Genomic DNA, 144,179 nt, shown 5'->3' with positions numbered 1-144,179 from the left:
TAGTAATAATATCGACATGAAAAAATTCTTCTTTGAGTGCATTTTCCCTCAGGGATTATGAGCATGGTGTTTAAGAACAGTGAAATTTTACTTATCAGATTCCTGTCACGATGGTCACTATAATGGTGATCCTATGTATCCCCATGAGTTTGTCTTTGATCCTTCCGTGAGTTAATCTGCCTTCGCTTACCTCGTTGTTTCCTACTTTTGAGCAATGTATCCCGTATTTCGTCTGGGGCTGCTTTCTGGGCTCGGCGTACCATGTTTTTCTTTTGTCCGTATTTTCCTGGCTGTAGTAATTGGTAGTTGTCCCAGTATTTTGGTATATTGGCCCACTGGTTTGATATGCAGTTTCTTCTCTTATCGCTGTAGTGGTCTAGTAGCAGTGTTGATAAATTTTTCGATTATTTTTCCTTTTTTTTTAGACTTTCTCTAGATTCCTTTTATTGTGATGGTTGGGCCATCGAATTTGGCGTCCGGCACTTTTGATACTTTTTTTTCACTGTATGATAAGCGATGTATTCTTTCTCTTTTTTTTTATCACGTTGATTAATCAAAGAAGGTGATTTAAAAAAAATTTTTTTTTCCGCGAGAGTAAATGATTTCCGCGCACATGACAGACTCTAAAAAGTTTTGTCTGTGTCTCACTTTTAACACCAGCTGTTACATGGAGCTTACGTTGCGGGAATAAATAATCGGCCAACTTGTGGTTAGCTAGTGCTTTATTGCAATTACTTATATTCGAGGGAAGTTGCGCGTGTCCTAATATCGTGGACCCGATACTCCCGCTCTCGTGTCTCTAGCTGATCTCCCCTTTACTCTGTACCTTTGCTCTCCTTGTCCTACTACCTTTCCTCTCTTTTCACCTACCTTTCGGGCCCAAACCACGGGAGGCGCACGCACGCATAGTTATATGCTATCGTACGTAACAATACCATTATAAAATGTATTAATGCAACGGTGGGTTTGAAAATATATTTGAAATAACTAGTAATGAGAAACCACTTCAGCCCTCTTATGAAAATAAGTATTGATCATATCCCTTGTTGAGCCTACGACATGTCACTCTTAGAACTTTTAGAATGTAAGAACCTGCAACATATTCATTAACATGTTTTAAAACAAAAAGCCTAAGGTATGTGGCTACTGGCTTTTTGGGTCAAGAGCTTCAAGCATGTAGATCGCAGGATTATTCATTTGAAGACACTTTTGCAATAAGTTTTTACTTTAGAAATTAATAAATTTTTAAGTTATGATACTGGTAGAGAGGTGTTTTTTATTCTTCATTTCCCTTGGTTGAACTATTCGTGACAGAAATACAGCTATTTGTCCTTTTTTTTGTTTGAGCGGCATGTTATTGTTTGTACCAGAGCCCAAATAGGCTAAAGTTTTCTTTGATAGAGATGAGGCTGTACTTTACTCATCGGAGCATGTGAGTTACAGTTTTTTTTCTGAGGCGTCAATTATTTAAAGTATGTTTAGAAATCCCAAAATAATACTATTTCAATGTTTCGTAATAAAAAGTAAGTGTTGTAAACAAAATAATAGTTTGGTACGGGGACAGGGTGGTTTGTATATTAAGATTTTCTACATTCTTTCATAAAAAAATTTAATAATCATTTGACATCACCCTCCACAACTTAATGAATAATAGTTTCTACGCATTTGAATGTCAATGTCATTGGTAATTTAAACTTATTTCACGTAACTACTTTGAATTTAACTTATACTCGACATTTACGTAAAGTGATCAATAATTCGTATACTCGTCATTTAAAACTAACAGCTGTGAAGTGAAGATGCAATAGAATTATAAGAGGCCATTCAGTTTTATAACTAATGATTATACATCTACTTACCCGGGTGTAATCTAGAAAGATCTTTATCACGTTACTTAATTTTATCCAATCAGTGGTTTTTTGTACATTAACAAACAAGTATTTAAGTTATTTTCTGCGGTCATAAGCTTATTACCGACGTTGCCTTTTTTACTTGTTTCTACGTGACCTATACATGTATGCACAAAAGTTGTAAGTAAAGTAGTACTATTTTTACAGAAACTGTATAAAATTTTTACAGCTTGGAACATTCTATAAAGTGGTGTGCATGATTTTGTTAAGGTTATGGTAACGAAATTCTAAAAGCTACTATGGCGACACACGGAATTGGTGTTTGCTTCGATTCTATTAATCATTTTTTTTTTTTTTTTTTTTTTTTTATAATTTTAAAAAATAAAATGATTTAAACAATTTTTATTGACTCCCTTAGGAGTTTATAGAAAGTTTCTTGAGTAAACTCTATGATTTAGAGTTTTTACTTTTTTTACATCAGCTTTTAGTTTTCCAGAAATTTGCTCTCTGCATACATTTTATTATTCTTACTATGCCAAGAACAAGTGAGATAGCTATTTCCAAAAACTATTTCACAATAAATACCAAAAAAAAAATGGATTTAATACTAATTTGAAATTAGGGTTACACAAAAAAGTAATCTAAATTTTGCCAGTATTTAAAACTCACTCGTCAACATTTTATCCATCTGGTACTAGACTAAAAAATGTAATTTTTTACCGCAAGTAATTATAAAATAAAGTTAACGTTACTAACGACAATTGTTTATTATTGCAGAACCTCCATTAATTTTTTTCAACATCTTTGACTCAAGTACAATAATGTCCTTTTCTGGAAGTGTTACCAACGTGATAAATAATCCCAAACAGTTCATAATATATAGCTTCTGGACTTTAATGGATAAGTAAAATATTTTAACATTTCTTTCATAATATGCTAGAAGCCATTATTTTGGTAATAAAATTTAAGAATTGTTACCTGTAACTGTTGGTGAGACCTTTTTATCACAAGCTTCACTAATTTCGAAGAAAGTATAAACATCCAAGTTTTCCGGAAATGCTATCCTCTTCAAAATAATTTAAAATATATTGTGTACATTATTATTTTACAACAAGTAACTTCATACATGTATCAGTTGACAATTCGGAAAAAAAATTGTTACAGATAATTAAATACTTTTTATATCCACAAAGAAGAAAATAATTAAAAGTTAGTGATTATTGTTATGATTTTACGATACATATATGCACACGGACAAACTTTTTTGCCGTATAGTTGCATCCCATTTATATTTATAAGTTTTTAAAGATCTTGAACATTCAATACAAGTTGATGTTATTAGACAAGCTTAACAAAAAACGTGAGAGATTATATTTGTAACCTTGAGGGGCCTCAGTAACATTTGTATCACATTTTAGCACACATTTAATAGTCAGTCTTAAACTCGATCTCATATATCAAAGTACTCAATGTGACCCCTCGAATAATTGTCGCAGTAACTTGTAAATTAAATATTTCTTATTAATAGCATTATCATCTTGGTTATTTGTAAAAAATAAATTTGAGGCTATGTATTTTAATTTTGTTTTCTAACCAATTCTTCGTGCTTAAAACGATGAGAGTGTACTTACTCATGTCACAGTTTTCTTTGTACGCCGGTAATTATATCACATTCCAATCTTTGTAAAACTAACGTCAAAACAGAAAGTAATTTCTTTAATTTACTGTTTTTTAAAACCAAAGCCTTCTGTTTACACGTGTGTCACATTCGTATAACTCATCTAGAACTTCTAAGTGTTTTAAGAACATCAAGGAATCTTCCTACAAATTTGCAGTTATTAATGTAACTTAATCAGTTAATTTTGAATATGATGTTACATTATAAAAAAATACAACTCTGTTTTTTAAATCAAACCCTGATTATACGCTTACTTACTAATAGATCATGTCCCAAATAGGTACTTTAATGGAAAAATATAATGTAATACTTTGTAGTGCTACATTCACGTATAATGTGATGTATTAACTAATTTAAAAAAAGTCAAAAATGATAGGTTTTGTCACAAAATCCTTATCACCTCCGAGGCTATTTAGCTACCCAAGCGTCTTGCAAAGCAGGCACAAAGGACTATAAGAAAGTCCCAGATGGATATCACTTACGTACCGACTACTATTTTTTTTATCTTGGGTGTTGTAATTTTATTGTTTGTTAACGCTCATTTGTTGTTACATTAGTTAAATAGTGTAAAGGCGTGTCAACATAGCGGGTACTCACACAGATATGAGATAGTGTTACGATTAGTCGAATAAAGGCTGATTGGGAGCACCTATCTCTCTTCACACGATTATTATCGAAATCAGCAAAGTAAGAAGAGCCACGTACCGAGAAATTTCGAATCCCTCGCAGGCGTTTGGTTACACCACGCTTTTATTCTACGAGAGGGTGATCGTTTCCTTGGCAACTAATTTTCAATTAAACTACAAGCGAGCATCCTAAAACATTCTTATTGCTGTCTAAGCTGTCGTTATATCTACACGTAAAGCGTTTAAAAAAAAAAAATACAGTAATTCTTTAAAAAAAGTAAGTGTTGTACGGTTTTTATTTTTCAAAATAAAACAAATCAATAACATCGGGTGTTTTTAAAGTGCTGGTATATTTTTTAAAGGAAAATCAGTCTTCAGCATGTAAGTGCCATCCATCTAAGACTACCATAGGCACAAAGTATCACTACTACGTTGCACCCTCAAGCCACACTTTGCGCCCTTCTGATAACTTTGGGCTCATGAGCAGACAAGTTTTTTGTGCCCTTTTGGTCCAAAGTACTTTTCTGTACTAGGGCTTAAAGTGATTTACTGATCGCAAAATTGCATTTTGTGACCTCGGAAAGGAAAACATTGTAAGTGGCTCGGGCACCAACAGACAACAACGGCGCCATTCGGGCGCTCCTGTTTGTATTTTGTGCCCTAGTGACGTAATGTACCATCAGTAGGTGTTCAATGAAATATCATCGGAAAATGGTCGGAATGATTTTTTCCTGGAATTTTTTGGAATCTCTAGTCCTTTACTGGACCCTGCACAGGAAAAATAGCATTTACATTCACTATAATGGGCACTAAGTGCAACTACCGCTTCGCACTCTCCCTAAAAAGAACAATATACATCTAATTTGGGCACAAACCTACAAAATAGGTGCTCTCTTCACAACCATTTTATTTTTTTCGCGTAGAATAAAAAAATACTATTCCATTACCCTATGCGTAAAAAATTCCGCACATTTTTTTCCATCCATAGGGCATTATTTGATATGTTATGCAAGCTGAGTAGATACACTTCCACTTTACAACTAGCTTTTTAAATACTACTAAAGAAAGAAGAAATGTTTGAAAAAAAAAAATAAATAAACAAAAGTTGACTATTAAAAAATGTCATATATTTTTTACCTATGAAGTAGTGAAATCTTGGGGTGATTGTTAAGAATATATTACTTAACGTGACTTCAGATGAAAATGTCATAGTAGTAGTAGTTTTCGTCACGAAAGCGCTAACGCCATTGGAGCTATTTTGTTTCTTTAAAATAGCCCTGATTAAATAACGCTTATGTGCTAAGCACTATTCTTCCTACCGAGGACGAAAGGGTGCAGTAAATTTACAAATTTCATAAGAAATGCCGCAATGTAGGATAAAAATAAATTTTTTGGACAACGTTCTTTCCTTACGTTGTTTAAAATGAATATAAGTAAGATAGAGTTAAGTCCATCCTTTATATAGTATGTGGGTCATTTTACAAAAAAATGTGATTTTTTATGACGCCCAAGTTCAAAAACAACGGGTCGAGCTTTTTCGAGTCAGAACTTTTTTAAACGGTGTAAAACAATTTTCCCTGAATTTATTCTTGAGATTGTGTCGGAAAACATTATTTCGTGGCCGTAAGGTAGACAAAACAGGCCCAAATATCACTACCGTTAAGCAAATCATTTAAGAATTTTATTATTTGCGGCTTTTGGTGCCTAGAAAATGATTTCTTAATTTTTTTAAGATGTATCATCTAAAAGTTTGAGGCATTAAGTACCTTATCTAATAGTTTAGAGCCAAAAAAAAATTTTATTTTTAAATACGGGATGTTTTATTTGTAAAGCCTACTTTTGCTACTCTTTAATTGCGCATCAAAAATGATTTAATTTGACCAAGAGATTAATTTTCAGGCACTTGGAATTGATCGTTTCATATGTCGGAGTGTACAAGATTACTGTCAATTTTTTTTCAGCCCAAAATTTTTATTCGGCTATTTGTAACGCCCCTTATCTTGGAGGGATTATAAATTATCGATTAGATGACTATAGTGTACGAAGAGGTAGAGGGTGCAGATATGACAAAAAAAATTCCGTCAGAAAATTCCATCTTGGGGCTTCAAAGTAGCAAAAAAAATACCATTACGGTAATGCCAAGCTTGTCATTACAGTAACGCTCTTTCTAAATATAAAAAAATGAATTTAAATAAACATAGGTTTTTTATGAACAATCGTAGAGTCGGGCCCAAAAGTTTTCTACTATTTTGGACCTTATAATATGAAAAAAAAAATGAAAAAACTCTGAGCATTTCATTAAAAAAATTTTTATTAAGACGTGAAAATATCGCAGTTTTTGTGATATGACTCATATATATATTTTGAAACTAATACATCTCAAAATAAAAGAAATATTTTTAAATCATAAAATTATCAAATTTCAGTCAGCCATTACGTACTAAACGATCAAAATTTATTGTGCTGTCAGATTTCACTGAAACTGTAATATCAATGAAATAATCTTTATTATAATACTCTGTGAGACAGTTTAATTAGGTACGATAGTAAGTAATAATTCCTAAAATAATATTGGATATTAGTTTTATCCTGGGTATGAACGTAACGTACAGTTTTATTCTACGTATTACGCAATGTTTTTGTATTAATTTGAATAATTTAAAAAAAAATCATGTATATGATAACAATATTAATAATTTACATCAAACAGTATGAAAAACTTGTTTCAATTATACTGAAAAATTTCTTGTGGTGTTATATTATCAAAAAATACGGTACATCACTTTTCAGTTTATTTACTATTTAAATTTTTAGGAAAAATATAATTATGTGTTAAAAATACATTATCATATTCATAGACATCTGAGGGAGGGAGATAATTTGTGTTAATTTTTTTTTTTACAACGGGCTGCGTTGTTTCCCCTTTCCTCTCCCACCACTCTTACTTAAGTTATCCATTTTCTTTCTCTGTCTTACCTACTGCGTACTGTGAAACTGTGCTTGTGACAAAAACAGGCAGCGTGGTAGGGGCAGCCAGCTGTTTCTCTTGTTAATCACTGTCTGTTGTGTACAAAATCAGCTGTTAATTTTTAAAATTTGTGCCGATTTAAATAGAACTACAATTTCTCTCTTATGCATTTTTTTGCTTTTTTGTGATTGGTGCAAATAGTTTTTCGTCACGCATTACCACTTACGAAATGTAAATGTAACACCATGTAAGAAGTTTTCTCGTTATCCTAGGGATTTTGAACTATTTTGTTTGTAATTAGTAGGGTAAAAAACGTATGATAAAAATTATTCATACAGTGAGCCCTAAAACCAATTGAGGACCCGGATCGAATAACTCGCCCGACGCTCGAAACGGAATTTAAGTTCGCGACCAAGGGGCCGATTTTCAAAAGTCCTTAAATTGCTTTTAAAAAAATACTAGCTTATAGACAGTAGAAAGCTGCATTTTTTTCGTTAGTGTAAATTTTTTATCCGGTTAATACTTTTCGAGAAAAAAAATAAATACCGTACTTTCTGAAAACTCAAATCCAATGGATTTTAAAAACATATATCGCTGTTTCTCAGCCAATTATTATCGAAATCGTTTGAAACTTGGTATGGGATCGGGGAATACCTTAGCGTTGCTAATTAGCTGATTAGAATTCGTTTTACTTGTCATGAATTATAAATATCTAATGACAATGTGGTAGTGCAATAATTTCCAAACTTGTAAACTTTAACGAAAAAAAGTATGCGGGGAAGTTTCAGCTTGACAAAACTTCCAACGACAAAGTTGTTCCTTAAGACTCGAAGAAGTTTTTCTCAAAGTTTCAACTCAATTATTCAAGAAACAGCTGAGATACAGAACTTTTTGTAACTACGTGCACAGCTGGTAGTAACTGCGCCACGTCGGCTGTGGACCAGCTCCTGCATCAGGTTAGGTCGTCTGCTGCATACTGGTGACAGCTTTTCGCCTGCCGTTGGTCATACGTGCATTATTTACACTTTATCCATGAGACAGGAGCTGGATGTGTCGATTGAGCCTATAAGAGGATTGCTATTCACTATCTAGAAGCGTTTAGATTATTATACAAGTGAAAAATGTCGAGCAATCAGTATTCTGAAGAAAGTAGAGAAAGAAAAAGAAACGAAAGTGATTGGGAGTTTAATAAAAGAAAACGTGCAAGGAATGAAGTGAGCTTTTCTGTCAACTCTTTCATGAATATCGTGTTTATAGTGATATCAGTGATTTGACGTGAGATTTATATTATTTTATAGGGAAAAGAGTATACTCCACGAGCAAAAAAAGTTATTCCAGAAAAAGTATTTCAACCTGTTGATTATTGTTGCACAAAAAAATGTTATCTAAACATTGAAGAACGTGAATGTACCTAAGAATTTACAAATAAGCAAATATGTCAGAAAAATTTACTATCCAAATAGCTGTATAAATGTTTATACTGCTAATACAGGTGAATCAAAAGAGTATAGGATAGAATCTCAAGTAACATTCGATGATTTAATCAAAACTAAACCAGCAGAAGCGGTTGGACTTTGCAAAGAAAAATAACAAGATGTAAAATCGCTGATGCAGTATTTAAGTAGAGAAGGGCAGGAGATTTACAATAATTTTTTTTCGAAAAGCTGTGATAAAAACTAAAAAAGAAACAATAAAAAAAGAGTTGACTAAGACAAAACTGATAAATAAAGAAACTGTAAAATCAAAAGCGGTAGTTAAAAAAGAGACAAAAAAATGTTTATTGAAATAAACGGATTCCGAATAGAAAAATGTATAAGTTTGATTTAAGAAATATTTTATATGCATCACATGTATATACGTACTTCGTATTGTGTAAATATAAAGTGATACTACAAAACTATTTGATATTAATTCAAAATAAATATCCTGCCTTTGTCTCATGGATAAAGTATAAACAATGTACGTATGACCGACGGCAGGCGAAAAGCTGTCACCAGTATGCAGCAGACGACCTAACCTGATGCAGGAGCTGGTCCACAGCCGACGTGGCGCAGTTACAACCAGCTGTGCACGTAGTTACAAAAAGTTCTGTATCTCAGCTGTTTCTTGAATAATTGAGTTGAAACTTTGAGAAAAACTTCTTCGAGTCTTAAGGAACAACTTTCTTGCTGGAAGTTTTGTCAAGCTGAAACTTCCCCGCATACTTTTTTTCGTTAAAGTTTACAAGTTTGGAAATTATTGCACTACCACATTGTCATTAGATATTTATAATTCATGACAAGTAAAACGAATTCTAATCAGCTTATCAACAACGCTAAGGTATTCCCCGATCCCATACCAAGTTTCAAACGATTTGGATAATAATTGGCTGAGAAATAGCGATATATGTTTTTAAAATCCATTGGATTTGAGTTTTCAGAAAGTACGGTACTTATTTTTTCTCTCGAAAAGTATTAACCGGATAAAAAATTTATACGAACGAAAAAAATGCGGCTTTTTACTGTCTATAAGCTAGTATTTTTTTAAAAGCAATTTAAGGACTTTTGAAAATCGGCCCCTTGGTCGCGAACTTAAATTCCGTTTCGAGTGTCGGGCGAGTTATTCGATTCGGGTCCTCAATTTTGAAACCTTTGTTTCCTAATGTATAAAACTGCAACCATAAACTGTTTCACTTACATTAATAATAAGCAAAAGTTGCTCTGGTTGTTTATTGATCTTGTATAGTTTTACAGGGAAAATTAATGAAGTATACGTACATGTAAGAAATAAAGGATGAAATGTCAATGTGGATTGCAGTAAGTGCAGTACAAGAATAACAGACCAATAAGCGTACTTTTTAACTTCAAAAGATATTGATACGAATTGACTAATGGAAGTTGTGATAGACTATTGGTTAAAGCGGTCCTTTGTTATGATGACTATCGTCAAAAAGTAGCTTGCCTTTGGGAAGAAAGGCTTTTTTAAAAATTATTGATTGGCTCACCGCACTACCGGACCTCGCAGTACTTTTAGTGCATACAGCATGGGTTGTAGACTAACAGTTTTATTTCTATTATGAGACTGCACTCCAACTGTAACTATGCTACACTATGATTACAGACATATCGTTTTTTTGTGAAGTTGTATATTTTCTCGATATTAATATGAACCTTCTTACATGATTACTATCTTTGTTGATTATTTTTGCTCCTCAATTTGCTACCCCAGGTGATAATAGAGCAATGCTCCCCCACAACCAACGTAAGTACAAAAATATCTTCGTGATCGTTTTTACTTGTTTATGCGTCGTACGATAATAATAATTTATAATACTTACGAGTAGCTTTAAATATTATACGACATAAAATAATAGTTGGAGTACATTCCATTGGGATGAAATACTAAGCCTGAAATCTCTTGGTAGAGAGCTGCACAGAACCCTGTGTCATACTAAACTTCTTTGTAAACGATTCTTCTCTGATGGAATCATCTTGAATTTTTATCTTCAATTTATTTTTTATTTAAAGAAAACCAGTGTTAAATATAAGTTGTAGAATCAATCGGTTAGTATTTTTTTCCTGCCGTTGTATTACAACTTGAGATGAAATGCGACTACTAACGCCAGAGAAACTGTACCTACAAAAATAAATAAAGGGACCAATGTTTAAATTACAATATTTTTCATCTTACTCTTAAAAAAAAGAGCGCCGATTGAGCACTATTTTACAATCTGAAAAAGTATGATGCGGATGTAACTGTAACTAGAATCGTCGCTACGCGTCTTACCTTGAACATGTTAAAATTCTGTATTTTCTTGTATCTTTGCTATCCAATCAATAAATTTATATTACAGATAATTTTATGGTCAGTGACCAATTGTACAAGGAAATTAAAGAAATAAACAAAGATGTAAGTACAGAAAACTAATTCGTTATGAGTAATATCAATTTTCTGTAACTGCTTTTAACTATACTCATAGGGAAGTGATAAAAAATTGGAAGGGTCCAAAAAAACATTATTAGTAAGTGGCGCAATGTATTTGTTACTGCAAGTAAGAAGAACGATGAAAAGAAAAAGTAAAAAGCTGCAATGGGCTAAGGTTTCTGCTTTTTGCAACTGGATACAGCTGCGTAAAATCAAAATGTATAGCGTAATATGTCATGTCCGTGAGCGTAAGCTAGGGTGCACTTTTTATACTTTAAAAAATTATACGATTTTATCAGAGCATCGAAAAACTTTTGAAAAAAAAAAGTTTTGAGATAAGCACAGTTTTCACACTTCCTGATTATTGTGAAATCGATGTGAAAATTGCTACATATGAGCTTAAGTACGTGGCAATATTTGCCAAGTTTAATTAACCGTTGCGTATTACTTCACTCATACTAAAAGATTTGCAAGACATCGATGAAAATGGGCCTTGGAAGGAGAAGAAAATGGGAGCAACAAAAAGAACATGCTTGGTTACCAATGTTATAGCTGTTGTGGGTAAAATCAATATGGCAAATGCACTGAAGAACACATTTTTTGGTGTTAATATAGATGAATTGACAACGTACAGCAAAAAAAAGTTTCTGACATATGAGTTTGGTATCTAGATTTAGTAACAGGTGTAATAAAAACAAGATTATGGCATCTTGTTCCTTTTTTTTTGAAAGGAGTTGAAAGCAAAAGAAGATGCAGAACGTCTGATTGAATGTATTATACAATCGTTTGCAGAGTATGATATTTCGTTGCAAAAAATGCTTGCTTTCTATTCAGATGGTTGTAGCACAATGGTAGGAACAATCAGCAGCCTTAAGACAAGACTTCAAAGTATTGTACCTGATGAGCTAAGTATAAGGTGCCCTGCCCACACAACACATTTAGTGGCTCAGCATTCAGCAAAATTTCTTCCAAAAAATGTGATAAATTGGATTAGTGAGTGTTATGCAATGATAGAAACAAGCTCTAACAGATTGCAGGATCTTAGTACTCTTCAAAATGAGATGGACATTCCAGACCACAAGATTCTTAGCTACATATTGACTCGCTGGCTATCCATGGAGGTTTGTACAACTCGGATATTGGAGCAGTGGCCAACGTTGTATGAGTTTTCAAAACAACTGGCATTAAATAATAATGATATAGACAAAAAAATTTATAAGCAAATGAGTAAAACCAATACCAAATTTTTTTCCTTGTTGATCCACCAAGTACTTGGGCAACTAAACGCAATAAATGAAGTGTTTCAGCGTACTAATGTTGTAATTCCCAAAGTTTCTAATGCCATAAAAATAACGTACAAAGACATAGTCTCAACTGTGATAAATTAAGATTATGTTAATAAAACAAAAGCTTCAGATATCGACATTCTGAAACAATCAGAATATTTACCGATCGTCGATTTGGAGCTTGGTAAGGAAATTCGAGAAGGAACGCTGACACACGGCTGCGACCTTAAATTTTTTCACGTTCAAGCTTATAATTTTGTAGTTGCTGTGAGTATGGAGATAAAAATCTGGTTTAATAATTTTTAAGATGATATTTTTCAAGCTTGTCAGTGTCTGAGGCCACAAAACGCAATATCAAAAGAATTTCATGATGAAAATACTGAAAACTTTGACTTACTGCTAACAATTTTCAAAAAACTCTTTGTGGATATTATTACAATTGGAAAGGTAAAAAATCAGTGAGCCAAATTGCTAGAAATAAAATTTAATTCAAAAACAATCTTTCAAATCAGCACAGATCAATTTTGAAATTTCGTTTTTAACTAGATAATAAGGAAGAAAAATATATATTCCGTGAATGAGGTTTATTCGTTCAAAAGGCCTTAACTGTACCTCATGCTGATGCAGATATAGAGAGAATTCTTAGTGCATTGAATAATGTTCTAATGAAAAACCAAAGCTTATTGCTTAGTACAGTAGTGGATGCTGCTCTTCGAGTTAGGCAGTTGTGTCGACCAACAAATCGATCATGTTTTACACCAGCTAATACAATGCTAAAAATGTGTTTGGAAAAAAGTATAATAATACTAAGAAATAAGCTGGAGAAGTATTTGATGTCTAATGTGTTGATTAAAACGATCTTCTGATTTATCTATTGAAAAAAATTTTTTATTTATATTGTGTAGTAAAAACTGTAGTCTTATTTCTTCAAGTCTTTTAATTACTGTAAATATATGCATCATGTAACTGTTTATATACTAATATTAACAAAAATCATTTAATGGCGTAAGTATACACATTATTTTAAACTAACTATAATAAAATATCGTAAAAAGTACTTACATGTAACACACTTGAAGTATTGTGCACGTCAAACATAGTTGAAGCACTGAGATTGAAACAAGCACTGTCTCTTTGAATCTCTAAAGATTCCTATATTGTAAGCAAAACCTTGTCAAGGCTAGAAAACTGTCTAATGTACCACTTTCTCAAAAGGAAAAAAGTGATAAGAATTGTATTTTTACATAAACTAAAACAAGTTCTCAGATCTCGTTACACGTAAGCAATTGATAATTGAAATAAAAATATATTATAAAATTATTTGACTGGAGCTTTTGTTTTCAAGATGCTTTCATTATGCTGACTGTTTTTAAATATTATCACAGATTTTCAGAATGTACAGAGCTTATCCGAATCCATTCATTGGATAAATCTAAGGACACATCAAAAGTTTTAAGATTAATCCAAAAGAACCCACATGTAACAGCAAAAAGTATTGCAAGTACGCAGATTGATGAGCTTGCAAGTTCTGTTGATAGAAGCTAAAGGGGTGGTTACCATTCAGTTGCCAAGTCTTCCTTTACAGTTTCTTTTATTTTTATCTGATTATGACGAGCCTCAGACGACCATCTCTGCTTACTGGATGTGAGAAGTTTTATACAATGAGATTCATCTCATTAAATTGACTTTTAACTCGCTTTAAGCCCAGCTGAAAAAACAAACCAAAGTTGTTTGAATAACTACTGCTTTGAAAAAGTAATCTTAAAATTTAATAATCTAAGTAAGTACAAATCAGAAACAACGTATTGAGGTACAAAAAGTTATAAGTTATTTAATTAATTGCTCATGTTAAGTGCAAATTGTAAATTTGTAATTTGATAAAACAATATTAATGCAAGTTTTAACCTGTAATAAACTACAGTTGTAAATAAGCCAACAAGATGAAGTACCAACAAAGGTTACATCATATCAGCTGTCTGCTCGTCGTGCAGTGGAAAGGTTTGCTTGCTCATGCCAAACAGCCTACATATCGGTAATAAAGGACGTAATTGCATAACTTGGATTTTTATTTCTTATTGCCATGCTTTTAAAATCTTATTATAATTTATTACAATTATTTGTAATCTTAAATAATTCTGGAAACAATCAAGTGTACTTTTCTGTACGAAACAACTTGCAGGAAAATAATACAGGTTTTGTAAAACGTACCTAAGTCTCTAGGATAAGAAATAATTTATTCAATGCTCATCAAAAATAATGAAAATAAAATTCTTGTAATGAACTCGACTGTTTGGCACATTTACTGGCTAACGCACTAAGTCATTTTTTTTAAATTTGCGTAAACATCTATTTTAACCTTATTTAAATTTCACGTGCTTCATATTCTACGACTTCTAAGATCGCTGGTTCCTTATTTCCCGGCCCTTATAATTGTTCGAGTATACACGATTTCCCTATCGCGAATATAACTACACGTGAAACGTCAATTATAATGTAGTTTACAAATTACAGCAAGCCATGACGCTGAGTGGTCTCCTTTGTGGTGTGCCGCGTCATCGTTATAATTTAAATGGCTGTTTATAAAATTTATAAACTATTCTTTAAATAATTGGAATTAATTATTATAAATCAATACGCTTGATCAAATTAGGAAGGTGATGTTAGACTATTTGCTGGGCATAGATAATGCCAAATGGAGCTGTCAGTGAGTGGGATCTGAAGTAATATAGTGTGAGCAATTGTCTAAAAGCTACTCCAGACTACCATCTACACTTGACTACAGATTGCTGCAGTTGGCATTCTATACAGTTGTTGATAACCCGATCCCTTTCCAAAAACATTAACAGTGAAGTCTTAGCAAAAGGAAAGTAAAACAAACACGTTTGTTATAATCTCGAGATAATGTATTACAAAATGGAGCTTGACACTGTTTTGTCTACGTTAAGAGATTTAGCAGAGAGAAGCGAGAAAACGGTTCCCTCAACACTACGGCGGCCATTGTTCGACAGAACGCTGCTATTACTGCCACGTGTTTATTTAATTTTGATACCCATAATATACACTTAACACACAATAATATTACAGTAAATAGGAACCTTAATATTCGTTATACTTATATATGTATGTATAAGGGATTCTTTGTAAATGAATGACCTCCCTTCTCCAAAATTAATTTAATTTATTTAAGTTCTAAAGGTAGTCAAAAGAAAAGTCTGAGCATCTAGTTTTTAATGTCAAGTGCAATATACATTGAGTCAACATTTCTGATCCAATATGGCTGTTTGAACCACGTGACCTACAGATTTTCTTCAATAAAACTACTATAAATCTCTTGGCATGAAGCCTGCAGGGGTCAAAAAAGGCTTGAATAAAAACTCTTAAACTCTTCTATCAAAATAAGTATGAAAAAAAATTGTTGTCTGCTACGAAATTTGAAATATTGGCAATGATACGTGACCTACAGCTTTTTTAAAAAAAAAAACTACAATAACCTATGCATCATAATCCCTAAAGCGGTCTCAAGAGTTTGAATAAGGTTTTGAGATCTTCTATTAAATGTTGTACAAAAAAAACTTTTTTGTCTGCCATAAAATCTCAAATGGCAGTAATGACACATGACCTACAGGCTTTTTTAAAGAAAACTTCTATAAGTCTAGTGGCATAAGCCCTAAAGTCGTCTAAAAAAGCTTTAACTAAAAGTCTTTCGCTCTTCTATTCAAACAAGTATGAAGAAAGTTTTTTGTCTGGTATAAAATTTAAAATTGTAATAAAAACACGTGATCTGCGGGTTTTTTTAAACAAATTACTAAAAAACTCACAGTATAAACCCTACAGGGCTCTCAAAAGTTATCATAAATTTAATGTATTATGAGTAAATGCATATAAAAATGATATATTATAGTTACGAACCACACGATAAGTACAAAAAACCGAGTTTCTATAGTCAGCAGCGCTCGTAGCCGAGTGGGTAAGGTACCCAACTCATATGCATGAGGTCGAGGGTTCAAATCTCTTTATTGGAAAGTGTTTTTTTTTTTTTTTTTTTTTTTAAAGAATCCCAAAAGGAGAAAATTCAAAGTCTAATAAAAATTATTGTGGGAAAATGAAATTAAAATTTGTTTTGAAAATTAATTGCTTGGGAGTGTGAGGGGGAATGGTAGGCAAAGGTGTGCAGAAGAGTAACACGGCACGGTTGGCAGATATACATATATGGTGGGGAGAGGAAAGGTGTGTAGAGAACAGTAGGGGACGGGGTATGGGGGGAAACTTTAGAGGAAGAGACTTCGGGTAAACCACTTTCGTTTCAAAAGAAAAAATTTGTCAGTTTTAAAATTCCAGCCCCCTGAGTACGCAACATAAAGAACTTTGTTCTAAAAATTCTTTGACTAACCTAATAACTGGTATTAAATATTCCTTTAATAGTAAAAAATAAAGCTTATTTTTTGAATTGTATAATTAGGGACAGTGGGAAATAAAATTAGCACAGACTCTTACTCTGGCCTATCTATGCTATTTATTCCACGAATAGTTAACTGTATTTCCTTACCTCTGAGTGTTTATTTATTTCATTATACATATCTCTCATGAGTGTTAGATATAAATGTGTCTTGGTTTGCCCCCATGCGTCACTTTAAGATAGGTACGAGAAGCAATAACGCCTGTAGCTGTGATACTCAGTCCTGGTGGTATTTTGGTAAACGAGACCAGTGTGTGAGATTAGAAAAGAATCTTGATAAGGGTATTCGGGCAACACAGGATCGGTTAAAGATGAATTTTCCACCTTGCTTATCTGCATCGGGCACACACCATAACAATGTACTACCAAGGCAAAGGTAAAGGAAAAGAGTAGGAACGATGTGATTCAGTTTTAACGTTGCATTATGCTGGCTCTGTTAACGTCTGTATGTCAAAAAGAGCCTGTCCCGATGCAAGGCATTAAATCACCTGTGTTACTGTATGTTTTTGTCTTTATTTAATTTATTTGTATTTAATGGCTAATAGTTTGTTAAAGTATACCTTTTTTGTTTATATTGTTATCTTCGCGTGTACGTTCTAATCGACCGAGAAACACTTAGAGTTTCTCAATCGTAGGTACAAATCATGGGGGTAGTTGATAGTGCTATCTCTGGGGCCATTTTTCTCCCCCTATCTTTTCAGAGAGATAAAGGAAGCTACGCAGTGTTCGTCTAGTGTTAAGAGCTTGGGTATTAAGCCAATTTGAGAGGTTTATACGGTGTCATCCTGTTCTTTTTCGTTTTTCGGTTGCCATGCTCGTTTGACATAGCAAGGCGTTGTTTTATCTAACTGTTTGTGGCAGAGCCCTTTCAGCTATTAAAAAGTTAAGATGTGTCTCTTTTTTATAAATATTTTCTGTCTAGATAAATGTACGTTTGTTTTAAAGCTTGTTTTAATTTTAAAATCTTTGATGTAAGCTACATTTTTTGTGACCGTGACAGGATGCATCGTTCTAGTAAGTGAAAAAAAAAGTTAAAAAAAAGCATCTAATTGCGTAATAATAGCTTGAGGAAAATGGCCTAAGACACGTCACAGCGTTTTAAAAGGGCACTCTTGTGCTTTCGAGCCTACTACTCAGCGAGCCCGCACACCCCGCGAGATTGCGGTGGACCACGTGCTACCTCGGCAAAGCCCTCCTGCTGCGGCTGTCCCAAGCTCTCGTGTGCTCCGTTTTGCAGCCCTACGGACCCGCGCACCCTATCGTGAGACTCCCAACGACAATCTTGTGGTGAACGACGTGCTGCCTTATCGTGGTGCTCCTGCTGCGGCTCTTCTGAGCTCTCATGCACTTTTTTCTGCGGACCTACGAGCCCGCGCATATCAGCGTGAGGCTCACAACGATGAGCTTGCATCGGACGATGTGTTGTCTTGGCCAGGCCTTTCTGCTGAGGCTCTCCCAAGCTTATAAAAACAACCAGATCTCGAACCAGATCATTGATTTTCGAAAAGATTTGCTTATAACCTAATGGAATTTGGAAACATAATTAATTGCGATCAAAAGATTTTTCTAAATTGTTCTTGTGCTCGTTTAGTTTAGCACAAAAGTTCCTTTTTATGTTTACCGTCATTGCCATTGCACACAATTTTGCGTAGAGTAAATTTTTATGAAGTCATTACCGATAACGATTCTTTAGAAGTTCGGTCTTCTCTTAGTCATTTAAATGATAATATTAATTTTCTTACAAATTGTTCTTATGACGAAGCATCTAATAATTTGAATATACAGAATGTTTAAAACCGTTTCCATCGAACGGTCCTAACTTGAGCACGGGGAAAAATAGTGGAGAACAGTTCTCCTCTCCATCATTCAAACTCGTTATTTTTTTAAATAACAATTAATGGATGCATAGAACAAAAAACTCTGAAAGTATTGCTGGCTCCCAAGACCCATTTACAAGACTAGCCCGGGTTATTGAGTTATTAGTTTTTTCTATCAAGGATTTGGATTCCCAAGATTTTTGATTTTTCCATTGAATGTCACTAATTAAGTTGCCAACTTTTACAGGAATTTTTTTTGAATGGCCTTATTTCGAAGATGCTTTTAAACTATCCACAAATTTATGTGAGTTTTCTGAGGAAGAAAATGTTATTAGACCTAATAAATCCTTGTCAAAAGAAGTTAGAGAAGCTGTTAGAATACTGTTTGTTTTGGGCAGAACAGTGAGCGAAATATTAAGTACTCTTGAGCTTTGTTTTAGAAAATAAGATGTAATTTGCGAAAAAATTGTAAACGAGGTCAAATCTCTTCAGCATTTGGAATCATGTAGCATAAGTCTAGTCGAATTTTTGTCGAAATTAGATAATTCTGTAGTAGCAATGAAATCTTATAATTATTTAGGTCATCTTTACAGTCTGGAATTGTTAAAAACACTTTGAAGAAAATCCCAAAACCCATGTTGTGCGATCACGCAAATTTTGTAAGTACTTAAGAAAGTGAAAAGGCACGTTTAGAAGCTTACAATCATTTTTTATTACGCAAGGCTAAAGTAAGTTTATCCACTGGAATAATTGATACGCAAGTGAATTTTGTAGCTGGTTTAGAATTTTCTTTTCCTTATACTCGAAAAAATTCGCCCTTCGTCTTGTGTGGTCGAAGAAGTCATGCAACAGCCGCTTGTCATGACTGGAGGCTAAAGTATGTATAGGACAGACAGAGTGTAGCGATAAAATTTGGTGTATGTTTTAACTGTTTGGAGAAAAGTTATGCACGTTTTAAATGTAAAGTTAAAAGCTAATGCTCTAATTGCAAGCAAAGATACAACACCTTACTTCACAATAATAATATTAACAAGCTTATAAGCTCTAAAAATTCTACTCAAGCGAATACAAGACCTATTGTTGTTTCTGATTCTATTACAAATGTAGCGTCTACGGTTAAGGGATCTTTGTAACTTTGTGAATAGCCCTTTCTAAAATTCGTACCACTCAAAGTTCATGGCAAAAAATGTTTCAAAATTTTTTTTCTTTTTTTGATGAAGGTTGTACCATTTTAGTCATGGACTCTAAGACTGACGTCGAATATGGAGTAGATTTGTCCTTTTTCAAAACTGGCTTGCACATAGTTGGTCATTTAGATCTCACAGACTTTGTAAATAAACGGGCAAGTTTTTTAATTATAAGTTCCACTGATCTTTTTGACCTTAACAATGTCTAAGTCTTTGAAAACCTTGGTCTACCATCATAAGCAGTACCAAAAAATGTATATGACCTTTGCAAGTCCAAAACTGATATTTTTGTACACCCTTATTTTGCTTTTCCAAATTTTTTATAAGGTTAAGATTGCATGAATCTTATCGTTTGCAAAGAATTTATTGAAGTTTTTAAAAATTCTTTATACATCTCAAATTATTTTCTGGGCTGGTCAATTCATAGAGTGGACTCTTATAATAACTCAAATTTTTTGGTTTTTAATTCCGTTTCTCTTGAATCCCTACTTAACTTTGTAAGGAAACATTTTACTATTGATAATTTGGGAGCAAAAAAAATGTATTCACAATTGTGATGATAGCCAAGTGTTTAAAATACTAGAAGACACAAGCTATTATGTAAATGGTGCCTGAGAAGTGGGTCTCATGTAAAAAAACATCTTACAAGATATTTATAACGGTCATATGAATGCCTTAAATCGCTTACATTATTTGGAGAAAGAACTTAATGAAGATTTTTTTTACGCTGAAAACGATAAAAAAACATTTAGAATTTTTTAGCTTGGTTTTGCAAAATAGGCTAACTATTATCTGATACACCTATATGGTATTTACCTTGTTTTGGAGTAACCAATCTAAATAAACCTGGGCGAGTCCACCTGGTTTTCAATGCTGCAGCAAAGTCTCGTTCTGTAAGTCTTAACGATCTCGTCATTAGGGGTCTAGACTTTTTGAAAGATCTTTTAGAAGTTTTCATGCAATTTAAAGAGGGTTCAGTCACTTACAAAAGAATCATGAAAGATATGTTTTTAAAAATTAAAATAAGAAAAGAAGGTAGAGGTACGCAAAGATTTTTGCAAGGGGTAAGAGATCACTCAAGTGCCCCTTAATAATACACAATGTCCTCTCTCCTATTTAATGCAAAATTATCCCCAGCAACTGCGCTTTTTATCAAAAACAAAAATGTGCGACTATTTTAGAATTCGTCTTTAAGAACAGCAAAAAGCATGGTAAACAATTTTCACATAGACATTTTATTAGGCAGAACAGACTCATTATTAAAAGCCATAGTGCAAATAAACAAAGTTATACGTATAAATAAATGAGCTAATTGGGACATGGCTAAGGTAGAGCATTCAACTAATTCTAGACCTTCTACTTGTATCTCCCCAGATTCTGACGACAAGTAAGCTCTGACCCCGATTCACTTGCTTTTTGGCGCTTCTTTTAGTACTGTAAGTGTTACTTATAACGATTTGCAGTATAAGTGTCCAAGAAATCAATAGGAAGTAGCCCAATTTTTGCGGATGCTTTTAGGCATCGTTGGTTATGAGAATACTTAGCAACATTCTTACGTCGTAAAAAATGAGTTTATACTAATCACAGTTTAAAATTAGGTTTATTGATCGATAATTAATTACCCCAAAACCATTGGACAAAAGGTAGTATTACGTAAAATTTTACTGAAAATAACGGAAAAATACGCGTAGTTAGAGTAAAAACCGCGTATGGTCCATTTTTTCACCCTACCCGTAAGCTCATTAAAATTAGAAGTGCGTAATAATAAAAAATAAAATAATTACAATGACTACTTATTTGTAAAGGGGAGGAGATGTTACTGAATGTTTCTTCTTTATTTATTTCTTTGAAATTATTGGCTGATGGTTTGTTTAAGTTAAACTTTTTATTTATGTTGTAACTTCCATGAATAAGACATTATAATGCAGAGAGTTTCTAGGTCGCAGGTACGAAGCACGAAGGTAGTTAATAGTGCTATCTCTGGAGCCATTTTCTCCCCCCTATCTTTTCAGAGAGATCAAGGGGACTACGCAGTGTTTGATTAGTGTTTCGAATACAGATGTTAAGTCATTTTAGAGCGCATGTACAGTGTTTTTCCATTTGTTTTTGTTTTTTGGTTGCCATGCTCTTCCAACATAGCGACGCGTTATTTTATCTATTTTTTTCTAGCAGAGACCTTCTAGCTGTTAAAAATTTAAGATGTATCTTCTTATGAAAGAACTTTTACTGACATGTAATACTACCCTACTGAAAAAAGCAGTACCCCAGGATATTTTGTCTTAATTCTTAAGGTACAATTATGATTAACGTACAAAATGTTGGTTAAGAATAAGTGTGTGAATGTATGTAATAAATGTTAGAGTGACGTTGCAGATGTAATCAGCGTAGGCAGTAGAATATTGTTTTCAAATTATCAGATAACTTGATAAAAGTGTACAGAGTTGTACTTGCCAGCCTATATGTTATTTTTATTGTATTGTAGGCCAAACATTAAGCGAAGGGACGTCTGTTTTTTGCAATAGGACGTTTTAAGAAGTATATGCATGTGCAACTTCATAGAGTCGTCCAAGTCCCAGTAGGTCAGCTAGAGTGGCTACGAGTAAATATTTGTCTACATGTGTAAGGGCAAAGTCTTGAGAAGGGAGATTTACGAATGTAGACGTGTGTACGTAACACTGCATAGCCCCCTTCATCTCTCTGAAAAGATAGGGAAGAAAAAACGGCTCCAGAGATAGCATTACTAACTACCTTCGTGCTTCGTATCTGCGACCTAGAAACTCTCTGTATTATAATGTCTTATTCATGAAAGTTACAACATAAATAAAAAGTTTAACTTAAACAAACCATCAGCCAATAATTTCAAAGAAATAAATAAAGAAGAAGCATTTAGTTACGTCTCCTCCCCTTTACAAATAAGTAGTCATTATAATTATTTTATTTTTTATTATTACGCACTTCTAATTTTAATGAGCTTACGGGTAGGGTGAGAAAATGAGCCATACACTGTTTTTACTCTAGCTACGCGTATTTTGCCGTTATTTCCAGTAAAATTTTACGTAATACTACCCTTTGTCCAATGGTTTTGGGGTTGTTAACTATCGATCAATAAAACCAAATTATCTTATTTCAGACTGTGATTGGTATAATCTCATTATTTACGACGTAAGAATGTTGGTGAGTATTCTCGTAACAAACGATGCCTAAAAGCATCCGCAAAATATTGGGCTATTTTCCACTGATTTCTTGGGCACTTAAACTTCAAATCGTGATAAGTAAAACGTACAGCATTAGATAAAGAGCCAAAAAGCAAGTGAATTGGGGTCAGAGCTTCTTTGTCGCTTAAATCTGGGTATATATAAGTAGAAAATCTAGAATCAGTTGAATGCTCTACCTCAGCCAATAAGGTTGTGAGCGTTTCTTTGCTTGGAGCTTGTTCCGCTAAATTTCTTACCAGAGTCTTTTTCATGCTTCTTATTAATCCCTCTCGGATGACTTTCACGTGTGAGGTGGTAGGTGGATTTAATTTTTAGGAGAAATAAATATTAAATGAAAATTCTAAATTAATTTTTTTTGTTTAGAGACGCAATGGCTCCTTTTAAGGGTTAGTGAGTTGTTACGTGAATGGTGTTATTCCCACCAAATATTACGTATCCTAATTATTATTATATCTTAAGAGTTAAGACAAAATATTTTTTGCGTATTGCTCTTTTTAGTAAAGTAGTATAACATGTCAGTAAACGTCCTTTAACGACAAATAAGTTTATTACACATAGGTTTTTTAGACATACATTATTTTAAATGTTGAACATGTATTTAAAACAGCACAATTATTACGTACGAAAGTTAAAACTTAATTGACTTCACCATTATTTAATATGTTAAATTTTAAAAAATCGTAATTAAACATGTAACATTATAACGAAACTGATTAAAACGGCAGCTTATGAATTGTTAAAGTCTTACAGTTTCCTGATACAAAAGATTACATTAAGATAAACCTATTAATTTTCTACATAAATTAAAAAGTTGGTACCCAATAAATTTATAAAGAAAGGATCAAGTATGCATAAAAGCATGTATGTAAGTAAACCCACTTGAGAAAACAGTTGCTACCTTTATTGCACACATTAGCATTTATTTTAATTCTTTGAACTCTTCCCCCGGTAATTAAATAAAGAATGTCCTAAAGTCAAAAAGTTACATTAATCATGAAACAAAAATTGTGAAAGAATAAAACACAACAGAAATTAGTTATTGGATTTGTGCCATAGAATGAAAAAAAATATGAAAAAATGGTTTAAACAATTTTTTAATTATTGTCAAAGTAACAAATTATTTTCAAAGAAACAAATATGAAGTAATATATTTCTATTGAGGCTGCGCTGCTGAAACATACTAATTTGTAAGTATTCGATAAGAAAATTTTACTACACGAAATATTTTATGTATATACTAGTGGGGCTCTGCCCCCCTACGAACTCCGCGCGTCACCCCCCCCCCTACCCTTGTTGCGTTATAAGTCTAACTTTTTTAAAATAAGCTTTGCATTCATATTTTATAAAGCCTTAAAAATAATAAAAATTATTGTTAGTTTACAAAAAATATGTTGAAGTATATTTGATAGAATTTGGAAGATTATCGCATTTTTCGGAAATACTCGGGAATACATGTTCTAAGCTGAAGAATGATTACTGGGCTGCTTTTAAGAAAATATAAAGAACAACCTGCTAATTTTAAATAAAACTGGTAAAGTTTATACCGAAAAAGAGATGAGCCCTTAACTTTTTTTTTTGGTGAGCTTTATTATTCCTTTTAATGGCCCCCTTTTGTAAATGAGCTGTCTATCCTGTATGTGTTAATAGATATTTCTAAGACCTTGTTCTAAGCTCTTATAACTATCTCTGCTCTCTGCGTGCTCTGTGCACCAAGCCCCGTAGTTTCTAAAATAGATTTACAAAGTACGGAAAAAAGCACGAATTATATTAATTGTTCCTAAAAATTAATGTATGTAACAAATGAATGTGAATCATAATAAATTACATAAATTTTTAACAATCATTTATTATTTTTCCTGATAAATGTCTAATTTTTATATATTTAAAACAGCAACGTATTAAAAGATTTAAAATATCGTCAAAAATTAAAGAATTACGATATTGTTAAAACCCCAAATTCATTTTGTTTTAACAGTATTGTTAGTTAATTGTTTTTTATTTTTTTATTTTTTATAACTAAAATTTTGGCCCATTGATATTTTTTTCTTCGTTTACTTTTACTCTGTTAAATTCGTTTTAAAAAGTTACAAAATGTATAAACAAAAATGTGACAGTAGATTAGACTCCCAAATTGCAACGAAAGAAAGTTCTTTCTTTTACATCAACATTTAACTTGAGGTCTAAATTTGAAGTTGGAGATAGATCTGTGAAAGAAAATTATTACTATTACTTCTATTTTTCTAGAAGTAATAAAATTAAAAAGAAAAATTTTTTTATTGATAGTTCTAGTGGAACTGACAAAACGTTTCGATGTAAAACATTAATTTATTATTTAATATCAATTGATAAAAAATTCTTACAATGGCTTGGACGGGTAATGCTTTTATTCTATAAATTCTTGCAGTGGTAAAAAAAAAAAATCAAAATTACTTTTGTTCAAGAAACGATAAAATTTTTTAATTTTTGGCCTTTGTTTAGTACTTTTTATTTAAAAAATCATATACGTCCGATTAATAAAAAATTTTCTTCATTGCTACTGGATATAGGAGACGGCAAAATTAGATTTTTTAGAATTCCTTGCACATGGAAAACAAGTAATATATATATTCTAAAATTTTTAACAATAATGATGATTCTTTTATGAGTAAAGCTATATTAACATCTCACAATGAATGCACACATTTTTTAAACAAAAAAATTTTAAATAATATGGTAAAAACATTAGTATTGTATTAAAGAATCGATAAAGTACCTGACAAAGGAGAAAATAAATCAGACGATAATGTTTATATTTATTTTCCTACAGAATATTTGAATAGTATCGAAAAAGGTCTTCCTCCACACGAATTGAATTTAAAAATTAACGCTATTCTTATGTTTATACAAAACTTAAACGTATCTGAAGAACTTTGCAATGGTACAAGATGAAAAATTACAAAATTATTCAAGTACAAAATCAAAGCTAAGATAATCACAAGTAAAAAAAAAGAACAAAGTCTTTATTCTAAGAATAACACTAATACAAACAGTTTTTCTTTGCTACCATTTATATTGTACAGAAAACAATTTCCATTTACCTTAGCTTTTTCTATGACTATCAATAAATCTCAAGGTCAAAGTTTTGATGCTTTAGGATTATACTTCACAAAACCATTATTTTCCCATGGATAATTATGTGTTGCATTGTCTAGGAGTGGAAACCAAAAAAAAGTTTTTATTCAAATTGAATCAAAAAACAAATTTAAAATTAAAAATATTGCTTAGAATGAAAATTTAGTGTAACAGAACAACTATTCCATAGTTTATTACTATTTTTATACTTTCTTGCAAAATTTTTCTTCCTTTAAAAAAGCAAATTTCAGTACCGTCTAGTACCCAAATTTATGGAATAATAAACAATCCGTTTTATGTAATATGTTGTCAGATACACTATCATGGATGCAAAATTTTATCAGTGTGAGAAACGTAACTCAAAATTTTTAAATCAAGAGTGTCTATTATCGCACGAAAAGATTAACAAAAAAAAATTTTTTGTTCGTGATCCATGTAGCATAATAATATTGGAGAAGAAAAACTATTTACGTCACACGAAGAAATGTCAAATAAAATTATATGTGAAAATGAGACCATTTGTAACAGTTACTATATAAGGCTTCACAAATTTATTCACGTTATACATGGGGGAGCTGGGAGGAGTATGAGGGGAGCTGTAGAGGAGCGGTGGGATGGTGGGGGGAGCGGGGAAGAGCTAGAACGAAAGTAGAATTAGTCAAAAAATGCAAGAAAATGAAAGAAAAACTACCTTATTTGGGGGGCAGCTGGGAAGGTGGCGAAGAGGTGGGGGAAAGTGGAATGGAGCAAAACCTTGCTCTAACTCTTACGACTGTAAAATGTAGGAAGATACATATATATATATATATATATAATAATAAGTTAGTGCACTGTGATTTTTTTATTACTTTAAATTATTCGTAACTTCTTTTAAATGTTTATTGGTACCAACTGACTTTTCTAGTAAAATGTTTTTATCTAACACTTACAAACTAGTAAGTTTTAGTAGCACAGCTTTTCTATGTAGTAATAAATATTTATTTTACACGAATAACTCGTCACTTCAACAATATTTGAATGATAGTTTGAGTCATTTTTCCATATTTTTTTTTTATACTTAAAAATTCAAAGAAAGTTTTTTCTGACTGCACACATACAGTAAATGACTTTTATTGTGTTTTATTCTTTTAAAATTTTTATAGCTGTAATTCGAGTGATTTTTCGACTTAACGATATTATTAACATTGTCACCAGGAAGACAGCTCAGAAAAGTGAGAGAAACGCTAATGTGAGCAGCAAAGCTAGCAATGGTTTTTTTTATGTGGATGTACATACACACATGCTTTTATGCATACGTAATCCCTTCTTTCTTAATTCATTTGAAAAAGAACTTGTAGATCAATCAAAAAATTTAATAAGTTGATCTAAAAGTAAATTTTTGTACTCAATAAATTCGGAGATTTCTACAGATCATATAACTGCCATTTTACGAATTTTTATCAGTAGGTTACGTGTTAAATGTCGATTTCTTCAATCAAACATATATTAATTAATATTACAGTCGAACAAGCTACAACTTTTGTTAGTATTTTTTATATTATTTTAAAAAGGTGCTTTACATTTAAATAAAATTTGTCAAAAACCTACGTGTAATAAACGTCCGTAAGAGATATTCACTGCCATGTAATACCACCGTACTAAAGAATGCGGTACTACAGGATGTCTTGTCTTAATTTTTAAATACAATTATGATTTGAGTATGAAATATTGAGAAAAAAAAAATGTGTAAGCGTCTGTGATAGATGTAAGCGTGACATTACAGATATAATGAGTCTAGGCAGTGGGAAGTTATTTGGAATTCATTAGAAGGTTTAATAGAAGCTCACAGTGTTGTACTGGCTAGCCTCTGTATTATGTTTTTTGTATTTTATCGTCATATGAACTATTTGTTAACACTCACCTATTACATCTTTTGTGAAACTACACTTTGTAAGCGTAAGTATACTCATTTCCACGATAAATTGCACCACATTGGTACACAATATTGTTTCATAAAAGGGAATTTTATACTCATAATTAAATTGTTTGCTATATAGTTTTAAAGAATTATAACTTTATACTTACTAAGAACCCAAGCACCTACTGTCTACTGGTTTTAACATTTGGACGTTTAGTTTACCCTAAGTAGAAAAAATAGGGTTTGCTCCTAGTGTGCATTTAACTACATCGAGCACAAAGGGTCCCTTGGGCCCTACCTCACAGGTCCCTTTGGCCTGGTGCTTGCCCTAATGACATGCGCCTTCAGGTAGAAGAACTACTTTTTTTTTAGCTTTTTTTTGTCACCTTGAAAGACAGATTCCGTGACCCTGAAAAAAATAACTTTACGTTAACTCTTTAAAATTTTTTTCAAACAAATTTTTTTTTCCTCATTGCTTACTTTAGTTTACAGTTTATACTATTCAATTAGCTTACATCTTAGGGACGGTTCTTTGAAAGGGCAAACTTTTGTTAAGAGTCCTTATTAGGTTCAAGAATTTTTTTTTTTTAAGCACATGATCATTGCTGGAATCCTTGAAGCATTGCATGTCAACTACGTACTCCACTGGAAATCTGAAGGTACATTTGTACGACTTATGTCACCACGAGAATGTAAAAATTTAAGTATTAGTAGTATTATGTCCAGACCGTAGACCTCCACAACGCTCCTTAAAGAACCTGTTTGTTGCCTGTTCAGGTGTTATAACATGCATTACTGTCAGCGCATGCGCAATCGTTAAAGGAACTTAACAGATAATAACATGATTAAAGGAATTATCACCTTTCAACTTTTTTTAAAGTTTATTACATACAACTTTCTTTTTAGTTCATAACAGTTACAAATTAATTTTTAAATATAACGTGATATTTAGTTTTAAGGGGTATTTTAAGTAAAGAATGGTTTGAGAGTAGAATAAAAATGTGTTTTCAATCCATATACTTTAATGATCGTACATACAAGAGTAATTATTTTTGGCAAGTAGCCGTCTCTTTAATACCAAAGCGTTTTTATCTAAACAATACAAAAAATTAAAATCAACCCTATGCTTTTAGCATATTAAAAAATTTGCAGAAGCATATCTAATGATGGTCATCGTAAGTTATGAATGTTTGTGTGAAAACTATAAAGAGGGAACTATTTTTTTTAAGTAGGTGTTACCTAGATGTTTTTAATTGCTATGCTCTGACCTTAAAACTCTCTCTGACCATTTAGATTTTTCTTTTTTCATGACGTATATGACATTGTTATTCATAACGACATACCAAAAAGATCTTCTCAGACATTTTTGGAGTATGTCTTCCGAAGACCAGTGTAAACCACAATGATTCTTCCGTACCACTGATTCTCATTCTTTTTTTTTTTTACAAATTTTTTTTAAGGATAGAGATGTTTTAAGAAAAAACTAAAGTACCATTGTAGCCTAATCCTATTTATTGTCCTATAGTTTAAGAGAAAATGGACCGATGAAGCCTTTTTAAGTGCCTTATACCCTTTCCTTATTCTAAGCTTTTCACCACCATGCATTGATAATTATAGTTTGGTAGCTTATTTTTTACTTGTTAAGCCGCTTTAATATACGGTAGCCACCTGGTGTGGATAAAGTATAATATAACAATGTCTTTTAGCTTAGGGCTGAGTCTCCACTTTGAACTAAATAGGTCAAACAACTCTACTAAACAGGGTAAAAATATTCTTTTACAGGAGCATATTGATTAATAGCTCTAGATGCACAGTATTTAGAACATACTGCTTGTTTGATGTAGAAAGCTTATTTATTCTTGCTTAGTGGTTAGGCTGATTCAAGTGATGTGCAAACATAAATATAAGTAGTGTGGTTATTGTGGATGCTTATAACTATAGAAAATCTGTAAGTTTATCGTCACACGAACATCGGAAGTTGCAGGCATCTTTAAATCTTGTGGACCATTTTGAAACTCTTACATATCAATTACATAGCAAATGCATGTAAAGACCATGGGATTGCTGCTGATTCTACATCGTCACTGAAAATTAAAAGTTCTACAGTGAATTAAAGTGATACATCACTAGTTTGACCGATTGCTTAATAACTGCTTTTTTTGTCAACCACCACTTCTTCAATAATCCAATAAAATTTTTCAAGGACTTTAAACAGAAGTTTTTTACAAACACTTGACAAATCTTAAAAAGTCACTTTTTGTTTAGAGTGATTACAGTACTTACGTCAGAGTATGCTATTTTGAGCAATCATAAAGAGGTTAGTAAGATAAAGCACTTGAACAATACAACTGTTGCACTATTTTTTACTACAGATTTAAAAGCGTTCTTTACTTGCAACATGCGTCAACCTGTAACCAAAGACATGGAGAAGTTTAAGAAGCGAAATTTTAATTCTCAGTGACGATGTAGAATCAGCATTAATCCCATGGTCTTTACATGCATTTGCTATGTAATTGATATGTAAGAGTTTCAAAATGGTCCACAAGATTTAAAGATGCCTGCAACTTCCGATGTTCGTGTGACGATAAACTTACAGATTTTCTATAGTTATAAGCATCCACAATAACCACACTACTTATATTTATGTTTGCACATCACTTGAATCAGCCTAACCACTAAGCAAGAATAAATAAGCTTTCTACATCAAACAAGCAGTATGTTCTAAATACTGTGCATCTAGAGCTATTAATCAATATGCTCCTGTAAAAGAATATTTTTACCCTGTTTAGTAGAGTTGTGTGACCTATTTAGTTCAAAGTGGAGACTCAGCCCTAAGCTAAAAGACATTGTTATATTATACTTTATCCACACCAGGTGGCTACCGTATATTAAAGCGGCTTAACAAGTAAAAAATAAGCTACCAAACTATAATTATCAATGCATGGTGGTGAAAAGCTTAGAATAAGGAAAGGGTATAAGGCACTTAAAAAGGCTTCATCGGTCCATTTTCTCTCAAACTATAGGACAATAAATAGGATTATGCTACAATGGTACTTTAGTTTTTTCTTGAAACATCTCTATCCTTAAAAAAAATTTGTAAAAAAAAAAAAGAATGAGAATCAGTGGTACGGAAGAATCATTGTGGTTTACACTGGTCTTCGGAAGACATACTCCAGAAATGTCTATGAAGATCTTTTTGGTATGTCGTTATGAATAACAATGTCATATACGTCATGAAAAAAGAAAAATCTAAATGGTCAGAGAGAGTTTTAAGGTCAGAGCATAGCAATTAAAAACATCTAGGTAACACCTACTTAAAAAAAATAGTTTCCTCTTTATAGTTTCCTCACAAACATTCATAACTTACGATGACCATCATTAGATATGCTTCTGCAAATTTTTTAATATGCTAAAAGCATAAGGTTGATTTTAATTTTTTGTATTGTTTAGGTAAAAACGCATTGGTATTAAAGGGACGGCTACTTGCCAAAAATAATTACTTTTGTATGTACGATCATTAAAGTATATGGATTAAAAACACATTTTTATTCTACTCTCAAACCATTCTTTACTTAAAATACCCCTTAAAACTAAATATCACGTTATATTTAAAAATTAATTTGTAACTGTTATGAACTAAAAAGAAAGTTGTATGTAATAAACTTTAAAAAAAGTTGAAAGGTGATAATTCCTTTAATCATGTTATTATCTGTTAAGTTCCTTTAACGATTGCGCATGCGCTGACAGTAATGCATGTTATAACACCTGAACAGGCATCAAAACAGGTTCTTTAAGGAGCGTTGTGGAGGTCTACGGTCTGGACATAATACTACTAATACTTAAATTTTTACATTCTCGTGGTGACATAAGTCGTACAAATGTACCTTCAGATTTCTAGTGGAGTACGTAGTTGACATGCAATGCTTCAAGGATTCCAGCAATGATCATGTGCTTAAAAAAAAAAAATTCTTGAACCTAATAAGGACTCTTAACAAAAGTTTGCCCTTTCAAAGCACCGTCGCTAAGATGTAAGCTAATTGAATAGTATAAACTGTGGACTAAAGTAAGCAATGAGGAAAAAAAATTTGTTTGAAAAAAATTTTAAAGAGTTAACGTAAAGTTATTTTTTTCAGGGTCACGGAATCTGGCTTTCAAGGTGACAAAAAAAAGCTAAAAAAAAAGTAGTTCTCCTACCTGAAGGCGCATGTCATTAGGGCAAGCACCAGGCCAAAGGGACCTGTGAGGTAGGGCCCAAGGGACCCTTTGTGCTCGATGTAGTTAAATGCACACTAGGAGCAAACTCTATTTTTTCTACTTAGGGTGAACTAAACGTCCAAATGTTAAAACCAGTAGACAGTAGGTGCTTGGGTTCTCAGTAAGTATTAAGTTATAATTCTTTAAAACTATATAGCAAACAATTTAATTATGAGTATAAAATTACCTTTTATGAAACAATATTGTGTACCAATGTGGTGCAATTTATCGTGGGAATGAGTATACTTACGCTTATAAAGTGTAGTTTCAAAAAAGATGTAATAGGTAAGTGTTAACAAATAGTTCATATGACGATAAAATACAAAAAACATAATACAGAGGCTAGCCAGTACAACACTGTGAGCTTCTATTAAACCTTCCAATGAATTCCAAATAACTTCCCACTGCCTAGACTCATTATATCTGTAATGTCACGCTTACATCTATCACAGACGCTTACACACTTTTTTTTTCTCAATATTTCATACTCAAATCATAATTGTATTTAAAAATTAGGACAAGACATCCTGTAGTACCGCATTCTTTAGGACGGTGGTATTACATGGCAGTGAATATCTCTTACGGACGTTTATCACACGTAGGTTTTTGACAAATTTTATTTAAATGTAAAGCACCTTTTTAAAATAATATAAAAAATACTAACAAAAGTTGTAGCTTGTTTGACTGTACTATTAATTAATATATGTTTGATTGAAGAAATCGACATTTAACACGTAACCTACTGATAAAAATTCATAAAATGGCAGTTATATGATCTGTAGAAATCTCCGAATTTATTGAGTACAAAAATTTACTTTTAGATCAACTTATCAAATTTTTTGATTGATCCACAAGTTCTTTTTCAAATGATTTAAGAAAGAAGGGATTACCTATGCATAAAAGCATGTGTGTATGTACATCCACATAAAAAAAACTATTGCTAGCTTTGCTGCTCACATTAGCATTAAAAAATGCTATACGTAACACGAATTGACTAGAGTATTTACAGTTTATATTGCATCTTATTATTTATTTGGAACTAATCTTAATACTTGTCATTTGAAATTCGATGATAAGCTGGTTTTTAGCAGCTCTTCCGAATAAGAGGTACTAAAATCCAAATTTTAAGACAAATATTAGGTAAAAGGAGTTCTTTGATAAGGAGAATCTCATGTTTTTGTCAAGTGGACTGGCTTTGAAAACAACTATAACAGTAAACAAAACTTATAGCACATTTAAATTAATACATCTAAGTAGATACGTGATTCTAATGCTTGTTGATAAATTAGAAATTTATACGACCAATGGTATACAAGCAAATGTTGATACATCTAAATCATGGTATGAAGACGTGAATATGCATAGATGGCAGCACTTTCAATACAAACACTCTATATCTTCCATACATGCCCTTTTTTTAATATTCAATATACCTACTTAAAGCTCACAATATTACATAACATTATTTCTTTTTTAAGAAAATTTTCTTAAGAAATAAATAAGAATGAGAAAGATATTCTTACCAGATGCAGATTAAACACACAACCTCCTGTTTACTAGACAGTTGCTCTACCACTTGATCTACTAAGGAGCCGTACATTCATTCGCCCCGTTAGTTTAGATAAGTTTCTCATTCTTAATTTTCAGAGTAATCTTTTCACCAGAGCCTGATGAAGTAGATATATAATTTTAATGCTTGTTGGTAAATAAGAAATACCTAATTAGAAATATCACTTGTATGCCATTGGTCGTATGAATTTCTAAATATATCTAAAACTTTTAGGGGTTCTTAATATAAACGCTAGTTTAAATAAGTTTATCTATGTATCATTTTTGTTTCATTTTGTATACAATAATTGATATGAAAGGACATTTGATTCAGTTACATACATTTTTAACATCCAGTTTAATCTTATGAAATTGCATTTAATGATAAATAAAAAAAATTCTTATTAAAAATAAATAGAAAGAAACATTTTGAGCTCATCAATTATTTCGATGACAACTTTAAGATCATACTTGGTAAAGACTTTGCTTATTCTTGTCACCAAGTAAGCTTTACTCTTAACTAACTTTTTTTTGTAGGTAGAAAACCATTACAAGAAATTTTTTTTAGTTCGTTAAAATCAATCGGTAACAAAAAGAATTGGTGAAACAAAAAAAATAACGTGTTATCACCTATTTAGTCATAAAGTGATAAAACTTATCTCTAATCCAGCTTTATATGTTTGGAAAATACCACTGTACTAAGAAAGTGGGCTTTTTTCCCAGTTCATTTCTAGTCGTTTCTGAGGAAAGAATGAACTCTATTGCTTGATGAGGCTTCTGATTTTACCATAAGATGATCTAATCGTCTTTTCTTTTTCTTTTATAGCATAATGTTATCATGGTAAGGTGTTGGTCATATTGGTCAAAAGGCAGTGCTTGCTATCATGGGTCATGACAGCTACTTTTGTCTGCTTGTTAATGTAAAGCTTGTAATAAAAAGACTAGATTTATTTTGCTTTCTCGGAAGCACTGTTATATTCTGGAGGCAGTTGATGTAGTCTTACAAGGAGATGGTGGCCTTTGTAATGGCTATTTTTATACCTTTTATTCTCTTTGTAGGCTTACTGACTTGTACAAGATGACTGTGCATCTTGCTCTAGAGTCTAGAAAATTTGAGCATAACCTGGCCATGACACTTATCCTTTGTAAATCTGACGTCTTTCTTGTTTCTTTGCACCATTTTATTTCCAGGATCTAACTTTATCGTAGTCTTAGGAATTGAATTCCTCAATGTTCTTTCTAATGAACTCGTATACGTCTGTATTTCTTACTGCATATGCGAGACCGTTAGTATCCGTGTACATTAGCCTGAACTTCTTAGCCTTCAGTTATTTTAGCTTGAAACTAAGATGAAAGTGATATACTAGAGTTTTTGACAGATTGACAACACTAAGTCCAACAAATATCGCCTTGCAAATTGATAACTTCTTTTCTTATCATCTGAATAGCCACGATTGACTTATAATTAATATCGCAACTATAGAAGTTTAGACGAACAATCAGAGTTTAACCACCATAACTATTATTTCAGTACTCTTCAATCACAAATTCAACATGTTTTCTTTAATTTTTTATGATTTCCCCATAAATAGCGTTATTAAAAAGTTTAAACAGCAATTTCTAAGTTCATTCTTAGTCCTTTGCAGGTCATGCTCTGTTATTAATGAAGATTTGGAGCCGTGATTTTAAGTTGAATTGAACCACTTAGCTTATTTTGGTTAATTTTTAACCATGCTTTAGAGTTCGTTCAATAACTTTCAGGAGTAAGCCGCATGTTTCTTCTTGTAGTAGAGGGTAGTTGAAAGCTTTTTCTAATTTACTAAAAAAAATTTAGTGCTGCAATTGTCTCCCTCTACAGCAGCTAAACAAAGTCAGAAATAGTCTGTTATTTGGGCTACTAGGATAGCAGGTACACCAGTCCGAACAGCTTGCGTGCCAGCCCAAGTAGTGTTATATCTCACAGTGTTACCTATAGTGAACTTCAACGTATATACCCTAGGTTTAGTGCAGCGCATATTTAGATGTATCAACATTCGCTTGTATACCATTAATCGTATGAATTTCTAATTTATCAACAAGAATTAGAATCACGTATCTACTTAGATATATTTATTTAAATGTGCTTTAAGTTTTGTTTACTGTTATAGTGGTTTTCAAAGCCTGTCCACTTGACAACAACTTGATATTCTCCTTATCAAAGAACTCCTTTTACCCAATATTTGTCTTGAAATTTGGATTTTACTATCTCTTATTCAGAAGAGCTGCTAAAAACCAGTTTATCATCGAATTTCAAATGACAAGTATTAAGATTGGTTCCTAATAAATAATAAGATGCAATATAAACTGTAAATACTCTCGTCAATCCGTTTTACGTATAGCATTTTAAGACACTTTGAGCTCTACTGACGTGCACTTTATCATTAACTTAGAATTAAAACGTTTATATAATTCCATTAATAACAGTTAACTTTTCTAAAACTCAATCTTCGTTTGCGCATATGGCATCGGCAGGCTCCACACTAAATGTCTGATGCTGTAAAAAATTGTAGGATGGAAATTAAATCTGGTATGATATCAAGCCTTTTATAATTTTCGTGAAGACTGAACTTTCTCAGCATTTTGATTTCCAAAGTGTAATTAAACTATTTACACATAGATACCTTGACATTGATTTATGCTAAAGAGAGATTGATGTAATACTTTTTTCATGAGGTCTTACAAAATTTCATTGTAGAATTCTGTGCCTCTGTCATTGTAAATAATTTTGGTACTCGACCCCCTCATAATACAGAATCCATCGCTGCTGTAACATCTTTCCTAGTATCTCCTACTACAGATACAGCTCTTGTTGACTTTAAAAATATATTGATTACAGTAAGAATGTACCTGTGACTATTGTTTTTAGGAGCATAAAATATTATTTTTACGAGATTGGCCTGCCATATTCAATCTAAACCTCTGATATCATTCTTTTGTCATCGAAAGTAACGACAAGGTGGTTTGTGGAGCTCTTTCACTAGAGCTAACTTTTCAAAATACATTCTCATTGACTTATGTGTCACGTGCAAAATCATAGCTATACGTACGTGCGCCCCCTCTTTTTGGGGCCTACTTAAGACGATTGTAGTAGGAGAGAGCAGAGGGGTAATCAGATAAGATGGTCAAGGAAGCGCGCTCTCTGGCTAAAACCAGCAAGGACGAAAGTCTTGACTGAGTCGAACTGAGATTGAACTGAGATGACCAAATGGTTAAATGTACGAAAGTATGAGTTTACATTATACAGCTAGTATTAATAACGCACAATTATATTTACTTAAGTCTATGCATGATACTAAACTTCACTTGAACCAATCACCTTTCTTCTGAGCTCATCTGTTGAGTTGATCAAGTTTCTGTGCCACGAGTGTAACTGGTTCACACCTCTTTTAAAAGCGGCAGACAATAATGTTTCATTAACATGAACGAGTTTTACTTTGCTCACCTCAACGATGTGGAAGATAAAAGCAGATAAAGAAAGAGCTCATAAGTGGCAAAAAAGAGCAATGGCTGACCAAAATTATGCCTTTATTCTATTGCTTTCCGAGGTCAACTGAACTGTAGCACATGTGTCGAATAGCCCACGCAAGAAGACACTCATACAATAATTCACACACGCATGACAGCCAACACAAACTAGTCTACGTACTGCCAACGCATATAAAAAGAGGGCATGCACATGCAGATTACTGCCAGTGTAGAGTATGCATACACACTGACTATGACAGCTAGTCTTACTTTTCCATTATTTTGCCTGCTGTCAACCTGCTGTTGACTACTGTCATAGACTGGCAGCACTACTAACTTGTGTAGGGGTTTCTGAATAGTAGATGTGGATGTCTTGAGTGGAACTACACGTGTGAGGTTGTCCTTGCCTGGAAGAGTAGCTACAATTTGAGCAAATGGCCACTTCCTAGGAGGTAGAGCATCACTGGTGATTAATACTAAACAACCTTGCTGAATCTTATAAGAAGGGTGATACCATTTCAATATAGAGTTGAGCAATTGAATATACTGGCTTGACCACTGTTTTCAGAACCTCTGCATTTGAGCCTGAACAAGCTGCCATTTTGAGGGTTTGTCTGGTGAAATTTCAAGAAAATTTGTTTCCGCTGGCAGATCTAAGGCTGAACTTATAAGAAAATGACTTAGAGTGAGTATTGCTTAATCTTCTGTGGTATTCGTCAGAGCTCGTAGCTCCAAAGGTATTGAGTCGAGTATAGCTTTGATCTTAGCTAAGAGTGTCGTTGCCTCCTCGAAAGTATAGAGTGTATCTTGCATGGTCTGCTCCAGATAAAACTTAACTGATTTAACTGCAGTTTTCCACTTACCTCTCATGTAAGGAGCACTAGGAGGGTTAAAGCGCCATGATATCTAATCCTGAGCCAGTAAACTTGATAAAGTAGAGTCTTGCTGCCTTGCTTCAGAGTATAACTGTTTAAGAGCCTTATCTGCACCAACGAAGTTTGTCCCACAATCTAAGTATTACTTAAATGGATATCCTTGACGTGCAACAAACCGCCAGTATGTTGACAGAAATTCTTCAGTCGAGTAATTTGTCACTGTCTCCAGATGCACTGCCAAGGTTGAAGTACAGACGAAAACACACAACCATCCTTTATGCGTTCTCAATCCTCGACCTGTCTAATAGTTTATGTGGATAGGTCGCGCATAATGCACACCTGTGTGCAAAAACGTTCGCGAAGGAGTAACCCTGGCTTCGGATAGCTGTTTTATCACATGCTGAGCCCGTTGTGATCAAAATCTATCACCTTGCACACACCTTAAAATTCTGGATTGGACGTGAGCTTTTCCGCCAATGATTCAAAATTTCTGACGAGTCTTATTGAGTGTTAGCGGAGTGCCTCCATGTAGAAATTGAGTATAAGCATGATCAATAATGACATTAATGAATTGAGACTGTCTAGAGAGTATTGCTCGATGAGTTGCATCTGGTCTGAGTTTTGCATTCGATAGTCTACTTCTAACTCGCTAACCTTATTCTCATTAACGAAGGCAGTTAAGAGATGAAAGACATGACCCTTTGGAAAAGAGCCTTGCTTCAGTAAATCTAGTTTTTCCTTAAAGAACATTTCTTGAGTTTCGTGGATCCAAAAAAGTTTAACCTTGTTGATTAAATTAGCAGCGGCAAAAGGAATATCGTGATGTGATTTGTGCAGCATCTTAAACTTGAATACAGGCAAAAAGAGTGTTGCCGTCAATTTGTACAACCTGGGCAGAGTAGAACACATCTGAAGAAGCCTTTCTGAAAATTTTCAACGTGAAACAGATGCTGCCATGGCTACAACTGGGGTCAGTCATCAACATGCCTTAGTCTCATCCTCACAGTCAATTGCACCAGGCTGTCTAGGCCAATCTTCTTAAGCATACATTAGCCAACTGGGCCCTTGCTACCATAGTTTGTGTTCAGCTAGCTGTAAGCTGAGCATTCCTTGCGAGGCACAATTTGCAGGATTATCTGCACCAGGCACGTGTCTCCATCGTGCCACAGGAACCAGATCCTAGATCTCAGCAACTCGATTTCTAACAAAATTCTTTCATTTGCTCGGATGTCATGAAATCCAGTAGAGTGTAACTGATGAGTCTATCCCTAGATGAATCTTACTGACATTAAACTTGAGTTATTGTACAATATACTTGACGAGTTTGGCAAGTATAAGAGCTGTTGTCAGCTCCAGACGTGGAATGGACATCTCTTTGAGTGGAGCCACCCTTGTTTGAGAACAGACAAGTGAGTGTGACTGAGAAGTGTCCATGCACTTGACAAGGTAAATTACTTGTACCATGGCTGCTTGAGAGGCATCAACAAATCCATCTATACAAAAGTTTGAGTCCATTACAATCCATCTCGGTAAACTAACTTTGTTTAATTGAAGAAGATCCTTTTTCATGCGCACCCAACGCTGTGCCAATGCATCAGATATCGGCTCATCCCAAGATATTTTGATCAACTACAGTTCCTAAATTATGATCTCCACTAAGATAAATACTGGTGATACTATGGCAAGAGGATTAAATACTTGAAAATTTTCTGAGAGTATAACTCTTTTAGTTGGAGCTGCCTCTGCGTTACACAGTGCACAGTGAAATGTGAGTATATTTGAATGTGGTATCCTTCCTTATCCGAGAATTGAAGCTTTGCAGTCGTCAAGTAATATTGCTTGAGGATTACTAGAACATGACTACTAGAATTCTGTTGAGTTTGAGTGCCACTTAGCCAATGACATGCCACCTGCCATGCAAAGACCAGAGAGCTGAGTCACTTGAACCTTCAATTCTTCCATACTGTCTGCTTCTCCAAATATATCATCAAGACCAGAACGTAAGATATTGACAGCCTCTGGTTGATTATGTCTCTCGTCACTGATCAATTGCAACAATGCTTGAGTGGCCGAAAACGGGACTGCTCTTGTGCCATAAGTTGCTGCAGTCAGATAATAATAAGCTCCTTTATAGGACTCGTCCTCCCAAATTATCCGTTGCATATTCCAGTCTTTTGAATGGACACTAATCTGATGGTGCATTTTAGAAATATCTGTGGAAAATGTCCATCTAAAACTACGCATCCAAATGAGTACATTCAAGATAATAAGTAGCAGATTCGGTCCTGTATGAGTAATAATATTAATTGAATAACCTAAAGAAGTAAGTGCTGATCCATTGAGAATAACTCTAATTTCACTTTTCTCACCATCCATTTTCAAGACTCTATGGTGAGGTAAATTGTAGTGAAGGACCCTGTTGACTTGCTCTGCTGACACTGGTGTCATGTGACCAAAGCTCTTGTACTCAAACAAAAACTCTGAACTCAACTTGCCATTCTGTAAGTTACTGTTGAGCCAGGTCATTATCCTAATGAAGCGTGATCGTGCAAGATTAACTGAGTCTTCCAGCAGAGAAAAAGGTTTTTTAAGTGGTGTCCTCGCCACAAATCTTTCCAAATCATCTCTTCAATGAGTTTTTCTAAAATGCTGCTCACACTCTGCTTCTTCTGGCGTAAGTGTATGAGTTATTGAATCCGTAGGTGTCTCTTGTTGTACCAAAAACTTAGTGAGTAAATCTTGGATTTTATCTTCACGAGTGAAAACGACCTGATGATAATTTCTAAGAGTGTTACTATTAAGCTGTTGAGTAACAGGCCCTGAAAATATCCAACCAAATACAGTAAGTTGGGATATGGGCTCTGAAGATAATCCCCTTATTACATTCTGCTTAACTATTGCCAGATAAAAGTCAGCCCCAATTAAAAAATCTGGGTAAAAAAAATTGTGGGTCAGCTAAATTTAACAAAACTGTATGAGGCCATGACTCATTCCCACATCAAAAGGATGGTATTGGAGTTGACACTTGATTCAGTACGAGAGCCTCCAAATCAATGCTAAGCTTATTATATACAGAATGCAATGTGAGTTTAATCTTAACGAGAATCTTAGTAACTTTGCCACCACCAACTTCCTTGATATTCAACGTTAATTTTTCACGCTTCAGCTGCAACTGAGCCACTGCACACTCAAAGATAAATGAAATTTCTCATCCCTGATCTATCAGTATCCTCACAGTTTGAGGGACAGCTAAAGTGTGGATTTGAGCTTGCTGGTTGGCAGCAGAGTTCCTGAGCAACCGAAAACAAAAAATGTATTGGGCCTGTATCTTGAGTTACCGAAGACTTTATTAGAAGTTGAGTATTTCTGAGAGTCTCGTTAATTTCTGAATTTTCCTGAGCTTGAATATATATGTAAGTATATCTAATGACCATGAGTATTACTGATAACTGCGCTGTTTTTCTAGAGAGATTGACTCTGATACTGTTATGGTTGTGAGGCCAACTTGAAAATATGTCATAGATGCTCTGCTCCATAAATTAACGTGTAATGCACCTTACCATACTATGAACAACGCCACTGATTCAAGCACTTAGCCACTGCTTGTCGACCCAAGCAATTAAAACAGAGTGGTTTATCTGAGACGAAGTTAAAGCGCTTGTTCACATCCAGATCTATGAACTCGGGCACTTGCCAATGTAATGAATCTAATTACAATATGATCAGGGGTGGGTAGACGTTTGGGCTCTACTTGCATTTGTGAACGACATCTAAGCTACTTCCTTTCTAGGTTGAATCTGATTGACATGGACTAACTGCTGTTTAACAACCTCCTGCTGCTGAGTCTTACTAATGCTGCCTTTGGACATCTGTGGCCCAGACTTAACCTGCACCATCTCCAATGCCTGGGCGTGACTTATAAAAAAATTCTTTAGAGCCTTACATGCTAGGAACTCAGACTTGGTCTCAGCAGATGTCTCCCAGGACTCCTTAGAGACACCATCCAGAAGTCTACCCGATCCATCAACCAAAACTGCATCCAAAACCTCCTGGGCTGAGCCCATGCTGGAGATCAATCTCCGGAGTCATCTAAACTCTGACGCAGCCCTGAGCAGTGATCCCGCAACTCTCGTCTAGATCTGTTGCAAACTCCTAAGGGACTCAAAATAATGAGCCAGCCCAAATTGCTTAATGTCAAAACCCTCTATCAAAGTAGTCCATGACACCTGGAAGGATTCGCCCTGAAGTGGAAATCCTTCATTGAGTTTTACTGGGGCATCACTGAGTTAATATTTTTAATACTATAATCGTTCTACATCAGTCATCTGCTCCTCTTCAATCACAAGATTGGTGGATAGCTCCTTAAAACCTTTCCAGTTGGCGTAGTTACCACTAAATGTAGGGAGTTTTACCTGAGGGAGTTTGCCTCCATAAGTTTGACTAACCTGCACCTAAGGCTACTCCTTAATGAGCTGATCATGAAGCCTGTTGAGAACACGCATGGTCCTCAAGTATGCCTCATAAGAGGCAGTTGTGGCTCCTGCAGTAAAATATTCGTACTCACGCACTGCTACGGAGCACGAAGACTCCAGGACAGAGTGCTCCTTTCTGAACTGATTATAGAGAATCTGGCCGTGGTTTTTTCACTAAGCAATCTCAGAGGAGGTGAATAGTTTGTCTTCCTGCTGGGCAGCCACTCCTAATTGAGTCATGCTCTCAATGCGTCTTCTCTGGGTCTGCACCTTCATCAAAAGCCTGCAGGGAATCGAGACAGGCATCGATCGGGTACTTGTGTGCCCAAGTCTATCAGACAATGGCAACTCTTTGCCATCAGGGACAAAAATCTCTGCTTCTCCTGTCATTGTGGTAAACTGACCAGGATCGGTAGCTAAGCTTCACTGTTGAACAGCTGAAGCCCGCTCACAATCTCCTGCCTCTGGTAGGTCAGGCACATGTAAAGGCTGGCCACGGCCTTCCATGCCTCACTATTATACACACACTGAGTTATACTACAAGTCTATGAGTTTTACACACAATGCCTGATCCAGCTCTAAGGACCAAATGTTTGGGTACAACTGATACAATCTCCGCACCCTTAAAGCACCGGTAAACAGAGCACACATGTGAGAAAGGTATGAAATAAAATGTTACAACAATGATTAACACTTTACTTTAATTTTAATAACAATAAAAAATATGAAAATTTATTCTAAGATAAAAAAAAAGCAGAAGAATTATGAGTTTAATAGTTATAGTAATATTAGTAGCACTTAGTTATATAATACACAAGTAAACTGAGATAACCAATTGGTTAAATGTACAAAAGTATGAGCTTACATTATATAGCTAGTATTAATAACGCACAACTATATTCACTTAAGTCTGTACATGATACCTAACTTCGCTTAAAACAATCACATTTCTTTTAAGCTCATCTGTTGAGTTAATCAAGTTTCTGTGCCACGAGTGTAACTGGCTCACACCTCTCTTAACTGCATAACAAAATCACTGCAATTAGTACGTACGAATCAGAGTAGGTGTGTAACGAGTTTTTCGTGCATCAGTCCTCTTCTAACATATACGAGTACACCGTGCCGTGAAAGGTATTATTGATCTTTGAATTATACTACTGAATAAACTGGTGTATTTAACTTCTCACTCTGCAAGGTGCAGACAATAATGTTATATTCACAAGAACCAGTTCTACTTTGCTCACTGCAACGATATTAAAGATAAAACTACAGACAATAATGTTATATTGACAAGAACAAGTTCTACTTTGCTCACTGCAACGATATTGAAGATAATTGCAGATAAACAAAGATCTCACATGTGGCAAGAAAGAGCAATGGCTGACGAAAAGTATGCCTTTATTCAATTGCTTTCTATGATCAACTGCACTGTAGCGCATGTGTCTAATAGCCAGTGCAAAAAGACTCACATAAAATCTTTCACTCACGCATGACAGCCATTACAAACTAGGCTACACACTACCGACACATATAAGAAGAGGGCATGTGCATGCAGATAACTGCCACTGTACAGTATCACACGCATACTGACTATAATTGCCATTTATACTTGTCCAACAAACGGGTTAATCATCGTTACATAGAAGCGTAAGGAATCGTATTAAAATTAATTTATAATTGTTGAAGCGCTCCTATACAGGCAAAAATAAAAGAAAAGAAAAAAAAATATATTTAAAAATGTTAAATAAAAAATTTCGACGAAGCGCAAAGTGACGTTATGAGCATGAGTGAGGAAAAAATTCTCTCGTATGTGGAAAACAAACAGTGTCAGAAGTACTGACTGTATTTTTAGAGCACAGCCCTGAAACTCAAATAAAATAAAAAAATGGGCAAGAAACAGCGTATGCTAATGTTAAAATTCTTTAAAAAATGAAACCAAGGGTAATTAGAAAAAAAGTCTCACAAACAACGTTATGCATAATGGGGGTGGGTGCAGAATATTTAAACACCGTAAGAAACGACACGACGAATATGTCACCCTCAAAGAATGCAGATAACACAGCCAGAAATGGAATGAGCGAAAATTCGATAGATGTAAACTTGCACTCAATAGATAGATTCGACAGTAAGGATACACGGGATACGCTTGAACATGTAACGAAGAGAAGAACAAGCGGTGCAGCAAACCACCCAGTTTTCGGAGCAAACACTAACACAAAATGGTAGGGGATTAGTACTTGGCCATAAAAAAAATTGTGGTTTAACGTCAAGGACATCAAAAGAGATAATAATGTATGGGGACAGCAAACGAGAATCCCCAATTTTTCGGGCACGAGCATGCATGATGCTGAACCAGGCTACCAATCTACAGGCCCAACAAATGAGATTGCGAGAGGTCAACCAACAGAAATCTCATCTGACTGGCCGTTTCGCGATGATAACATGAGCGAGGAATACATTTGGTGCAAGCAGCAACGTCAAGTGCAACTTAATCCAATTTACACATGCCCTATCATGAGGCAACAGCGAAAACACGTACCCTGTTAGCATGCACTATAGTGCGCTGTTCCATGTTAATAGCGTGGTGAGTGGCATTCCTATATTCAATGGAGATCGAATAAACTTTTTGCATTTTTAACAGATGGTAACGACAGAAAATCTAGCAGTCCCGCCACAACATAAGAAATACTTCATAGGTACACTAAGTGATAAACTTAGAGGGATGGCAGAAGATCAATTTTGCATCCAATTATCGCTGTTTAATACCGTAGGCGTATTAGATAGTATCGATAGGTCTGAAACAGAACCACGCAAAAGATTAACGGAGATAAAGGACAAAATTGGAGATAAGTTAAAATGGACCCAAAGAAGATTTAGGCAACAAAAAAGTACCCAAGGCTTACTAATGCCGAAAAAATCAAATAGTTTTTTTAATTTGTCAGCTACAACAGACGATGTTTCTAGAATTACGCAAAAATTTTTCAGCCACTCTCCAAGCGCTTAAAAAAGGAGCAGAATTAAAATAGAAAGAGCAGCAGGAAGAAGGCTTTACGACATTTATCGAACCATTATGTAGAAAGCCAGTACTCACTGCACCTGATCTGGACAAGCCTTTTATAGTTATAATAGACGCGTCAGATTACGCAATAGGGGCAATTTTAAGCCAAGGTGAGCTAGAAAAAGATGGAACGTCTAAATATGCTTTACGATCTCTCCAAGAAAGTGAATTACGCTACTTGACGTATGATAAGGAACTGTTAGCTATAGTGTGCGCAAAAAAACAGTTTCGGTCATACTCGTTTGGGTGCAATTTCACAGAAGTCATAGATCATGAACCACTGAAGCATTATCATACGTCAAAGAAGCCCAACATAAAACCTAATAGGCTGAAAGTGGAACTACGAGGATACGAGTTTGACGTAGTATATCAGCCAGGCATTTCAAACAAAGCACATGACGCACTTTCTCAAAATCTAGTAGTAGGAGAAAGAGAAACAAACACTGAGCAGCCACGCTAAGAATTGTATTAGCTGCTAAACGAACAAGATAAAGAAGGACTAGCCGATAGCAATGTGCCTTCAGCACGCATTTTTAAAATGCGAGTGACCCATAAACAGCGTATTCAGGAAAATACTACAAACGGAGAAATTATTCATTGTGATTTAGAGGATTCAGATAAAAAGAGCAGAAGAAAAACAAAATTTTTATTAATCAAAAGGTAATAAATACGATAGGAGAATACCAGGTCAAGCTGATGGCAAAGGAGACTCCGAATCCGAGAAAAAAGTAAAATTAAACATAAAATTAAGCAGTAAAATTAGGAAAACAGTGAGAAAACAAGGTTGCCCAAGGAAGAATATTATAGTCAGCAATTTAAAAATGGAAATGGACACAGAATGTAACAAGAATCTGTCTAAGGATATTATTATTGGAAATTATAGAACACTAATAATAATAAATAGTAAATTAGGAAATTCCAGTACGAGACTCGATGATTGGGGCTGGCAGCTGATACAAGCAAGCTTGGTGGCCGAAGAGGTGATGGAAGTGGAAGGCACCCAAAAGTTAACGGAAACAGACGAGGTAGCGAAAGGTACTGAGACCTCTGGGAAAAGTGTTTTTAAAGGCAGAAACGTCAAAGTCTTAGACAGAGTCAATTAAGCACGAGAGAGATCAAAGGAAAAAGAGGTTCAAGAAGAGCTATCACAGTTCAAACATATAGCAAATGAGCCACTCACTGACAGTACTTATAAATGTAATAAAAGGATGCAAGGAAAATAATAATTGTATGAGAGACAGAATAAAAATGAGCTCAACATGAACATAGAATGCACAGGTTCAGGTGCATGAGAAAATGAAGCTAAAAAAATGGCAAGACCGATCGCTGCTGCAGGGGTTGTTCTAATTCCCCAGGGGATAATAGATGAAAAATTTTATTATATTTTGAAAGAGCCAGGGTTTTAAACAAGAGTCAGAGAGACGAGTACACCAGCAGCAGTACTAATCGGGAATACAATGCAAAAATTTTGCAAGAGACAACTGGATACATTGAACAGACTAAGGCCGAATTTTTTTATTTCACTAACAACAATAAGCCCATTGAAAAAAATAGCGATAGCTTACTGTAATACGCCACAAACGTCAAATAGTACACCGGAATATAACACGAAAGAAGAAAAACGTAGTTAAGCAAGGTCCTTAGGAAGCGCAGAAACAAGATCAGACAAACTGCAGGCACAAGTTATGATCGATGTAAAAAGGCGAGATGTAGAGAAATGGCCAGAAATAAGGATTAACGTGTAAAAGCCCAACGAAAAAATACCTGAGTAAAAAACGTCACCGGAGGGATTGAAAAATTCAGTCCCAACGTTGCGTAAACCTGATGAGTGAGTCCAGTTTAAGAAACTGGGGGATCAAACAGTAAAGGAACTGAACGTACCATCAGACACAAATTTGCTGACAGATAAGCTGGCTAGAGTATGTTCAGTTTTGTACCTAAATATTTGCCAACAAACCTTTTCTAAATTCAAATTGCGTCACGTTTGTTATTCTTGTATTAAAGTTGAAGTAATTTTTCGATCATACGCCTTTATCATCGCGTACATTTGCAATGCCCAAGAGACCGTTTTACCTTTACTCTTGTACCTTTATTTATCAATGTACTAGAATTTCTACTTTAACTTTTGTGTCTATAAATATTGCTCTGCGAGCATAGTATGTTAGTTAGCGCGCCGCGGCGGCAGAGAAAGCTTCTCTCCGCTTGCCTTTACTTGAGCACATTTTCATAACTTAAGCACTGTAAATATATTGTATATATTTTTATTGCACATTTGCGTTACATTTATTTTCCGCCGTAAACCACTTCCACCTCTACACGACTGAACTGGATTGGGAGCAGCATAAAACCCCTTCCCTCGTGAACATTTTTGGTAGCAGAGCGTGGTTCCAGGGACCGACGGTCAGTGCAGGAGTGGATATGTGCTAGTGCTCAGTGAAGCCTTGAATTTTGCCTTGACCATTTAATGCCGTGTAGGTCAACGCGCTCTCGCGAAGCTGCAGTAGTGAGTCATTCAAGGAATCAGAGTGTGTGCATGCTCTCCGTGCTTGAATTTGCCAAGGCGGGCGGTCGTTAGCTGCCAACACTCAGCCCTATTATCAAGCGCTTCATCGCGACATCGACTACGTCATGGCAGACGTCAAGGAACTCAAAATTTTACTTAAGCGTCAACAGGAGTTGTACAAAAGCATTAGCAATGCTTACGAAAACCTCAAGAAGCGCGGCAAAGATAAGCTTACTCATGCAATCATCGAGAGCCGTATACAGCAACTACGAATAAACTGGGATGACTTCAAGGACACTCATCTCAGGATTCTCAACATTGCTCCAGACGATACTAAGGACATCGGCTATTTCGATGAAAACAGCTACGAAATCGCCGAAGAAGCTTACCTCGATTCGGCAGCTAATTTGGCTGAACAGCTCGGAAAACTTCATGCATCGCCCGCATCAGACCCAGCTCCTGTTCCACCAGCTAACTCTCGCAACCTGCCGTCCATTGCTGTGCCCACATTTTCCGGACATTTCAACGACTGGCTCGAGTTTAAGGATCTGTTCTCTGCGATCATAGTCAACGATTCTCGACTTTCTAACGTCGAGAAGCTTCAGCACCTCAAGACGCATGTGCAAGGCGAGGCGGCTGAATTGTTGAGGACGATCCAGGTAATCGACGCCAACTTCGAGGCTGCATGGAAAAGGTTGGAGGATCATTATGCAAACAAGCGGCGCTTGGTTGCCGCGCTGACTCGCGATTTGCTAGCCGCGCCGGCTGTAGGCAACGAATCGCCGCTCGAACTCAAGGCATTGCTCAGTGGCACTGTAAATGCCTTGGCTGCACTTAAACAGCTTAAGCGTCCGACGGACCAGTGGGATGACTTGGTGGTCGCTGTTACAGCTCGGAAACTCGACGCTTGAACTTTCCAAGAATGGGAGTCATCGCTCAGCAGTACCCACGAGCCTCCTGCACTTGAAACGCTCGTGCGTTTCATTGAACAACGCATCTCGATGCTCGAGATCGTCGCGTCTTCTACAGAGAAGGCAACACGGAAGAAGGACAAGATGGCGTCTTCTACTTTGCACGCATATGCCGCCTTTACGGAGAAATGCCGCTTTTGCCAAGGTGAGCATTTTATACTACGCTGTGCCGATTTCGAAGCAAAATCGCCACATGAACACAAACAGTTTGTTGAGGCCAAGAACATGTGCTATAATTGCCTTGGTGCTCACAAACTCGCAAGCTGCAAATCAAGCAAACGATGCCTAACTTGCAACGGGCATCACCATACGCTGCTGCACGAGAATCCTGCCACTACAGTGCATCTTCCATCTTCTGCATGGCCTGCTACACTCACGAAAGGGAGTTGCGTATCCTGTCATTGGATGGCATCGCCAGACTCTTCAAACACTACGCTGTTGCCGACTGCGCTCGTCCGAATTCAAGGCCCGGACGGACGCACACTCATCGCTCGTGCCATGCTCGACAACTGCTCTCAGCGATCCTTTGTTGCAAAGAGCCTGCTAAGTAAACTTCACCAGGAATATGAAGAGGCCAGCATGGAGGTCATTGGCATTGGTGGCATCAAGACTCCGCGAGTTCATGGAAAAACTTACCTTACTCTCGCCTCCATGGTTAGCGACGGGAAGCTCACGTGCGAAGCTCTAGTGCTCTCGCTTATATCCAGCTACAGGTCAGGAAACTTCAAGCTTCCAGGCGACTGGAAGTATCTACAGGGTTTGGAGCTTGCAGACGACTTTCGAGCCGATCTGACGGAAATCGAGTTGCTGCTAGGAGCTGATGTGCTTCCACGAGTTCTTCAAGAGGGCTTACGCATCGGACTACCTGGGACACCCATGGCCCAGCGCACCATATTCGGCTGGACGCTTTCCGGTCCATTACATTATTGACATTTTCAAAATACAGACTCTAAGTTTGTTTTACATAAGTGCAGTGCTAATTGTTAATACTCCGTTTACCCCGAACCGTAGTATGGCGGTCGGTATGTTCAGTTTTGTACCTAAATATTTGCCAACAAACCTTTTCTAAATTCAAATTGCGTCACGTTTGTTATTTTTGTATTAAAGTTGAAGTCATTTTTCGATCATACGCCTTTATCATCGCGTACATTTGCAATGCCCAAGAGACCGTTTTACCTTTACTCTTGTACCTTTATTTATCAATGTACTAGAATTTCTACTTTAACTTTTGTCTCTATAAATATTGCTCTGCGAGCATAGTATGTTAGTTAGCGCGCCGCGGCGGCAGAGAAAGCTTCTCTCCGCTTGCCTTTACTTGAGCACATTTTCATAACTTAAGCACTGTAAATATATTGTATATATTTCTATTGCACATTTGCGTTACATTTATTTTCCGCCGTAAACCACTTCCACCTCTACACGACTGAACTGGATTGGGAGCAGCATAAAACCCCTTCCCTCGTAAACAGGCATATAACACGAAAGAAGGAAAACTTAGTTCAGCAAGGTCCTTAGGAAGCGCAGAAACAAGATCAGACAAACTGCAGGCACAAGTTATGATCGATGTAAAAAGGCGAGATGTAGAGAAATGGCCAGAAATAAGGATTAACGTGTAAAAGCCCAACGAAAAAATACCTGAGGAAAAAACGTCACCGGAGGAAATGAAAAATTCAGTCCCAACGTTGCGTAAACCTGATGAGTGAGTCCAGTTTAAGGAACTGGGGGATCAAACAGTAAAGGAACTGAACATACCATCAGACACAAATTCGCTGACAGATAAGCTGGCTAGAGTATCTTAACAATTATACACGAAGAGAAACAAATGAATGCATTTAATCTTATAAAATACTTTTTAAAGTATTTTTGGTTGATCTTAACCTCTCGACTGACAAGCTGAAAATAAAAATTTAATAATTCAGAATACCTGCAAAAGTGTAGAAAGCCAGAAGAAACAAAAAATATACTAAAGTCGGGTATAGAGTATGAAAATGGTAAATGTATATACATGTTTTTGCAAGAATTTGAGAAAAACGTGTGTGTACACCTTAAATTGAACCATGGAAATTATATTTATTTGCACAATATTGCAACATTCAAAGAAAAAGTCAGCTTATTACATCTAGAAGGTATTGAGAAAAGTAGTCTCTAAATTAAGAATAATAATAACAAAAAAAAACATACAGATATATTTATACAAAACATATATATAAATCCAAGTTACGTTTGGTTATCATAATTCAGTAACCGTATTAACAAACGAAAAAATACATTATGTAGCATACATCTAATATGCTCGTAGCATAGCTTATTAAAACCGCAATATAACACTAATATGATCGAATCAACAGTAGAAGAAAAAGTAATATCATGCAATACATTATAACGTACTCTACTAACATATTTTCCAAAATAAAATACCAATAAGTTGAAGAAGAATTAAGAAGTTGCAATAAGCACTAATACTAAGTAATAACCCTGAACTGTTAAATTTTAAGAACTTTGTTACATACAACAATATAGTAAGCAAGATTAGAAGAATGGAAATAATAGTTTATTACGGCCGTGTTTTTTATGTCAAATAGTTCTCAAGACTCAACAATAAAAAACAAATAAAAATATTATAGTAATGCACTATATTATAAAGAACGAAGAGCGTAAACAAAAACAGTGAATGTTTACAAACAAAAAAAAAAAAAATTTATTAACTTTGTGCCGAAAAGAAAAAAGAACAGGATTTTTTTTTCCAACTTTTCACTTCTATGTCAAGAATTTCATAGACAACGCAAACAGCATAACATAATCACAATACTCTAACATAAACACACTTGATAGTAACATAAGCACAATGCCATCGAGGATGATAACGGCCCAGCCTCGTATACGTATGTGCACCATCTTGTTTTGGGGCCTACTGAAGACGATTGTAGTAAGTGAGAGCAGAGAGGTAAGCAGATAGAATGCTGAAGAGAGCGTGCTCTCTGGCTGAAACTGGTAAGGACGAAGGTCTTACACACGTGACGCGCTCTTCTTTCGTTTTGCATAAATAAAAACGTTAATACTAGTTCCTTGAATATTTATGCGTGCCCCAAGACCATAGAATCCTACGCAACAGATAATAACTGACTAAGACGGTTAAAGTTATTACTTGGAGTAATATTAAATAGCACTTTTTATAATTTTTCTCTTACTCTAAGATTGTAGTTTTACACATCGTGCTTTATTCCTTAGCTTTTTACCTTGCACACCTATAATAACTTCTTTCTGAAAAGGTTCATCACATCATTTTGGTAAATAGCTCCTGCATAATCTATTATATTAAATATCATATTTTGTAGCAAGTTTATAGCCAAGGGCTATGAACATAACTTTTACTCTTAAGTTGAAACATGTCGATGCTCATTTTATAGTAAGAACTTGCAAGAATTTATACATTTATTCGGTACGTATGTTACTTTGTGTATGTATATATACTAGTAAGGCTACACCCTCCTGCAAGCTCCATGCGCCAATCCCCTTATTTCTTAAGTCAGTTCAAAATCCAATTTTTTGAGTTTTCTCTGAAAGTTAAGGGGATGAAAGAATTTATGTTGAAGAAAGTGATAACTTTTAGAAACTGTAATTTCAAATTCACAGAAAAATTCATCTATGATTTTGGTATAAATTATGACACAACTAAGTAAACCAAAAAAAAATGCGTTTTTTTTACAAAAAACTGTAATATGCCCTTATTGCTTCGCTTCGTTTTAGAAGAAAAAGACATTGATTTAATTATTATTCAGATCCAAAAACAATTTTAGCATTATTATTGGTACATTACTTCACTAGGGCACAAAGTACAAACATGAGCGCCCGAAGGGCGCGCTTGTTATAGGTTGGTGCCCAAGTCTCGTATAATGTTTTTCTAACCAAGAGCGCAAAGTGCAATTTTGCACCCATGGGCACACTTTGCGCCCAGTAAATCACTTTGGGCCCAGAGGGCGCAAAAAAATTTTCTGCCCGTGGGCCCAAAGTGATTACAAGGGTGCAAAGTGTGACCCAAGGACGCAGCGGCAGTTACACTTTGGGCCCTTGTTAAAAAAATAAATATAATATTTAATAAAAACAGGTGTTGCTACTTGACTCTAATTTTAGATATGTAATACGATGTTATAACAATGGCTTTTATTTCGCTACCATTAATGTACAAATTTTTAATGAAACACCAGGTAACATACGATTTCAAAAAGTAAAAACAAGTTTTTTATATATCACCAAATACGGTAATATATAATAATAGAGAAACGATGTGTAGGGCTATTCACATTTTCTATAATGATAGTGCTATGAAGAAAAATTAGACAAAAATCTGAAAATATGAATAAAGTTCTTAGTGAAAATGCTTATGCCAAGAGTTATTAGTATTTATACCAACATTGTTACATAACCAAACATCTGAACTATAAATTATACTTTATTATCATTTACCAATTAATAACAAACCTATCATATTTTATATATGAAATATTTATTCCTGAATGTTGAGCAATTATCGTATCGAAATTATTTACACGCATACATTATGATGGAAGATAATCACATGCAGTTTTTGAGAAATTATCAAATGTATATATGAATAGAGCGTTACCAAGAAATTTGAAATAATGTTTATGACAATGCATCAAGTATTTTAGAAAATTTTAAGGATAAACGTAAAGTACGACATCCTTTTGTTTAACCAACAAGTGACGTAGGTAATTTTCAATGTGTATAAAAACATTATCAAGATGCAATAGCTATAACGCGAAAATGTGACAAACCACACTTATTTATAAGAGTTACATGTAACCCAAAATAAAAAGAGATGATAATTGTTTTACAAAATTCTCTAAAAGAAGCAATTTCAAATAACATACTTAACATTACCAACAAATTATTTTATTTCAATTTACAATGAATTTTTAACGACATCCATGAAAATAATTTTTTAGGATTACTATTGCATGTATTTTAACTATAAAGCTTTAAAAAAAAAGCTCACAACGTTATTCAAAGTGTTTTGACAAAGGTTTTTTTACGTCAGAATAAATGCAAAATGTTAAATTGTAACCAATTGCTTAAAAAAGATATGATATTCCTCAGCGTAAGAAGCTTTTTGTATTTATTTTGAGAAGAATGTAGAAATTCTCAGGAGAATGTACATGTGCACATTTTACATATAAAATATCCATCTGGTGGAGAACTTGATACTGCTACACAATTTGTACAGATTGCTCAAAGCATAGAGGTGGCACTTTGTACTACCTGTCTCTCTTACATCGTGATCGTGATCAAACTTAGAGACGTAAGAATCGAGGACGTAAGAGAGCTGATCAGTCGACAAAACCAGGATATTTGGGGCCCTTATGCATCGATCTTTATCTACTCTAATCCCGCTGCTACTTATACGCCAATATAGCACTTGTGCACTCTGTTCTATAACCTCTACGCTTATGATGTTATTATAAATAACGTTTTCCTGCAGTATTTGTATAAAAAGTAACACTAAAATTAAGTGAAGTAAGCCTTGGGTATCCTTAGAAATTATTATTTTTTAATTCCATTGTTATACTCGTAGAACTATTAATTTCTATGTATCCAAAAATAATAGTATAAATTTTATTGTTTTTGATAAACTGTTTCGCCATCCAGAGTCAATTTTGGTGTAGATCAGTAAGGAGCAGATAAAACGTTATTGAGGATTTTAAGTTAGAAATTTTTTCTTTTGTATCAAATAAATAATTATAAAGGAGCTTATAATGAGAATGATTTTTACAACTTATGAAAATAAACTTTAATAGCATAAATATTGTAGGTGATGTAAATCTTTCGTTTTCATGCTTTGTTGCAATTGGTGTAAACAGAAAAACCTTATGATATTGATAGTAAAAATTTAACAATTTTACAATATCATTTGTAAAAATTATCTTACGCATAAAATAAAAGCAATTTTAGTCCTGTATTATTTGTGGGAAGATTACCTCAATAATTTTCCTTATACGCATACAATATGATAGAAAATAATCGCATGAATTTCTTCAAAAATAATCAAAAGCAGTTATAAATAGAGTGTTACCAAGGATTATTAGATTATAATTATACGGATGCATCAGAGATTTGAAAAAATATTGAAGGTAAATGGAAGACAGCGAATCATTTTATTTTACCAGCAACTTTCGTAAGTGGTCCTCGATGTATGCAACAACACTACCAAGATATTATGGCCATAATGTAGAAATGTGGCAAACCAGATTTATTTATAACAGTTACTTGTAACCCAAAATAAAAAGAGATAAAGATTGCCTTACAAAATTTCCTAGAAGGTACAACTCCAAACGATATATCAAACATCACTGACAGATTATTTTATTTAAAATTGCAACTAACTTTAAATGACATAAATAAGAAAAAAGTTTTTCGGTAACTCCATTGCATATATTTATACAAAAAAATTACAGGAAAAAGTTTTGCCACATCCTCACATTATAGAAACTCTCCATCCAAACATTAAATTGCATACTCCTGAAAACAAAGATCAATGCATTTCTGCTGAAATACCAACAACTGACAAAATTTTGAAAAATTCTTCATATACGGTCCAGGAGATTATAGTAAAACGTTTTTGTATAAAATCATAATTTATTTCTGTAGTTTTCAAAAAAAAAGCATAATTTCTATGGCTTGGACTGGGGTTGCTTCGATTTTGTTAGCAAGAGGTATGACGATTCACAGAGCTTTAAAAGTACCTTAATATATAAATAACATCAAAACAGCATTTTTAAAATGAGAATCTAACAAAAAATATTAAGGAAAGTAAATATTATAATATAAGATAAAGCGTCAATGTTGAATATTCTAGTACATTCGCGATCGTAAGCTTATGAAAAGTAGTCCGCTGACTACTGCTCACGAGTAAGAGAGAATAAGATGATATGTATGAACTTGTATGAATGTATGTGCGCGTGCGCATGTAAGACTTCTTCTGGGCTCTTGCGCTCCAAGAGCCAGTTCACGTCTATTCGCTAAGCTGTACGCATCGCTATGAGTCGCTTTAGTTTTCCTTTGATAACTTTTTCATAAATTCTAAGCGATTCATATTTTTTTTTTTTAAGTGTGAGGAGTTCATTATTATTAAATAAATTTGTTTCGTTAAACTTGGTGTTCAGTGTTTTAATAAAGTGAGAAACGACTTGGTCATTGTTACAAACTTTCTCAACTTTCCTCTCTCCCTTGCTACTTATCAGGCGGTAATTAAAATCAAAATCATACAGTCCATTTACTAAAGTCTCTATCTTTAACAGTTAATTATTTCTAATAAATCTTTAAAAATAGTAGATTAAAAATTAAAAGCTTTGTGTGATAATCATTTACCTTTTTTAGGGAAAACTATTTTATTAGGCGAAGATTTCAGACGAACCTAACCAGTTTAAAAGAATATCTTTAGATCTGTTTTCATAAATGAAACAATAGAATACTTTTATTTATGAAAATAATCGATTATTTTTGTATTAAAAAAATTAAAGATTAGAGACTAAATATTTTTCTTTGTTTTTATTAGATATAGGAGGAAGTCAAATTTCTTTCTGCTATATTTTCCCTGAAACCAAGTAATTGTAACATTTTCTAACAAATACTCTCAATTATTAAATAATAAAATACTGAAAATAGTATGAAAGGAGCTGCCACGTCATACTACTGTATTGATTATGCAACAGAAAAAGGAACAGATAAATCTGACGAAAACATTAAGTTAAACTTCTACTCATAAGTTTCAAATGCAATTAATGAAGGCTTATCACTTCATGAGTTAAATAAAAATAAACTCAAAAGTAATGTTGACAAGAAATTTACGAATAATAGACGAATTATGTGATGGAACTCGTTTACGCATAACAAAACTATTGAAGTTTAATTATTAAACTGAAATCATTGTAGGTGACAAGAAAGAACAAATAGTAATTATACCTATAATCACTTTAAAAACCAGGTATCATTTTAAAAACCAGGGTTATGGAACCCACGGTAAGAACTGAGTTCCTTAAACATGAGATAAGTATAAAGAAACACAATTTTCCAGGTAACAAGGCGGTCACGAGACCCATCAGGAAAACAAAGCTCTATAAAAAGAAGTACTGCATTCCTGTAGTTAAGTAAAACAAAAACTTAAAAAACTAATCTAAAAAAAAAAAAATTAGTTTAGCACTCATGGTGGTTGAACTTCGTGAGTACTGTATTCATGCATGAAGTTATCAAGAAGTTCAACTATTGTGAGTACTGAACTTATTTTTTATACCCATTTATACCTCCTCTTTTTTCTTAATTGAAACTAAAGTTATATTTTTTAAATTCGATGAAGTAAGGTTAGGTATTGGTAACAGTAAACAATAAATTGTTGATGATGGAACGCTTAGAGCTACATTTTTCTCCTTGAATTGCTAACTAGTATCGTTCATTTCATGATCCAAAGCTTTTAAACGTTATGAGCAGGTAATACGACGAACTTAAATTGTTGTGCTAAAGAGCTTAGTCTGCCAGTCTGCAGACTGCCAGACTCTATGTAATCTCACCCTAAGAGCATGACGAGCTATAGATTAAAAAATTTACTAGTAAATATCTGTCTTTTCAAAAACTAGCCAACAATGTTAAAATGACGTAATAAAAAGAAAAAAGGTGTGAGTAATCTCTTTGTATAAACATGTTATTAATGCTAAGTACGGTTAGTGAATAAAATTCAGAGAGATTGTATCAGTGCAACCATGCAAAACTGCTAGGGTTCTATCATGGTAAATAAGCTTTTAAGATGTATTTCCTGTTTTTTGTAAGTATATGAAGATGACTAAATTTACCTACTGCACATGTGCAAACGATAAGAAAAATTGAAATATTTTCAACGTCCAAAAAAGCCAACTTTCGTGTATCTTGACAGGGTCTTTGGTAATTTTTTTCTCTTATGAATATACATTTATAAATATATATACATTTTCTAATAAAGCAATTTGATTTTCCGTCAGTGTGATCTTTTTGAGCAAGTACCTCTCTGAATTTTCACATATGCTTTTTCATCACGCAATATTCCTCGTCAACAATATTGGGGACTTTCTTGCATCGAAGTTGCCTTTTTTTTACCCAATTTACCTTCTGGCAACAAGTAACCCAACGTTCTACTGCTAAAAAGAATCAGCTGATTCCTGATGACAAATCGTCAGCTGATTTTTTGACTGTGCGAAAAAAGTCCCATCAGTGTAAAAAAATACCAGTCCTGAGGGAAATTTTTTTTTTTTTTGTCCATCATCAAAACTATGCATTCTGGAACTTATACAGTCAAATGAGATAGGTGACACTTGTGAATTTTCAAAATTTTTCGATAGCCAAAATTACAAGTTCCGTACCCTGGAAAAGTATAAGTCTCCTCAGTGTGACGAAATACAAGTTCCAACGAAAAAAATTTTTCTTTTGCCATCATCCAAACAATACGTTTTGGGATATTTACAGTAGAATAAGATAGGTGAAAATTAAGAGGCTTGGAAACTTTTCGATAGCACAAATTACAAGTTCCATGCACTGAAAAAAGTTGAAGTCCCGTCAGTGCGAAAAAATACGAGTCCTGAAGAAAAAAAATTACGTTTACGAACATCAAAAATCTGCTTTTAGGGACATTTAGAGTAGAATGATACAGGTAACAATTAGGAAAAATTTTTGATAGCAAAAATTTTAAGTTCCGTGCGCTGAAAACGATTAACTTCCATTATCGCGAAAAAAAAAAAGTGCAGATGAAAATTTTTTTTTGCCATTATCGAAACTATACGTTCTGGGACATTTACAGTATAATGAGATATATAAAAATTAAGAGGCTTAAAAAATTTTCGGTAAAATTACAAGTTCCGTGCGATGCAAAAGGCTTAAGGTAGTTATATCCCAAACGCAAATAATAATGAGATCTTCATGAAACTTACCACACAGATAAATTATTGCCTATTAAGAACTTGGTTAAATTTTTGTAAAACTAGGGTTCCTAGAAAGCAAAATTCTTATGTTCACTGTTTTTATACTTTAACATGGATCCTTACGCAGAAATTTATTTTTCTGGGCTTCAATTGCGTATATCCCACAAAATAATGGTAAACTTTTGACAATATTTTCTTTGTTTATTTCAAAAATCGCTAATGATCTTATTTAATCTTATGAAACATCTCGAGGGTGTCTGTAAAATAAGAAATGAATTATTTAGTACAAAAAAAGCTGCTAAGGCTTATGTTTTAGCATAAGTGTGAGAAAGATGGATGACATACCAAGCTATGGAATCTGCTGCATTGACAATATCGTGGGAGACAACCACCTCAAGTCCCATCAGTGTGACAAAATACTAGTCCCAACGGAAACATTTTTTTTGTCCATTAAAACAATGCGTTTTGGGGCATTAATAGTCAAATAAAACAGGTGATAATTAAGAGGTTAGGAAAATTTTCGATAGCAAAAATTAAAAGTTTCGTGCGCTAAAAAAAGTTTAAGTCTCTTCAGTGCCAAAAAATACAAGTTCCAAAGAAAAAAAGAATGCATTTAGGAACATCAAAAGTCCGTATTTTAGGACATTTACAATATAATGTGCAGGTAAAAATTTTTTAAACCTCTTAATTTTCACCCATCCCATTTTACTGTGAATGTCCCAAAATGCATTGTTTGGATGATAGCAAAAGAAAAAAAATTTCCATCGGGACTTGTATTTTGTCACACCGACAGGACCTCTAATTTTTCAGCGCACGGAACTTGTAATTTTGGCTATCAAAATTTTTTTTAAACTCACCATCGTAATCTGTCTCATTTTACTGTAAAAGTCCCAGAATGCGTAGTATTGAATTGATGATGGCCAAGAAAAAATTTTCCCTCGGGACTTGTATTTTTTTGCACTGATGAGACTTGTATTTTTTCGCACAGTCAAAAAATCAGCTGACGATTTGGCATCAGAAATCAGCTGATTATTTTTAGCAGTGGATCCTCTTCTCTTTCGCTTTCCAAGCGATCAGATCCCACTGCAGAGCCATTATCCAGAGCTGGATATATAGCACTATGAAGAAGTATATACATATGTTTGTGTAGAAGTATGTGTGCGTGCGTATGCTTGCATAGAATTGACCTTTTCTTACCTAATTTATTGACAAACTAACTTACATATCTATCTAAAAATTAAATTAACAAAGAGTATTTTACCACAAAACGAATCTAAAGATTTCTGTAGATAATTTTCTTATAATTGCAATTTTTCGTAATAATTTTTCAACAATATTAGTTAAAAGACCCATGCGTGACAAATGTCCTGAAAGTCATGTTTATTTTTGTCCCTGTCTACAATTTTTTTTTTTTTTTTATAAGTCTATTATTTTAACTTGTAATTGATTTAAAATTTTTTAATATTGTCTTTTAAGTGATTATAAAAAAAAGAATATATGTTTTAAATCTCTCTCAAAAAAAAAAATTTTTTACAGTATTTATAACTTGTGCTCATTACATCGTTTAAATTAAGAAAATATTCAACACATTACTTGATCAATAAATAATAATTAAACAACTGCAAAATCACCATACATAAGAGTTAACAAAGATTTTTCTTAGAATGTTGTGGCATAGTGTTCGAACAACAAAAATGTAAATATATACCATCAACATCATACCAATCATAATAAGAAATCACATAAAGTACATTTTAAAAAATCTTAGTGTTCGCATTTATTTTCACCAGAATTACGTATAGTATTGTTGAGATGGAATGAACGCAGATCTTTTATGTGGGAACAGCATTCAAAAATGTAACACTAATAATTTTCTACTATGGACGGAACTTTAAAAATTGATAGAGAAAAATTGTTTAATTATTCTTTTACACTCTTAATATTAATAACTGCATACACAGATATAATCTTAGAATTATAACTGTGGTATCAAAATACAGCAAAAAAGCTATTTCTTACTTACGAGCCGAAGGTAACTGTTCTTACAAGTTTTTTAAAAACAATCATAAAACTCAGGGGTAAAACCAGTAAATACGTTGGTTAAAAAATTTTCAAAATAGTCATAGCTATTTAAAATTTGTTTTTCTTGTAATACATATTTAAGGTCAGTTAGACCCAGCTAAGGAGCTTCTATGCTAACTTGAAATCCCTTTATACATATCTTGAAGTTTAACTTCTTACTAGGTCTTTACAACCATCTCAAGAAACAGTCATGATCTTATCTGCTTTAACCATTGTAAGCCCAAAGTCTGTAAGAAGTCGAGGTAATTTGCAACATTAACATTGGTTCGCTGATAGTGTACCTATTATATTTAAGTTTTTTCATCACAAGCCTATGTTTCAATCAAAGTTAGAAGTACAAAAGAGTTTTTGTTAAAACGAGAAAGCACGAGCTTGACCTACAGTTCCCAATCTTGTAAAAGATGTTGTAATTGTGTACTATTCTACTACCTACACTTTAATAAGTTTTGGGATGTTAGATGATAAAAAAAACATTTGTTGTTTTTTAACTGAATAAATTTTACATCAATATCAATTAATGAGCTAATATCATTTCAAATTCAATTCGTTGTTCAAGTGTCACTAGTATTATGTTGTTCATAATAAGAAATGCTATTGGAGGAACATTTAAGTAAAATTGGATGGTTCAGACCGCTATAGTTACTGTTTACTCAATAAGGTTCAACAGAATTTGTAAAAATTCAGCAAATACCGTAAAGAAATTAACTATTTGTAGATACCTTGGCATTTTCTCTTGTCTTAATGACAAAACTCATCGACAAGTCGATGACAATTTTTGTCATAAAGATGTGTACACAATTCTATAAATTTACTTTTAGTTAAAAAGGTTGCAGGGTTGAAACTTAAGAATCGATTTATCTTGCGGTGGTCAGAGAGAATAAACCAATAGTTATCGTACATTCGTTGTTAGAACACACATTATTAATTATGAAGGGAGGCGCATAAGCAAGAATGTTTGTATTTAGAGATGGGTGTTATTAAAAAGGCATGAAAGGTATGTAAGCTGTCGGTCGTTACCTTGGACAAAAATAAATTAAGCTCGAAGGTCGTAAGGTAACAATTTAAATTAGATGTGTGGCATTCGTTGGTTACTATAGTCTCATCAAGTCTTCGAGTAGTAAAGTATTTTCTTAGACGACGATGACATACAAGCATGGTTTTAAGGAAGAAAGTAAGATGAAGTTTGTAAAATTTTTTCCGAGTACCTCATAAATTTCTAATTCTTGAACCGTAAACTGTGTAGCTCGAAGGGCAGGAAAGTTTTGGAAATCTCTGCTCCGTCAGTACTGTGAAAACACATCGTTACACGGATTCCGGTATGTTGTTTCTAATGAAACGACGTTTGTCGAAAAAATTCTTTGGCTTGTGGTAATGGTGTATTACGTTCATAACTTAAAAAAATTTTAACATAATAGTAAGAAATTATCAAAGCTCTTTTTTTTATTATATTGCATTAAAACAGGTTTGCGTTCTTGGCTTTTTCATAGCTTTACTTCTTATGTTATTTGTGTGGCAAAAATTCCGAAGGACACCTACCGTTACAACTATTGATACCACTACTTACCCAATTTTCAACCTTGCCTTTCCTGCAGTATCTATTTGTAATTATAATAAGGTCTACAAGCCCCATGCTGAAAAATTTTCTAAAAGAATGTAAGCCTAATCTTCATTTCTTGAATCAAAAAATGTTAGCTGGTTACTCCGATTTAATGTACCATTATTATAATTTAAAAAAACAATTATCCTTATGCAGGAAACAAAAAGGGTTAAATAATACAGAAATACTCAACTTTTTCACCTCATTGCCTCAACTAGTTAGACCAAATTTGTTGAAATTAGATAATAAAAGAGCTCTTGAATTCTTAGCATTAGAAGGAATATCCATCGAAGACGTCATGTATGAAGTCAGTTTGTAAACTCATTATATCTCTTTTAGTGTATATTTATATATAATAATATTTATACTTGACATCTATAAAGATGATGCAACCGTGCGAAAGTCTTCTGTTAAGGTGCTCTTGGGAAGGAAAAACGTATGACTGCAAAAATATTTTTAGACCCATAAAATCTGTTGAAGGGTTTTGTTGTGCTTTTAACTATCATGTTAATGTTTCCATAGACTCTACGTAAGCTAAAACATCATAAAGTAAGATAAAAGTAATGGACGTTAAATCTAATGAAGTTGAAAAATAATTTTGCAGATTAGGAATACACATGTTAAAAAATAATTCATTTATAAAATCACCAGAAGCCAAAAATATTGTAAAAGACAAACCTGTTGTTCATCGAGTAATGGTGGGTCATAATTTTTTACGTAAAGTAATTAAATTACATTTTTCACACTGAAGTAAAGTTAAATTATTATTATAGAGTGTACCAGGAGCTGGAAGAGACGTTGGTCTTTCTGTTGTTCTGAATCTTGAAGAAAATACATATATGGGGTCAATTAGACCCAGCTTGGGAGCTTCTATCCTCGTTCACGATCCCTTTACATATCCAGAAGTTGAACTTCTTACTAGTTTTATACAACCGACTCAAGAAACTGCCACGATTTTATCTGCTTCAATAATGGTGAGCTCAGAATCTGTAAGAAGTCTAAGTAATTTGCAACGTAATTGTTGGTTTACTGATGAGGTAAATATTTTAGTTACGTTTGTCTATTCTAAGCATATTTTTTATCGTAAGTTGGAAGTATTTAAAAATGTTTGTAGAAACGGCTTAGCACGAGTTCGATCTACAGTTATCAATCCTGCATTACAGAGTGCAGAATAAAGTACATACAAAGATATTGTGACTGTGTACCATTTTACTACCCGAACATTAGTAAGTTTTTAGAAGTAAGGTGATAAAAAAAATGTTGTTGTTTCTACTTAAATTTTTCAGAAGGCTTTTTTTTTAAATTATAGATAAAGATAGAGTTTGCAACCTACCAGACATCGAATGCCTTCTAAAGTATCGTGGTAGGTAGAATATATGTATAATTAATCTCTAGTAGTATTCCTGAATATATGGGTCATTTTTCTAAAAACGGTTTATCTCTTGTCCCAGTGAATAAAAACCTTTAGTGTAGAAGTCTGGATCTAATTTTTGTTTTAAATTATTTAATGAGTTTTTTTTCTAAAGCAACAAGAGAACTTAGATCATAATTAGGTATTGCTTAAGTAATGTTTGAAAAAAAGGTTAAAAAAAGCATCTTACAATCTACTAAGATTTAGTGAGCTGCAAGATTTGCTTTTTTTATTACCATCTGTCAGTGCTACAGGCTAATGAATGTGTATGACCTGTTTTCCTCTCATGAAAGCTAAGAGTTTGTAACGCTAAATACTGCAACATATCCTTGCAGAGATTTTGATTATCGACTTGGAGTGATTGGTTTGAGTATAAGTAAAATATAGAATTAATATATATTTATATATATGTATATATATATATATATGTTTATATATATATCTGCTAAGTGCCCTAAGTAGTGCCCCTTATAGGAGCTGGACGTAAAGCACTATTTTATATATATATACATTAAATTTTGATTTCTTGCGTCAGTCTCTTACAAAACATAAGATTAACTTTTTGTATAGTCTTTGTCAATTTGAGTCTTTAAAATGTTACGTTTTCAATAGAATAACTTATATTATTGTATGTCTACATATTTTTATACAATTTCTGATGTATATCACAGATTAAAAAAAAAAAATTGTTCATTATATTTTCATTACTTTTGTAAATATTTTATTCATTATTGAATTAAAAAACACATGAACATACAAAATCAAACAGTTATTTTTTCCCCAGTTTCACGTTATTTTTCTAACAATTTTTTAAGGCACACCCTCATGATGAGACTTATTTTTTGGCAATTATATGTCACATGAGAAAAAAATCATAAGCACAGGTTTTAGTGGCAGTGACACTGTTTTTCTATGATTTACATGCAACCTTTCTTCAACTTTTATATGTATAAAGACAGAACGCTCTTTTCTATGTTTGTAAAAATGTCAAAAACGATTGAACCAATTGATCTCAAATTTCGACAAAAGATTGATTGCAAGTTCTTATGTATCATAGGCTAAAAAGGGTTTTACTGCCTCTGTGTAGCCGAATGAAACATTTCTTCTTAAATACCTCAGATTATGCTCAACCTTATGGTGTTCTTATTAATTTTTCTAATTAGACAAAATCTTGAGAACTTTATGCTTGAAAGTTGGAATTTTAAGTATAGAGTGGTTAACGCAGACATACAAAGATTCACTATTTGCAACCTTTAATTGAAGTGTCAGGTAATTTAAGTATACAGTATTGTAGATTGAAATCTTATCATTCAAGTGCTGTTGAAAAAATAAGGGCCAATAGACTAAAAATTCAAATTATTTTTGAAAAACGACAATGAATTTATGCAGCCTTGAGTGTCATGTTTTTTACAAGTCACCTTGTGTCAACTGTGTTATAGCACTGACTAAACTATTTATTTACGTATGTTGGTGTTCTTGCAGACTTTCTCAGTATTTAAGTCTTAAAATTTGGACTGGCCCTCTTACACGAAGAAGCCTCTTTAAAATAAAAGTAACTTGGATGAACAATTTTTACGCTACTACCAAAAAACTTATCGCAAAGCAGCTTCAGAAGAACGTTTTTTCTTTCTGATGCTAAAGGGCGAGTGGTTATATTTTTTTATGTTACTTAAAGTCAAGTAAGCCTCACCTAAGGTTAACTTTATGACGTTATGTTCATAAATAGGAGTTCAATCCCATGTAAAACATTTGCATTAGAAATCAAAGGAGGTTAGATGCAGGTTTGATGTATGGTGATGCAAAATTTTAATAAATTTTCTTGAGCATTGAAATGAACTGTAAAAAATTGGTATAATTTTCTGATGATAGAAAAATGATACGTTTTAATTGTCTATTCACAAAAAATTCTAAAATTATTTTTTCAGTTTCTATTAATTTGGTAGAAGATTAATTATTGTACAATATCTGAATATGCTTATATGCCATGGACTATAATAAGTAGTGATAACGTCGTTATCGCTAGAGACCTTAAAAACGTTTATTACAATTAAAAAGAAAATGTAGAGAGTACAGTGAGGGAAAAGTGATCGTGTGGGACCGCTGGCAACAGTTTTGCATGCATTTGTATATTTATATACTGGCGTCTGACACTAGTTTTTTTTATTTAATTGAAAAATACCCTACTAATTTCTCTTAAAATTGAATCAAATACCAGTATTATAGTATTGCGTAATGCGAAAAAATTGGACCTATTCTCTGAACCATTTTTTCATGAACTCCATTCTTATGTCACTGTTTTATAAGTTCACATATTATATTAAATATTGTAAGGACGACGTTATAAAACGGTCTTAAACTTCTTGTACACGTGACTTTCTAAAACCATCAAAAATATTCTGTTAAAATTTTTGGAAGATTTCACTTGAACTGCTATGTGCAAAAAACGTTCTTAAGTTAAAGTAGTAAATCGAACCTTTTAAAATTTCCGTGGTGAAAAAATTTGCGACTCAATTTCCTTTAGCAATTGGCGACAGTTTATTTACATATTTAATCTGAACAGTAGTTTTTTTAAACATACTCGTAATTAAATTTTATTTATGTTATAATTAAGACTTACAACTCACAATTAATTAAAATAACCAAAGCAAAGCCTTACACATTTGCTGTTAATAATGTTAGTTACTATACTAGCTTATTAAAATTTGCTTTTTTCACTTAACAATTCATGTGTACCGTAATTAAATGGTAATTATAAGCTGTCAACTGTGATTTAGCTTTAAAATCAGTTCACTGACGTTTTACTAAAAGATTAAACTTTAAATACTACTATGTTTGACAGTATTTTTTATCTTTAGTATAGTGTCCATTAGACTACAAAACTAGGAAAACGTAGTTGCCAGATTTGTCTGTGGCGCATCAGGCTATACGTCGTTTACTTAACGAATAGTATTTAACACACGCTTCCTTAAATCTGTTTGTTTAAGATTTTTCTCTGTGTGTTGGGTTTAATTTTTATGGTAAGAGATTGTTGTCAAGTTTATTGTTGAACACTAATGATAGTGTATTATAAACAGATATAAGATTTTACAATAAAGTAATCAGCACATCAAACATCAATTAACAGAAAGTGGGTAAAGTGACGGGATATACCTTGTTGCAGATTCACAAATTATTAAAAATGCATGAAAATGTTATAAAAAAACTATTTCCAAGTACAAATGAGAGGAAAAGTTGTAATCATCACTTTATTTAGAGTGTGTGCAGCTGTCCGGGAATGCTAGTATCTTTACATGAAGAGCGTGTAGTAGCTCAGTCAGCTAGGTTATAGGCTGGCTCGTGGGAGACTGTAGTTGAATTTCCGGCCAGTGTGAGTTTTTCGAGCAAGTACCTCTGTAAATTTTTACATGTATGCCACTGTTGCGTCACGGTCCACTGCTCCTCGGAAAAGGAATAGGAGACCATCTCACAAAATAATTGCTTATTTTTTTCTTACCTCTACCTTTCTATAATGGGAGGCCACCTATCTCTTTTTTTGTTCTTTTCTAAAGTATATAATATCCTGAGTTACGGACCTGGTGTACCTGGACGTATGAAACTATAATATAAAAACAAAAAATTCATGCACGTGATATGTGTGGATGCAGTAACTGAATGTAAATGGGGAAAAAAAGATTTTACTTCTACTAAAACCTGTATTTATGATTATTCTTTTATAGTACATCCTATTGCAAGCAAAGTAAGCCGCGTCTGAAGTGCGTGCACCAAAAAAAATGTTTATCAAAAAACTGGTGGTAAAGGGTCTGTTGGAAAAAAGTTTCTATTGCTTTTTGGTAGAAGTTGGCCCATAGTCATAATAGTTTATATTATAAAAAAGCGTTATGCTTGATACAAAAATATATTTGTCAATAAAATACGAAAAAAAGTGTGTAGATCAACGGATAAACTGTTACTCCACAGTAAGTACAGCAAAGCGCAGTTTAGGGAGAAGCTAGTAGCTGAGTATGACAAAAAAAACTGAAATCAAAAGAGCCAGCAAGTTTTCGGTACGTGGGAAAGCTGTTTGCTGTGATATGTTTAATTTATATTCATCTGTTACTGTAGAAAAAAGTGTTGAAAAATATTTTTTTAGCAAGAATCTCTTCACAATTAAGGAGACCTTATATTTAAAACTATTTTAGTATCAAAAAATACTTAACCAACTAAGCACATAAAATTTTAATACAAACCAATTTATTGGAGTAGAAATATGAACTTAAAAGTTAAATACAGAGTTTTAAAGCAGTAGTTTTAATAAGCAGGCATGTGGTGTCAAGTTCAAGCGTAGGGGAAGATGGTATTGTCGATTTTTTTTGCAGATCACCGTAGATAGATGTCCGGAAGAGGTAAAAGTAAGAAATAAAAGTCTCGTGCTCTGCAAATTGACTATCCAAGTGGGGTTGCAAGAAAAAACAGCATGAGATGACCACGTTGTCGTATAATTTGCGTGTGCATAACCATGAATAATGTATGAGCTTGAGCTGTATATAAATTTTAAAGTGACTCTAAAAACATTCAGTGCAAAGAAAACGGTTGACCGTATGAATGACGTTAAAAACAAAAACTCTTTCTGGTTTAGTAATTTGGTGGGAATGAAAAATGTGCCTTCAGCTTGACTTACTCACGATTTAAAATCTATTAGAAAGTGACTGAAGAGTTAGAACGCTTGTGTGTGTATGTATATAAAGTGATACTTTTAGAGTAACAACTTTTATTACATTTTTTTGGTATTGCTCTCATCCACTTGAAATGTGTACCTAATGAGCGACAGCAAACTTCGTCCAAAAACAGAAAATTAAAACAGAATATCTGTTTTGGAGTTCCTCTCATACACATGGGCTCCATATAAATTTAAAGCGCTAATCACACAACTTTTTGAAGCGAAATTTCTTATATGGGGCCCTCACTTGACAAAACTATGGAAAAGCGTCACACTTTTTCTTGCCCCATTTAATACTTTTCGTCTCCCCATCACTGCTTGCTCTCTTAACAGCCAGAGTAGTACTCATATATATGTTATATAGTAACAGGCGTGCACGTGCTCTCTTTTTTTTTAAAGAAAGCTTTTCTCTTAGCATCACCAAACGGCACACAAATTTTGAAGAGAAATAAAACAAGAAACTTGAAAATAAATTAGGTAAAGTACAAATCTTTAAGGTAATTTATGAGCCAGAAAAATTTTGAAAGACCCTTATCGGAAATTTTCTGAGTAGGCACCCTAGGTAGCATACAGTAGTCCTCGTGTGACAAATGCGTTACGCTAAGTGGTGACGTGATGCTACGGAAGAAGAGCTTGGCTCTACCTAGATATTCTAGTTTAACTTTATATATGTATATATATACATATACAGTTATTGTGTATACCTTTAGAGGTACAGTTTATAGAATAATTTTCCATAAAATTTTTAGAAACTTTTCGAAATTTAAAGAAAACAACTATCCATTACAGAAATTAAATGATTTATTACGTAGTGGGTACATAGAACTCTCATAATTTTTAAAAATATCTAGTTTAGAAATACTTTAATTATCCTCATTGACTTAAATAATTTTCAAAGCACGACATACCTATGCATTTTTTTGCTAGTCCACTCATATTTTTTTAGTATGTGTTATATAATATAAAATGTTCCGAAGTAAGACGATAAGAAATCGTGTTCAACATGGGCTCTTGCGGTACGGCTATTGAATATCCAATTAAAACTATAATCAAAATAATAAATGTCAAAAAAACTTACAGGGCTTATACAAAACTATTCAAGGAGTAATCGTGGCTAAGATAGGTAGGGAAATAGGGAAAAGAGGAAAAAAAATGAAAGGGACTAGTTAGGAAAGGGGTAAGGGAAAAGAGGGAAAAGTAAAGAAAAGAAGCTGAGAGAGAGAAGATTAGCTTGGGCTCTCAAGTGCGCGTAAAGTGGGTTTTGAAGCAACTTGCTTGTTTTTTTGTGGAGAAACTTTTTTGCCCGATTTGAGGCGTTTTCTTGGAGTTGTGGCTGTGATCGGCTTCGCTATGGCCTTTGGTATCTTTGGGTGCGACGTCCAGGATGACCAAAGTGTGTGCTAGAGGCCACTGTGAGGGCAGGCGACCGAGTTCAAGTATCGAGTTCCGCAATAGGCGGAAGGCTCCCCCAGCAAGGAGAACAACGCAAGGCTAATGTTGGCAACCTCGACTTCCTGACACTACGAGTAGGGACGCTTACGAGCCCTGGCTTCTACTAGACTTGTTGATAATATATACATAGGTTTAGTTAAACCGTTTCACATATCGAATCGACAGTATCAAGTATTTTTTTTTAATGTGAAACTAATGTTTATGTTATGGATGATAGCCAGTAAGGAAAGTAAGGTAAGAGATTATAAGTTTCTTGAGAGAGTTCCATTCCTATGATTTTGTTTCGATTATTTTTCTCAACATTATTTGCTAATTAAAATCAGAGCCTTTTTACCTAATGTCAATCATTGACAGAAACAAGTGTCTTAAGGTATGATTGGAAATGTTAATTGCTCATTAATCAGTGAAAATCTGATCATTGTTGTAGCTGTTCTCTAATTATAGCTTAGATATGGGTAGTGCTATACATATTTAGTATCTGGAAACGTTAAATTATGTCAAAAATGGATAAAGCAATTAATAGACCTAAAAATTACACGCACACTTTTTCTATACTTTCAAATTTTGATCGATATTTACATAAATTAAGTATAGAAATTTCATATTCAAAATTGCTGCAGGGCTAACGAGATATACTTAATTTTGTATTCTTTCTTTTGTATATGGTTTTCATCAACAACTTATATCATTTTTTCAGAATACCCATTTTATATTTTTATCGCTGCTGTCTTACATTACCATGCTAATGGTTTATCGACACAACAGTACAATTATTGCAATTGAATTCCACTGAAAAATATTAAGTGAATAGAAGATAATTTTTTGTAGTATTTCTCTTAAATTCTTAATGCTTCTCTACGTTTGGAATTTGCATAGTTCATTCAAGTTTGTAATTAAGGTATCATGTAAACTTAAATATTTTTTTTGTTACTTTTGCTAAGTAAATTCTACTTACATGTTTTGTTACAAGTATGTTTACTACTTAAAACTCTGTTCAATTTTAAATCATATGATGATTAAATACCTTCGTTCCATGTTGATGCAATCTGATCCACAACGTGTTATTTTCAATTTGTACTTCTTACATTTGTTTAGCAGGTCTTACAAGAACAAGTTGTTAGTAGAATCGTGTTTCAGTGAACACTAGGCAACTATCCTGTGTGTTATACTTGAAAGTAGAAAAGTGATTAAGGATAACCTTATATGGAAAAAAAACGTTGACAGTACAGTGCTCAACTTTAACGTTAGTGTGTTCAACTCTATTAATGTCATTATTGACAGTGTACTTGACAAATTGAAACTTGAAAGTTACAGTTTTACTAACGATCGTGACACGTGCAACAAATCAAAGTCTAAAATTAATGAGATGTACTGCTTGGGCAAGGCCATCGAAGATTTTTTAAAAATGAATAAAGGATTAGGATCATCCACAGAGCTTTAAGAGAGTATCAAAGATGAAATGCAGTATTTTATAAAACCTTTAGCACTTGTACCCAATTTCATGAACCATTGATTCAGAGGGAATAAGTTTCTCTAGATGAAACATTATTGGGATTCCATGTCTACTTTATTATACACCTTGGTACCTGAGAATTGTATTGAAGCTTTATTATTATACAGAGATAATGATAAACCACTTTCTAGTCCACCGCTTACTCACTCTAGAGCTCAATACACGCCCATAAGATTTTGGAAACTTATAAAGAAAGAAAAGATTAGTGATCCCGACTGTCACTTTGATTCTTTGGCTAACTTTGCCCTACATTTTATCCAACTATCCTGCTCCATCAGGCAAATAGATTTGGAATCCATAAAATATATTTTTGCTTCCAAAAAACATTCTGATAAACAACTAACAGCTGTTGTTGCATGTTCTCTGTTAAATACATAACATGTGCGTGTTTTACATAATTACTGTGAAAAACAGACTTTCTATTGCTTTAGTTTTTTAATTCTTTTTCTAAAAATTTTGTATGTATTTTTGTACATGCTATGTTTTTTAGATAAAAAACGTATTTGGCTCTTTTTGCATGTACTCTATTAGGAAAGTAATTTAAGTCTTTGTTACAGTAAACCCTGTCTACGACCATCAGATGAAGTCTTACCTAAGATCTCAGCTGAGATTTCTTGAAAAGTGCAGTCATTAAAAAAAAAAAAAATAATTTTAGAGTATTCAAAGCTGCCCTGTTAGGGATACCGTTAGAATGGCACATTTACAAAAAACAAATGTTTAAAAGTACTTTAAAAATTTGTACTTTGTGCTAATGTGTAAGACTAAAATAAATTTTTTAAATTCTTAGGTGAGATCTCGTCTGAAAAAGCATCTGAGATACTACCAGAAAATTAAAAAAATTTGTTTCATCTTTAAAAAATCAACATAAATACTTTTTACAGCTGTGTTTTTCGTCGTACCCACCAAATAGTATTATCATTAATGGGGCAGCTTTGAATACTGTAAAATTAATTTTTTTTTTTTTTTTTTGAATCTCAAGTGAGTTTTTGGTTCGAGATTGTCACCTAAAATCTCAGGTAAAATTACACCTGTTGTCCGTAGACAGGGTAGTAATGTGCAAAACATGTGATTCCGTAGCTAAAGTGTTTTTCTTCATTTTTTAATGATAACATTTTATGTACGTTCTCATGTGTTCAGTGAAACCTATACCTAAAACTTAATTTCGGCCTTCTGGATTATTACTAATTTTGATTACTTAAAATTACTTATATACTTACTCATATTTAGGCGTTAAAAAAAATGCATGACTAAGGTCTATTAATTTCACCCGTATTAATGATAAGTGAAAATATGGTGAATAATAAAAAAAGTGTGATATCAGTAATACGATACAAATAAATTTACGTGACATTCAAATTAAGTTTATTTATGTTAAAAAAAAAAAATTGTTTCCAAAGTATATTATCTTTGTTGATTAATAAGAACTATAATAAAGTGTAAACTATAAAAATTAATTCTATAACATTGTTACATAGGTATCGTGTAATTGTAGCCTGTGATGTGTTTTTCCAATATTGTTTTTATCTAATGGGTTTGTCAAATAAAAAACGTATTTTACATTAACAAATACGTATGCATTGTAATGACTTTTTTATTACTTTTTAATACCTTATTAATACTTTAACTTAATTACTTAAAGAGCCTTCCCAATAAAAATAAGTGAATAAACAACAAAACGTTTTACATAACATGCAATCATCCTACAAGCATTTTAAGCGCAATTTTTATTGTAATACGGTTCGAAACGAATTTATTTGTTAACAAGTTTTTAAAAAGGTTTATTTTTTGTTATTCTGAATGTCCGTTTTACTGAACTAGAAAAAATGATCACGTGCTACAATTAATCAGTATGACTTTTACGTGGTAGTACATTCACTTTTACGTTGTCATATTTATGTCACAAAACCATGCATGAGTCCCCTAGTAATCATGCATTCTTGACTGCCGACAGTTTGATTAACTAATTAAATAATTCATACTCCAAGCATCCTTTTTTCAGTAAACCGAAGCGCTCGACTGCCTGCACTATTTTTAACTCACTAGTACCCCAAAATATACTGTATGCCTTTTTATTTCAATAATAAATTAATCAATAATTACTACATCGCAAGAAATAAGGAACACCTGAGACGAGTTGATTATCTGGAGTGTGGACTATAAGAACCTCTAATGTGACAGAGATTATCAGAATTCATTAATGAAATTCAGATATTCACGAAACTCCGGGAAGAATCAACGTGTCTCGATCAAGTGTACAATACAAGCAGCTACTCTTTTATTGATACCGAGCTAAAGCTATTCTTTTATTATTTAATGAACAAAATGCAAAAATAAACTAAGATTAGTCGGTCTCTAAGATTTATAAAGTATTCTGTGAACAATAATTTGATGAAGCTATTACAAGACATTCTATACTGTACTTGCTCACTCTTCCGACAAATATATGTGAATAAATAATGTAATATAAGCGAGCCATTTCTTTCTATTTAACTAATCATAATTGAAGGTAGCAAAAATTAAGAACGATAATAAGCGTGCTAGCTTATTTCTTTAATTATCAAGAAAAAATAGTTCAAGTAAATTCCGCTAAATACCCCGATAAACTTGTTAATTGAAACTAAAAAACACTGAAGAGAACTAAGAAAATCTAAAATAAAAGTGACGTTTGAAGGTATATATATATACAAATTACAACGTAAGATTTTACGAAAAAACGTACAGGAACTTAATGAGAGAACTTACACAAGGAAAGATAAGTGATTCTGATCGCAACGTTTCTATGCTTCTTTTGATTTCCTCCCATGTTTCATTTAACTCTCTTATTAATACTTTCACACTAACACTGAGTACTTTTTCTCTGAGTTATATGTATTCTTTAATACTGTGAAGTTGTAAAAAGTATGCAAGCTAGAAAATTCAGGAATTTTCAAAGAGACTCTTGAAATTAAATTGAAAAGTTCATTATATTTTAAGATATCAACGCTAATAGTCATCACGAGTAATAAATAACAGCTTAAGACATGTAATTCTATGCATGAATAATGTGATTTTTGTCAAAAAGCTGATTCAATTTATTGAAACCACATAAAACACTTGTAATTTATTTAATAATCTTGTGATTCTTGAGGCAGTTGTATCCTACATTCAAAGTAATGATAACCGAAAAAAATGAGTCTAATCCCGAAAAAAAAAAATTTTTAACAAACAGGAAAAAAAACGTAAGTCTTAGCTTATTACATCATACATTTTCAAATAAAAAATGATAACAACATTACTCAATCATTAATAAATAATAGGTGTTTATAAATAAATGTTTTTACTCAACCAAAAATTTTTTCGATGATTTTTAGAAGTGCAAAGTAGTGAAGTTAATCACCAGCAGAATCAATTTGAATTGTTAAAAAATGTTAACATTTTAATAAGTATTTATATCTCCATCACTGTCTTCATACACAAGTCACTTGGCCAATTTTAAATCTTACAAAGAAGCTATATATTAACTGAAATTCTTAATTTGATTTATTTTGAACAAAGTTATAATGTTGGACCAAATAAGTATTCTTAGTTAAAGTATTTTACATACATGAATATCTTTTAATTTATTAATAATTATATGAACTGTAACTTTTTAGTTTCAGGACTTTCACATGCCGTAACAAAATATATACTATTAGGCTGAATTTTGGAAATGTTTTAGTTCCCTATGAAAAAAGTAAGTTACAAATTTTTCAAATTTTTTTACCCCGTAGTTTAGCACGTGTAATATGACAAAGTTGGAGATATAACATAGGCTCTTATGACAATTTTCAAAAAGAGTATACCTTTTGACATAGATGTACGATTTTTTATTTTTTAGGTTTAAACTGCTGATATTTTAATACATAATAAGTATTGTAAAAAAGAGCATTGCTTACTACGTCGTCGTTTATTAAATAATAAAATACTACTCAATTTTGAGGTTACTTAATAGAAACGACCGCGTTCTCTCTCTCTTTCTCACTTGTGTATGTATTATATACCATACTGTTTGTATGTGTATGCATGATACACATATCTTGCTGGTCGCGGTGGCGCAACGGTAGAGTTGCAGTTCCGTTGATCTCTGAAGTTAAGCTGCATTTGGCGCGGTTAGTACTTGTATGGGTGATCGTCTGGTCACCATTTAGGTCTAGCCCTTTCGGCCCTCGAAAGCCTGTGCTCTTGATTCTCGAAGGTTGATTAACTGTTTCTCTGACGTTTCGTCTACGTGATGATGGGTGTGACTAAGTTGGTCCAGATGTTTATTTACGTATATAAACATCTGGTAATAACTCAGGTGCACCGATAACTAATTAACACTATATTTGTGTAAAAAATTCCATGTTTGAGCCTACGGGCGACAATGAATAAAAAAAAAAAAAACATACATCTTGCTAGGCAATGCTATACTTAATGCCAACATTTTCTTGCTTACAAGTTTTTCCTGGAGCCTCCTGAAACGCATACCCCACAACAGAAGTTGTCAACGTCCTTAAATAAATAAGTTACACGACTGACGTCACACTCTTGATATCTATTATTATTATTACCATTATTATTTCAGACTATCATACAATTATATAAGATGTATTACATAAATTGCCAAGCTTTTTTCACAGTTTTTCAGTAGACGCTTACAAGGACACATTCTTACTTTTAATTTAAACATTTGATACATTTTTTTTACACTTTATTAAAAAATTTGATTTTGCATTTTTCAAAATGAAAGTGAAAACAAAAACTAGGAGAGAAATACTATTATTTTGCTCGCACAACAACATATGCTTCAAACAGTTTTATAACATTATTAAATTTTTTACACATAAACACAGTGACTTGTCAATTACACACAGTTCTTTAATTAAATAATTTAGTAAAAAATTAACAATTCGCATACTTACTTCCTTCTTCTTTGAATTACTCAATATTTCGTTACAGGGTGCGTACAAGTTTCTTATTTTAAAATTCAATGAGTTTCCCAGGATTTTTCCATGACTTTACTTAACAAAAGATTCAAATATTTTGGTAATAGATTATTAATAAATTATAGGATATAAAATAAATCATTTTCAAGTTCATTAATTGAAAAACATTTATTTGCAACACTTAAACACAATGGAGGCCGATTGAGGTACAAGGCAACATCTTTTTTTACTTGATGCGTTTGGATCCCCTGAATATGGTAAACAAAGGTGTTTGAGCTTGTTCTTTTTTAATTGTTCAAATACCAGTTTTCATTAACAAATTTAAAAGCAATTTGTTTTAGCTCAAAAAAATTTTTTTTTCATATTTTTTGGCACATTTGGAATGAAAAACTAAGTAATGTATATACACATCTCTTACTTTTTAAGTAAAAAAATTCCTAAAGTCGAAAGAAATCGTTTCTACGATTTTTAACTACGTATTACTCAGATAATTTTACTTCATTATTTTTAACTCACCTGGGCCCAAGTTTAATCGAAAGATGTCTACATTTAGATAAAAAAACGATTCTTAACAATAATCTACAGTTTGCCAACCGCTGTATAAATTAACGCATGGTCATTTTTAGACTTTCGTGTATCTTCGATAATTAGTCCAAACAAATGGAAGCAAATTATTGCAATGTAACAATTTCTGACTTAAAAATTTTTTTCTGTAAAATTTATAAGGCTTAGAAAAGTTTTTTAAAAGCACTTTCTGTTTAGGATAACGCTAATGTGGCAAAAATATTTTCCATCAAAATATCGAAAATTGTTACATTATACTACTAATTTGTCTCGATTTGCCTAGACTAATGATTGGTGATTCTCGAGAGTCTCATAATGACCGTGCGTGAGTTTATGTAACAGTTGACAAGCTGTAAATTATTATTTTTTTTTTTTTTGTCTTTCTGGTTGGTACGGAAGCTTGTAAATGCCACCACAGTTACACGTTGTGCGCGCACAAACTTTGAGGTGACGAAGCACAGTTGCATCTTAGCACGTTAGCAAGGCGGTATGTTAGTGGATAATTCACCTTTCGCTGATTCCGCTTTTCCCATTATGTCTATCTCTTTAAAGTATCTTTTCAGTAGATAAGAGTATAAATAAGAGAAAAACGAGCTTTTTATCACTTTTGATGTAAACCCGATACCCACTACAATCTGTGATGTTTTGAGGTTATAAGTACTAGTTTACAAGGTACAAAAATGTCCAACGGTAAGGTACGTACAAAAGCTCTTGGATTTTATTTGCCAGTACGGCATGCGGCAGCCTTTGTTCATTTTACTTATTGAATAAACTCTAATTTACAAGCGTTAAATGTATTGTTGTAGTTGAATTTTCCATGTCTCATTGGAGTTATCCACAACGAGGAACATATAATGTTTACAGTTCAAAATAGACTGCTTTACTTAACGCAATTAAAAGTATACTTCTGGAAAGCTGTTGGTTTATTTAATAAAAATGGAAACGCAACTATTAATTTTAATACAACTAGTGATTTGTAGTTACGTTTAGTCCCAGGGATGCATCATGTCTATGGAGTGTTAACGAAGTTTGGTAATATATTGTTTTTATAACTATACTAATGTATAGTTTTGGTTAACTGCTATACGACTGTCATGAAATATTTACAGATTCAAATATAATTGACGATGATTTAAAGAACAGAATATTCAAGTATTACAATTGTAATTATCACTACAAATATAAATGTTAACTGTTAAAAAACAATCATAATATAATTATTTCCTTAAGAACGTTAAAAAAAATTGTGAAAAATATGAACTTGAGACGGAAACGCCTGGAGTAGAGTTCAAATGAAGAATTATGTGCAGCAATTTTTTTAGAACTAGAAAACAGTGGCTTCAATTTAGGATACAGAGCCTTGTGGCTTAGTTTACATTTAAAATATAATCTTATTGTGAAACAAAGTACAGTGTTGCGACTTCTGAGGATAGTAGATTTTAATGGTGTTTCAAGAAGAAAAAGAAATAAACTACACCGAAAAAGTTATTTACGTAACAAGTGCGGAAAAGACGATTTCCCGCACGAGTCGTGATTGACTCGCACGAGTGGCTGGAGTTGACGGAAATGAGTGCCAGTTGAGCACACGAGTGCGTAGCACAAGTGTGATCGCACGGCACGAGCTACCATCACCGGCCACGAGTGCGAGTTTATCACTTGAGTGCGGGAAATCGTCGCGCACGAGTTCCGTACAAGTTCTTTCGCAATAAGTGTGCGCAAAATAGGTGTTTTCTGCACTGATAGTAGTGTGAAAAATCGATTTTTCCACACAGTGTGCGGAAAAGGTGTGCGGAAAATATTTTTCGCACAGCATGCGGAAAAGGTGTGTAGAAATAGTAGTTTTCTTATGAGTTCAAAAAGTCTCTGTTTGCGGCCCGAGAGATTTGTGGCCTGAGCCAAAGGCGAGGGACGTAACGAGGTTCGTAAAGGAGACTTTTCGAACGAGTTCCAAAAAACTGCTTTTTCGCCCGAGAAAGTACCAGCCTCCACAAAACCAAGCGAGGGTGGAAAAGGTTCTTATCGTACACCTTTTCCGCATACTGTGTGGAAAAACCTTTGCCACACACCGTTTCCGCACTTTATGTGGGAAAATCGATTTTTCACACTAATATCAGTGCGGAAAACTCCTCTTTTCCGCACACTATTGCGAAAAAATTATCAAGTATTAGGTCCCAATTATTTGTGGCATATCGATGGCTACGATAAACTAAAGCGTTCTGGATTGATAGTGCATGGATGCATTGATGAATTCTCTAAAACATTTTTTGGCTAAAAGTTGCTTATACCAATAAGGATCCCGCAGTAATAGCTTACTATCATTTACAAACCGTGGAAAAGCTTAAGTGTGCCAACCTTGGTTAGATCAGACAAGGGTACCGAAAATTGCTTAATCGAGTGTGTGTAGTATTGCCTGCGTTACTATCTTAAGGACAATCTATCAGGGAAAAAGAGTTTCATCAAAAAAAAAGTACAGCAAATCAAAGAATTAAATCCAGTTGGTGTAATTTACGCAAACAACTTGCTGGTTTTTACCAAGATTTGTTTTAACTTATGAAGCAAGATTTCATACTTGATACCAGTAATTATTTCCATAGGGAAACTCTGGAGTATAGTTTTGGCCCTCCCATAGTGCATGATTGAAATAATTAAAAAAGAGAATGGAATATTCATAGAATACGAAGACAAAACAATTGAAACATATTTAGTAGCCAACCAAATGTAATGTAAAATGTACCACAACACTTTATGGGAAAGATTGCAAGAAAACTGTTTCTCAAGAACACATTCAAATACTGATGAAAAAATATACAAACAAACCAGAGCTAGTCAACAGCGAATTTGCAAGTTTTTTTTTAGCAGTTTTACGCCTTTAAACTAAGTAACACTGAAGATACTTACAATTTGTACGTGAGAATTGTTATCAGTGTTGATAGTCAAAATTTGTAAACATTAATTGTCAAGACATATAGTACACATACAGACAAATTGTAATATATATCTGACCCTCTACGTATTTTTATAATCGAAAAAAAAGCCGAACTAACAACATGTACAAATTCATTTTATGTCCATATTCGTTCCATAATTGCCATTCTGTGAAATTAGTGCTTTTATTTTATTCATCTATCATGCTTTGGTCTGCTTTCAACTGTTCGAAACTACACATATAGATTTAAATATATCGTTGCCAAGCAGACAACAAAAACAGAGCATCATACTTATTTTAATCTTGCTATGAAACAAAACTCATGTATTCTGTTATCCATAAATTTAAAAGTGTAAAGATAGTAACTTGATTCTTCGAGCATCAATTAGGACTGATTCTTACCTGCTTTAGAATTATAGAGTCCTGCGTATTACAAGATGGATACTTTTATGAAGAGTTGGGTAAAATTCTTTTCTGCTCGTATCATCACTACCCCAGGTACATTAGCAATACTCTCCGGACTTGTTCAATGCATAGGAAACAATAGTACCTAGTTTTATTACACAACAGTTGTTTGAAAAAATAAATAGTTAAAATAAACTGATTTTTAATACTGTAGGTTGTGAGGGTCTAATTCATATAGTAAGTAATTATTTGCTTATCACCAATTTGAGTTCAAGATGCTACCCCTAAAACACTCGCTACCCGGTTGGCTAGGAAGTAAATACGTAAGATGGATGAGACAAGCGCCTATAACGTGACTATACAAAACACTTGTATGTATGCCGAAACAAACAATGATTGTGAATCGCGTCAAAATGTGCAAGTCATTCGAGCCGCCTAATCAAAGCCGCCGACGCCGCTGCGAATCTGGAGGGTATAAAAGGCCCATGCAAGCCCATGTTAATCACTTTTGCCATCAGCAACGAGTCCGGCGCTTTGACTAGGGAGCTCTGCTCTTCAAAGCACTGTTATAATATTATCGCAATAAATAGCGAATTTATATATATATATATATATATATATTTGATTATCATTTCTTATATTACACTATTCATTTTAAATACTGCACTGGATATAAGGGCGACGAAGAGGCTATTACAGTCTCCTAGTTTTCCCCTTACACCAGTTACCCCTCTTTTGTGTTCCTTGGGTAAGGAGCGGATCTCCGGGGCAATACAAACCGGAGCTATCTTCTAGGTAAGGAAGCTAACGAACTGGCGGACCTTTAGGGCAATACGAACTGAAGCAATCCCGGTTCCTTGGCGACTTACCGCACCCAACAGGATCTCAAGAGAGTCATATAAATTTTTATTTACTAATATATAAGACCATTGGACGTGTGCACCAGGGGTCAGGGGCATTGCTAATCTGACTACGTCCCTGCACGCATCCACTGAAGTATCTCATAATACAAGTTGGGGGCAATACGAATCCAACATTATACCCACGAGTTCCCATGGTCCTCTATCCTTATTAAAAGCATATCCACTAATACTAACTCACATGAATACATCACGTCACATAAAAGAACCATCAAATAACAGTTATTGAATTTATACTTGAAATATCTGTATATAATTACGACCCTTACAAATGGCGCCCGACGTGGTTAGTACGTAATATATTCAAAAAAAAAAAAAAAAGAATTTTTTTTTTGAGAGTTTAAAAAAAAAAAAAAAAAAAAAAATGTCAAAAAGAGCCACCATTTTTGTAACAAAAATGGAGGAGAATAGCCAAGATGAAAATGATGAGAAACAAAAATTAGAATTAGAATGAAAAAAAATAATTGTAGAAGAACTGCAATCGGTAGAAGAAACACAAAATGAAAACATAAGCGAAATGGAAACTCTCAAAAAGAAAAACGAATCTTTACAAGTACAAATGAAAAGAATAAATGAAAATGTAAAAAAAATCTTAGAAGAAAACAGAGACATACAAGAGCGTATTACAACCATAGAAAAAGAAAACGACCAATTGATTGATACAACATATAACTTAAAACAAAATACGATGAAATTATACAAAATATTATTGTTACGGATGATCTTAAAGCTCTAAAAAAAACATGTCTTGATCAATTGAGTGGAAATGCGAAAAATATAGATGTTAAAATTTAATCTCTTGAACAAAAAATAAGAAATAAAATAAATATAAATCCATACATTGAATCTATCCCTAAATCACCGAATATTCCATTACCTAAGTTTGAAGGTTACGACAACGAAAGGCCAATTAAATTTTTATCAAACTTAGAAAAATACCTTAAATTTCTACAACCAGACGATTATGATATAAAAATATTTTTTCGCAATGTTCAGAAGAATCGGCTCAAAATTGGTGGTACCTTCAGGAAGACTCGACGGATAATTTCGAATGTTTATCAGAAAAATTCAAAAATCGGTACTGGAACAACAACACTCAAAAAGAATAACTCGGAAAATAGAATCGGGAAAATATAATAATCAAGGAAAATTAAAACGCGTTGATTACGCAACAAACTTTTTTGGCTTTGCAAAAGATTTAAAAATAAATTTTGCAAATTCCGATTTCATTAATTTGATAGCTAACCACTTTGACAATAACCTAAAATTAATCATAATAGCTCGAAACTTAAATAACATTGATGATTTGTTGAAAATCATATTAGACTACGACAACGAAGAAAACCAACTATACATTGAAAAAAATCCAACTAATAAAAATCAATACTCTCGCAACACAGCCACAAATAATACCCCTCCTAATACAAATAACCAAAACAGAAACACCATATCCTATAACAATCCTAATAGACCACATCAAAAATACCTTCAAAATAATGCCAATTGTAGAAACATTACAACTCATAATAGTCCAACGAGTGAAGAAAAGAATTCAATTGTCTATGAAAACCAAGAAGAGATTAAACTTAATCCTTTATTAGAATACGAAGAAACGAATTATGATATCAATTCAAAAACAAGATATTTCACAAATTCGGGAAATGAGCAATAGTTGCATTTAAAAATTCGGATCTTGTTAACAGTAAAAAAGATAAAGAAAAATTAAATGCAACTAAAATTAATTCAATATAAGAAGACACTAGAAAAGAACTAATACATGATATAGAAATAAAAGATAATATCCCTCAAATTTTAAAATGTCCAGAAATAACTATCGAATTAAAAGGAATCAAAACTAAAGCATAAATTAATACAGGGAGTGAAATAACTTGTTTATCTGAAGGATTTTATCGAAAACATATAAATACATTAAAATTCGTACCAACATTACTAATCACGGGAAAGTTCGTAAAAGGATTTATGGGAGAACGTTGTACACGACTAAAAACACAAGTTTTAATAAATACTAAAATAGGTAAACTAGAAGTAGAACTGATTTTTATCATAATACCAAAGTTAGTAAAAGATTGCATATTTGGATATGACTCATTAAAACAAATAAACCTAATATTAGATACTACTAAACAAGAAATAAATATAAGGAACAATCATTTATATGATGTAATACAATATGAAGATATAATACTTACAAATGAAGATTATGAGTCCATAAGAATAGAAGAAAAAAACGAACTTTTAAAATCAAAAAATTCTTTTTCTTTAGAAAATATACCTTTATGTACTGAGGACATTGAATATGTAAACAATATCTCCAAAGAGGAGGTCGTAAACAAATTAAAAAGTTATAAAAATCTTAATGATCGACAAATGGATCAATTATTTAATTTAATATAGAAATATAAAAACAAATTAAAAAAAAACCAGGATTATTAACAAATTATGAACACAAACTGGTACTAAAAGATGAAAATCCGTTCTACTCAAAACCATATCCAATACCCTTAAAGTACAGAGAACAAGTAAAAAAATGAAATAGATAAGATGTTAAAATTTAACATAACAAGACGATCTACAAGTCCTTATACAAACCCTATTGCTATTACTATTAAAAAAGATGGAACAATAAGAATGTGCTTAGACGCTCGAAAATTAAACGAAAATTTAGTAGACCACTATGAAGCTCCACCAGGTATTGAAGAATTATTTCCAAGGTGTAGAAATTATTTCAAATTTAGATTTCACAAGTAGCTATTGGCAAATCCCACTATGTGAAAAAAGTAGAAAATACACAGCTTTTATATGTGATAATAAAGTATATGAATTTAACGTGGTTGCTTTTGGCATTAAAACAAGCAGTGCCGCCCTATTAAGAGGCCTTAATCAAGTAATTCATAATTTGGAAGATTTTATTATAGCTTTTGTGGATGACTTGGCAATAATATCGAAAAATTTCTTAACCCATTTACAACACTTAGAGACTATTTTGAAAAGATTAGATAAATACAATTTTAAATTAAAATTTGAAAAATCCAACTTTGCTCAACAACAAGTATCTTTTTTAGGACATATATTAAGTAATAAAGGTTTAAAGCCAGACCCAGATAAAATAACTACAATAAAAAATTTCACACCACCAAAAAATATAAAACAATTACAAGCTTTCCTAGGTTTCATTAACTTTCATACTAAATTCGTGAAAAATTACTCCATGCATGCCTTTCCACTAGTAAACTTATTAAAAAAGAAAGTACCCTTTAAATGGGAAGAAAGTCACCAAAAAGCGTTTAATAAAATCAAGGAAATATTTAATACTGAAATAATTCTAAAATTCCCACGAATTCATGAACCATACATATTAACTACGGACGCAAGTGATTTTGCCATAGCAGCTGTGCTTTCACAATTAAACAATAGTAATGAAGAAGAAATCATAACTTGTATTAGTAGAACACTCAAAGGCAGTGAATTAAACTACAGTACAACTGAAAAAGAAATGCTCGCTATAGTTTGGTCCATACAAAGATTAAACATATATCTAAAAGGGGCCTCAAAAATTGTTGTGAAAACTGATCATCAAGCACTTTCATTTTTAAAAACATGTAAATTTAAAAACTCTAGGTTACAAAGATGGGTGTTGGCATTGCAAGATTACAACCTACAGCCGGATTACCTTCCGGGTAATCAAAATTCGGTAGCTGACTATTTAAGCAGATATACTCATCCACATGATAAATCACCCACTGAGGTGATTGTTGCTTCACTGCTAGCAGACAAACTTAGTAAAAAATTAATAACATATCTCAAAAATTAAGCTGAACTTCAAAAACAAGACAAATACATTAAAAGTTTGAAAAATCATAAAAAATTTGGGACAATATTTAAGTTGAATCAAGACAAGTTATTATGTAAAATTTATGATGAAAATGAAAAAATAATAATTCCTCAAATCATTGTAGATATGCTAATAAAAGAAACACACATAGTATATGGTCATATGGGACCTAAAAAAATTATTAAAATATTAAAAGAAAATTTTTACGTACCGAAACTAAAAGTACAGGCCTACACATTATTACGAAAATGTATAATATGTCAAAAAAGTAAATACATGACTTATAAATTAAAGGAAAAAGCACAAGCAATCTTAGCAAACAAACCAAATGAAATCCTTGCTATTGATTTTTATGTACCATTGCCAAGATCTGTAGGTGGAGTTCGTTACTTGCTTACTACTATGGATGTATTTTCGAAATTCGTTATTATGTACCCTGTAAAAAAAGCTAATACGAATATAGTAATAAATAAACTTTTTGATGACTATTTTAAAAAATATGGAAAACCTACAAAAATTATTACGGATCATGGTAGTCAATTTACAAACAAGAAATGGATAAAAAAATTAAAAGATCACAACATAACACCGGTATTTCCCTCAATAATACACTAACAATTAAATCCAGTAGAAAGAATTCATAGAGAACTAGGTCAATTTTTTAGAACATTATTACAACAATGTAAACACACTAAATGGGCATCTTTCGTAGAAATCGTTCAGAATATTATGAACGAATCATACCATGACACCACCATGTTCACACCAATAGAACTTCACTTAAACAAAAAGCCTACTAGGATGTGGGGAAAATATCTTACAATAAAAAAAAATAACAATTTCGATATAAACATGAAAATACACTTAGCTAGAAACATTATGCATAAAAAGCTAAGAAAACGCATGAATAACAAAAACATAAACACAAAACATAAAACTTTTAACATAAATGATTTGGTGCTAGTAAAAGCTCTAAACGTATAAAGCAATGAAAACAAACAAATTGCCAAGTTTTTTGAAATATATGAAGGACCTTTTAAAGTAAAAGAAATATTGGGAACAGACACTTACTTATTGTGCAACAAAGTCAATAATCGAGAACGAGGAAAATTTCATATATCAAACCTTAATCCGTTCCACACTTAAAAAAAAAAAAAAAAAAAAATATGTGAATGTTGTCAGAGTTAACAGTTTGTACATTCACATAGAACAATAACATAACAATTTACTAATTATGTAAGAGTGGTCAGAGTTAACAGTTCGCACGTTCACATGAACACAAAAGTATAATATCAATAACCATGGCTGTTTTCTGGTTGAATAACGGTAGACAAAACCATTGAAATAAATACATAATATTTAAAATCCTTATTATTGTCTGAAATTGCACAAAGAATAAGTAAAAATAGAAAGAAAGAGCACAGCAAGTTCAGTTGCTTCTGTAACGCCAAACCTTTAAGATGTGCGACCAGGAAACACAGTCAGAAAATTACCTGGGTATGTGCCATGCCTCCACGTTGGTAAATGAGGCACTATTAAAGAAATCGACATTAGCGATGCATTGGAGCAAGCTGCAAGGACAATGCCAAAAAATTATAAGAGCGCGATCAAGAGACATTAATGGCCAACAGGGCCAGATCTACAAGGAGTATCAAAGAGGAATTACCACGCAGACAGTCCCAAAGAAAACCAAATCGCAAAGGACCCAAACACCGAAAAGTGTACCTATAGAGCTCCAAATGATGAGCAAGAGAGCGCTGGAATTAAAAAAAACGCTAAAGGAACCAGCAATAGAATATGATCCTGAGGATCCATCATTTGAAAAACCAACAACAACAGGAAGGATACACATGTTTAAAAATGATGAAGAAGTAGCCAAGATCATTGAAGTGATGCATATAATCAAACCGATGATCATAAAGCTTATCAACTGTGAGGATAAAAATATAATATAAATAGATATCTTTTTTAGTTTATGGTAAAACACATAAATCTTTTTTTTTTACTAACTATATCATAAGAGACTAAAAAGTAATTTTTATATAATATTGTTATTGGCTGAACGTAGCCATACTCTTTATTTTTAAACAAAAATCTACCATGGCTTGTATAAATAGTAGCATAAATGGAATAATGACTTATTATGCTGATATATATTGTTAGGGGTTAAGCGCAACCACTTAGTTTTATAAATTTGTTTTGAGAACGAACTCCATCACATCTTGAATGCGAATTGGCTGGGGGAGATATGTGAGGGTCTAATTCATATAGTAAGTAATTATTTGCTTATCACCAATTTGAGTTAAAGATGCTACCCCTAAAACACTCGCTACCCGGTTGGCTAGAAAGTAAATACGTAAGATGCATGAGACAAGCGCCTATAACGTGACTATACAAAACACTTGTATGTATGCCGAAACAAACAATGATTGTGAATCGCGTCAAAATGTGCAAGTCATTCGAGCCGCCTAATCAAAGCCGCCGACGCCGCTGCGAATCTGGAGGGTATAAAAGGCCCATGCAAGCCCATGTTAATCACTTTTGCCATCAGCAACGAGTCCGGCGCTTTGACTAGGGAGCTCTGCTCTTCAAAGCACTGTTATAATATTATCGCAATAAATAGCGAATTTATATATATATATATATATATATATATATATATATATATATATATATATATATATATATATATATATACTTGATTATCATTTTTTATATTACACTATTCATTTTAAATACTACACTGGATATAAGGGCGACGAAGAGGCTATTACAGTCTCCTAGTTTTCCCCTTACACCAGTTACCCCTCTTTTGTGTTCCTCGGGTAAGGAGCGGATCTCCGGGGCAATACGAACCGGAGCTATCCTCTAGGTAAGGAAGCTAACGAACTGGCGGACCTTTAGGGCAATACGAACTGAAGCAATCCCGGTTCCTAGGCGACTTACCGCACCCAACAGGATCTCAAGAGAGTCATATAAATTTTTATTTACTAATATATAAGACCATCGGACGTGTGCACCAGGGGTCAGGGGCATTGCGAATCTGACTACGTCCCTGCACGCATCCACTGAAGTATCTCATAATACAAGTTGGGGGTAATACGAATCCAACATTGTACCCACAAGTTCCCATGGTCCTCTATCCTTATTAAAAGCATATCCACTAATACTAACTCACATGAATACATCACGTCACATAAAAGAACCATCAAATAACAGTTATTGAATTTATACTTGAAATATCTTTATATAATTACGACCCTTACAAATTAATAGGTTATTTTTTATGAAGCAGTGTTCCTGTAACTAAGAGCTTAACACAAGCAGGTGCAGCTGTCTGGTACGATACAGCCGGTGGAGAGTGTTATATCGAGTTAGATGGGATTGTAATCAATACCATGACGAGGAATAAGCTTTAAAGCTTTGAAGAGTCTCAATGGGTTATTTATCAACCCAATTCATCAAAAGTGTAAATCTGTGACATTGAAAATTCCTAAGACTCTGCGAAAGCTCTGGGTTAGTTATAGTTTTTATTTACTAATCTTTTTTCATTTTTAAATTTTTCATAAATGGAATAATCTTATTTTTAAACTTTGAGTCAAGCCCTCAATGAGTGCACATGCGATTGGGAGGATAAAGATTTAGTTAAGGCTACTCTGGAGGTGAATTTGTCCATAATCAAAGATAAATTTCATTAAATAGATGTTTTATAAATTATATTGTCAGTGATAAGTGTCTGAGGTAATAAAAAATTTTCAACATGCATTGTGCATCCAAAATAAGTGTTGATCTAGTATTTTAGGATAATAAACATTAAAGGACTAAATGTTGAATGTTATTTAATAAACAGCTCTGTTTGTATAATGTTTTACTGTAATTTTTTGTGATGTACATAACAAATAATCTGTCAAATATTTGTGATTATAAAAAGAATTAAATTATGTTAGACCTATTTATTTAGATGTTATTTATTGTACTCTTGCAAATGAAAAAAAAAATGTTTTTTAATGCTACACCTTATTAATAACTGCATTACATTAAACAAAATCGCCCTTTTTATGAAATTATTTTTTACTCACCTTTTGTATTTAGTCTATTGTACTTTAAATAAGATGATAAAACCTACCTAGTAATTCTTACATATTATACATAAAAGAGACAGATTGTTAAACTGAAAGTTTTTGGAAAATAAAAAGGATAAAACAAAGTGTCTTGTTTATGTATAGCATCCTTTTTATTGATTTACTTAGACAAATATTGTACAAACATGTACATGAGGTGGTTATGTATGATAAATATCGTCAAATATTTTTATACTGAGAAACTTATCTCAATACTGCTAACAATATAAATGTTTTTAATACAGTGTTACAGTTATATCACAGTCATTTTTTGACTATAATTTGAAAACACTTATGATGTTCATTAATTCGATGTGTATATTATACTTTGTCACTGGTAATAATTTTTTTGTACTTTTTGGTAAAATTAAAATATAATTTCTTCTGCTTACAACTAGACATTACAATTGTTGCTTCGTTTAGGAATCTTGACTTTTGACTTACATAAATTTTCAGTCTACAATTTTTTAGATTTGATGAAAACACAAATATATAAATTACATAAACAAATTCTCTTCGCATGAAAAAAAAGTTAATTCTTGTAGAAAGACAGAAGCTCTAGCGTTGTAATCCTTTGAGCTTTATCGTAGATAAAGCATGCAGTAAGACCTTTTTGCAAGTGAGTTGGAACACCAGTCGTGTGAGGAATTTCTTGCTTTTCAAATTTTTTTCTTAACTTCTCTACGATGCCAAAACCACATAGATTCCAGATAGTCTTTTGACTGTATAATTTAATAAGAGTCGCACCAACAGACTACACATCTGATGATGTACTTGGTGATTCATGATGAATAAGTAATTCTGGAGCCAAAAACATTAAAGTACCTCTAACAGTTCTATTGATGGTGGTCGAAAGGGTTTGATCTAAATCATTGCTTTTTGACAGGCCAAAATCACATATTTTTATATCGAAATTACTATTTAACATTACATTAGAAGGCTTCATGTTTCTGTGAGTGACGGAAGGTATTAATTGATGGATGTATGACATACAACTACATATTTGAAGACCTATTTTATTTTTTATTTTATTATTCAGACAAAACTGCTTGCTTTGTTCCTTAAAAATAAGATCATGAAGATTTTTCCCACTGAAAAGGTCCGTAGCAGTATGAAAAGCTGTAGAGGATTCAGCAACACACATGATGTTTATAAATAGTACATGTCTGATTCTTTCCATCACCGTCATTTCTCTAAAACTTAACTTATTATTACCAGACATCTTTAGAGATTTGACAGATACTCTTGATCCATATAATTCTGCTTCTCGAACGATGCCTTGTGCACCGCTTCCCAAAATTTTTGGAGAGAAAATCAAATCTTCCTTCTTAACTAAAGGTACATGTAGATTTAGACATTTGTTCAAAGACTCTACCTTTTTCTCATTTGATATTCTTTTTTGTGAAGATGTAGCCTTTAAACTAGAGCACGGTGAAAAATTCCTTAAGAAATTAGATAAATCGGTACGTTTCAGATCCTAGTCGTTTATTGAATTTACGGGTGTCAACCTTGACAATGAAGTAACAGTTTTTTTAACAGCCAAACCAGATATAGATTTTAATAATTTACTAGTTCTTATAGCATCAGAATTCTTATCAGAGCTTATAGTAATAGGTCTCTGATTGTCAATTGACTTAAGAGTTGCCAATGCATTAGCCTTGGCAGTGTCAGTTTCTAATTTTTTATTCATCGTTCCACAGATTTTTTTAATTGTTCCGCAGAATTTGTTGAGATTCGGTCTAGCAAAATTATTGTGCGGCATTTTGTTCTTGTAGTGAGAGCTATGTCTATCCACACTTTTGGCATTTAAGACTGACGTGAGAATCGACCTTGATCTAGAATTTTTTTCTAGCGGATCTGAAAACTGTTTTGGAACGAATGCAGTACTCAATAATAAAATATTCAATCGATTCGCTCTGTCCCTAATCATAGAAGCACAGCACCAAAAATCTTCCTTACTATCAAGAGCTATGTTTCCACTTCCATATCCTGTTGCAACATCTGAGTAAGATATAATATTTTGTACTGATTGCTTGATAATACTACACAAAATAACATTTTTTATATTTTTTACACTGTAAGCTTCCAGATCATTTAATTCAATTTTAAATTTTGGACATAGTGTTGGCGTTGCTGTACATTTCTCACAATCATTTTCTTTGAACTTTATTTACGTGTATTGTAATTGTGTATTGTGTATTGTGTATTTACGTGTCATCATCTGTTATACTATTAATACAATAATACTGTGTATTTAAACATAAGGATGCAACTAACACAAAATATTAAACTTACTCGTATCAGGAAGGTGGACTTGATAGCCATCGACATCAGGATCGATCTCTAATAGGTCGTTATCAACAAAACCGACTGCTACTTTACCCTCTTGTAAATCGTAAGTTAATCCGCTAGCAGAAAAAAACAACCTTGTTACGTCTCTGGAGCTGACAAAACCATTAACTGGCTTAATAAAAAAAAAAGTTTTCTGTGGACTATTCTTACGTGCCTTAAAACTTTCTGAAAATTAAAAAAATGCCTTTTAGAATAAAACAAAATCAGCTTATGCCAGCGTGTCAAGAGTCCCCTATGAGGAATGAAATTAACCCTTCCTCAGCACAAAATAGTATAAGTTATAAGTATTACCCTACAAAAAACGAAAGTACAGAATTACATCCTGGGTGTGTAATGTGAAGCACCTGCAAGTCAATGCCGTACTTTTGTCTTGTAGTGCATATGCAATTTTTCACCTTCTTTAGTCGAATATACCATTTTCCCACGCGTTCAGGGTGGAGAGCGTAACATTACCTCCCAGGTGACCTATAATACGAGTTTTTTCTTAAAAGGAATATTGCGCGCACATTCCTGAAATCAGAAAAGAATTGACTTTTAGCGGAGGTACAGTAAAAAACCGTATGCGCACCAGACATTTTTGTTCGATATTGCCGTTTGACATTTTCGTACCTCGTAAATTAGTACACATAACCTTAAAACATGAAAGGTCGCAGTGCTTAGCAGATTCACGTCAGAAGTAATAAAAAGTTCGTTTATTTTTTTTATTACTGCTCTAATCTACTGGAAAGGTATTTTAGAGGGATACATATGCACATAATGGAAAAAGCGGAATCAACAAAAGGCGAATTATTTACTAATACACTGACTGGCTAACGTGCTATCATGCTAACGTGCTAACATGCAAGTGTGTTTCTTCACCTCAAAATTTGTGCGTTTGCAGCGTGTAAGTGTAGTGGCACATACAAGCTTCCGTAGGTTGGCCTTGTATCACTTACTGTGACATAGGTATGCCAGTTGATTCTGACTGCTCCAACGGCACGGTACACATTACACTGCAGAGCCAAGCACCGTTTTCTTTACTTTCAGATGGCACGGTAGCATAACACCATACTGACTACACCATAGGAGCTCTACAGCATTTGGGAAATGTAAAAAAACCACAGAGGTACTCACGAAAAAATGACGGAACAGGGTCTTCAACCTGAGCCCTCCAGACGGAAGGCAAGCACTCTACCACATTTAGCCACTATAAGCTCTGTAGATTATTGTTGTAAATCTTTTTTATCTGAATGTAGACATCTTTAGATTAAGCCCAAGTGAGTTAAAAATAATACATTAACAGCTGAGTGATAAGTAGTTAAAAATTTCAAGATTATTATTTTAAACTTCAGGAATTTTTTTACTCAAAAACTAAGGAGTCAAGGTTCATTCATTATAATTAGTTTTTCGTTCGAAATTTCTATTCAAGAATTATGACAAAAATCTTCTGATATACTAAAAATTAAGATTTACCTTGCTATTGCTATTATGTTTAAATTGACTTCATAAATTGGTTAGCCATCACATACAATGTTTAAGGTTGATACTGGAAAACTTATATGAATACTTACACCTGATTTATCTAACCCTCTATAACTATGTTGTATTATCTATGCTGTCGTAAGAGAGCAACTGACAATGCTTTTTATGAAGTTATAATTACATCAAAAATCAAACAGTTATTGCTAAAACTTACCATTGTGGAACTAATATCATTCGTTATCCATGATTATGAAATGCTGAATGTTTTCCTTTATTTACTAAAAAGAAACTACTTTTTTGCAAACGACCTTTCAAAATTAATTTTAATCATAAAATTTCATAGTGAGATGATACTTCCGCTTTTTTATGTCTAGATAAGTTGTATGATAGCAGAAAACTTATACTAAATACATAACACTAATTTTTTAACTCTGAATAATCGAGATGACTTTTCATGTTTTATTAAATGAGTGGACGTTTCTCAAATAATATTTCAAATCACACATACTTCAATAGGTTACCATGATTAGCTTGTAAATCCTGCTATGGTATTTCTGTTACTGTTTCTATTGGGTGATCTTGGTTGGATTACAAATATCTACGAAAATCATAACTTAAATTTCGGTTTATTTTAAACATTGCCGTAGAAGCTATGCGAATGTACAACATAGGTTTGATAATTTATTACATTTTTCTAAAAAAATGAAGTTTCCAAAAACACCGAAGTTATGAATCTTTAAATATGTGGCAGATGAAAAAATCAATTTTCATTTATTGATGGCTACTCGTAATAAACGAAAACACATGAACGTAAGTAAAACTTATTTGTCATAGTAAACGTATAATAATATAAAGTATTCATCGTAATAATACAGTTTATTATAACTAATTTGCCAAACTTAGTAAGTACTTGGTATGAAATTAAAAATACAAAGAATGTGTAACAAAAGATTTTTTTTTTGAATGTGTAATAGAAGTCCATTTACAAGACTAGGAGATACAAACTTAATTGTTGTACTCACTTACATTATACATCAGTTTAAACGTATTTTAGTGGTGAAACACATCTTATCAAAGTTTTCATTTACAATTCCCAACATTGTGGTATTACCAAAGATTTATTTGATAAAATAACTACATTAATAATTAAGTACAATAATTTTGACAGAAAAATAAGTTAAAACAAAAATTATTTCACAAATCATATTGCCAAGCTCACATTTGATGTACCATTTGTTGTATTGTAGAACATTGTTAAACAAATAGAATAAACAATTAGAATAAACAATTAGATTTTGACAATATTATACTCATTCGTACAAAACTGGAGCTATCAATCAGTATTGCGAAATAAACAGAATTTTAGTATTAAAATGTAGGATGTAACATGCGGTTGTACAAATGCTAAAAGAGGCAAAAGCATCTCTTTTTTTCGCACCTCCTACAACACAAATACGCCTTCACAAAACAAAAAACAGTAAAAATAGTCGTCAAAATACTCTAAATGTATGTACTTACGAAATTTTTATCATTCAGCGTTGTTTATGGATTCAAAATGTTGTAATGAATAATAAGTATCTACAAGAACAGGCGACTTTTTATCCAATAATCAATTTTGATTGGTAGTGTGAACATAGGCCTAATTAGAGAACATACTTTCTAATTGCGCTGTGGATGCTAGTGTCAGTGATATTTTTTCTGCAACTTTTGATAACAAAGGATAAGAAGTGTCACAGTTGCCAAAATGTGACTGGATTTTTGAATTTATCCATTAATGTTTGGACAACATCTTGTCGATTGTGTAGAAATTCATCTAACTCGTACAATTTTTCCTGGTCTAAATTTTTCGCAAAAAAGTCAAACGCTGTTTTCTCCTCTTCCTCGCCTAAAGAATGACCCTGACACTTTGGATGCAGTATGTGTGCTGCATAGCCAGTAGGCCAAGTAGATTTTTTTATCTGTCAATTTAAGTAAAGCCTCATCAAACATTCTCAATGCTTTAAGTGAGAGCCACATCTCTACGGCATCAGCAACATTACATTTTGGATTTCAACAAGTATTGATTAGCGCACATACTAAATTTAATAATTTAATCGTTTGAGTTTGTTTAATTTTAAAGTTTTCATTCAATACAGTACTTAAAACGCTATTGTTAATGTTAACATTCTCAACCATGGTAACTTGTTGCATTGTGCCCAAGTTTTGGCAAGTATCTCTAAAGTAGCAAAAATGAGTATCAGGATGATTTTGCATTTTTGAATCACCTTGGTTAATCAATAGTTATTGCAACCTTAGCTCTCTGAATGTAGTAACTATTTCGTGCACATTTTCCGCAAAGAAAGGGTTGACGAGGGTCTTTAAGAACAAAGTTCCACTGTGACTGCTGCACGTGGACTGCCAGAGTGTGGTTCGTCGTACGAACCTGCTAAACGTGCTCCACACACTATCTTACTGTCATCGTCAGTTATAATGCTGACAACTTCCGTGTTATACTTTTCTTTTGCAAAAACCATGGCATCACTTATAGCTTTGGCAAAAGACTCTCCATCCTTAGATTGTAGAGTGTAATAAAAAAACATTAAGAAAGTGTGAGGAGTTTTTCTGTTTCGAATAGAAAAAACTAGATATTTTCTGTTGTTACACTTAATTTTCCAACTATAAATCGAAAGAACACTTGGACTGTTATTTAATTACCTGCATTTTCTTCAGGGATTTCTTCGTAAACATGTCTTAGGCAAGAGAAACCCAAGGTTTTTCTACAAGGTGGTCTAAAAATCTTGTCCGATTTTTGTATATATTCTAAGAATTTTGTAAAATGCGCATTTTCTCCAGCTCGAAAGAGGATGTTGCACGATATAAATACTTTTATTAACAGAATATTAAGCTGTTCTGTAGTTATATGTGCATTTGTTCCCATGTCGTCGACATCCATCAGAAAAAGTATCCTTCGTTAGATTTTTCAGTTTTCCAGGTCTGAAGGGCAAAGGGTATTTCTACGAACTATTAAATGATAATCGATTAATATCTGAAAAATAGTTTATAAAAATTTTATTCGACGAAAAGCAGTTGAGGTACAAAATCTGTAGGTAGATGGTGAACAAGTAGTGTGTGTCACAAACCACATTTCGATAATTTTGTTTGTTACAATTATATATTAGTATTGGAATACGGTTACTAACTTTTTTTTACGAAATAAGTTTTATTTTATCAATAAATCTGAAAAGTTGCTATGACTGCATCCCATATTTAGAAGAACTAACAGAAAGATGTAACGTTTGAGTGTACAATGTTTTAAAATTAGAGAAAAATCTATCTGTTATTCATAGAGCAACAAATTTTCGAGTATTCTCTAAGTGTAGCCAAATAAAACTGCATGTCGAAACAAGGTCTTCATTGGAATACTAAGCAACTTAATTGTCTATAACAGCTGAGGTTTGATACGTATATTTTTATTTTTAATTAATACAAAAAGTGACCAAATGTCTTAGTCTTGTTATTGCCTACTGACTCCATTAGTACTGACCTAGAGATTAGTTAATTGTAAGTGTCCCTTTTTTAGTAAATCTAAATACATCTTAAGTAATACAATGATTATAATGGTATACATGAAATATTGTAAATATTGAATTAAGGATTTTCATTATGATAAGAAATTACGTGGGATTATTAAAAAAAAAAAAAAAAAAAAACAATTTTCATTTACGTTAGGCAGACCTTATAACTCGCTTGCTTGCTATTTGTGATACGTGCTCGTGCTTTCTACAACGCTTTTTGACTTTGAACCTTGTATACTATTGTTAGCTGTGAATATTTCTAGGTAACTACTATACTCCTATACAGGCAAAAACTAAAACTAGGTATTAGACTTTCAGAAACCACAGCGTCACAGTTTTTAAGAAAAAGAATCACAAACCTAGAATCTTACACCCAGGCTTTAATGAGAACGTCGTCGACACATTGACATTTTAACCAATAACTCAGAAAATATTTTTACAAATCTTTAAAAAAACTAGTACGTTATTAAAAATAACAATTACAATAACATATCCAAATTTAAGGAAGCCTGCTGTTGTGATTTGAGAAATACTTTACTAAAAAGCTTAAACGAAATCCTATGGGTATTTTTAGAAACATCAATATCGAGAAATAGAATATTCAGCAGAAGTTTAATTATGAAGTATTAATCTTTTATTTTCTCACTTATTAGTAATGTTTTGCTACATGATATAGAATAGATTGCATAATTTTTTAAGAATAATGATAAAATACATTAATTTTTAGTTTTACCTAACTATTGAGGCTTAGTGTACCAATCTAACCCTCTTAACTCTACAAAGTTAAAACCAACCGAACTTTGTAGCGATGTAGCGTGAGCAAAAAAAATTGATTTTAAGATGAGTAAGCATTTTACACGTACAGGGGAGGCCGCTTAGTTCGTTGATCGAAAAGTATAAAATTTACCAATGAAAGAGGTTAAGTGATCGAATTTGCCAATCGAAATTAAATGCTCAAATTTCCCGCTCAACGAATTAAACAGCCTCCACTGTACCTATTAGATTTTTCCGATTCAAGTGCACTGGAACACTTGAATCGAAAAAGTCTATACAGACTGCTATACTGACAATTAAAATTCACCCGCGTACGCTGCTAGAAGCGTGTGTAAATCGTGGTATTTAGAGCCACAACAGTTGTCTCAAAATCAAGTCCCAGCATGTGGCGTGTTGCAAAAGAAATTTTTTGGTTGCTTCAGAAAAAAATATGATTAACTACCCTACATAACCCTCTCGACTCTCATTCAACCAAAAATTACCTAACCTTCAAGGTCTGCACTTAGCCCACTTCGTCTAACTCACCAGTTCTTGTAAGTCCATTCTAGGTATTGCTAGGACTTATTATGTATGTCAAAATTTTACTTTAAAAACCAGATTTATTTGATTTCAAACAGTCAGTACAATATCGATTTTCTAATCTTTGGCTTTTAGACTATATAAGTATACCTATAAGTAGGTATGTTATAACATGTACAATTAATTATTATATAATGTATTGAAGAATTAAGAAACACAACATTTAGGTATCTTGTATTAAAACACTTAGAATTATCATAACTAGGAGTTAATTAGATTTGCAAAATGTTCGATGGTATAAAACACTGTTCTGTAGTAATTTACCTGGGTGCTCTCCATGTCATTGATCAATGAAAATTTGTCACTCAAGGGTGAATGAGAACTATTTTGACAATGATTTCTGAGATGCAGAAAATATTTTAATAAAAAATTAATACAATATGTTAACGTGTTAGCAGTATAGATGTGTGGGTATGTGATCGGGCAATAAAATGTACAACACTATCGATTTTATTGTAAAACACGGACACGTTTATTCTCATTATCTTCAGTGTATGCTGTCTTTAGTCTTTATAATCAAGGATACAATCGTAAGCTGAACTGAAATAAAGCAAGACCAAATCAAAAGAAAAATACGAAAAGCAGGGAGTGCGTATCGACAGACTGACTGACCACGCGAGAGTGGGTAAACTATAGGTATTAGACGCTGAAGTGCAGCGTCACGGCGTCTTGTCTTCTTGCTATTGCGCATGCGTTAGAATTCAGTAACGAGCGTCAAATATACATCTAACACTCCCTTCCGTTCGTATCTGAATTTAACAAAACAATATAAAATGAAAAATGGAAAGACATATTGGATTATTAACTTTGAGTAATCATTTTTAGATGAATAAGTAATCAGCTGAAGATGTGGAACAGGTCAGCTTCTTGATCACTTATTGGGGTTGGTTGTGACAAGACTAATTAACATTCAAAATTTCTTTCGTTAGTCCTTCATGCAGTTCAAACGGCAGGGGGTTTGTAAAAATGTCTGCTAATGTTCCTTAAATGGAATCCACTAAACGATTATTTTTCCTCTGTATACACATTCCTTAACGTGGTGAGTATTTATCTCGTTTATGTGTCTCAGTCTTTTACCACCATCTATATTAGCACTTGCTCCGGCAGCTTTGTTGTCACACCAAAGGTCCGCCGGCAACAGAATGTATGACAGTATTAAGCTGATTGAGTGTTGCAATCCTATCAGCTCCTGCGTTGCATCACACATCGCCACGTATTCTGCCTCGCAGGTTGAGATTGCAACGTAACTCTGCTTTTTCGTCTTCCAAGCAACTGTATTGCAAAATAATCTTATGAGGTATCCACCTGTCGTAATTAAGCCTTTACAGTCTGCCAAACTCGCATCTGACAAGACTTCCAGCTTATTTAATCAGCCTCTGTAGGTTAATCCCAGAGTTCTGGTGTGTTACAGATATCGAAGGACTTGTTTTATCATTCTCGAGTCATCAGTTGGGCAGATTTGGTGTCTGCTTAATACATTCACAGAGTGCGAGATGTCTGGTCTCACTGTGTTAGACAGATACAGAAGGCTTCCAACTGCTTATCTGTGAGGTACATTTTCTTCAGTTTTAGTTTTGTTCAGTTCTCCAGTTTTTTTCGATTCTTATCCGTCTTTTCTTTGCTGATTCAGGGCTTGATTTGTCACCATTGGTGTTCTTTGTGGTTTTAAGTCAGTAAATCCAAACCTTTCCAGAACTTTGTTGAAGAATGGTATTTGCGTAAGTGAAATTAAATTATGTTTTCTATCTCTTTTTACTGTGATAACTAGGAAAGTACCAACCTCGTCAAGATCTGATATTTCAAAGTCAGACTGCAGACCAATCTTAATTTTTTTTTTGTTTACTTACCAATTTCTTGCTACCGTGATATCATCTTCATATGGAATCAAGATTAAAAGGCTAACTTTTTCTTCCCATGCGTGAAGGCAAATTTCACTGGTGTGCGTTTGTGATACTAGTTTCAGTGCAGCCACACAAAAACACTTGCTCCACTTCTTCAAGCTGGTCTTTAGTCTATAAAAGGCTTTTTCTAGATTACATACTTTATTTTTCTTAAGTTAATCTTCGTCGAGCAGACTTTCAGGAAACTCTATATTTATTTCTTCCTTGATTGAAACATTCATGAATGCTGTCTTGACATCCAGCAGACAAGTTTCTAAGTTAAATTTATTAAAAGTTGATATCACCGATCTCACAAGAGCCAACCTAGATACAGGAGCATAAGTCTCTTGCGAGTCGTACTTATCCCTATCTTTAAACCCACGAATCACCAACCTTACTTTAAACGTCGTGGTTCCTATCTTCGTCTATCTTCTTCTTCAGGACTCGTCTGAAATCTATTACGTTTTGCTTGCTTCCTTTAACACTCATAGTTGGTCTTTCTACAATTTTCTATACTTGATTTTATGCATCGATTCCAATTTTTCGTAGATTGCTTTGAAGTTTTCTTGAACAAGCTCTTTATTCTTCCTCGGTTGTCCTCATTTTATTTTGACTCCTTGTTCTACCTCTGTTTCTAATAATACTTTAAGACTATCTTTACCAAACCTAATGAACCATTCATCTTATTTAATGTCTGTCTAATGATTATTTCAGTTTGCTATTTTATCTTTTTCCAAGACATTTCTAAATACAAGTCTTTCATGAAATCTTACACCCAGAACCTCATAAAATTTGTATCCTCTGGTCTTAGAAATATGTAACTGGTAGTTGTATAGCCAACCAGTACTACTCGTATACCTTGTAGGCTGTATTTGGTTTTAGTGTTCCTTATCTTAATAAAGGTCACACAAGCAAATCTTATTTGATTTATTTCTATCTTTAGATTAGGGGTAAAATTTTCTAATGGAGCTGTTATTTTGTTGGACAGGTATGGTGTGCGATTATATATATATACTGCAGTACCTAAGGTTAGATCCAACATGTTCCCCTAAACCTTGAGTCATATATGTAGGTTCACACTTTGTCCTGCAATGTGCGATTGATTCGTTCTGAAACGCCATTGTATTAAAGATTGTCTGGACAGATCAGTTGAGACTCAGCTCCCAATCTCTGGAGAATTTCCAATGTTCGACCTCCTGCAAACTCTGTGCCTTGGTCAGTTCTGTTATAGCACATCTTTGCATTCAAGTCCAGTAGATTTCGTGCGCTGGTCGCAAATTTGTCCATATAATTTCTTGCTTTACTTTTCACTTTCACAGGGTATGCCATCGTCAAAATTAAGTAATCATCTGTGTATACTATCATGAATTTGTATTTTTTAGGATGAGTTGTTCCGATGCCCTCTCTCTTCTAGTGTTCAAAGGCAATCTTTAAATTTTAGCAATATGATACACCTTGCATAATGCAATGAAGTGATCGAACACAGACTTATTCAAATCTTTATTGTTCAAAAACTTTTTTTGCAATCCTTAAAATATTCCAACGATCAATGCCCGAATCTTGTGTTTCAGAGCATGGCTCTGCTATTTCTTTTAAGTATTTTATACCTTCATACAAAGGGACTTCAAGCCTCTAAAATCTCACTAATTATTAGCTCTTTACTATCATTAATTTTTCTATCTTTAATGGTTTTCTCAAACTCATTTTGTTGAGCGGTATCTAAACAATCGTTTTTAGATCCATTGTTTGAAATTATAGGTCAGCTCTTACTATAATTGGTACTGACTTCCTGAACCTTCTCAGCCATTGCCGCAGAGGCACATTCTATCATTAAGCAATCTATAATTTCTTTACACTTCTTGTTGTTGCTTGTACTCTGACCATCTTGCACTAGTGTCACAATCCAATGAAGACTATGTAGGCATCGGAAATTAACGTCTTGTTCGAGCGTGGGTTAAATATATCAATCTTACGGTTATCTAAATAGATACATATGCACCTATTAACAAGCTGACGGAGCGACAGCAAGTTTCCAGCGAGCATATTGGCGCATATCAGTCTATCTAGGACCATTTTGTTTTTGTTATTACCACCCGAAACCCGCCTTTCTCCTTCCGCTCTCAACTTTACGGAAGAATTTTTATTTGCGCATTTAACCAATTTTCTTTCATAAATTTTTGGTTTCCTCCGTGCGCGTAGAGAGCAAAGTTTCGGGTCCAACAACAAACATACTACTCGATGCATTACATCTAAGCAATTCTATATTACTTTAACCTTCTTTACACTTCACTTAAATATTTACAGGACAAGCCATTCTTGCTTTTAAACAGTCTATTAGAATCTGCAATTTTCACATCTGGTACTTTATTGATAATCTTATGGTAAAAGTCATCTCTTTTCTCATCTTCAAGAAAACTCTGAGTTTTACTAACAAGCTTAAAATCCATCAAAATCCGTTCAAAATCTATCTTAATCTATCGAGGAATTTGCAAAATTTATTATTACTTTGCTTTGCGGGATCAAATCTAACAGTGTGGATTTTGTTGTATATTTGATACGCCTTCATCTCTTCATCTGTATATCACTTCTTTTCATATCATTAATTCTTGCACTATTGCCGTAGGATAAGTAAAAAAACTACTCTGTTTTAATAATCCAAGGATAATCTATCTAGTATTAAATTTTAAGTCAGCTCTCTATCTTTAATCAACTTTTGAATCCCCTAAATATCTTTCTTGTGGGCTCCTGGCTCCTTTAGTCAATTCTATTTTAAGATCATCATTTCTGCCTGCCATTCTCTCATGCAAATTATCTATCTGCTTCTTTGAATTATTTTTTTTATCGTTCAGATCTTTAACATGCTATCTATAGTTTATGTATTAATCGAATTTTTTTTTTTCATTCTTTTTTTTTTGTTTTTTTCTATCACTTATTCAGGCTTCTTAATCAAAATCAAATCTATCTTTCTTTTTTTTTTTTTTTTTTAATATTAAATGTGTCATCTTGTTAAATTAATCTTGTATCAATAAAGTCTATCTTTCTATTTTCAAATCTTTGCTATCTTTAGTTGAGGTATCATCAAAACTATTTTTCCATTTTTATATCATTAATTTGCTATCTTAATAAGGTATGGATCAAATTTATTTTTCTATCTCTCAAATTTTTATTCTTGTCTTTAGATGAGGTATCAATCAAATTTATTTTTCTATCCCTCAAATCTTTATTCTTGTCTTTAGATGAGGTATTGATCAAATTTATTTTTCTATCGCTCTAATCTTTATTCTTGTCTTAAGATAAGGTATTAATCAAATTAATTTTTCTATCTCTCAAATCTTTATTTTTATCTTTAGATGACGTATCAATTAAATTGATTTTTCTATCTCTTAATTCATTAATTTCCTATCTTGTTAAAGGTTCCCTTTGTTTAGGTCTATCTTGAATTTTGTTTGCACGTGACTTATTGTACTCAAATCTTCTATCTTCAATCTATCTAAAGAACTTTCAACTGGAATCTGTTGCTTGTGTTAAGGAATAGTGTAAATTACACCTCCACGTTTTTCCATTAAGTTAAACTGATCTCCTGTATCGTAATCGTCACTTATATATCTCCTATAATAACTCAGATCGAGTTATATATATATTTAACTTCCCAGTGACCATTTTAACCCCATTTGTGTCACCGGGAAATATGAGCAAGCACGCACACACGAACTCAATGCATGCGCACTACTCATGGGACGAGATACATCAGATGACTTAAACATGCAAACGTAACATGTCTATAGTCATACACAATAGCAATACAATTCCAATGCGATCGAGCACAATCGTATGCCTGTTATTACGATGTGCTGATGCGTATTACACCAAAATAAGAAATTTTAAATTTCTGCATTTTGTTTTGAGTCGGCATTTACCTTTAGTCTGAGCGTGAAAATCCATGGGGAGGATCGAGGCCGCACTGTACGGGTACTTGGAAAAGTAAAAAAGTCTATCTAAGATGGCTGCTCTATGCGCGCCATCAGCTACCAAGCCTACTGAAAGGAAAACATACCCCCGGTCTGACCAAACGTAAGTCATGGCTGAAATGAAAGTCCCTCTCCCCGCTTTGAGGCGTCATCCTCAGCGGTAGCAGTAGCTGTAGCGGCTAAATAAAAATCCTCGTACCCCAGTGCAAGCCTGCCTCACGCGAGAAATAAACACGTGCTGACTCTTGACCTTAGAGAATTACAGAGTACTAGCTTTATAAAACGCTTTACAAATCCTATCAACTGTCATATTTATTATATCTATAACATATATTTTTACCACTCTTATACAATTTCGGTTTTGAACCATCGAAAAATTAAACACATTTTGTCAACATAACGACCGATAAAGACATCATAAGTATCATTATTAGTTACTTACTTTTTTTCTTCTGTAAATTTTTTACAATCTTTCTTACCTTGCCAGCTGTCACCTCCCTGATCTGCTTGGTCTCACTAGTGGCTGATGTCAATCTCTTCGCCGCCTTGTCGATGGCCTGTAAGAAAAGGGGCGCAAGAAAACGTAGAGAGCAAAAAGAATGCGAGTGAACGCGAGATGAGCTCGATCACAGAGAAAAAAATGGCTGCTAGCGGAGGTCTTGTATACACAACTACACAACGCTTTTTAAGGCCCATAACCTGTTAGCAGTATGGATGTGTGGGTTTCGTGATCAGGCAATAAAATGTACAACACTGTTGATTTTATTATAAAACACGGACACGTTTATTCTCATTATCGTCAGTGTACGCTGTCTTTAGTCTTTACAATCAAGGATACAATCGTAAGCTGAACTGAGATAAAGCAAGATTATATCAAAAGGAAAATACGAAAAGCAGGGAGTGCGTATCGGCAGACTGACTGACCGCGTGAGAGTGGGTAAACTATAGGTATAAGACGCTGAAGTGCAGAGTCACGGCGTCTCGTCTTCTTGCTATTGCGCATGCATTAGAATTCAGTTACGAGCGCCAAATATACATCTAACATAATGTTAACAGAATTTTTTTCAAACTACTCGCTTAATATGTATGGGTCATTCACAACGTTAAAAGTATTTGTATCCCAAACAGAAACATAGCTAAGTATCATAAAATTTGGCATACATTAGCACTAAGGTCTAATATAAATTTTGTTGAATGTTTGTAAGGCTAAGGCTTCTAAGAAGCAAAATAATTGTGCTAACAGTTTTTACCCTTATGGTGAACTGTGTTTATCTTCATTAAAACTACGTTTACCAAACTGTAGAATCTACTTCAGTGAGCATTGACCTTTGGAAAAGATAAAACTATGAAACTATAATTGCAGCCCAAAAGCGATGGGACCAAACATAGTAAGCAGTAAACGACTTTACACGAATAAGTTATTCACAAAAAATGCGATATTTCATGAAGCCTATGTTTAAAAACAACGGATCAAATTACTTTGAGTCAGAACTTATTTAAGAAGTGTAAGCTAATTTTTCCTACATGCATTCAGGGAATCGTTTTAAAAAGGTTTCTAGCATGGCCGTAAGGTTGTAAAAACAGATTAAATTGTCATTACAGTAACGAAGCATTTAAAAATTAAATTTTTTGCGGATTCTAGTGCCTGGACGTTTTTAATTTTTTTGCGATGTACTATCCAAAAGTTTGAGGTGTTAAGTAATTCATTTTATATTTAAAGATAAGTTATTAGCGGCAGAGTAAACAGAATGAACGAGCTCAATTTTGTATGTAAGGAAAAATTTATTTAACAAATATAATTAAGCAAGATAGCGAATTTTATGACTTAATAAAAATGCGTCCTGGTCGTTTAAGAATTAAACAGGGAATGAGCAGTAAAGCCACTGCAGGTGATGACGCCACAGTACATTGAATGCACTCGTATATATATATATATATATATATATATATATATATATATATAAACTAGTGGGGCTCCACCCCCCTGCGCGCTCCACGCTTCAACCCCCCCTTTTATTGAGTTATACGTGTAATTTTTTCAAATTAAGGTTTGTATTTATATTTTTCAAAGCCTTAAAAAATGATGAAATTAATTGTTAGTATGGAAATAATATGTTGAAGTATATTTTACATAATTCGGAAGACTATGGCATTTTTCGAAAATACTCGGAAATAAATTTTCTACGCTGGGGAATGATTACTGGTCTGCTTTTAAGGAGATATGAAGAACAAGCTACTAATTTCAAATATAAGTGGTAAAGTTTATACAGACAGAGAGATGTGCCCTTGACTTTTTGTTGGTGGGCTTTATTATTTCTTCTAGTGGCTCCCTTTTTCAAATGAGCTGTATATCATGTTTGTGCCAATGGATATTTCTAAGCTACATAACTATATATGCTCTCTGCGCTCTTTGCGCACCAACCCCCGTAGTTGCAAATTAGATTTACAAAGTATGGAAAAAAACCCGAATTATATTAATTGTTACTTAAAATTCATATATATAACAAATGTATCTTGATCATAATAAATTACATGAATTTTTAACAATCACTTCTTATTTCCCCTGACTAATATCAGCTATTTCTATGAGATTAGTAGAACACGATTTTCAAAACGATATAATTTTTGAAGAAGCATGTAACGTTATGCTGCCTTTTCAACTACGAAAACTATTCGCATGGTTTATTATGTCTGAAAATTTTTTTGGTAATATGATTAGGAACAAATACAGAAAACTTTTCATTAAAAATTGTAAATATGATCAAAATAAAGCTCTTTTACATTTAAACGAAATTTTTAATTCTGAAAATATGTCTTGTGAAGATTTTAGTTAATCAGAACCAACAGACACGATAAAATAAAATATTGATACTGACGATGATGAAAGAAAATTTCGTAAACATAAATTCCATGAAATTTTTTCATAGCTCAGTCATGATTAACGTCGAATTTTGCAAGAAATAATAAAATAAAAAAAAAAAAATTTTTTCATCGATGGTCCTGGTGGATCTGGAGAAACTTTTCTATACAAAAGATTAATTTATTATTTTATATCAATTGAAAAAAAATTCTTACGATGGCTTGGACAAGTATTGCTTCTATTTTGCTTCCAAAGGAAATGACCACTTACAGAACTTTCAAACTTCCTTTAGACTTAAGCACTATAGAAAGTGCATTCTTCCAGTTTGAGCCAGATAAACAAAAATTATGTAATGTAAAAGTAATTATTTGGGATGAAGCTTCTATGGTACCAAAAAAAGCGTTAGAAATCGTTAGTAGGACTTTCAAAGATTAATTTAGTAGTGATAAACCTTTTCGAAATAAAATTAAAAATTTTAGGTGGAGACTTTCGTCAAATTCTCCCAGTAGTAAAAAACGACAGAAAAATTACTATTGTTCAAGAAGTCCTAGAATTATTTAATTTTTAGCCTTTACTTAATATTCCTTATTTAAAAAATAATATACGTTTAATTGATGAAAAATTTTCTTCATTGCTACTAGATATAGGAGAAGGCAAAATTAAAACTTTTATAATTCCCCACACATGGAAAACAAATGACATATGTTCCTAAATTTTTAATAATGATGATAATTTTTTTAAAAGTAAAACTATATTAACATCTCACAATAAATACGATCACTTTTTGAACAAAAAAATTTTAAATAATATGGTAGTAACATTAGTAACGTACTACAGTATTGATGAAAGCAACTCACAAAGGAGTAGATAAATTAGACTATAATATTTATACTTATTTCTCTACAAAATATTTAAATAGTAGTAAAGAAGGTCATTTTTCACACGAATTTTGATTTAAACATCAACGAAATTGTTATGTTAATACGAAAATTGAAAATATCTGAAGGACTTTGCAATGGTACAAGATTACGAATAACAAAATTATTTAAATACAACATCGAAGCTGGAATAATCTCAGGTAATAAAAAAGTAAATAAAGTCTTTAGTCTAAGAATAACACTCATTACAAACAATTCTTCTTCACTACCATTTATATTGTACAGAAAACGATTTCCATTTATTTTTACTCTTCCTATGGCTATCAATAAATCTTGAGGTTAAAGTTTTGATGCCTTAGGGTTGTACTTTAGAAAACCATTATTTTCTCATGGGCAATTATATGTTGCACTATATAGATGTTAAAACCAAAAAAAAATTTTCATCCTAATTGAATCAGAAAACAAATTTGAAATTGAAAATATTGTTTGGAATAAAATTTTAGGGTAACAAAAAAACTATTCTATAGTTCATTACTATTTTTATACTTTCTTGCAAATTTTATCTTTCATCAAAAAAGCAAATTTCAGTACCGTCTAGTACCCATTTTTATGTAATCATAAACAATCTGTTTTTTGTAACATGTTTTTAGATACACCATCATGGATGCAAAATTTTATCAGTGTGACAAATGTAACTCAAAATTTTCAAATCAAGAGTGTCTATCATCGCACGAAAATATTCACAAAAAAAAATTTTTTGTATGTGATCAGTGTAGCATTATAAGATTAGACAAAAAAAACTATTTGCGCCACACAAAGGAATTCCAAAACATTGAAAAAAATTTGAAGTGTATTTAATGCGAAAAAAGTTTCAAAAGAAATTATCACTTACAGAGACATTTGAAAAGTCATGAAAAAAACGTTAAAAAAAATATTTGTCAAAATTGTGGAAAAGTTTATGTAAGAGAAGAGCACCTAAAAAGACATTTTATAGTATGTTATCGAAATAATTATCGTAAGTAAGATAATTGCAACAAAATTTTTCGTTATGGTCCAATAAAATTATATGTGAAAATTAGACCACTTCTAACAGTTAATATATAAGGCTTTACGAATATATTTACATTATATATGGGGAAGCTGGGGGGAAGTCAGAAGGGGAGTGGGGGGAGGTGGGGAGAGTGGGGGGAGCTAGCAAAAAAGTAGGATTACTCAAAAAATGAAAGAAAATTAAAGAATAACTACCTTATTTGGGGGGGAGCTGGGGGGATCGGGGGAGAGGTGGGGGGAGCAGGGAGAGCAAAACTCGCTCTAACTCTTACGACTACATAATATAGGAATATATATATATATATATATATATATATATATATATATATATATATATATATATATATATATGTGAACGTAGTCAGAGTTATCAGCTCGTACATTCGTGTACAACAAAAATATAACAATTTACACAATATATGAGAGTGGTCAGAGTTAGCAGACATAAACACAAAACAAATATAATATTAAATGGCTATTTTTATTTTCTACTTCAACAACGGTAGAAAAAATATTGAAAATCCTTATTACTATCTAAAATCGTACAAAAAATAAAAAAGTAGAATAAAAGGGCACCTAATGCTCAGTTGCTCTAGTAACGCAAAACAGTTAAGATGTGCGACTAGGAAGTACAAGCCGTAAATTACCCGGGTATGTATCATGCTTCCACGTTAGTATATAAGGCATTGTCTAAAAGATCAACACTCACTATGCATTGGAGGAAAGTGTGGGGCAAATGCCAAAAGATCTTGATTGCGTGGTCAAAGAACATTAGTTGCCAACCAAGCAAAGGTCACCGACTACATAAACGAGGCATCACAACTCAGACTACTTTACCTGAAAAAAAATCATAAAGGACCCAAACACCAAAAGGAGCACATATTGAACTTTAAAATATGAGAAAAAGGGCCAAAGAATTGAAAATAATTCTGAAAAGTCCTTTAATGGAATATGATTCTGAGAAACCGTTATTCAAAAAACCATCGACGACTGGAAAGGCCCATTTGTTCGAAAATGACGAAGAAGTGGCCAACATCATTGAGGTGATGCATAGAATTGAACCATTGGCCATGAAGCCCATCATCAGTGAAGATATCTTAAAAGTTAATAAGTACGTTTGCGTTTTATTCTTGTTTTCTCTTTTTTAGTAAAAATGTAAATTATGATAATAAGAGACCAAAAATTATTTTTTTGATATATTGTTAGGCTAAGTGTAGCCAAAATTATTTTTTTTCTTTTAAACGAACTCCACCACAGCTTGAAAACACAGTGGCTGGGGGAGATCATAAAATATAAAACTAGGTAATTAGATACCAAAATTGTTTTTATAGTTAAGATGTTGTAATTGACCAAGCGTAGCCACCTAGTCTTATAAATTTTGTTACTAAACAAACTCCGCTACAGCTTAAATAAAAATTTATACACTATCTATCCGATGTACTAGAATATGAATACATAAAATAAATGTGATAGCGCCTGTAACATGACGATATGGAATACTCATGTGTATACCGAAACACACAATAGTTGTTAATTGCTGCGAAATATATAAGTCATTCGAGCCACCTAATCAAAGCCGACAACGCCACTGTTTTTCTGAGGATTTAAAAGGCCCATGCAAGACCATGTTAATTACTTTTTGCCATTAGCAACGTGTCCGGTGCTTTGACTAGAGAGCTCTGCTTTTCAAAGCGCTGTTGTGATTTCATACATCACAATAAATAGCAAACTGATACATATATATTTGTCTTCTTCTTCTTGTACTATACTATTCGCTTTGAATACTTCTCTGGCTACACGGACGACGAAGTCTCAAGTTTTTCTGAATACATTACTGAATTTTAGTTAATGTGTTTAAAAACTAAGATTCTTTCCCCAATAGTTAAATGTAAAAAACGTCTGAAATTCATTACCGATGATACTCAAATTTTTAAACTGTAAAAAAAAAAATAAAAAAACATAAGAGTTTTTAAAATCAAATAAAATTTCACAAAATTTTTTTACAAGCTTACATACACTACAAGTTTAAATTATACTCTTTTATTGTATGACATACAACTTAAGAACACAAAAAAAGTAATATGCATGTGCGAGACCGTCAATGGAAGATTCCAAGTTTTAAAGATACATTTCCAACCACTGACCTTCAACAACATTTAGTTAAACGCTAGTGCAATGTAAAGTTGTGACCGAAATCTACAGTGGAATTATTGTCTCATAGTTTGCAAAAAGCTTCAAAACATGTAAAACATCAATAAAAATAAGCCTCATAGTGTTATAACACAACTTTACGCATAATTAAAAAGGATGTAAGAAAGGTGTGACAGCAACACTGCAGTACCTTCTCTTACTTGATTTCAATGGAGCAATGAAGCAAGGTCAATTAAGCATTACGAATCCCACAGAAATATCGCGTAGAAAATCAACAACATAAGGATACTTTGTAAAATGCAAAGCATCTACGCCTACTGCATAACACTACTGATTGAAGCTGCAATGAAGAAATAAAAGATAAATACCAACCTTATCTTATACTCCATTTACAGTGCACGACCATTTTATGTAATGCCATAAGAAAAAAAAAGAAAAAAGTCACAACACTTTAAGGGACCAGCATTATTCCTACCAAATTTAGTAAAAATTGTGACAATTAAACTGCCATCTCCAAATAATTATCCATTCTACAATTATAAGTATAGTATAACATCACTTTTAATGAGTCTTACATGAAAGACTTGCAACAACAAAATATCAACAAATAATAATTTATCTTTAAAATTATATCAATTTATTCGTAAAACATAATTTTTATGCCTTATTCTTTTAATTCGATTCCTTATACTTCAAAGAATATGTATATATATTATAAATGTGTTCGTATTTTAAGTACTTGGCATGGGTTCGACTATTTTCGCTCTTATGACTGCCAAGAGCGGAAATCAGCTAAGGGGGGGCGCGTGACATCCCATGTCATATACTTAATATTTATTACTTTAAAACACAAAGTTTTGTTTTTAAATTATAAAAAGCAAAAGCTCAGTGACCTCGAACCATAGAGCGGTATATCTGATTCTGCAATCGCGTGACATATAACTTACTTCTTTTAAAACAAGCTACCGTCGCAAAACTCGAATACCTGTGCCACCCCAAACAATCTTATAAAACGCTTATCTTAAAAAATAAATTCGCACAAGTACACCAAATAATGAGATTAATTAACAACTTCAACCTTCTTTACTGCGACTGTACTCAAGAAATATCTTACATAATTTTGACAGCAACTTGTACTTAATGTAAAATTCGAGAGATCAGCAGTTTTAACCATCAATTACTGTAAAATTATTGCACCACAACTATGCTCGTGTTAATCAAGAGTAATTAGGTGAAGCTTTAATTGATCGTTCGGATATGCAACTTGACGTGTTCTCCTTAAACGAAAGAGTAACTCCTCGCACATAACAAATATTCGCGTTTTCTCTTTCATCAAGTGCTGCAAAGTAACTATAAAGGTTGGATAGTGAGTTCCATTGCGTCTTTTAAACAGATGTAAGACTTATTTGGATGATTAGGCTACATGTTAGAAGCGTGCATTTCAAGCAAATGTAAGACTCAGTTCAGTGACTAAGCTGTGTGAGAAAAGCTTGAGCAATCCAGACCACTACAGACTCACCTAAAAAGTGAATCAAGGAGAAACAAAAAAAAAAGGACCGTCGACAAGGATTCCGACGTTAAAATCAGCAGCCTAATTATTGTAATAGCCACAAGTGCTCTCGTGTAGGATTAAAAACGTCGTTGCGGTTAACCTTGTAAGTTTTTGCGACTCAATTCGCGCTAGCAGCGGCTAACCACTAGTTATAGTTAAGTTAAAATTAACTAAGTTAAGTAAAGGAAAATACAAATTGTATGACATTGTAAATGCGAGTCCAAGACTTTCTTATTTGTACTATTTGTAGAATTAACTGTTTCTAGCTTTTCTCAATTTATTAATTTATCAGATAAGATATAATTTGGTTATTGATTAAAGTAATTTTTTTAATTTAAAACTTTTTAATTGCTAAATCATATGAAACATTTTAAGATTGAACAATTCTTATTAGTAGACACATTACTCTTACCTAAATAAATAAATTAAATATAGAGGAAAAAACAAAATAGACACTATATGACGAAGACCTTTGCAATGACGTGAGATAAAAAGACGAAAAGATACGCTACTATCGTAAGACATAAGCCATAAACTCTAACAGTAAGTCAACACCAGCTCAGCAAACACCACTTCATACATATCGCTTGGTAAAACCTAACATTACAACGCCGAGTCAACGATTTTGAAGATAAGTATACTTCAAGTAAAGGCAAATAAGGCCTTTGGGCCGATGGCTGGTTCGTGACGACCAAAAATTGAACTTATTTCTTTCTAAAACAAATCGATGAGTTTCGCCCTTTACTTATAGGAGCTTGGACGTAACAAATTCAACTAGTTTACAAAAAATATAAATAAGCAAAAAGGAAAACTTTCTATAAGAATAAAACTGGCCATTTTCTGCGTTTAAACTGAGTACCCTATCCAATTTGCCACGAGCAATACTGGCACAAATAAACCTCTTACTTCTTGTTATACTATGGCTCGCAACTTAGTTTTAATGTTAATATTTAGTTACTCTTTATTAATTCAATTATTTTAACTATAAATTATATTTTTTACTGAATTATTGATTAAGCTTATTGCTTAATTTTATAACTTTTTAAATATTCTTTTTAGAAACAGCTATTTTCTATATTAAGGACATTTAATGAATCAGGAACGATTTCTTTGTTATCAACAGCTTTACCATAATACATTTTAATTAATAAGTAGTTGAATGCGAAATTTAAAGTAAAATGATAAGATATGGCTCTAAGCTGTCACTTTTAGGAATGATTTAACCATGAAGTTACTATTATTATAATTTATTGAGAATTGTAACTGAAAAGCTACATTGCGTAATTGTAATAAAAGACTAAGATTTCATAGCATAAAATATAACTTTGAAAATCATGCGATGCAATTTTTTAAGCTAAGTTCTCTATAGATTATGATAAATAAGGGCTTAAATAATTTTTTAAAGTACCAGCTTTGCATTTTTTTTACCATTTCGTATCAAAGTAGCTTTAAATTTAATAACTTACGAAAATAAACTAAAATAAGTAATGTATGAGGTAGACACTCTCACTGGTTTACTTAAGGTGGCTCCAGTGCCTAGTGCCGTATTAAAACGGGGAGCCTAAAAATTAATCATTATTTTCTTTAAAATATGGTATAAAATTATTGTAGAGACTGTTGTAAGCCTTATTCTACATTTTATCTGTTACTTAAGTGAGTAAATACAAAAAAACAAAAAAGTTTTATGCTGCCCTAATTGATGAACTGTTACAGTACGCTCCTCAGTTCCAGAATGTGGCAACATTGCTCAGCTGCTGTAGTCATACCTATATACATGTACTCTGCAGAATGCAGACAGCTGAGAGCTGACTTGCACTCGCAACTGTACACTAAGTCTCCGATTATTTAAAGATTTTGCTCGATAACAAGACACTTTTCTCATGTCATCGAAAACTACGTAATAATATATACAAGTAAGTATGTTTTTTACACCTTACGGGTTATTTATATAAGTGCAGCAGTAGGTTGTATATCGCGTAAGCTTGCATTTCCTATCTAACCCGTCTTAAAACTACGATTTTGTAAGCATGATTTCTTACAATTTTCATCGTCAACCTTAATTTTTCTTTATACGAATAGAAAGATGTGAATTCAAAAAATATAATTCAATTTTATTAACCTCGGTTGGGTTATTTATAATTTAAACATTGAGGCCACTGGAGCCACCTTAATAATTTGAATAAGTGTTTATCTAATTTATTCAACATTTGGGCATTCGTTATAAATAATTATCTATTAAGTTTATTCAAAAATTTGAAAAAAAGTTAAATCTGTTAAGGAAGTTATGTCACACCTAACCTTTTTGACGCATAAGATCAGCAGTATTGTAACCTGTATGACTATATATGTAGCAATTTGCGTCGTCTACTTGAGAGAAAAAAAAGGTGTTTCGTCCCAAGAGCACGCCAGGACTCATCAGTAAGGCTGATGACGTGCTCCCTGCCTTAGACACAGAAGGGGTGTGAGCTTAGACTATCTCGATCGCGCTTATATAGTAATCGTGCGGGAATTTCGCCACTTGACGGGAGCAAGCTATTAGGGGCTTGGCCACCTGGCGAGTAGAGCCTGAAGCGCGAGAGATGTGAGAAGCCACATCACTCCCCGCCTAGTCACGACGATGGTGTAACCAGGAGGAAGTGACGATATGAAAGTCAAGGGTGTGAAGGCATGAGAGGGAGAAGGATGTTGAGAAGAAGTCTCGTTGGATCTCCAGGTCTTCCACGCTCCGTTGCAAGAGATGTGGGGCGCGTGGCCGTCATGCGTGAGCGAGTTCGTGCGATGAGCGAATCGTGTGGTGCGGGGAGCGTTGCCACCGTGCGTGAAAGGGTTGTGCGATGAGCGAATCGTGTGGGGATTAGCTGTGTTAGCGTGTACCTGGCGTGGAAGATGCGGAGATGCGTGAGAGTATCAGAAGGTTGCGTTTTTGTTCTTTGTTGGGGTCACCAATGTAGCGATTTGCGTCGTCTACTTGAGAGAGAAAAAGGTGTTTCGTCCCGAGAGCACGCCAGGACTCATCAGTAAGGCTGATGACGTACTCCCTGCCTTAGACACAGAAGGGGTGTGGGCTTAGACTATCTCGATCGCGCTCATATAGTAATCGTGCGGGAATTTCGCCGCTTGACGGGAGCGAGCTATTAGGGGCTTGGCCACCTGGCGAGTAGAGCCTGAAGCGCGAGAGATGTGAGACGCCACATATATACAGATATAACGTGACATATACTAATGGTAGCTGTGGAAGAAGAATTATTTTATTCGCTTATTTATTGCTTATTCTATAAGCCATAAATAAAGATAAAAATATAGCTATGTAATCACAAAGTTTTTAGCTATTTTCTAAAAAATTGCCAATCAAATCTTGACATCGATTATCCAAAAATTGCAGGTTATGTTTCACAACAGTACTTATTCTTGTCAGACTGCAGGTTGAACGTTCAATAGTATATTTATCAGTATCTTACTTTCTAAGCCATAAAGGGAGTTGAGATTTGAATCGAAGGTCTTTCATACACTAAGGAATCTCTGTTCAAAGTATTACTAGTTGAAGGGTTTTGGGTGAGGAAAATGAGGAGACGACTTTGTTGATTTTAGTTGAGAAAATGATTTATTTAACTAACTTGACAAAAACTAACTGATGACTGACTATAACGGACTTGATTGTATGCACAGACTTTATAAAATACAAAGGAGAGCTAAATGCTGCGTGTGCACTGGACTATGGTCAAATCAGAACTGGCTCACCCCTGACTGGCGCTGTACGTGCTTCTCCTCTAACACATACACACATACGCTCGCGCAGACACGCATGCCTACAGCCTATGGATACAGTTGTGCACTTCAACATTAGTATATTGAAGTTAATTTTCTTTGCAAGTAAACTCCCTTAACAGTATTAATTTATTCATACGAAATTATTAAAATAGAATAATTGATTTTTTGAACATTCCATTCAGTCCAAAACGTTCGATTTGTAATCAGAGTGATTTTGAATCTTTATTTACTGGCATGTAATAATATAGTTCTTTAAATATTGATATTCTACAGTATGTTTATTGTATTCATTTTATATTGCGAGTGTCATAGTTATATACTATTTGTGAAAGCAAATGTCTCACCGTATGAAATAGATGTAAACGTTATGTTCGAAATCTTATGAAAGTAGGCAGTTATTTTTATGTATCTTAAAGATTCGCAGAAAAAGAGTATTCAAGCACTGGCCAAACTGGCACCATGTCTTGCTATGGCAGTGCTCTTTACTTTTTATGTTGATATAGGTAATATATGATTTATAAATAACATTTGTATAATATTTGTGATTATTTATTTAATATTCCAATTTTTATTTAATCATATCACAGTTAACATATATATTTATTACAATGATAGTGGCACTAACTTTGTACACTATATCGCTACATACAAGGTATATTTACATTTATATATATTATCTTCCGTAAAATGTTACTAAAGCTTAATTTCATACTTGGGTACCTAAGCACAAACTAACCACTAGTTATTTTTTGAATCAAGTTTTTCATGCGTTATTCTGTGGCCAAGAGATAGCGGGCCAACAATAAAACGGGTTTAAAACGGCTGGCATGCTTTTTTCACTTTACTTAGTCACCAGAATAGTAAAACGTGTAATTATATACGTATATATAGCTTATAGTGTTGATGCTCCTGCTGCTACTACTACTTCCGTATTCGGAGTTTGTCGTACGAGCTTGGACGTATTCGAGTTTTGCAATCTTCAAGGCCTGTCATTGACGTCGTATTACCTCTGAACAGCAATCTAAGACAGCGCTACCTGCATAGGTTTAAATGGCGGTTCTTACATATAAGAATAATAGAGTCTGGTGTAGGCTATGACACAAGATACATTTTTGTTTTGCAACAACGAATCTCTTATAACTAAGTTAAGTATTTTGGGCGTTGTAAACAAATTTCGAGCGAACAGTAACTGTTTCACTGCTTTATGCTTAAAAAAGTTTTTTTCCATGAGAAAAACGTGTGCTTTAATGAGAAAGTATTAACAATTTTTTCTGTTCGTGTCACTGTTTTGAAGTGTTACACGGAGAAAATACTATGACATTGTCTTATTAATATATAAAGCAAAGTCACTAAAATCGTTGTAATCGCTGACCGCGAAAACTACTGAACCGATTTTGCTAAAATTTTGCATACCCATTCTTGACACTTCCTAGATAGTTTTAGTAAAGTTTTTATGTTGAAAAATTTAATAACAATAGCAATAGAGAAGCTCGAAGTTTTGCAAAAATACACCAGCTTTTCACGTTAGTTCATTAGGATTCACTAGGTGGCGTTGACATAAAACCGAAGCTACGTGAAACAGAATTGAATAAGTGTGGTTATAATACGCCAAAACATATCTGAAAAATTCTGCAGTCGTTTACTATCAAGTCACCATGCTATATCGAGAATGTAGGTGATAGTCGTGCAGCTGGGTATCCCGGTAACCAACGATGCTCTTCTCGAATGGGCTAGTGACCTAGGTCTTCTTTCACCTTGAACCTTCAGGATCATCGAGTGCCATTACTAAAAAATTTATTCTAACCAATAACGTCTCAGGCGGAATACCAGGAGACGTGTCTAGCCAGAGTGCAACCTGCTCCAACACTTCAGAGTTATGTAGCTGTACCACAATCCAGCCTGGTGCCGTCAGAGAATTTTTACTGAAAATGTAAGTCAGGGAAGACAGCCCTGAAGAGTACGGGCAGCTACAATGGCCAACTTCTGAGTGGTCAGTCCAACGGCATACTCACAAAAAAGGTATTCTCTAGACCCACTTTCCCGACTAACTATGAGCGGTTGGTTATCCGAGGAACGACCCTAAGACAAGATATTCTTTGGTCAGCGGCGTACCTCCCTCCATCATATTCTCCGTACACAGAGACTCCGAGGGTAAAAGTCAAGCTACCCACAGCCAGTTCTTTATCATCAGGCATAATAATCAGGAATAGCTGGAACACAAACATTTTTACTACCAATTCCGAAAGCGATTCGTCGACTAAAAGACTACGTAAAGCCAGCTACTTTTAAACAAAGTCAATCATTCACTGGCAGACGTCACGAGTGGAGTTGTTCGTCGCAAGGCTGGGAACCCTAGTGATGACCCTATTTTACTCCCTTGATTCTAATCATTCAACCTGGAATCACCGATTCTCTCCAAGGTCTGCGGTAGGCGAACTCTACAGCTATGAAGAAAAAATAATAAACGTGAGCCAACATGACAGTTTCACATTGGAAACCATCAGGAAACCAACCTTTCCACTTTAGATTACCAAAACAACTGAGTCTGCAAAAAAAAGGTGCCTTAGACACCAACATCTACGACGTTATACCAGGAAACGTTGGGAAAGGGAACCCTAGAGTTCTAGGGATTTTCTTGAAACACGAAATTATGCTAGATGGCCCTAGGGTCATTTAGCGTTCAAGAGTACCAGTATTCTCAGCTGCCAGAAAATTTTCTCACTGTGAACGCAGCCATAGTGAGGATTGGTTATAAGATGCCCCATCAAGTAGAAAATTGACGTAGTCGATCATCGGCACTACACCTAGAACATAAGAGTTCGTCATGCAGCGGGCGTCCTGGCTACAGATGACACTCTTTTTTCATGGGCAAACGAAATTAATTGGTTTTCACCCTGGATCCCCAAGTTATACAAGTGCCACGGAAAAACAGGCGTTTGAAACGTCAACGTCTCTGGTGGGATACCAGGATACGTTTATGCTAGAGCACAATCTGCTTCAGCAATTTAGTGCTGTGTGGCCGTTCAACCGTCCAAACTGGTGCCATCAAAAAATTTTCTACGTCAAACGTGAGCCATGAAAGACAGCCCTGAAGAGTGCGGGAAGCCTGGCCTTCTTAGTGATCGTCCAAACGGCATTACTACAGAGAAGGTATTCTCCAGGCTTACTTTCCTGACTACCGATGAAAGGTGGGTTATTCAGGGTATGACCTGAAGACGAGATATTCTTTGGTCAGCGGTGCACTTCCCTTCCTGTATAGTCTCCATACACAGACTTAAAGCATAAGCGTCAAGCTACCCACAGCCAGCTCTTCATCATCAAGAACAATAAGTAAGCGATAGCTGGAAGTCTCACCACCAGCTAGTTTCAGGGCCATTTCCAGTGTTTACGTTCCCTACTTAACCATGAATCTCATCGGTTCTTTTAAGGGCCACTCAAGTGTAAACTACCTCGCCAACAAATACATTTCTACTACAATTTCCGGAGACGATTCGTCAACTAAAAGACAATGTAGAGCCAGCCACTATTAAAGCAAGTCAGTCATTTACTGGCAGACGTCACGAGCAGAGTTGTTTGTCGTAAGGCTGGAAACCCCAGTGAACAACGACCGTATATTACCCTCTCGACTTAAAGCATTCAACCAGGAATCACCGATCCTCTCTAAGGTCTATGCTGGGAGAACCTAACAGCTATGAAGAAGAAATAATTAACGTGAGCCAACGGGACAGTTACCAACGGGCAAGCGTCATGAACCAACCTTTCCACCTTAGATCATTAAAACAACTGAGTCTGCAAAAAAAGAAAGTGCTTTAGACACCGTCTTCAACGTTATACCAGGAGACATTGAAAAAGAGCTCTGCAACTAGCTCCGAAGCTTTAAACGTTGTAGTTTTTTTTCTAATCAGTGTGGTGCTACAATAACAGGCCTCAGAAGATCACCCTGAGGTATCCAGGCTTTCACGTTTGCTGGAAACTACAGTCAAGAAAGACTTTACTGAAGAAGCTTACCGGTCTTTTTCAGGTTTATCGGACGTCAAACTGCCTTGCCAACCTATATATTACAACCCAGTAAAGGTAAAAAAAATAGCCTTTAGGGCTCACAAGAGGCTCAACTATGCCAAAAGTCACAAGAAGTCGAATTAGAAGGTAAACTACAAATGCATCTTATGAATACAATCTTAGGCGTTAAGAAAATAAAAGAATTTATTAAGTAAGAGATTAGCTTTTCACTATAACCCCTGAAATAGTCTCTCCATTCTTACAGATTCTTAAATAGGTCGAATATTTATTTGTATTTTTGTTGCAATAAATAATGTAGAGATTAAGCTCCAGAACTTCGTATCAACACACTACAGAATTCCATTTTGTAAGTCTCGGGCAAAGCTGAGATGCGGGGGTCACTAGTGTACACATATGGGTCAAAATAACATCTTCCAACCCCATCTGTGTGCAGTAGGTTCTTGGATTAAGCTCAAATTTTAGTATGGTATTGTGTCTCAAGTAATAAGGTATTAACTAACAGTTTAGCCTTTCAGGTGCCTAGATAGCAAAGTTATGGCCCTTTAGAGTCAAAAAACTTGCCTTATTTAGCTGTTTTCTTTATTTTTCTTTAAATGCTGCTAAGAAGCTAGCTGTGAAGCTTAAAAATCTGGTTTAAGCAAATTTTTATGTTACTGATTCAGCTTTCAAGCTACTCTTATATAATAGGGCTTCTTTCAGTTTTTTTCCCCTGGCCAAAACCTCGTTTTGTAAGACGTAGAAGAATCTGAAATGTTGTCCATAATTTCTTAATGCAACAGAAACAAACATTGTTACGCTGTTAGAAAGCTTTGTCAAATTATTTATGATCACTTTTATAATATAAGAAAATAAATTGTTCGAGTCAATTTAACTAATGAAATAATATTTTATTAATCTTTTAAATTTTTGCACGATGAAATGTTTTCAACTACGTATATTCCTTCGCAATCACTAAATAACGAAGTTTCCTAATGAAAATAATTATCAAAATTAACACAATGTGCCTGAGACCTAAGACTTTCTTATCCAACTACTCAAACAGCATTTAAACAACCCCAATACGCATGAAGATTTTTATACATAGACAATAAGAATTTTGAAAGAATTCTTTTTTCCAAAAAGTAATTTAAAAGAGCACTTCTTTGACTCTTTAAGTAAACATGAATATCCGCTTCATTTGAAGTCTTAAAGAACTCTTTTTTTTACATTAAAAATATTACTGTAATTGATCAAGAAGAACATAGTAAGAATCCTTTTCGAGTAGTACTTAGATGCAGTGTAAATTAAAAAAAAAATTTTTAATTGTATTTTTATCACCTAAATTCATACGAAATAACTACAATAATAGTAAAAATCTCTGACTACAGGATGCAAACTTGATCCGTTAGATTACGAGCCATGTACCTTCTTGACTTAACTGAAGAGAGTTATATACTTGGCTTACAATTTATATGTGTATAAGGTACAAATATCAAGCACCTAATTTTATTACATATTACTTTAAATTTATCAAAAATTAATTTTTGTTTTTGTTGACCAACTAAATATAAACATTTGTGTCTTTTAAAAATAATTTTTTTTTCAACTTTACTTCGAAGATTATAATTTATGTTGTTTTTTTCAAGTTGAGTTTGATTTTATTACGTGTTTTGTAATAGTTTGTAAGAAAATTATTAAATAAAAACAAAAAATCAATTCAACTATATGTATTTGTACACTATGAAATAATATCTAACAAAAATAGTACACGACACTTGAACCGTGTGTTTGGAGGCTACATCGCTCTAGTTATCTAGCAATACATCAGAATACTTACAGAATACTAAAGAATTTACTTTATTTATTGCTTATGAGAATACTTTTTGACTTTTTTTGAGTGTATACAAATTAATAAGGTAAATATTGTAACGGGCGGTTAATACTCAAACGCCGTTTACACTCATCTAGACTGCGCGAGGAAGAAAGGCCAGAGAGAGAGCGAGAGGGGAAGGGAGCGCGATAATGCGTGCGAAAGAGAGAGAGAAAGGAGAGACAAGCGTCTTGATATGAGTATTAGCAAGAGACGCTCTTGGCCATCAGGCCAGAAGGGATTAGGTATAGGTAGGGAAAACACGTGTGCGTCTCTCGCCCGCTACGTTTGTCAAACCACGAGAGGACAACCTCGCCATCGCCTCGCCCACTCCTGCAGCCACATACCGTCGACAAGGAGGCTTGCCGACTAGACACCAGGTCAAATATTCCTGCTTAGAGGCCAACTGCTAGGCGAGCAGGTGCAAATAAGAGGCTGCGAAAAGCCAGGTAAGCGCAGTGCGTGCGCGAGAACCATAATAGCCGCATAATCTCTCTCTGTGCCCGGTCGAATTATCGCTGGCCGTCGGCCCCGAGAGGAAAGCCTTCCTTGACCGTACAGGCTTTGCCGTCAACGCGATCGAGCGAAACCCACACACACACACGCGCGCGTATGCTTTTGTACTAGTGCAGACAATATAGTATCCGTTCTTTTGATCAGTAAATGTTTGTTTTGCTTTGCGTGAGCCTTCCCTTGTACAAAGCCCTTCCGGCTACTCTTTCCTTACATGTTTTATCCATAGCAATCTTGGCGTCCAGAAGGGAGCTGTAAGCCGGGCATCGGCCTTATCCTGCCGCCTCCGCGGGCTCGCGCGTAAACACTAACGCGCGAGCGTCCTGAGCTGAGCCAGAGCTGAGCTGGCCCCTCAGCAAGCAGACGTGAACGAGGAAAAGCGGACTCGCTGTCCGCGTTGTAACGCGAGTGTGTCTCCGTGGGTGCCCGGGAAACACAGTCCCGGTCAGAGTATCCCTCGTATTAATTTGTGGCTATCAAGGCCATAAGTGAATACGGACACCCCGTTACAATATTTATAAAGAAGTTAAAAATTCTAGATTTTTTTAAAACTCATTCAAAATACTATAATCCCCCCTTCTTATTGGTGTTGTCATTAAGTAATAAGTTAAAGTTCTTTAGAACAAAAACATTCATAAAGACTTATGTAAATTTTTGTATGAGTGTATGTCAGTCCTTAATAGATAATAAATTAAAAGTTTTTATGATAATTCTTATATAAAAACTGATACAAGAACTTATCTGAAAAATTATAACTGTTCTTATAAATAATTTTTAGCTGGAATAGTAAACTCTTCAAGTGCATTTACGTAAAAAAGTATAATTTTCCCGAAAATGTATTACATATTTTTTTTACTATCAAGCATAGAGTTTACTGCCAAAAAGATTTCTTCTAGTATAGCTTATGAATATTTTTCCACAACGTCAAAATTCTATGAGTATATCTATATGAGGTACAAGTATCACGTATTTAATTTTATTTATGTTACTTTAACTTTATTAAAAATACAATTTTTTTTTCGTTGATTAACTCACTTAATGCAAACATTTTCGTCTTTTTAGAATAAAAATTTTTATTTATGTCTGTTCACTTAAGAGTGAATATTGTGAGAGAAGGCTGTCGGGATCAGTGTAGTTAACGCGTTCTAATGTAGGCGGGAGGAGATGGGAGCCTGGAGTGGTGGAAGCACACACACATTCGGTCGTTGACTCGGGTAATTAGTGCAATACCCGCAGGTGTGGGTGCTTCCTCTCCCTCTCCGGCCTCGAGCGCCGAGTATTTTTGCTGGCGAGCTCGCGTGTTCGGCTGAGCTCCTTCTACTAGCACGCGGACCTTTCAAGTATCAAGTCGCTCCCGCGTAGTCGAGCTTGATATTTAAAGTCGCTACAGCTTTTTCTAAGGCTAAACTCGCAACCATTGTGACAGGATCAGGGCAGCCTTCTCATCGTCGCTAACTATTCGCCTAAGGTATAGTGCCCGTCTTTTCTGAGTAGAGGTGATTTGTTAATGAGTTAAAAAATTAACAGGATCAGCCTGATTCTTGGAGGCCAGCTCGATCGACTAGCTTCATCGTCGTCTCGAGCTGAGCCCCTTTAAAGTCTTTCTTGCTTATGTTTAAGTCCAAGGCCTTCTCGAACGACTTGCTACATCGTCGTCTCGAGTTTCATCATTTATACCACGTACTAAGATTCGTGTTTCCTCGTAGCGAACTCTTGGTCAAATTACATTTTGTACATTATTTTGTTAAATACAAATTATCATTACTTAATAGTCGATTTTTGGTTGTTAATCACTTGCCAATCCCACATAAAGAAGGAAAGGGAGATTTCTCGGAACTGGAGCATTATTATCCAGGGAGGAAAATTTAAATGTGCATTTAAATTTTTGAGCATTAAAAACCATTTCTGCTTATTTTGTGACCTTCGTATCTTCAGGTCACGAAAGCAGAAAAGGTTTAAAAGTCATAAAATATTTAATGTCTTACTAGAAAAAAATTTTAATTTATGTTGTTTTTTTAAATTTAGTTTGATGTTATTACATGTTTTAAAATAATAAATTGTTAGCAAATATTTAATAAATACATCAAATTTTTTAATAAAATTAATAAAATGATCAATACATGATGAATATTTTATAACACGATTTTTGTAACGCGTCTAGTGGCTACGTCACTTTAACTCGACATACAACAAGAATCAAGAACAACACGAAATAATTTAACACTATAAGAATCTTTAAAGAATTTAATTTATAAAGAGATGCGCATATTTTTTAAACAATTCTTTTACCCCGAAAATCTGCTATTCGGGATAGTACTCAGTCTTAAATATTTCTGCAATCAACGCCCCTTACGCATTTCGTTCGGACAGCATTACAAATCGTTATTAAAAAAGAAGTATGTATTTCTAACATCGTGAGATCACGCAAACATGCAATACAAAGAAAAATCAAGTTTTACTCCGTAGTTCTTATAAAATGACCAGGAATCATGGGGTTTAATAACATCCCTGCAACTTTCTGCAAATCTTTTTAGCAGATACGCAAAATTTTTTTTTATCAAGTTCAAAATTCTGGTATTTAAAAAAAAAAAAAATCAACAATTATTTATAATATACATAAGAAGTAAGAAAAAAGATTTTTTTATGCACATGAATAATTTTTCGTATAGTCTATTTTATCCACACTTATAGTATTATATAAGACTTAGAAAAGTATTCTTTTAGCTTAGAAGTTGGCCATATTTTAAGATTATAGTATAAGATCATATTATTTCAAGTATGCTAAAAGAATACTTTACACAATGCCTATTAGAATTCTTTTCGATTACATTTAGAGCAGTACAAGAATGTTATAAGAATTCTATTGAAGTGGAAATTTAAATGTTAAAAAAGAATTCTTTCTTCTCAAAAATTTGCTTTTTGAGATAGTTAATTAGCTGATTACTGTTTTGGAGCACCAGAGCCGTTGACAGTTGCATTTAAAGTATACGCCACTATCGACCAGCCTTTTTACTCTTATTGAGATTACCAAAAACAGGGTCATCCGTTAGTTAGTGGTGGGTGGGAAAAGTACCATTCTAAAGTCGTGGTTACATGGCTGCAGAAGTAACCAATGAAAGGTCATTGTATCAAAAAGAAAAGGTTTCCCTATCATCAGTTTAGAGTGACGCATTCCTTTCTTGCTGAAAAAAATGCATCACACACGTATAGGATAAATATGTATAGTCTTGTTCCATAATTTCTCGAAGCAAAACAATCACGTTCATAAATGTTAAATGCTAGATTCACAAGAATTCACCCAATAAGTGAGAAATTATATACTTAGCTGCTCAATTACTTGATAACCTTTCCTTGATTCCTATTTTTAATTGTTCTTTAGAGATTTTGAAGTGAATTTTTAAAGTAACCATATGCTAAGAAACATATCGTTGACTCTCACAAGTTAGGCGGTTAGGCTGATTACAGTTCATAAAACTGTCGCTGTAGTAACACGCCTGATCTAGTAAAATTAAAATTTTTTTTTTACTGACTCATACTAAACGTAAAATTAACAACAGTGTCTATGTGTATTAAATAAAAGATGTAAGCTTAAATTAAAATTACTGGTGTTTGAAAAATAAATAGTTCAACGGTAACTAAATTCTTATAAATGACTTGAAATATGCATGCTTTAATATGATGATTGTTGGAACAGTTTTATTATTATCTGCTTTCATCATAAAGTCTTCGGAGTGACAATAAGATCTCACAATTTTCTCGTAACATCACATTATACAAGCGCCTGTAATGGCGTTGGGGCAGCAGCTTAGCTGGCTGCTCGTAAGGGCTCACTTTAAAGTGTACACATTTTAACAGCTAATAAAATATTTAAGTAATTGGATAAGAAGGGCTTAGGTGTAAGGTACAATATATTAATTTTTATTATAATTTTCATTAAGTAACGCTGTCATATAGTAATTCCCAACGAATATACGTATTTTTAAACATTTTTTTTGCGCAACAGTTAAAAATATTTAGAAAACATTATTATAGACCTGAATTAAAATAAGTTGAACAATTAATTTTTTAATATTATAAAAGTGATCATAAATAATTTGACGAAGCTTCCTAACAGCGTCACCATGTTTGTTTATTCTGCATTAAGAAATAATTGACGACATTTCAGATTCTTCTACGTTTTGCAAAAAGAAGTTTTGGCAAAAGGAAGAAAACTGGAGGTAACCCTATTTTATAAAGGTAGCTTCGAAGCTCTAGCCAGGACAAAAACTGGACCAACAACTCACTGTGCATAGATGTGGTCGGAAGATGTTATTTTGATCCATATGTATACACACCACGTATATAAAAATATTAACTATCTACACAGTTATGCAGTAGCATTAGTATTATATACGATATCGTAGTATATGACGTCAGTGACAGGTCTTCGAGATGGCAGAGCTTGAACGCGTCCGAGCTCGTACGATAAACTGCGAATACGAAAGTAGTAGCAGCAGCATCAGCACTAGAAGTTATATATATTTGTATATTTATACACCATTTGCTATTGCAGTGACGAAGAAGAGTAAAAAAAGCATATCAGCCGTTTTAATCCAGTTTTTTTGGCCAGCTAACTCTTATCCACAGAACAACGCATGAAAGGCTTGACTTCAAACATATCTAGTGGTTAGCGGGTACTTGGGTATCCAAGTAAAAAGTTATACTTCAATAACGTTCTATGGCAGATAATATATGAATGTAAATATACATTGTATGAAGCGATATAGTTTACAGAGTTAGTGCATTAATCGTTGTAATAAGTATGTATGTTAACTGTGATATGTTTGAATAAAGATTTTAATATTTAACAAATAATCAGAAACCTTATCTATAACTCATATACTACCTTCATAGACAAGAAAAATACAGAGTTCAGCCACAGCGTGACATGCTGCTAGGCTGGCCAGAGCGAGAACACTCGCTTTTTTCGAATCTTCGAAATATATAAAAATAGCTGCATACTTTCATAACATCCCTTACATTGCTTTTACATCCATTACATATGGTGAAACATTAATTCTTACAATTAGTCAGATATATAGCACTCACAATATATAATTAATGCAATAAATATCCTGTAGAACTAAAATATTTAAAAAAATTAGGGAATTATATGCCAGTGGATAAAGGTCTAATATCACTCTACAAACAAATCAAACATTTCGGAATAAATTGAATGTGTAAGAAATGCAATATTTTATCCAAAAAATCTCGTATAAATGAGTCATTACTGTTAAAAGATTAAATTTTTTTTTCTAATTTTTAAATAAATTAAATAAACATTTACCTATAGTAAATGCGTGATTGTTAAATACATTAGACAACCATTTATTTAAATTCATTAATTTTGAGTTTATTTTCATAAGATCTTAAATTTTAAGCTCCTTTGATACAAAATGTTGAAAAAACACAAAGCTGGTACTTTGAGAACTTATTTAAGCCTTTATTTATCATTATCTATAGAGAGTTAAGGCTGCAGAATTGCAACATGTAATCTTTGAAGTTATACTTTATGCTATAAAACCTTGGTGTTACATTACAACTATGCAATGTAGATTCTCAGCTTCAATTCTCAATGAATTATAATAAATTAATTCAATCGTTTCTCAAAGTAACATTTTGAAGCCACATCATATTATTTTACATTTAATTAGACATACAATTACTTATTAATTAAAATGTATTGTGGTAAAGATATTGATAAGGAAAAAATCTCTTTGGATTTATAAGACGTCCTAAATATATAGAGTAGCTGTTTCTAAAAAGAATATTTGAAAAGTTAAAAGATTAAGTAATGAGGTTGATAAATTATTTAGTAACAAATATAATTTATTTTTGAACCAATGCAATTAATATAGAGTAACTAAAAATAAACATTAAAACTAAGTTGCGAGCCATAGTATAACAAGAAGTAAGAGGTTTATTTGTGCCAGTATCACTCGTGGCAAATTGTTTAGGGTATACTTGGTTTAAACGCAGAAAATGGCCGGTTTTATTGTTGTATAAGGTATTCCTTTTTACTTTTTTCTACTTTAGAAAAATTGGTTAATGAATAACTAATGAAAATTGTATAAATATCATAATTTACTTTCTTTGCCTATATGCACTTCGGTGGTGTCATACGACGTAAAGTGGCATAGGGATCTTGTGAGTCGGGCGTGGAAGGGTGGGTAAGGCGAAGCGTGGTGTGATGGAGCAAGGCAGAAACAACACAGAAAATCTACTTCCGTTACATATTTTCTTAAGCTCAGAATTCTTAAGTCATTTGCTGATGTCGTAGCGCAGAACGTGGATACGTAAGTATACCTTCTATCATGTTGCTGTTCTAGTACCGGATGATTTAAAAGAAAAAAAAATTAAATTAACTATTGAGATAAAAATTTCAATATACAATTTAGTGAAAATGTGAATGACTTAGACGTGTACCTTGTAAAATTTTGAATTGGGTATATTTTTCAGTTGATTGAGGGATTTCATAAATAAACAACGGTCTTCAGGAATAAATACTTTTTTTATCGCTTCATTATCAGTTTACAGTTATTTAATTGTGTACAGCCTACTAGACAACGCAATATTTGTCTTGAATAGAAGAAGTGGGGAGTAATTGGAAAACCATATTTTTTTGAGTCTTAACTACTTGTTAAATAGTTGTTATCAAAATCGTTAGCATTATGAACACTTCACTTTAACTCATTAGGTTTACTAAAACTAATAATACAATTTTCGACTAATGTTTATTTAGTAAACATGTTATAGGTATTATATTTTTATTGTGTGACAATTTTTCTAGAGTTTTTAATTGTCTCTTATGTACCCATTTACATTACCATGTGGACATGTGTTTGTTAAAGCACCGCAAATTCAAAGCATAAGTTGTCAACGTAATTAATTAACAAAAAAAATCTCATAGTATTTTAATACAAGGTTTAGCAAACATGTTTAGTTCTCACAAATTGTAAAAAAATTAGGCTATAATTCCGTAACAAGCGTTAGAAACTTTTAAATAGCGTTTTTTAAAACTTTTAGTTTTGTTAAAAAAATATCCACTGTGTTTAAGCGTCTATACTGCTACACTCGTGGCCACATGCGGAAATAGCTTAATGTATGTTAATAAAGCCAAATAGTGTTGCATAACTATCTGCATTTGCATCTATAAATTTTTTTCATAATTAAGATAATCTTCATCTTATTTGGCTCAGCTCTGAATACATACAACCTTAAAAAAAAAAAAAATTATACTTTTGTTTTAACTATAAGATACGATTAAGCAAAGTTGTACTTTTTTTTATTGAACATACGTTTTTTTATAGAAATATCAATTTCATCGTTCTTAGGTTGAAAAATAATAATTGATTTGACTTGAACGACTTTGCTCCTACGTCTGCAATACAATTTTGATTTGTTTACATACATTAAATCATTTCCGCAGGTGGCCACGAAGGCAGCAGCACAGGTAGTTACACATAGCTGATAGAAGCATATGACCTATAGTTATAGAGCCTCATCTCCATTATTAAGTGTATGAGTTAAAATTATGTGATAAAGTTAGTATGATTATGAAATAAATTTTTTTTTATAAATCTAGTGGTTGAGTACCTTTTTCTGTAAATATTTAACACTTCGTTAGTTTTATTATAATAGCTAAAACCCTTAATAATATAGGCAGGGCTTAGCAATTAGGTCAGCTACTATAATAGGTTCCAAGCAGTTTAACACAATTTTTTTGCTCACTATTAACAGGAGAATGAAAAAATTTTTTGTAAGTTTGTTTAAATAACTGAAAGAAATAGAACTGACATTTTTTTGTAAGAGTGCTCAGAGAATAAAAGTATGTCACTTTTGAACACATTGAAAATATTAAGCTTTTTCATAGAGTACCTCAGGGTAGAAAAGTTCCTATCAGCCTTTTGATTGTGTCCTGAATTATTCTAAAAGCCTGTTTTGACATACTCTGCAAAGGTTAATAGAATAATTAAATGTTACTTTCTTTTACCTTTTCGTCAATACTCGTAAGATAACAGAGCCTGCTTTAGCTGTGGAGTAGACTGAGATGCCAGTGCCATGACCAACACTTACTTTTTACCCATCTCTACTTTGTATCTGCAGAACTTTTTTTACCTGTGGTCTATCTTTATCACCTAGACTTCTGTATACATGAGATTAGCGTGAGAAAATTCTTTATAAAGTTTGACGTTTCTCTTTACTTATTTTTTAAAATTTATCTAACAAAATGCACAACAGATTCACTTTATACATATTATTACAACTGCCTAATTACTGTCTTTAAAAAAATACATGAATACATATCACCCCAATTAACACTACAAGGAATATTTAACATTACTATGATGCTAATTTAGGTAACTTATCCAATCTTCGAACAGTTATTGACTTAGCCACGGAAAACAATATATTGGACTCGGCAGATTGCGAGTGCTTACCTACATGCGATGAAAACACATACACTTCAAATACTGAAAATGCGCTTATGGATAACGTGCCTTACTATTCTCCAATTTTGTGAGTAGCTCCTTCGCTTATCCTTAAAGTTTTTATCCAACTAGTATTTCAACATCACAAGTTCATTTTTACAGAGAAGGATTCAACGTCAAAAATGTTTCTCTTGCTAATATCTACTTTCGTAGTATAACTTGTTTGAAGTATCGAAAAGAATCATGGATGTCTTGGGATAATGTGCTTGGTAAGATAATTTTAACTATCGGCAACTTTTTTTTGTATTATTGAATAATTTTTCTTCTAGCATCTTTTGGAGGCATTTTTGGATTATGTTTAGGGGGATCATTTGTCAGTCTGGTTGAATTCTTGTACTACTTTGTGCATAAGCTTTTGTATAATTCAGGGGATGATACATTTCAGTCTCCTGTAGTAGTTAAACCATCAACTTTATCCCAGATACAATTGTCAGTCCCTGGCATAGAAGAACTTGAAGACTTGAGCAGAAGAATGCCCAATCGCCCAATGAGTTTCAAAGGGATCAGTTTATTAAAAGATAACAGAACTTATCACCACGAGCTGAACAAAAATACTGAAAAAGTTTATCAGCACAACAAATTTGTAAAGAGCTTCTTAACGGTTCCTGAATGATTTTAAGTATCTAGTAAAAAGCTCTTACTCAAGTAGTAAATATTTTACACAAAGTAAGTAGTCGTGTTTTTTAAATCTAATTGGAATAAAATAACTTGATAAAAAATCAATACGGTGTTTTGCAGGCTTTTTTTCTACCAGTTGAATTGAACTATTGTAACGGAATCATTGTTCTATCAGAAAAGTGGCAAAAGGTCATTGATATAAACGATAAATATATTTCTGATAAGTGTTTAAGATTTAAATACAATAATTTTCTTTGTAAAATAGAAAAAACTTAATTACTTTTACCACAATCATTATTTTAACTGCTTCACGCAATAGTAAAATTGGAGCTCTCGTAAGGTACCTAAGTTTTTATGTACGTGCCAACTACTTAAACTTCAGTTTAAAGCAATTTTAATAGTGAGGATAGCGTTTGTCAGGATTTTTTAAATGTTACTGCAGGCTACGGTCTTAGCCTAGATGCAATTACTCAGTACTTAATCCGTAATGAAACTCCTTAATGATTCATACAGCAAAGAATAACAAAATATTTGAAAAAATGTAATTGTGTGACCAATAAGCTGTTTTTTATTTATTGTACATTTTTTAAAATTAAACTTACTTTTAAAAACTTTTTAAATTTATTAATTTTTTTTTTTTTCGCGTTTTTAAGTGATTCTGATGAACTGTGGGTAAAGTATCTTTGCATTACTGTGTTAAAATATCATACATATGAAACAATACAAATATCTACTTTTGACATTTATGTGCGACAAATGTTAAATAACGTTTAATGTCATTTAAGTTTGTTTTCAGCTTCAAATCAAAAACCAAAAACTGTAGACTACAGTCTCACGCTCCTTCACAGGCTGCGTGACAGCAGATAGTCCAACTATTTGTTTGTTTCAGAAAAATTAAAAGGAAGGAAGAAGTAGAGTGTTGAATATAATATCCAGATTAACTTACCTTTCTTTCCGCTAATTATTGATTCTGATGGCCTGCACTTCCTCTTTCCGTTGATGAATAATTATTTATTTTTTTATTTATTTATTTGTTATTTATTATTTTATAATAATTTAAATTTTTTTATTAATTAGTTTTATTTCATTTCATTTTATATTACTACTATACATATAAAATAAAACAGAAAAGGAAAAAATGGACGAAATGTCTGGTTAATCTTATAAAATTAATTATTACGTCTGCACTTGATGAGCGGCAGCGGGCTACTAACTAAAACGCCGCGCAAAGAAATGCACCTTGCACGAAGTCTTAGTTAAACTTCTTTGTCTTACTTGCTATGGGGCCAGTACTTGCTGACTTCATGTGTTTAGGCTTCATGGCTCACTTCGGTTGTCACTTGACACTTCCAAGAGCCACGAAGTTCACAGTCAGCTTTGTTAGGCGACGACTCTTGTTGAGTATGACTCTGTAAAGAGTCTTAAAATTTTATCATTGGGAATGAAATATAACAGGATAAAATAGAATAAAAATAAAAATTTAATAATTTACGCAAGTCGTCACCTAACAGCCTCCCCTTCTTAAAACTATCACCGTCCTCGGTGAATATATTATATTATATTATTTTGTTGGTTTTTTTTTTTTTTTTTTTTTTTTTTTTTTGCTACATTTCATCTTATAAGTAAACATTTATGAGTTACATAACACTAACATTTTACAATAGACCTTATAGTAATGTAATGAAGTATTAATTTACAGAATTATTACATTTGTTTATTCAGGACTGAGAGAAAGGGAAGGAATGGACTCGTGAATATTACGTATTCTTCTTCTCCTTGGCCCTTGATTTTGTGTTGTAAATTACAAGTCTATGAAGTGCATCAAGATTTGCTGACACTCCCATCGCAAGGCATAGTTTATAGTGCTAGTCGTATTTTACCAAGTTGATATTTTCCTGGCATGATGGGCAGATCTTTTTTAATTTCATTTGTGTTTTGCACAGAAGACTGTGCACCTCAAGATGGAATTTGAATATTAAATTTTCACACAATGAATTTGTTATTATTTCACGGTTTTTTGGCAAGTCTTTTAAGAGGTAATTCGCCCCATACATTTTGAGTCCTTTGAGGGCCCTTTCCATCAATTCTTCGTTACAGTATGTAGCGAAGCTTAGGTATAACTGTCTTCCATCGTCGCGTTTTACATCTAATGGGTAGTTGTTTAAATAGCTCAAAGGGCCAAAGGTCATTAACAACCGGGTGTATTCATCCGGATTCATAATGGCCGGTACCTTAGATACTACTTTTCGTGGAAGTGAGTCATTGTCTTTTGGATCGTTATTTATTTTGATCGTGTTTTTTGTTTTTGAGTTTTTTGTGATTACTTTTTTTGGCTGCTGAGTTATGCAATACACTACTATCTGGCGCATGTTTTCTGCCCACTCAGCGGATCCATACGTTATATGAACGGGAACAATATCTTCCCGTGTTTGATTTTTGGTTGAAAAATTAATATCTTTTATTGGATATTTGTTTTCGAAAAATTCAATAATATAATTTGTGTTAATAGGGTTTTTTAAAATGACGCTTATTTAAGTCCCGGTACGATTTACTCTTACAAATCGTAATATTGGACTAAGCTCTTCGTCATTAATTTTTTTAAAGGTTTTGACTTCTGTCGTTGATTCTACATTCTTAGCTGGTGCTTCGATGATTTGTGAAGATGATTTGTCATCTATTTCTATATTTGTTGTATCATTTAAGGTTGCTGCAGCAACTGCTGCATCACATAATCAGTAATATTCGACTTCGTAGCTGGTGTATGGGGCCGAACATGGCTGTTTTTCTAATGATAACATCGGACCAAATTTGTTAAGCGATGTTCCCAATTGGCGCTTGTCAATTGGTTCTCCGGTCATTATGTTTAACCAATGTCCATTTTCCGATTTATTGTGGACCTTGACTTGTCTTTTATTTAGCAAGGGGACAGGTGCCGTTGACTTTGCCCAATTTCTCTCGTCCGATACATTCGACAATGAGTCGAATAGCTCCTGTAGCGTTGGCGCTGCATTTAGGTTATCAGCCGCTAACGCTGCCTCCCGTGGTGAAAGGAATGCCACTTCGTAACTTGAGTACCCCATAGCACAGGGTTCCCGTTCGATGGACCTCACTATCCCGAAGTTTTTCAGAATTTTTTTTAGCATGAGCCTACTAAAATCCCCCTACAGCAGTATGCTTAGCTGGGATTCATCAGCCATTGCTTTTATGATATTAGCGTTTTGTTTGTCCATTGTGTGTGTAATTCTGCAAGCGTAAATATGATGGATGTTGTGAGGATCATCACTTGATACTGTACATGTATGAGTGTTCTTGTAGTGTATTTCGTGTTGTTATTGTTCGTAAGTGATGTATGGAATGCAGATATGAGAATCAAATTAGGTTTATGAAGCTATTCGATAATGGGTAGGGAATACATGGATAGATACAATTATTACTTATTATGCTATGCCGAAATATTTGCGTATTTGTAATACAATTGAATAAGTAGTTTTAATACATGCTAAAGCTTAATCTTACAAAAGAGGAGAGAAAAAATATTTTGACAATAGAGAAACATGCAGCTTAAATAGAATACAACATGCACTTTTAAATTTAAAGCCTAATTATGATTATTTTTATAATAATTATATTTATTTCTTTATGTTTATATATATGTATGTATATATATATATATTTTTTTTTCTTTGTTTAATCTAATATTAAACGTACTTTATATAAATCCTACAGATAAAATTAAAAAATAAAGTTAAGTTAAGAAGAAGGAATACGTGAAAAAAAAAAATTGATTTTACAAAGCTTAAAATTAAAATCATAGAACTAAGTATTGTGTGTTCGACGTAGAAGGTGGCTAGTTTAATGGTAGGGTTTAAGTATTGGGTTTATTTTCCGCTACTTGTGATCTTTTCTCGTAGATCAACGGTTTTGGTAAGGATTGACTTCGTTTCTGTAGTTTGTGTACAGCGTTGTCTTTTGCATGTAATCACATGTCTGTGGTAGGTCATTAACTCGACTTGTTGTTAACATAATTGGTGAGTCAATTTTCGGTTCATTTTGTATATTGTACTTCTTTTAATTGGTTCAGCATATTTCGTGCGATATTCGGGTTCATCGTTCTGCAATGCTAAAATAGCGCTTTTAGGATCCATGTATTTTACATATCCTTAGGGTAATCTTCCCCGCCGATCATTAATGGCATAACAATATTCTAGGGTGCCAAATTGAGAGAAATAACAAAAGAAATCTCTTTCCCTTTTCTTTTCTTCTATATCCCATGGCAGAAGACACATAAGTCTTTTTCGATCAATGTTTGGTGTATCATTGTCGTTTCTTGATGGTGTTGGTGAAGAGATCTTTTCTTCTTGACAAATAGTGGATTTCATCTTAAAAGGAAAAAGTGGTTAAACTTCTTCTTTTGTATTTAGTGTTTCATCAGTTACTTTAGTAAATGAATCACTATTGTATTTGGTGGTTATAGTTCGATGTTCATAATTATGTAAATCCGTTAGTATGTGCATTGTCTTAATATTTTCTTTATTTTCTAATTCTTCGATAACTTCATGTGATGGTTGGTTTATGTTGACACTAGTCTTTATTGTTATTTCATATTCAGGGTTCATTGTTCTACCTGGAAGGAAAATAGTATTAAATTACTATTAATTTATAAGTCCATTTCCAGTTTTTGGGGTGTATGGCGTGGGAGTATCAAACTCCGTGTCTTTGTCTTCATTATAGGTCTAGCTTTAGATGATTTAGGTATTTTTTGTTTTTCTTCAATTTTAACATACAGTTCAGTTGGTTCGTGCTCAATTGGTTCTTCTTTTATGGTTACTCGGGGTTCTGCGTTTAGTGGGTTGATGGTACGTTTTATAAATTTTTCATAATCTTCTTGAAACAGCCTCTTGCTTTGCTGATGAGTATTGCTATTATAATTATAATAATAATAGCTTCAATGACATTTCGTATTAAAGAAAAAAGAGAAGTTTGTTTTTTCTCTAACTTTCGGGTCCGTTTTTTCTCCATTTAATTTATTATATTTTGTACATTTAATTCTTCATCTGTCCATGCTTGTTCATTAAAGTTTAATTCTTGAATCGATTTTATAGCGTCATGGAAGTCATCAGTGTCTTTTAAGGGTTCATGTAGTACTGTTAAGTTTAAGTTCACTTCTACCTAATAGATATATTGTATTTGAGTGATAATCTTATGTTCACTGGTTAAGGTTCATCTGTGAGTTTTTTCCGTACATCCATCATTCATTCGTAAGAGACCTATACCTCTTACTCTTTCTTGTTGATCCATTTTATTAGGACAGACAATGTTCACTTGTTCTTCATTGGGTGTTGAGAATAACCATGAACTATGAGCTGGTAAATAAATCCATTGGCTTTCGGTTTTTAGCGTAAACATAATTTCACAGTATTTGAATACTTCTGGTCCAGGTCGTAATAACATAAGAATTTCACATTCGTTCATAGAAAAGGGTTTCTTTAGCGGTTCCATAGCCGAGCATATACAACCATATACCGTCTTATCGCATTAGTTAAATGTAACTTCGTTTAGTCCTAAATACGAATTATGATCTGCTGCTACTGCTAGGTAAGGGTACGACAGTTTTATGTAGGCAGATCCACTTTGTCCAGATTGGGGTATCATGACTGGATGTAGTCTATAAAGATTGTAAGGGGTTTGATCTACGAGTGGCAAATGTAATATTACCATGGTTCTATTTTCTTGATGTACAACATCTATTTTGCTTAGGGTACTTATTTCGCCAGCATAAGGGTTTTCTATTGGTGCTACAAATTCTAGATTTCCCGCAAGGTTCTTTACATCCCGGGCTACTGTTCTCAATACATTCAGAGGAAATAGCTTTGGATGTGCTTGACCTCTTTGCAAATCATGCAAGATGTCAATCAGATCTTCATGGAAACGAATAATGTGATCTAGGGTAGCCTCGGTTCTTCTAAGGTATGCTGACAAATAAATCAGATATCTATCAAGAGTGAAATTCTGTCCTGAAGTCAATATATCAGAAACTTGTTTTAAAATATGCTCATGGCGTTTCGTGGTATTGTATAGTTCTTTGAATGCGGCTGCAAAAATATGGCTATTTTGTTCGTAGAATTGAATATATTCTTTTTGATTGGTATCCAAATTGTTATTGTTAGTGTTTATAACGTTAATATCATCTTCTGTGACTAAGCCGTAAAGTCCTTTAGCAATACTTCCAATAATTTTATAAGGTATCAGTCTTTTTGCTCGTATGCAGGGGGGGGGGGAAATAATGTTATCTCATGCATGGATTCCTACAGTATTTATTATGTTCAATAGTGTTGCTTTGAGGTTTGTCAATCGCTTTATTTTTAAATTCAAAAGGTTCATTTCCATATAGCGAGTGCAATTAGAATACCCAAACTGTACAATACAATATCGAAAAGTTTCGTTTAATCCTTGCGTAGGTGTTTGTTCCAATATGCATTTATTAACATCCAGCCATATCATAATCTCCCAATCGGCTTTCTTAATTATTGTTATACCGATTCGTTCGTAGTATATTCCAGGGTTTGTTTCAAGTGGTTCTATGCTATAGTTGCCATGATAAGCATAGTTTAAATCTGCGCGGCCTTCGAACGCTATTGTCATTAAAATGGCCAATAAAATCTGCATCGTTGTGTTTTTTCTCTGGAAGACATGTAGAATATGTTTCTTACAAGATATTATTATTAGGGAACTAGCTTTAATTTATCTGTATAATTGCGTATGGTTTTACCATTGGTTTTCTTAAGTAACACATTATTTCCCTCTAAAACTGTTCTAACCTTTAGGGGTTTATTATAAAAGCGATCAAATTTATGGGAACACACTTCTTTCTTTACCCAAACGTAATCTCCTGGTTTAACATTTAGAGGCTTTAATTTTCTATCATATCTTGTTTTTGCTTGTACTTTTATTTTTATTTGTTGATTTCCTGCCGCAATTTGCATTTCTTGAAGTCGCCTTATAAGATCTTGTAAATATAGTTGGTATGTTCGGAATCTTCCATCTTTAGGTATCTTCAAGGGCAACCTCGTTACTCTCATAAATACTAGTTCATAAGGCGTAAAATTTGTAGCTGCATGTACACTCGTGTTATACGTGAAAACTGCAAATTTTGCTAAGTTGTCCCACTCATCATATGTTTCAGAGTAAGTTCGTATAAAGTCAGCTAGGGCAACATGACTTCGCTCTAGTGATCCGTTTGTTTGAGGGTGGTATGCTAATATAGTTAGATAATTGGTTTTGAGGGTTCTCATGAATTGTTCCAATAACTAAGACATAAATGTAGCATGTTTATCTGATAGAATTGCTCTAGGCGCACCATAAACTTATATTTGATTTTGTACGAGTGCATCGGCAAGAGTGCTGGATCTTCGGTCTAGTACAGCGACTAATATGATATATTTAGTCAAATTACACTGTATGGTCAGCAAATGACAATGTCCATTTGGTGTTATTCTTAATTTACCAACCGTATCGATGGAAACCTTATCGAAAGCTTTAATAGGTGTATCTGTAAGTACCAAGAATTCTCTTGTTTTAAGTCGTTTAATTTTTTTCTCTTGGCACTTGCTGCATTAACGTACATAATTGAGAATATAATTTCTCATTCCGGGCCAATAAAACCGTTCTCTTATTTTCCGGTAAGTTTGGTTTATTACCTTATGTCCTTCAACAGGGCTGTTATGTAATGTTTGTATTATTTTATTACGTTCTTGAATTTTTAGAAAATCAACCTTACCGTAACAGACAGTAATTTGTATGGGTATTTTATCAAAAATTGTTAGTAACGTTTCTGTTATCAATCCAGGTTCTAATTTGTCTGTAAGATCTCCCCTTTTTGAAATTTTAAAGGTTTTAAGATTTCGTCTCAATAATATTTTTTTAAGCGATTTAAAAGCTTTTGTAAGACTTTCTGAAGATACTAAATCAGTCGACGTTTCATTAATAACGATTAATAGTATATTATGTCCTCCATAAGGTGTTATCAAAATTTGGCCAACTCTTGGTTTCTTCGATTTTAAATAGCTAAAGTCCAGTGCACCTATCGATCTCAACAGCTTTGAGACAGATATGACTGGTTGACAATCCTTGATAATTAAATGAACTATATTGTCTCTTTTGTATGTAAGGCAATATCTGGTGGTAATGACATTGTTAACTAGCTTAGATCCATTTTCGTTCTTATAATTATCAGTACTACTGCTACTATTACTAAGACTTACATACACTTTTCCGTGCTGTTGTTTGTATCGATTGATGGGTTGAAAAGAGTATAAGTCCGATAGTAACATGAAATCAGGTGAAATAGTTCGAATCCTTGATTTATTTTCATTGCAGTTTATTTGTTTGTTGTTTTTGTTTAAGTTATCCGGGGTTTCTTCTGTTATTTGTTGCAAGTCCGGCGCTTTAGATCGTCTGTTTTTTGCAGTAGCAAAAGTACTCGTTTGTGTCGGTGTGCTAGAACTTAAAGGTTTGTTTTCCTGAATACGTGGGGTAACTGATAATTTTCCACTTGTCCTATATTTTCTTAAAATTTATTCTACATCGAATAGGGGTTTAAGACCTGTTGTACGTCTTGATATATCCGCAATTCTTTCATCTAAAACAGAATCATCAAAATTATGAGGATCGTAGGTGTCCATTTCGGTTAATATGTCTTGAATTTCGGGGTCCGGTTTATCTCCATCAGAAAATCTAGTTACTGATAGAAAATCGGCCTGTTCAGGCTTGTCATCGTTGTTAGACTTATCCAAATATTCTTGAAGGCTTTGGTTAAATCTCTTTGTTAACTCTTCTATTTCTTGATAAGTAACTTTATCAGTATTATTTGTTGTAGTTTTAGGTTGGTCTTCAAAAACGTCATCATTTGAACTTTTGCTAAGTGAAATTGGTGTAACAGAAATTTCAGTATTTCTCATGTCTAAGTCTGAATCAGTATCCGTATTTGAAACTATTCCTGTTTCAGTCAGTTCTTGCCGTAATTCACTTCGTATTTGAGTATCTTCTCTCGACGATTCTTCAGTGTTGCTTGGGTCCTTTTCGGAGAAGATTCTTGTTCTTGACGATGCACTAAGGTTAATTATATCTCTTACTGGTAATTGTGTCATTTTCTCATTTTTGGAACTATTATGTTTTATTTCTGTAGTTTCTAAATTCGTATCACTAGCGTGTGATGTTGAGGCTACTGATTCTGAAAAATTCACTTTTAATGAGCTATAATCTTTTGATGTATTTTTAGTGACATTTCTTAATATATTCGGTTGAAATGTAAATGATTTCTGTGGCTGTGGAAATGTTTTTGTTTGTAATCTTTGAGCAATCACACTATGATGTAATTTCGGCCTTTCTTTGTTTGTTTTTGGACAAAGGGGTCTTCCAGGACCCTTAATTAACTTAGGTTCATTTGGTCCTGATTTGGTCATGCTTCTTGGTTTTGTTACTCCTGTTATTTCCTTCGAGGTTGTTGGCAATGCTTTAGGTTTGATCGTCGTTAATTTGGGTTCTCTTACTATTCCTTTCCTCTGACTTTGTAATTTTGTTTTTTTCTTTTCCTCTATTTTCTTTCGACCCATCATCATAAATCTTAGTAATGGTAATTGATTGTTTATATTATTTTCTGCATAAAGAAATGGTCCTACTAGGTTTCTAGATAATGCATCAGCGTTGGCCTTGAGTCTTCCTGGTTTGTATTTAAAAGTGTATTTATAGTCAGTGAATTTAAACATCTAGCGCATCAAACGCTGACCTGGGTCTTCTCTTGTATGCATCCAATGCAATGGCTCATGATCGGCTACGAGAACGAATTTATTTCCTAATAAATACGAACGAAAGTGATGCATTGCATATAGTATGGCTAGACATTCCTTTTTAGTCGTAGAATAATTTATTTCGGCTTTATTTAAAGTTCTTGAAAGGTTAGCGACAGGATGGTCAAACCCATCTTTTTCTTGACTCAATACCGCTCCAGTGGCATATTCAGATGCATCTGTTGTTAACTTGAATGATTTACTAAAGTCGGGGAATTGTAAAATAGGCTCTTGGCATAGGTGATCCTTTAGTATTTGAAAACCCTTTTCCTGCACTTCAGTCCATTCAAATTTTTCTCCCTTTTTTAATAAATCTGATAATGGTTTAGCTATTTTTTAAAAATTTTTAATAAAGCATTTAAAGTATCCTGCTAGTCCTGAAAATTGTCTAATATTTTTCATAGTTTTTGGTTGGGAAAATTCTCTAACGGCTTGTATCATTTTAGGGTCTGGTTTAATCTCTCGTTGACTCACTATATTCCCAAAAAATATAACTTCTTTTCGCAAAAATTTAACTTTATCTGGTTGAAGTACCATGTTCGCTGATCTTAACCGATCGAAAAGTAACCTCACTTTACGCTCGTGATCTACTAGATCTTTTGCGTAAATAATAATATCATCTAAATACACTAGCATTATAACATCCAATAAGCCTCTCAATATCAGATCCATTAGTCGTTGGAACGTGGCAGGTGCGTTTTTCAGGCCTTCAGATATTCGTCTATATTGGTTATGTCCATGGGGTGTCGTAAATGCTGTTTTATACTTATCATGATCATCCATGGGAATTTGTTGGAATCCACATGCCAAATCAAAAACTGAAAAAAATACGGCTCCTCCTAACTGGTCCATAATATCTGCGATATTAGGTAATGGATATGCATCACCAACGGTCTTCTCGTTAAGTTCTCGGAAATCAATAACTACCCGCCATCTTAGGTTTTCCTGGCTATCAGGTTTTTTAGCAGAAATCCAAAGAGGTGAATTATACAGTAATGACGAAGGTTCAATTATATTATTGTTAAGTTTCTTTGCTACGTGTTCCTCTAAAACTTTTCTATGTACTGGTGGGTGACGATATTGTTTAGTGTTGATAGGGATGTTATTTTCCGTCGGGATTTCGTGTGCGACGAGGTTAGTACACGGTAAAATGTCTTCTGGTAACAAAAAAATTTCTAAGAATTCAGAAATCAATCGATATATTTGGTCTCGTTCTTCCAAGTTTAAATGACTGGTCCGCACGAGTCCTTTTAGGTCGTTTATTCTATTTCGTTTATTTTTAACAATTGGTCTTTCATGTTAACTGCTAGTATTGGGATCAAATTCAGGTGCAATGTATTCGAAAGGTAGGATTTTTCTTGGGTCTATTTCAATCGTAATATCATCCTTATTAGTATTTATTGCCATAATATTACATTGACCGTTCTCATTTTTTACTATTTCTTCTCCTAAATATATAACATCACACCCTACATCTATTCGCGGTAAGTATCCTTTAGTTAAATTAGTATTAATTAAATTAATTCTTACTATTTGACGTGTTTGAACCTTAATCGTATATTAAGTTGCTTTACTGGTGTTTTTTTGTTCCTCATTAGGGCAATGTTCTACACTAGGAGTATTTTTATTCTGTTCAATGGCATGGGGTTGGTCGACTAATTCATTATTTTCACTGTATATCCCACTTTTATCAGTTTTATTATCAGTGGCCTTCATAAGATTTTCACCTCTTTCTGATAAGATTAATTTATTAAACTTATCTCGAAAATAAAAATCAGCTTTTATGTCTCCAAATTTTTCGTACTTAGGTATATTTGACCTTTCGGGTGGGCCTACAATGTATTCGTCATAAAATTTCTGTTGGTTAATTTTTTCCTTAAGGCATTTCGTCTTTTTGTTAGTATCACGAGTTGTAGCTAAAATTTGATTTTTCTGTGTTTGTTTTTTGAGTTTTATGGTTTTTTGTTCTTCTTCATCTCTTTCCAATTGCTCTATTTCCTCAAGAGTTTTAAAAAAGGGATGGGGTTCATTACGTCATCATCTATTACTATAGCATCATGATAATATGATAATGTGGCTCGTCGTTCCTTACAAAAGTTTCGACCCAATAAACCGCCATCTTTGATCGGAAAATCGTTAGGGATCACATGAAAAATTGTAGGTTTTCCTTGTATAGTCATATACGTTGTTCCTTTAGTTAAAACTGGGTGAGGTGTGATTCCAGTAAGGTTTATGATTTCACTAGTCTCTACTCGTAAATATGAGTGTTACTGATCTAATTTAATCAGATTTGTGGCGGCGCCATTATCGAGCATGAGTGTTATAAAGTGATTTTGCCCTTCTGGGATTGATAAC

General features: G+C 33.3%; 1 protein-coding gene across 1 annotated transcript; it reads left to right on the top strand.

Annotated features, from left to right (window-relative positions):
- Positions 1-62,456: 62,456 nt before the first annotated feature.
- LOC106645665 (sodium channel protein Nach-like) lies at positions 62,457-131,974 on the top strand (the record flags this gene model as incomplete). The annotated part of the gene is made up of 11 exons (XM_089597533.1): positions 62,457-62,588; positions 62,683-62,873; positions 62,974-63,124; positions 63,201-63,346; positions 63,422-63,515; positions 63,591-63,854; positions 63,932-64,043; positions 64,127-64,180; positions 131,230-131,389; positions 131,464-131,570; positions 131,631-131,974. Coding segments are annotated over 11 exons (1,755 nt in total), but the record flags the coding sequence as incomplete, so codon positions are not given.
- Positions 131,975-144,179: the final 12,205 nt, after the last annotated feature.

This window comes from Copidosoma floridanum, unplaced genomic scaffold, assembly GCF_036245765.1.
Source record: "Copidosoma floridanum isolate Cflo_tuat_1 unplaced genomic scaffold, Cflo_Japanese_pri ptg000033l, whole genome shotgun sequence".
In the NCBI taxonomy this organism is placed as follows: domain Eukaryota; kingdom Metazoa; phylum Arthropoda; class Insecta; order Hymenoptera; family Encyrtidae; genus Copidosoma; species Copidosoma floridanum.
Note: the sequence above shows the minus strand (reverse complement) of the source record. Positions and strands in the feature narration are given on the sequence as shown.